Source organism: Indicator indicator, chromosome 8 (assembly GCF_027791375.1).
Source record: "Indicator indicator isolate 239-I01 chromosome 8, UM_Iind_1.1, whole genome shotgun sequence".
NCBI lineage: Eukaryota > Metazoa > Chordata > Aves > Piciformes > Indicatoridae > Indicator > Indicator indicator.
In genome coordinates, this window is record NC_072017.1 from 17,591,019 (window position 1) to 17,735,197 (window position 144,179).

At 40.4% G+C, this 144,179-nt stretch overlaps 4 protein-coding genes across 8 annotated transcripts; 2 read left to right on the plus strand and 2 right to left on the minus strand.

The window, feature by feature from the left end:
* Nucleotides 1-16,811: 16,811 nt before the first annotated feature.
* SCRG1 (stimulator of chondrogenesis 1) lies at nt 16,812-18,620 on the plus strand. The gene is made up of 2 exons (XM_054383257.1): nt 16,812-17,047; nt 18,566-18,620. The coding sequence occupies exons 1-2, from the start codon at nt 16,812-16,814 to the stop codon at nt 18,618-18,620; spliced, it is 291 nt and encodes a 96-aa protein (XP_054239232.1).
* Nucleotides 18,621-22,214: 3,594 nt separating this feature from the next.
* Nucleotides 22,215-28,811, minus strand: SAP30 (Sin3A associated protein 30). Of its 4 annotated transcripts, XM_054383106.1 has the most exons (5): nt 28,753-28,811; nt 28,500-28,635; nt 26,977-27,099; nt 24,432-24,530; nt 22,215-22,421 (listed from the first exon to the last, which is right to left on the minus strand). In XM_054383106.1, exons 1-5 carry the CDS (start codon nt 28,809-28,811, stop codon nt 22,299-22,301), a joined length of 540 nt encoding a protein of 179 aa, XP_054239081.1. In that variant the 3' UTR covers nt 22,215-22,298. The 4 variants fall into 4 exon arrangements, with proteins under 4 accessions (XP_054239081.1, XP_054239083.1, XP_054239082.1 ...); XM_054383108.1 differs by lacking the exon at nt 26,977-27,099 and having other exon boundaries at nt 24,432-24,515; XM_054383107.1 differs by lacking the exon at nt 26,977-27,099.
* A 12,470-nt stretch (nt 28,812-41,281) lies between these two features.
* HMGB2 (high mobility group box 2) lies at nt 41,282-42,692 on the plus strand. The gene is made up of 4 exons (XM_054382980.1): nt 41,282-41,431; nt 41,580-41,725; nt 41,811-41,985; nt 42,476-42,692. The coding sequence occupies exons 1-4, from the start codon at nt 41,282-41,284 to the stop codon at nt 42,626-42,628; spliced, it is 624 nt and encodes a 207-aa protein (XP_054238955.1). The 3' UTR covers nt 42,629-42,692.
* A 9,896-nt stretch (nt 42,693-52,588) lies between these two features.
* GALNT7 (polypeptide N-acetylgalactosaminyltransferase 7) lies at nt 52,589-114,731 on the minus strand. 2 transcript variants are annotated; one of them, XM_054383090.1, is made up of 12 exons: nt 114,606-114,731; nt 84,562-85,016; nt 74,058-74,224; nt 68,343-68,473; nt 67,995-68,074; nt 65,599-65,781; nt 62,475-62,592; nt 60,724-60,846; nt 59,025-59,243; nt 56,326-56,424; nt 54,923-55,051; nt 52,589-52,726 (listed from the first exon to the last, which is right to left on the minus strand). In XM_054383090.1, exons 1-12 carry the CDS (start codon nt 114,729-114,731, stop codon nt 52,589-52,591), a joined length of 1,968 nt encoding a protein of 655 aa, XP_054239065.1. The 2 variants fall into 2 exon arrangements, with proteins under 2 accessions (XP_054239065.1, XP_054239066.1); XM_054383091.1 differs by lacking the exon at nt 65,599-65,781 and adding an exon at nt 65,946-66,128.
* Nucleotides 114,732-144,179: the final 29,448 nt, after the last annotated feature.

A 144,179-nucleotide genomic window follows, 5' to 3' on the forward strand; every position in this document is an offset into this window, starting at 1 on the left:
AATGGAATTGAGAAGAAGGCATTGGCGATATCGATGGTAGCGTACCATTTGGCTGCCTTCGACTCCAGCTCATACTGGAGCTCTAGCATGTCTGGTACAGCAGCACTCAGTGGTGGCGTCACTTCATTCAGGCCACGATAGTCAACCGTTAATCTCCACCCTCCATCAGACTTCCGCACTGGCCAGATGGGACTGTTGAAAGGTGAATGTGTTTTACTGATCACTCCCTGGATCTCCAGCTGGTGGATCAGTTCATGAATGGGAGCCAGGGAATCTCGGTTTGTGCGATACTGCCTCCAGTGCACGGTTCTGGTAGCAATTGGCACCTGTTGTTCTTCAATCCGCAGCAATCCCACAACAAAAGGATTTTCTGAAAGGCCAGTCAGGGTAGAGAGCTGTCTGATTTTCTCTGTGTTCACTGTGGCCACACCAAAAGCCCATCGATAGCCCTTTGGGTCCTTGAAGTACCCTCTCTTGAGGTAATCTATACCAAGAATACAAGGGGCCTCTGGGCCAGTCACAATGGGGTGTTTCTCCCACTTGCTCCCTGTTAGACTCACATCAGCTTCTAATACAGACAGCTCCTGGCAGCCTCCCGTCACTCCAGAAATCCAAATGGATTCAGCACCTTTGTGCCTAGATGGCATCAGCGTGCATCGTGCCCCCGTGTCTACCAATGCCTTATATTTCTGTGGCTTTGATGTGCCAGGCCATCGAATCCACACAGTCCAATATACTCTGTCATCCCTTTCCTTCTCCTGGCCAAAGGCAGGGACCCTCTACTCTTGGTCTTCATCAGAATATTCAATGTCTGATCCAGGTGGTACGTGGCCAGAGGTACCCTCATCAGGATCAAGGGGTGTAACCTCAGTTCTTTTCCTCCTGGAAGATCGTTGATTGCTCTCCTGGCTTTCTACAGCAGATACCTTTGCTGCCTTCTTAGATGATCCCTTTTTAACCGCCGTCTTCCCTCTTAGTTCACGAACACGAGTTTCCAGTTTATAAGTGGGTTCACCATCCCACTTCCTCATGTCCTCTCCCTGGTCACGCAGGAAGAACCAGAGTACTCCACGTGGCGTGTGTCTGGGTCTCCCCTTCCCTCCAGCTGGGGCAGAAGGGGACTGGTTTCTTGGGGTACACCTAATAGGTGAGGCACTGGCTCATGGGAATGAGTTGGTGCAGAGGTTATCTTCAAAATTCTGGAGCCAGGCTGACACTACCTCCACAGGCCGTGTGCCCTCATCTAGATAGTACATCAACGCTAGGCTGCTTGAGTACAGTGCTGGAGCACCTTGGATCACTTTCCTCCACATGGCCCGCGTGCATGGGACATCCTCTGGGTCTGTGGAGACACTTTGATCATCTAAGTCACCATAGACAACTTCCAGCACTGCTAATTCTCTTAGGTACTGGATGCCTTCATCTGCAGTGTTCCATTTCCCTGGAGAGCTCATAAGGTCCTCCTTGCATGGGTACCTTGCCCTCACACTTAACAAGAGTCGTCTCCAGAGGCTACATATGCCTGTCTCCTTTGCAATTCCTTTTTCAATACCTCTGTTTCTGGCAATGGGACCCAGTTGTTGGGCCTCTTTCCCTTCTAGCAGTTGACTATCAGCCCCATTGTCCCAGCACCGGAGCAGCCAAGCAGCAATCCGCTCTCCTGGCTGGCGGCTGTAATCCTTGCGCATGTCTCTCAGCTCTGCCGAGGTTAAGGACCGAGTAGTTTCTGCTTCTTGTTTGATCTCGCTCACTGCCTCTGATCTGCCAGTTGATGGACCAGCCTCTTGATCATAATCTTCCTCATCCCTCATCAATCGGTGAGAGGGACCTGTTGACCTCCTTGTCCACTGTTTCTTTTTCACTACTGGGGCAACCTCTTTGGCTGTCATTTGGGTCCCCATCTCAACCATGATATCCTCAGGTAATGTTTGAGTACCTGCCTCAGCCACAGTTTTCTTAGAGCACTGAACTGTGGCTCGGTAAGCACAGGCCAGGCCCCAGTAGAGTGCAAGAAGTTGTTGGTTCTCATTGGGATAGGCAAGGCACCCTTGTATCAGATGGCAAGTCAGCTTAGTGAGATTGCTCAGCTCTTCTGGGGTAAAGTCCCAGGCTATGGGAGGTGATAACCGTCCTAGGAATCTGCCCAAATCCTTCCACACTCCCTGCCACCCAGGGACTGAGCACCTCAGGGCACGTTTCAATATATCCCCACCCAAGGGCTGTTTCCTGTCATACCATGATGGAACCAAACTCCACAAAACCCGTAACATGCCAGTGACGTTGATTAGCAGTACTAGAGAGCTCACGTAAGGATGGATCAAAATCTTGGGGGCCTGCATAATAAAATTCTCTATATTCATTTCAGGCGGGGAGAAAGAAATGATAACCTCTCCAGCATAGCTCCCACAGAACAGTAGCCCTACAAGTAGGAGAAACAAACACATAGCCATTATCTGCCTCGGCATGTTCCCAAACAACTGAAATGTTTCCAAAACAAAGCAAATATTATCAACAAGCCACATGACCAGCACAGAAGCTTGTATCTTCAGCAGGCTTATAGAAAAACTGCAGAGTTTACAGCTATATTATATATATATGTATTTTCTTTTTCCTTCTTCCCGGGTTTCGGCACCAAAATAGACTGTGGTGGTTTGGCTCTGGCCTGGAGGCCAGATGCCCACCAAAGCCGCTCTATCACTCCCCCTCTAAAATGGACAGGGGGAGAGGGGAGGAAGAAGATAAAGAAATTGACCCAAGCTAATAATAAGATAGAAGTGAATTTAATAACAATAATAGGCAAAAGCAATAGACCGCGCGGAAGCAAGAGAGAGATGTTAGTCTCTACTTCCCATCAGCAGGACGATGGTCGGTCTCGGGAAGCAGGGCTCTCTAAGCTTGGTAGTTGCTTGGGAGGATAGACGCCATGGACCAATCCCCCCACTTCCTTCTTTTACTTCATTCTTATATCTGAGCTGACATCATATGGCATGGAATACCTCTTTGGCCAGTCCAGGTAAGCCAGCTCAGCCATGTCCCCTCCCAAGATCCTGCCCATCCCTCAATGTACTCTTGGGGCAGGGAAACATTGAAAAGACATAGCCTGGGTACTTATTCAACAGTAGCCAAAACACTGCTATGTTATCAACTGCTGCTGCAAAACACAGCACTGGAGAATTAACTCCAGCTCGGCCAAACCCAATACAATTGTTATAAGCAATACAGTTATTCTAGTTGGGACTTTTTTTGGTGTGTGTATCTGTGCAAGAAAAACACCTGAAGACCATAATGTAAGTGACTGGAAGCTGCAGTACTGCTGTAGGCAAATTCCCAAACTGAGGGAAAGGGAATCCTGATTACACAAACTTAATACTCTTATTTGAATTATCATCTTTTACATGCCACAGGTGTTCAGTCTGATGCCAACATTTAATTTCATTTCCTTTGAGGCACAGGAAGGGGAGTTATTAGAATTTACATACTCACATCTTGCCAGCGGACAGAGGTTGCTCTTAAACTTATGAGCAGAAACTTAACCCTGCAGCGTGCCCAGGTTTTAACTGCAAAAGGAGTTCAAGACATTATTAGAGCTTGCCTAGCAGATGTAGTGTGGATATCCCAATCAGAGGGCCGTTTTCCCTTGAGAGGGAAGGTACAACCAGTGGGTGTCAGCTCTGGCAGGCTGTGCATCCCCAGAGCCTGCGGCACAGCAGCAGGCAGGAGGCACTGGTGTTCTTGGAAAGCAGGATAAAATACACCATATTATCTACAAAAATATGGATGTTCATACTGTACACACATACTGTATGAACATTATGCTAGCTAACTAACCTTACAGACAGGTTCACAACTATCATGATGCAGTTTCTCCAGGCAATGGTAGGTACGGGGGGTGTGATCAGCATTGTCAAGTGAAAACCCAACACAGTCACAGACATGTCCCATCTGTCTAATCTGCTAAAAAGTTGTGTACAAATCAGGCTTTAACTGGTAAGAATAATTTTAAAGGAGGATTCAGTCTGAAAACAACTTGTGTAAGAAATGTCAATAAAGAAAAATGGTTCTTTACTCTTATACACAAAACTGAATTTTGCAGTTGAAGTTGTCCAAATTTATTAATATAAATCTCACTGCTTTCTGATACAGTAACAAGGTACATTCCCTATACAATGTGTTTTCTGTGAAGCCTTCTCTTTCTATCTGATTTACACTGTTTGGGTACAATTCAAATGAGAAGCGGAGACTGCACCTTTCAGATTCTCTGTAAGCTAGATGTCTTCAGACCTTCAGCTAGGTGAAGTACCCTTTAAAATGTTTTCTGTCACAATGAGCAATCAGGCAGTAGTCTTGAATTTTGTGGTCTCAAATGGCAGAACTGGCATCCTTCCCAAACCCAACAGCATTAGGAGTGCTCTCTCTTCTCTCTACCACTGAAGAGACAAAAGTGAATTGCTGAAGCTTCCTTCTTCTAAGCAGAATTTCAAGAAGAAAGGAAAGAGTGATGCAATTTTGCAGACTTTAAACATAATATCTGCATGTCAGAATTATTCTTTAGAGTGATGATGAAGTAAGATGGGCATATGAGTGTCTGCCTGCTAGAATTTAAAAATATTTTTTTAAAAATCTATGTTCTACAGAATTTTGTTATAAATTCTTATTTTTCTTTTTAACCAAGCCCCCTACTTTTTAAGAGAGATTGATGTTTAATTGCATATGCATTAAACTACCAGAGTGTACACCCAAAAAATAAAAAAAAAAAAATCAGTGCTTTTGTGCTGCCGTTATATCATTAAAATATAAGCTGCATATTTAACCAGTAACAGGCCAGAGTTACAAAAGGGCTCAATTTCTTTTATCTGAATCTTTGATGCAATACTGCCTTTATCCAAGACCTACCATTTCCCCCAGTGCTCATCCTCAGGGCTCAGTCCTGTTGGTATCCTCCAGACTGGCAAACAAAATGCAGGTGGTGGCAAGGGGAATTCCACATGACATGCAATAGCTCATTCACAATGACTACAAAGATCAGCTTGGGTGGAATTAGTTGTGCTTCAGTTTGGTGGTCTAGAACTAAAACATCTGATCTGCAGTTGCCAGCTCTGCAGTTATCTGTAAGGGAGACAAGTTATTCTCACTTCTTTCTCTTCCATAAGCAAAAAAGTAATTACACAAATGACTGCTGCCAATTATCCTACACAAACTACCCTACTGCTTAGAGCTCTCTTTTAAGTTGCAGAGAAAGAAATTGTGTCTCTTATCTTGGTAAAGCTGGCTAACCACTAAACTACTGTAGGGTTCCCTTCTTTGCTCAAGGAAAGAGAAAAGCAGATTTTTGCTCTCTTCTCAAGTGAGAGTTCAAGTTCTTGCTTTAAAAAAGAAATATTGGGCTATGAAGGCTCTTAAAACTCATCCTAGGATATTTAATATGTAAGATATCACATGATGGATGTGGCCACAGATTTCAGATCTTCCTGAACCATATGGCCTTTCTCTGCTCATCTTCTTTCTCTACCTTTTAATTTGGTGCAGGAACATTGTCTCCATGCATCTAGCAAAACCATTAGCCTTCATGGACTAATCTTTCTGCACAAAGGCTTTGGGTTGTTTTTTTTTAAATCTCATTTCTCAGGGAAAGTTATCAAGGAAGTTCCTACCTCCCCCTCCCATACCTGTCTGTCTTACTTTCAATGGCGACAATAGACCAAGGTCAGATGTTCCAGGGAGCTGGTACAGAGGAACATTATCCCACTCTTCTATTAGCCACCTCAAGCAGAAACAAGCCTTACAGTTTAAACGTAAGGCAACTCCCAGCCACTGAGAAACAAGTGACAAAACAACCTGCAAATTATGTGTACCCTCTTCAAAGAATAAAGTGTGAAAATAAAAACATAAAGCATATAAATAAACCATAAAAATATATGTGATGCCTACCACAGTGATTTTCTTAAAATAAAAAAAAATTCATTACCCACCTAGTGATAAAGTGTGATCAGTCAGGGATAAGTTGTGGTCTCTGGAAAGCTGATTTATTCCACTTCAGAATCCACCTTTTACATGCTGCTATGGAGTGCTCTCAACAGCATTCATACTTCTACAATTTAAATGCTTTGGGGGTGGCAGTGGTTTTGTCTAAGTTTTACATGCAATAGGACACTGATAGAAATGGAAGAGAAAAAAAAATTAAGAAAAAGCAGCAAATCAGCTATGCTTAGGTTTATTTTTCACATTAAATTAGGCTCATCATCAAAGTAATATGAGAGCAAAACCGAATTCTTAACCAAAAAGGAGAACTTACCAAGTCATCAATTACATGAAATGCACCATGAAGAAAAGCAAGCAAAGCAAAAGGAATTACAGTAAACACTGCAGGAGTATTCAAATCATGAGAGTCTTCATGCTTTTCAGCAAATCCAGCTTTACAGTATACAATTAACAATGAATGACATTCCTATTGGATAACTAAAAGCCCTCAAGAACTGGCAGAATGAGGACCAGGATTTAAGTAAGCCTTCCTATGTTTATTCATTTGGTGAGAAAGAAAACCCAAGATATTTAATGCAAACAGCTTTCAAACATGAATTCCTGATGATGAATTTATAAATGGTGAATATTCACCACCTACAAGTCAATTTGCTGCTTTGCATGCCAGTTATTTTCAAGCACAGAATTGTCAAACTGTACAAACTCTTGCAGTGACTGTGCTGAGGCAGCTTATGTTTCAGGGTGTAAAAATGGTCCCTGAATTGTGTATGCTAATGCTGCTACTAACAAAAGCAATCTGGAAAAACTGACTCAGAACTAACAAAGTTCAACAGTAAGGAACAGCACTGGCAAGAGGGGGTAAATGTAATTACAACTGAAGCAATCATTACTACTTGAGTTGTGAATCCCAGGGATACAGTCCCATTACAGGACAATAAAACAGACAAAAATATGTAAGAAACTGGAAACCACCAGGAACCAGTCAGCCTTTTATAATAGTTAAGCATCTGTCTTGAGTATGCCTCAAGAAATGGGAATAATACTTACACTTGGGTTGTTGCCCTATGAGAGAGAATGATTTGTCTGCAATTTTTTCTAAACCATTAAAAAAGAAACCATAAACTACCCACCCCCATTAATAATTATAGTAGGAATGTAATATGTTAATATTAATAATATAATTTAGTAGTAACTGTGCTGACAATGTATGGCATACTGGCAATTAAACTTCTGTGCTGTGATACAGAAACAAAAACCCAGCTGGAACTGTTACTATAGTTTACACCCACAGAACATCTCCTCTCTCCCCTCCATCTTCTTCTGCAAGCTTCCTGCAGTTGCCACCACTTCCTCACTCAGTTGAGGTCTGCCATTTTCCTCCTTTGTTGTTCCTTGTTTAAAACTCTCCTCATCAGGTTGGTCAGCCCATTGGCAAAGAGGAATTTGCCCCATACAGTCACACTGGATACTTTCCAGCAGAGACACTATTGCTGAGAGAGTCTTGTTGGTGACTAAATGGATGAGCAGCAGTAGTAAAAGTCTGGATATGCTGGAGGTCTTTTACAATCTCTTTGCAACACCTCAGAAATAAGTAGCCAGCAAAGAGCCTTGTGTAGGGGTCAGAGCTACCCTGCAACAAGCCAGAAGAAGTGATGTGGTCAAGGACTTCAAAAGTCAGCACAGAATATGTGATGTTTTTAGTGGTGATGAGTAAAAAAAACCCAAAAAACTAAGCCAGACATTATAGCTAACATACATTTGGTGGGTTTTGGTTTGGTTTGTTGTTGCTTTGGTTTTGCTTTGTTTGCCTGCTTGCTTTTTTCCTATTTATTTATTCTTTAACTACCAAGACATTAGAACAGGTGATGGAGGCAAAGGTAACACTTAGATTTCTATCAGACTCCTGGCACCAATGAACTTCAGCAGCCACAGAATGCTCCACACCTTTAAGACCAAGCACCTTTAACTATCATTATCTAATACCTAGCAAAACAGTAAAAAAAAAAAAACCACAAACAAAACCTCATCACATTCCGAAATAATAAAGAATCAGATCAGGTATGGATTTCTAGGTATCAGACAGCCAATATCTGTGATGGCTGATAACTGGGAACAGTTTCTCAATTTAGAGTAATTTTCCCATAACACATTGGATCAATTTGTCAGTTCCAGACACCAGACTTTATATGTATGCTTTTACACCATGAAGTCATTTGGCCTGTCTGGAATTGACAGTTTGTAATATCAGCAAGTTCTGAATATATTGCATCCTCCTTGGGTTAACAGAAAAGCAGCAACAGCTGCCAACAGACCATTATTGATCTGAGAAAATACACTGAGATGCCTTTGATTCTTTGATTAGCCCAGTGCCTTATGTTGCATATTTTAAACAAGCACAGATTGCCGTCTGTGAAGAAGGTTGAGAAAACCAACAACAAAGCTAGGAAGGCAAAAAAAAAAAAAAATCAGAGAGATGGAACAGGGGGGCTCTGGGATTCCACAGAGAACAGCTGCTGGAAGTAAAGTGTCACCTAACAATACAGGCAAGAGCCAGAATAAATGTTGCATGAACAAGAACTACTATATCCCCAACTTCTTTAAATCAAACAATGAACAGTGTTCCAGAGAACTCAGATGAATCCTGCAGGTTAATGCAGGGACAAGGTATAAAGCAAATTATCAGTGCAGGAATTGTGAAAGCAATTGTAGGGTATTCAATAGCACAGACAATCATCAACAGAAAAACAAGACCCAAAATTAAATTTACACAAAGCTAAAGCACAAAAAAACCCACCTGTTTTCAAATACTTTTTTTCTGACTGACATTATACAGATATTGAGTGGTGTGCAGGGTGCAATATGAGTTATATTTGATTTACATGTGACTATTTGTTAAATGAGTATGCAAGATTTTTATCTTTGTTTAAAAATCCATTGTGCTGAAGATGGACTCCAAGGTACCCCACATACTGTTACCTTGTAATAAATTGCAGCAGTTAATGTACTAGTTGTGCTGACATGGTCATTAAGTCTCCAAGGCCTTTGGGCATTCCTACAATACTTAAATTCATTTATAATATCCAAGTAGAGATTCTGTACTGCAAAAATCAGATTCTGAGGTTCCTCATATGAACTCTATGTACTGAGGAGCTGGCTGACTCACAGGTTAAGTGGTATCTTTTAAGAAAGTTTAATGTGAGTGGAGAAGCATTGGTACTTCTCACTGTCAGCCTGCAAACAGCTGAGTGTTGATATCAAGGATATGATGAGATGAAAAAGGAATTTTCTTTATAGGAAAAAGTGAAACCTGTGTCTCACACCTTGAAAATGCAAACCACATTTATAATTCTGAGTACTTTAAGAAATATTATTTTCCCAGGGCACATTATACAAATCTAGTCTAGAGCAATGTCAGAGGCAGCTCCGCTTTTGCAGCTAAATTTCAGTGCTGCCTTTTCTTCCTTCTTTCTCACTCTAGCTGGGGACAATCTCCCTTGAAAACTACTTATCTCCTATGGATTGCTGCTACTATATTGTCACTACTCCCCTCCTGCCTCCATCTGCCACTGCCTTCTCACGGCCCATCATTTTTGCTGGCTTTAGCAGCTCCAGCCTGGAGGGAGGGGAACAGCTCTACTTTGCATCCTACCTCTAATAGAGCCATACCTTTTCAGGCAGGAGCAGGGATACATATGCATCTAAAACAGGGTCTCTAAATATAAGGAACTGATCACAATTAATGATGACTCTCTCTACAGAGAAGAGGGAGGGTAAAAAAGCAAGAATTCCTTGCAGTTCTCTTGCAGCTCCCAGATGCCACATTGGGGAACAAAAAGCCTGAGCAATTTTCAGCATTCCTCATTCGGGGCTAGCATCCCACCTGCCTGCCCCAGACAGTGGCTGATGTGCTTGCTGTGGACACAGGGATGGAGCAAAAAGGCAGAAGGAAACTGGAAATAAAGGAAAGGCCACTAGGGCTAGAGACAAGGAGGGACAGAGAGTCAGTATAGAGGTAGATATTCAGGGCAGTGGGGCAATTGGGTGGAAAAGGGGGGAAAAGGGAGAGGAAGTAAGACCTGGAAGTCCTGATTTGCACTTTGTTTTCTCCCACTGCAGGCTCTCCTGCCCTTCCCATGCATTTTCTTCGAAACCTCCTTGGTTTTCACTTCTGAAAAGGTTGTTCCTACAGCAGCTTTCTCCCACCTCCTCTTGGATTGCAATTGCCTGCCCACATTCCCCCAAACTTTCGCTTACTCCAAATCTCAATTTGCTTTCCAGTCTCTACTCTGAAGCAGCATCACAAGGGGGAAAATTTCCTCCTGTTTATGAAGGTTTTTGGTGACTGAAAACCATGATACAATGAAGCCATGGAAGGAGAGGGAATCAAAAAATCACCAGCAAAATAGCAACTTTGTTACTCCTGTCTTTTCCCAAAATGCAGCAGGATGTTTCCTGAAGAAAACTATCCCTCACACACTTCACTTTATAAACAAAACCCTCAAACCATCAGCTCTCTGGACTGACTTTTAAACAGCACTTTCAAAATATGTTTTGGAAACACAGATACTCCCTGAAAAACACAAAAGAACTTCAATGGGCAGCCAGGAAATAATACTAATGCACTTTTACTGCATCTTTTGATATAAACTTCAAATTATTCATACCAAAATTTATTTGCAATTAACTAAGAAGGCATCCAAATTCAGAACATCAGCACAATATGCTCTCATTTCCCCCTCCTAGTTTTATCCCTGCTTATAGCCAGTCCCCTGCTGTATTACATCCACGTCAGTCTCACTGCCTGCTCCTGCAGTAGAGCGCTGCCCTGGAACACTGTGTGCTCCCAGAAGCATTAAGATAATCTCACTTAAGGCATGGCCTGCTGTGGCCAGGATCTGCATCAGAAAACAATTTCTGTAGAAAAGCAGTGCCAGGAGTTCTGTCACCCTGCAAAGGCAAAGATGTCTTGTTCTGACAGCAGCTGCCTCCTCCCTCCCCTTTTAAGTTGCCATGCACATAACACTAGTGTCCAAAAATGTTCTGCCTGATGTTTCTGAAGTAAAGGCAGAGGTACAACTATGCATCCTGCTCTTTGCTGTCCCAGCTGCCCATCCCCATCAGAGAGAGGAAGCACCCTGCTGGATGGGATCACCACAAGTAGGTAAGGCTCAGTTTCAGAAAGTTTGATTCTATGCACCTGTGCCCTTTGACTACTCTCCTTGCTGGGGCAGAAGAAGACAAGACAATACACTTCTTACAGAGGCCCCAGTTCACTCCTGGCATATGAAAAAATCAAAATGAAAAAGCATCAAGACATCAAACTGTAAAGGGAGTCAACTGAGCAAAGGCACCTTTTTGCACTACACCTTTTTGAAGCAGGCCAACACACAGAGACAACCCAGTGGTTACAAAATAACCTCAGAATAAAAATGATGCAGACTAGAAAGTTTAAGTATCACAGCTGAACAGCTAAAGTACAATCTTATTTGTACTTTACTTCACATCACAAAATAGATCCAGGATGTTCTGCTGCCAAATTGCAGCAAAAATACCAGGACACACACCTCACTGTCAAGATTGTTTTCTCATTAATACACAATACTCTTGATTCCTTTTAGAATCTCACTGTGTGTTTTTACCGTAGCAGATCGTTTGATTAGCTATAGTAGTACAAAGTAACTTCCTCCAAAATTCTATTCTGTTCGGGGCTGGAAAGGACCTTGAAAGATCATCTAGTCCAACCTCCCTGCCAGAGCAGGATCACCTATACCAGATCCCATAGGATCCAGGTGGATCTGGTCAGCAAGGACCTCGATGTATGGCTTCACTGAGTATGCTGGACTAGCAGTCTGGTTGAAGTAACCACAGGCTTTTTTATCAATTTTGTTTCAAAAAACTGAAAGAATCCTGAAGTCAGGAATTAAAGTATTGCACAAGATTGACTGGGTGTGCTCTTCTCTGCCCAGTGCAAAATAAGGTATCTGTCCAGCAACCACGCTCTTCTGCCCATATGATCCTGGGACCCCACTCCTTCCCGCTCTCCCCAGTCTGCTTACATAGCACGATGTGGTTATTTCATGGGGTGTTTCCTCTTCCCCTATCCTGGATGTTACATTTTGCTCTGAGGAGACACGCCTTCCCAGTCTAGGCTGGTGGCAGAGGTAGCTCTTGAAGCCCATCCTCTGGTCCCTTGCTGGGGAAGATTGCTGGAGAAGAGAGCATGTCATTCACAGGCAGAAGTCAGGGCAAACAAAGAGCTGTTTGTACAACAGCATCCATCAGCCCTCCCTATTCTCATCCCCGCTAGCTCACTCTCTCTGGGTGCACCTAAAAAGATACAGCTGCCAAGAAACTAGGAGTGAAGCAGAAAAGAAAGGTATGTCTTGCTCATGAAATTATCCTTGTGCACTTGTTCTGCTGAGGCTAGTTACAGAGTGTAGAATTAGAAATATACATGGGAACATGCAGTAGAAGATTTGGGGAGATGCAGATATACTGTAGGCAAGGGATGCAGTTCAAGACAGATGCATGGATAAGATCCAGCTAAGGAGAATTCTGTCATTATCTTGGTCTTCTTCAAAGGTGGGTGCTACACATTAACATCTGAGGTCATTAAACATAGTATATTGCCTTCCTGTGCTCAATATTATTGCAAAATCAGTGAATATGGAGAGAGATGTGTTCCCAATGAATTGCTGTCTTTAAGAAAACTAAATGGGTTTTAATGAGAACTCAGTTTCTGGAAAGAATCACGGTATTGACGGTAATTACAAAGCAGTAATTCACTCAATTCATCCTCGGTGGAAGAGCTGCTTTCCTTACAATGCACCAACTGTTGAAGCAAATTTGATTTGAAGTAATTTTTTTTTTAATGGAAAAAATTCTGAATAATATTATCAGTTATGCAGCTCTTGTGTAATGATTTCTTAGGAATACACTAATAAGCCTAATTGTTACGTGCTAACATATCTAAATATTAAATATTTAGCTCAGCATTTTACAGGTGTTTCTGAAATGGAAACGTGACGAAACAAACAATAAAAGATTTTATTTTAAAGAGATATCTTTAGTGCTTGAACTCAAAGCACATTAAGAAGCAAAGCACATTAAGAAAATATATGTTAATTTTGTTTCACTTTGAGCACAATTTGTTAACCCAGCCCACACCACAAATGGACAAATGGGACAAAAGATCATACACCAGTTAATGTGTTCTTTGTTTTCAATATTAGGCAACTGGAGATGCAGACAGCTTAATAACTCTGAAGGGTATATTTAATAGTTCATAGACCAAACTGTAAATATATAATCTTTGCCCAAACATGCAGAATCTCAGAGGTGCTGAAAGACACATTTTGTGCCATTTCTCAGTTTCCCCTATTCCTAGCTCCTAACACTTGACCTATTGCTAATATCATGTGACTTATTAAATTCTTCTATTTTCAGTCAGGGAGGATGAAACCTGTTTTGTTTTGGTTTGTGGGGTTTTGTTGTTGTTGTTTGGGGTTTTTTTTCCCCCTTTGGTCTTTTCTGACTGTCTCCACATCCAGCTGATGGTGCCAAATTTCCTGGCAGGATAAATCACACACTCTCAGCTCAACAAGCAAGGATAGCACCAACTCCTCACTCACTGTGCATATTCCCAAACTAAGCATTTTCCTTTACGTGAAACTCCAAATTATAAAGCAGTTGTTATCCAACTGCACCTGGTCAGACTTAGCATGATCGGCATTGGTCTCTTTTCAGAATGTTTTATAAAATAAAGAAACCTAACAGAGCACTTGCTAGCAACGAGTCTTTGAGTCACCTTAGTGACTGAATTCGCTCATTGCATTTCTCATAAAACAAATCAGGGAAAAAAAAACAGTTTCTGCGGTACATGAAAGTATGTATGGCTTCAGATAAGAATATAATTTTTTGAGATAAATATGCATGTATTGACTCTGGTTTTGACCTAGGCAGTCAGTGACATTCTGTGCTGCACCTGTGCAGCTGTAAAGTTGTAGCAGTTTCTCAGAAAAAGATGCTGCAGGTGAAAGGTCTGCTGAGTTTAGCAGTATCAGTCCATGCAGGGAGCTGAGGAGATGCCAAGGTCCTTAGCAATCTTTTATCTGCAAATAGGGACCTTTCTCCCACAGGAAAGAAATAACACTTTGAAGAAAGGTCCTTTGACTAAAAGATTCCTTTTGATTATGATCTGTATAAACCCACAAGAATTATTTAAGCAGAAATAATATTATTATTTTTAAAATTTATTAATAACATCAAAGCTGAGCATTGATTAGATGCATAACTGACCTGTTAGTAAAGCTGGTTATTCATCGCTCACCAGAATACTGACTTTGTTAATGCTGCCTTTGTCAGTCACCCACATAAACCCTTCTGATGATGCACTAGAGCAACATCCTGTTGTATTCCAAGGCAAGTAGTGAGTCACCTTATATTGCAGGTCATGATTTAGGAATCCAGCAATTTGACAGTCTATAGAAAACCCATCTGTTTTCAGGACAGAAAGAGCAGACAGGCAGCTGGCAACAGATTCAAACAAGCATTCCAGCTGAACTCCATGGAGGAAAAGATCACCTCAATTATTAGGAGTTAAAAAACAACCAAACAAACCTCACAACAAACAAAAAAAGAAGCCCACCATACACAAAAATAAGGTATGATGAATGCTTCATCCTCAGAGGAAGAACTCACAGAATAATCCAGTGACAGGAAACACAAAGACATAAACACCCACATCCTACATTTCTCCTTCATGGAAATTTTCTTTCATTAAATACTTAAATAATAAATCTCAATTATTTGAACAAAAGAATGTTAAATTGTACCCCATGACATTGGCATTTATGAAAGGATAGCATAAACAAATTTGTCCTCTTTTGAGCATTAGACTTCTCTGAGCAGGACTCTCATAACTGCAGCTTTCGTATAAAATAAAAATCATCATCATCATAATACATAATTAATTCTTTACTCAACTTTAGAAAACAATATCAGACTAAGTCAGAACAATGTTTACTTTATTTGAGAAGTAGTTTTGAAGTCCAAAGCTAATAAAGACAGTATGCTATTCAATACTGCACTCTAAGGTAATAAAAAAAAATAGATCCCCAAGGCTCCATTACTAGTGGTTTATAGGAGTCTCCTACTTAAAAGTTCAAATGCAATTTCATGGAAACTAAAAGGAATAATTCAATTAATTTTCCTTCTGTGACAGAAGTTCAAAAATACACAAGAGCTTGTTTTCACCTCAGTCATGTTCTTTAATACCCTAGCTGCTCTATAATATTTTATATGGCTATAAGTGTTAAACAGTTTGCACAAAATCTTATGGAAAAATACAATCAAAGAGCATTGTTGAGGCATAGTAGTATTTTATCCCTAATATAAAAACAAATTCCCACATTTTCTTTGCTAGACTCTTTGGCGTGCCATTCATTGACTGAAGAAATGGAAGATCAGCCAGACCATTATGGTAGTCATATAACTACCCAAGGAAAAAATACCACAAAATACATTAAACTTATACATTTGATAGTTTTTCAAAGATGACATCAAGCATTTTACAAGAAAAACCAGCGATTGTCTTAGTGACTTCTACAGCTTGGGGTTTTTTTAATCTAAGCTCTGTCAATTTAGCATTGGAGTCTTTGATCAGAATGTGCTTTATTCTTAGTTATTTCTGGGTTAATTTAAAGCACTCTGCTCTGCAGCCCTGCAAGCCATAATGTTGTAGTGTCACAGTATCAACTCCAAAGCGTCCACACAATGAAGGACTACTAAGTCTTCCTTGAGGCTAACACAAGTCCAGCATGGAGGACTAAGGGACAACTTGCTGGGGCATTGTTTTAGGTTAGTTTTAAGAGCAGAATTATTAATTCAATTTGGTAAGGTATCCGACCCCTTTCATTCAAGTGTGAGGGAAGGTAAAAACCCCACTTTCTCCTTACACCAATAACATCTAGGTTAAATCATTGTTCAAAATTCTATTTTAGAAATTAGTGAAATTCCAAACATCTTATCCAAAGCTTTGTGACATGGTCAGTTTCTGTGCAAAGCACCACAGAACAGCACAGCTAGCATTAAACAAGCTCTTGGAGAAGACAGGAAGGCCAACCACCAAGAGGAAAGTTTTGTAAGGGATAATTTATCCTGTCTTTTAAAAAGCCAGTTAAACCAGAATGACCTCCTGTAGCAAGTTTGCATCATCAAAAAAGATACAAAAAAGATTTTTCTCAGTAATGTTGTATCACACCAAAGCCTGCAGTCCACAACAGTGCCATTTGGCAGCTCTGCAGAGAGCTTCAGCCTCATTTACTGTTTAATGCTTCAGTTTCTCAAGCAGTCCATGATAGAGGATTCAATCCTCTATCATGATGAAGAAAGATACTATAATTTTATGTGAGTTACTCTTGTTTTGACAGGCAAAATGGCCAGGAAGGCAAGGAAACACACCAGCACATTTTCCCCTGGTTTGGTAGCAACTGATACATTCACTTACACCACCAAGAGAACACACTCAGCTCAAAGCAATTTTCTCAAGGTGAGAGGCCAAAGAAACAAAATTGCCAGTAACAGAAGCCTTGATTCCAGATGAAAGTATTCCCAAGGCTGTACAGAAAGTAATGAATATCAGTTCTGCTGCAATATTATTTAACTCCTAGGAGAAAACACTTTCCAGCACTCAGGCTGAAACCTCCGAAAGTTCACAGGAAAGAAAAATGAAAGCCAGAAAATAAATTGGAGAAAGAGATGTGTTCAGCAGCTGTACCTGTGTCACGTACCTCATTTCTCTTTAGTGCTCTGCTGTGGGAACCTTTGCAAAAATGAAGATGGTCTCAGCATTGCTTCTGTTGAGCACCCTCCTGGGTACACCTGCGGTGCCTTCCCAGCGTCCCTCTTGTTACAAGAGGTCCCTCAAAGACCACAACTGTCACAACATCCCTGAAGGCATGGAGAACCTTCGACAAATTGATGACAGTCTGCAAGATCATTTTTGGGAAGGGAAGGGCTGTGAGGTGATCTGCTACTGCAACTTGAATGAATTGCTCTGCTGCCCAAAGTAAGACCATGCCAGTTCATACACATCATGTCATTTCAGACACACTTTTACAGTTCTATGAACATCCATTATATTTCCATAATTTTACAGTTTCCACTGAAGTTAGAATAAGCTGGCATTTTGAAGAAATGCATCACCTTCAGATGGTTTGAAATTATATCAAAACACAGCAAATTACCTGATATGCTGCCAGTTTGCAGTTTTTGTAAATTTGTATGTCCTGTTATAGACGACTTCAGCATCTAAAAATCACCCAACAATTGCCTCTCATGTTTGATCTAAGCTAAATATGAGAACTACATCAAATCCCTTTTCACAGCACTTTGCAACGAATTTGTTTTCAGGACCATCAACAAAATTGTTTGATTTCTGTAAAGAACTATTTTGCTATTCCATGGGGAATGGAGATATGATAGCTGAATAAAGGATTCTGTAAAGAGAGCTGTTCAACGAAGGAAAGCAAACAGGGGGGAAACAGATTCACAACTGCCTGCAAGGGAGGGAAAAGATTTATCCCAAGAATGTTGACATTTCCCTGTCTCACTGGCACTGCTGACAAGGCTGAATGGTGATGCTCTCACAGAACCTGGGAGTTTTTGTTGTTTGTTTTACAGAAAGAATGCACATCCCAACAAAACTGAGTTAATAAACGCTACTAACCCATTATGGTTTGAAGTAATAAAATGTACTAAGAGAAGCTTCATTCAGCTTTCCAGTAACATCTTCAGGAAATGTTGATTAAAAATATCAACACTTCAAAACTTACTAATACTTCAGGGACACTAACATGTGATGGTATTACATAGGCAAGCAAAAATGACTCAAGTCCCCTAAAATCCAATAAAAGGCAAATTTCAGCAGTCCTGTAAGGACCTAGATTTGAACTAAGTGAGGATGACTTCTAAACCCAGACACCTCACATTCAAACTGAGAGCAGAGTTTAAAGAAGTTTTTTCATATTTTACCTTCCATAAAACCAGATATGGCGTCTTCACCCTGAAGCATACTTTGCATTTCCAGCTCCAGCCTATGAGCTTTGAGCAGCCTAATAAAGTTTCTGATATCAATACAAATACATAAGGAGGTCTTCCTTCAACTGTCTTGAGGCACAGACGACCTAATTTGCAGGTATGCTTTCAGGATAAATTGCACTAAGTAGTACGTGTCCACATGCCAAACTTAGTTATTTTTATAATACAATGCTAATTTACTTTCTCAAAGCTAAAATATCAGGGTGGAGCTCTGGCACTCTGTTGAATGAATTAAAGTTTTGCCATCACTTCCAAACCAGGCCAGACATAGAAATGCAGAAACTGCACCCAATTGCATTTGCATTGCTAGGTGGTCATCCCACAAGCACAGTAATCTCACATATATATCCCACCAGAAGTTTAAAAAAAAAAAAAAAAAAAAAAAAAAAAAAAAAAAACCCAACCCCCCAAAACCAGAAATGCATGTCATGTTAAAGTTGTGATAGGCCAGTGATCTAATTATTTAAAATCTAATAATATCTTTCAGGGATATTTTCTTTGGACCAAAGATATCTTTCGTGTTCCCCTGCAAAAGTCAGTGATGGATATCAAGTCTGCCGGTGAAGACACAGACATCATTCTGTAATACTGTAATAATAATGCTTTGAAGTGGAAAAAAAAATCCAACCAGCAACAACAAAACCCCTTCCCTTGTAACCATAAGGCAGTGCCTTTTTTTGTACTGTAGAAAAAATCCTTTCTGTATCTTTGGAATTCAAATATGTAAGAAGTTCTTTCAAATTTGGTGGCTGCCTTAATTTCCATAATGGTGTACAAGCACTTAATGCATCCTAGCATGCATCCCCCAGCAAAAAGCCTAATGCATGTTACCCATCAACATTCTCAACCAGCTTTGATGAAGAGACTCCAAGCTTAAGTCACCATGTGGCTAAGAACGTGATTCCTATAGCAACTTACTGCAAGTACAGCTTATTGCTTTATTTCCACTACACTGTTAATGTTAAGCTGAGGCTGCTTGGTACCTGCACTTCTACAGACAAGAACAAATATCACAGTTAGGCATCCTAAACAAAACAAAAAACCCCAACCAAACAAAAAAAAACCCATGCACATGAAAAGGTAAACTTCCACTATTCACTATTCCACTGGGGGGGGGGGGGGAAAAAAAAAAAGTCAAAACTCACATAGCAGTACTAAAGCACATTTAGGTCTTAATTATGTCTAACTGGTTACCTGCATTAATTATGCAATCCATAAAACTTTGAACTGGCTAATCTTAACACTGAACTTCTAAAATACTAGAAGAACTACAAGAGAGATGTCTACAAAGGATGGAACTAGTGTAAGGTTTAAGGCAACATACAAATCCACACTTAACAGCTCTTTAAATTGTCTTGTTTGAAATGCAGTACCTCAGCATTAAGAACTAAAGTGCTAGCTTTTTATTTTTAGGTTAGCCTTGTAGGGAAATAAGTAGGAAAGTAAAGACAAAGAGGTCTCACAATTTTAGAAGTAATCATCTTAAGTATTTAAGAGGTATTACAATTTAGGCTGCGTATGTAGAGTCACCTCTCAACATCAGCCAGTATTGACTACAGTGCAAGATAAAAACCACCCAAAGCTTACAAAGAAACAAACTTTAAGGAAAGTCACCTGAACAAGGCAGTGAGCCTGGGTGACTGTCTTACATACAAACTCTTCAGCTATCAAGTGAGTCACATGGAAAGTGTGTAACATTGAAGAAACTACTTAAGTCTTTTCCACTCAAAAAGTGTTCTGTTCATCGAATATCTTGCACCATTACACCACAAAACCTACCACCATCAGTTTACCAGGCTTACTTTACATGTAGTATAAAATACCATGATGACTACTCTTGTTTTTAAAGGAGGGCTGGATAGTGGAGGAGTGTGTGTGTGTGATCATATACATCTAATAATAAATATTTCAAGTAAGTCTGTCTGTACTATTTGTCGTGTAATTTTGATGCTAGTGACTGTTAAACAAACAGTTTGTGTCATCAGGATTTTTAAGTCTGTGTAATTATTCAAGTCATTTGGGCTTCCTACCAAATCATCAATTAAGGGTAAAAATATCCCATAAATCTGGCAACCCACAGTCAAAAACATACAAAGTCAGTGCTCTACTAAGAAAATATATGGTATCTGCTCTTGGGTACAAGACCTTTATAGACTTCTAGCAGTAATAAGGGCATGTAATTTCTGTTGGTTGTGCCATCATCTCTACATGAATAATGTTGCATATGCCTGACATTCACAGTTTTCCAAAGCAGCAGTAGCAGAATATTTAAGGCACATGCATAGCTAGGTAGTGAAGTTAGTAGGTGGTTTTCAGTTACTCTCCTTCCATCATTCCTGGCTAAGGAAAACCCATAATCCGCTGGAGAAAGGCTTTGCCACGTTCCACATGCAGCAAGATAGGGTCACTTAGGCTACAATTTTAAGACTGATTTCCCATAGAAACTTGCTCCACTCTCCTTCCTTCTTAAAATTTCTTCTACAGGTCTTGCCAAGCTTAGCAAGAACACTTAGCAAGAACACTGACCTCACCAGACTCAGAAAAAAAGCATAAAGGCTTCAGATGTCCTATCAAAAGCCAGCTTCTCTGATTGTTTCTCCAACTAGTACTTTGAAGATGACAAGCTGAATTTATGCAAAGGATAAAATTGTTTGCAGTCACTGTAGTGATATGGGTGCTAAAACCTTTCTTCAAAGGATGAGTGGTTTTAGCTGCCACTAGCTAGATACCAGTCTTGGAACTTCAGCCAGCACCGCAGAACTTTGTGGAAATACATAAAACACGGCAAGTGAAAGAAATCAGGCCACTAAGAGCTACTGGGAAGGCAGCCAGTTTGAATTTAGGGTTTATCAGCCAGTTCTATGCAAGTGTCATGGGTAGCAAATGAAGCATCTTAGTTGCAGTGATGCTAGCAAGGTAGTACTTCTCAAAAAACTTCCAAGATTAACACTGAGCAGATTAGACCACAGAAGTACTACCTGCTCACTTTTCCCAAATTCTGAAAAAGCTTTTAAAGGTCTGATAAAGTTAAGAGTTGCAACAGATGCTAACTGAACACAGCTGAAGCTGTGTTCTCTTCTGCTCCAACACAAAAAACTTCCCCCCTCTGACTTTTCTTCAACCTATTGCCCATCTTAAAGCAGAAAATCATATTCCATACACCACACATTTAGACTGGCACAACAGTTAAACAGCAATATGAGGTGTCATTCATAATGCTTTCTTCAACATCAGACACTACTAAGACACTCAATGGAAAGCAAAAGTACTGATTGATATTTTTCTCATATGCTATCATAAGTTTTTAGTTTGGGTTTTGTTTGTGGGGTTTTTTTTCTGTATTATTTTTGTTTGTTTTTAAACAGGCCTAAGTAATGTGCACAATGAAAAGCAGACTATACCTATTAGAAGGTACCATATTGATCCAGTACACACACTGTCTTCCATTCTCCAATTAAGTTCTTAGCCACAGCCTATGCAGACGAAAAGTCAGCAGCTAAAAGATTTCTTACTGAGTAGAAGGATTTCTCAGCACAGTAAGCTGCAGCAGTCTTTTCATCCATACTTACAGCTTTGAAATTCAAGAGCTGCAGGTTTTTTTTTTCATTTCAGTACAGGTGCACAAAGGCTTCAGTGCTTGGAAGCATATATTCCAGCAATGACAAGATGAATAAACAAATCAAACCTTCCATCAATTGTTTCCAAAAGGGGAAAAAAGAAAATGTTAGTCATCTGTCTTTGTCCAGCTAACACCTGGGAACTGCCATTTAAAGCCTATTACCTTACAAAAAAGAACCTATCGGCAAGTCTGCTGCAGCTTTTTTCTGGGGTTGGTTGGTTTGTTACTTTGTTTTTTCATTTTTAAAGGCATTGAACTTGAAGTACATTCATAAATATATCTTTAGCACATTTTAATTGAAACATATTTTAGTATTGCTGCACAATTATTCAAAGCTTAACCATTAGCTACAAGTAACTCACTAAATAAGTTACAGACACACCCACTTGAGCAACAATATCAGTGATATTTATTTAAAATACTTTTGCTGAGGAAATTTGTTTCATAAGAGATGGTTTTCAAACAAATCAGCAAGATTATGAAAAATAAAACAGAGATAAACTCTCTAGGGAAAAAAAGTTACAAAGAAAGCTTTCAGGTACCAACAAAACCCCTCAGTCTTTTGATTTGCAGCCTGAATCTCAGTCCCAACCTTTAACGTTTAATGAACCCCACTATCCGTCTTTAGATCTGTTTTGTTCTTGTCATTCTTCACCGAGTAGATGAAATATGTTAAGGTGTCCTTTTCATTCACTGGAATTGTCCTAAAATGGCAGCCAATTATCTACAAAAAGAAGAATGGAAGGAAATTAATTAAGCACCCTTATATGCAGAAATAGTCAGATTTAAATCGACTACATTAAACAGTTTAAAAGCTTGACCAAGAAACTTAGAAACTAAAACCTATGTCTCTTTGAAAGTCTTTAAAAGCCATTAAAGAGTTCAGAACCATTTTATTGAGAACTGTGAAACAACTACAGCAGATTATACCTTCATTTCCCAAGTAAAAAGCCTAGAAAAATTTCAAGAGGGAGGAAAAAAGAAAAACAAAAAAGAAGTGTTCGAAACAAGGATAGGTGTAATCATATTCCTATGTGGACAAACCTGGACGGTAAAGCAAGTAATAATTATAGAGTATCAACAGAGCAACAGCACAGAAATAAGGCTACTGCTCGTTACTCAAGATGAGAAATGTGTATCAAGTCATATCTAAGACATATCAAGAAATATCTAAGACAATACAATCACCTTTGAATATTCAGTTTTTCAAAACAGAGCTATCAATCAAAGATGCACCATGCTGTAATTATTAAAATATGACCATCTCTAAATAGTTCCAGTCACTTCTGTTATTCTGCTAAGTGTTTCCTTCATGAAAATGAACACCAACTTTAAAAGGAAGCACTCAAAATATTAAAGCCTATCCCTTGGCTTTTTGCAGAATACTTTAGTAGATTAAAATTAGCAAGAGGAAGTGAGAAAAACAGGACTGCTCATTTGACTACTACAGGACATAAACCTTTAGCATAATTAACAGGTTAGAAAGCTTTCAAAACCTCACTCTCAAAAAAAATGACAGAAGCAGTTTGAAAGAGTCCTTTAAAGTGGACTTCTAAGTAATAGCTAGAGGAATGTCTATTGTACATCAGGACAGGTTACAAGAAATCACATGAACTGTAAAATGAGGAAGCTCTGCAGCTAAGGCTCACAAATACCTGCAGGTCAAAGCAAGCACATGACAGAAGCCTTGCCTAGTCACATCAAAGCAGTGCAAGAAACATTAAGACAGTGCAAATATCTTATGAGATGTACCTAAAGCAGGCCCTCAGAAGTGCTAGTTTTGCAGAACAAGACCTGCTTGTGCCAGTCCTGCTAATTCAAGAGCTAGTTCTACCTCAGCTCACATCAGAAAACAGAAGACCGATTTTAAATTCTTACTCAGTGGCAGCAGCATTACTCTTTCACAGCTCAGCCCTGAGATCTCCCACACATTTAAGAACCTTGCCTTTAATCCACATGGAATACAGGAGAGACCAACAAAATGTCTGCACGTTGAGTGTAACAATACAAAAATCGAAAAAACTGCAGCTGCATCTCCCTGTTACCACCAGCTCTCCCACGGATTTACCTCAGCATGCTGTAACTGCATCTTTGCAGCATAGAAGGATACCTTTAAATTTACACTTACACACAGACATATTTATGGCTGTACATGCCACGGCTTCAGCACTTTTAGAATATTGCCAAGAAAAAAATAATTTCATAGTCATGTTTTTGGGGCAGATCCCAGTGGTTTTTAATTAACAGAACTAATTATCAATAGAAGTCTGTTCTTCATGTTTCCATGCCTAATATATAGGGTAATACATGCTTGCAGTAACTAGCTTTTTACAGCAAAGCTTGAACCTTGCTACAACTCTTCCGCCACTTCTATTTCTAGATCTTTTTTTCAGTAGGGCACTTTGGGTGAAGGTGGGACTAATGTGTATACCATAAATCCATAATTCTATGATATTCAGGGACACACAGATCATCTTATTGTGCCAACTCAACACTGCACTTTTCAGCAGCATACAGTCTTTTCAGAAGTTAAGAGTTCCTCCTGTGGGAAGAACGTTCACTTTTGACTTACTTGGCTCAGCTGTGGCAAATGAAGGAAGCTAGATAAGCAGTTCCCTTTTGTTCTCATAAAATCCACGTTACCTATGCTCTTTATGCAAGGATCACATTGTGTAGAAAGCCACATGCCAGAGCAAGTTGCATTTTCTATTACGGAACAAACATTCATACGTACTTCAACAAGCTGTGCTTTGTTAAGTCCTGGTCTGGTCTGTAGTTTGAAGTGTCTTTTGTACCTTCGAAGTGTGTTTACTTGTAACTGATATAAATCAACCTAGAAGAAAAGAGGGGGAAAAAAACAATCTAATGTAACTGAAAAGAGTTCAGTCATTAATAGTTTGCCTCTCAAAAACATTTTGATACAAGTGTAAATAGCTTAGCAGATCTCATTTTGAGGAAAAAAAAAAAAAAACAAAAAACAACCAAACAAAAAACCCAAACCCAAACTTGACCCTGCACCTTTCAGCAGAAATGAAAATATCCTAGTTTGGTTTAAGAGCCTTTTATTGTTATGAAGCATGGCTCTGCCTCCCCTTAGCTGTGGATAATATTTGTAACTCATTATTGTACTTTAATCAGTTCTGGGTTGTTGGGGGGTTTTTTTTGTGTTCTCTAGTACAAGCATAACACGAAAGCCCAGTAACAGTTTTCATCATGTAACATGAGCGTGCTGCTTCAGCCACCAAATTCTATACAAGTTGCATGAAAGACATAGCACATCTGCACCATGAGACAGCACAATTAGAGTTAGGAAAATGTCTAGAGCAGAAAGCTTTCTTGGCTTGAGGTGAGAGAGGGAAACAGCTGCTCTTGCTCTCCAAACATATCTTTGCCACATAAGCACAATGCAGGAGTTATGTGCAGGGGCATAGCTATCCAAAACTACTTTTCACTGTGATATGACAGTTGAGAGAATTGCACAAGATCCTCTTAAGGATATAAACATGCAGCCTTAACCCAGTACTCCCTCTGTTTAGAATCCCACGCACTTTGATCAACAGTGACTGCCCCCAGCAACAGCTTACCCTCCCACCCTCCTTGACAACATAAGAGAGCTTAACCAGGTGACTGAGTGGGAAAGCAAGAGGCAAAAGCAGGGTGAATGAGAAAAGCTGCTACATCAGTGGCAACTGAACTCTAGAATATTTAAACAGCAGTCCTAGCATATACTTGGTAATCTGACCAAACACGATAGGCTGCCACCTTGCACAACAGAGTACAGGTATCCTTTGGTATTCTCAAGTTTATACAATACAAATTCTACTTCCCAAGTCACAGTGAGGAATCCACATCCTAGAGCACCACACAGAGGAGGAGCAGCAGCTTTCCACCAAGTCCCTGAAGCTAACACTACTGTGAAAGCTGCTTTCTCTCCTGTAGAAATCAATTCTAACAAGTAGTGATGGTCATAACAGCGAGGGAAAAGGGGAGGGCCTTTCAAGTTTTCAGAAGGAGGATTTTTTTTCATTAGTAAGCTGAATAGGAATTGAAAATAAAGAAGGGAATGAACATACTGCCATTGTCCAAATGGCCAGCTGAAATTCCTCAAAAAACACTTTCAAGGAAGTTTTCTTTCCTGCAGCAATACCATTTTAAAAACCTTGCTTTTTCTAGAGATATCCATCAGTTGTGACATGCTTTATAATTCTTGCATCAGTAAACAAAACAGACTTGCAGAACAGCTGTGATTACCACTGTGCCAGCTACCTGAAACTACAGAAAACGTTAGCTTTAGAACTTTCAAAGAAACAATTCCACAAATTTAACAAACAACACAGCCCCACATTGAACTACTCCCAAGCCTCTGAAATCCTCTTACCAGATTCCCTTAGCCTTCAGACTGGAGCCACGTGCCCTTAGGCAGGGATTCTTGCACAAAGTTTCATCACTTACATTGCTGATATATGCAGATGCTGACCGTAAGAATGTCATTAAATTAACACTTATGAAGCAATTTCTGAAGAATGCTTTAAAAATCCCTCTTAGAAGGGACCACATAGGCATGACAGCTTCTGCTCAAAATTAACATGCTGAACAGCACCTGCTAGGACAGCCTATAGCAGAAATAACCCAGAGCACATGTAGGAAAAAGCCTAAGATGTTGTCTCTCCTACTATGCTATGTAAAAGGTGTGAAAGGTGTAGTTTGCTTTTACAATATGACGTTTCACTGGTCTGCAGTGAAAACAGTAAGTGAGAAAACACCCAACAAGGGCTAAAAACAAAGAGTTGCTGTCATTAAACTTTCTGTGTTTAATGTAATTCAGGCAATGGAGTAACTGCAAGAGCCATATGCAACACATTCAGCACAGAAAGAAATGACTGGAGGGTCGTGGCAGTGAAATGTTTATATACTGAGTCCTATGTGCAATTCCCTTCAAGCTGTCAACTCCTACAAAGAGCAGATTTTGCCAGTATGTGGCAAAGCACCTCTTCTAGCAGGATGCTGGAGAGGAAGTACTAAAGAGGATAAGGTTGAAAATAGCAGTTTTCTGAGAGAACCAGCAGACACTTAAAAATACACGAATCTTGTTCACCCTGCTCTGCACAACAAATAGGGAAAATATGCCATGAACTTCAGTTAGTGAGATAGGAATCTTCCTTTCCCCACATGCTCCAAAATAGAGCTACAAGGATAGAAAATTGGCACCTATACAGACTCAGTCGGTAAGAACAAGCTCAATGCAACAATTATAAAAAAATCCACAATTATTTAGCTACCTCTGGAGTGTCGATATCTTGTACTGGTGAGTCACCATCATCATCGCTGCCTTTCCTCTTTCTTCTATTTCTCACACTCTGAATTAAGTTTTTATGGAAGTCACAAATATACAGATGTCTTGCCTAGAAGAGTAATATGGCATCTTTCAATCAAATCCATGTAAGTATCTCCCAGACTTATGATATAAAGGCATACGCAGAGACAACCCTCCAGCAACCACAGTCACATTAAGAGAGTCAAGGAAGCTTTTCCGCTGGATTCTTCTAAATAAAGAGCGTGCTGTGCTACAGATCAGTGCCACCGGGCTTAGCCCTGAGGCCGCTGAATTGCTAATTCTGTACCAACCGGCTGCAGAGACACGCGAGTACAGCCCTGCCTCCAGCCACTCATCGCAGCTCGGGGATCGGGAAGTCAACAAATACAAAGCAAGCTTTCAGTTATCCTTTGCAGGGCAAAAAGCCGGCTCGTATTTCCCATCTATGTCCATCCCTCCATGTTTTACTTTCAATGCCAAGGCGAGGTCAACCTACACACCTTTCCCCTCCCCCTTTCTTCTTTAAAAGTTTCTCTTTGTATGGATCTGGAAGCTTTCGGAGAGCTCTTCAGCGCGCACCACCGCTGAATTTCAGAGCTGCGTGCTTGAACAGCAGAGAGAGCACGGTGATGCCTTTTGGCACCGCGCCTGCAGGGCGAAAACCCCCCGGGCCGTAGCCTGCGCGGGGGTCCCTCGGGGCGCATGGAGCGATCGTGCCAGCTGCCGCGGATTTTAAGCTGCTTTGCCCTCGTGCTTGGCAACCCTTCCGCGGTGCCGGGTACGGGCAAGCACCGCTCCGGAACGCCCAAGCATTTCCCGCCGTAGAAGGGCGCCCGAAGGCAGCCCAGCAACCGCCCCCTTGAGCAGGGGGGGTTCCCGCTCTGTGTGCCTGGCCGTGCCGAGCCAAGCCGCGCTGCGCGGCGCCTGATGGCTGCCGAGCGGAAGATATTGTGGCAAGGAGAGACGTGCAACATTGCAACACGAGGCGGAGCAGCCGAGCGCTGCCCTCGCCAGGAACAGACACAAACTAGTGCGCCAGGAGCCATGCAGGCTCCGCTCCCGGGAGGAGGAGCGCTTCCCGGCCACGCTTCTTCCCGCTCCGGCGAAACGGGGAGACACGCAGCCGATGCCCTTGGCTCTTGGAGGGTGGGAGGCAATCCCAGAGGTAGGCAGGAGCGGCGATTGCTTCCCCACTACCTTCTCCCGCATAGGGAAAGCACTTTCAGGCCATCCTCCTGCTGCGCCAACAAAACTCCACCGTGCCACGGGTAAAAGGGGGGAAGGGGAAGACAACACTTCCTCATCTCTAAAGGAAAAAACAATCCTAAACTTTATTAAAAGCCCCCAGATCGACTAAGACATAGAAGCAGCAGGCTCCTGAGGAGCGCATTTGGTGCCAGACGTATATACCGCCGCTGCAAGGGCACACACTGCTAAAACCCGCAGGCGGGGGGCGGCGGTCCCGTGTATCCCCTTCCCCAGACTTACGCTCTTGTCCAGCTCGATCTTCACCTTCTTCTGCGAGATGCTCTTCTGGATCCGCTTGCTGAAACTGGCGTTACCAGCGGCGCGGCCGCACCGCTCTCCCTCCTCCCGCAAGCAGCACAGCTGCCCGGCCCCGGGGCCGCCCGCACTCCCGGCGCCCGTCGAGGCCGCAGCAGTAGCGGTCAGACCCACGCCGGGCGGTGCTGGCGGCGGCGGCGGCACCTCCACGGCGGAGCCTGCATTGCCCACCACTGCGGCGGCAGCGGCGGGGTCCGCCCCGCGCTGGGTCACCTCCTCGGGGGCGAAGCCGTTCATGCCCGGCGCCACCCCCGCAGCTGGTAGGGAGTCCGAGAGAGGGCAGCGGGATCCCGCCCCGCACTAAACTTCCCCGGCGAGACGCCGCGGCCCGGCGGGGCGCTCCCCTGCTCTCTGCCTGCCTTCTCTCAGCGTCGGCACCGGGGCGCAAGCCCGCCCTCAAGGGCAGCCAGCCCGCACGTCGCGGGAAGGGCTCTCTTCGGCGACTGCCGCTGCCCGAGCCCCACCGTCTACTGGATCGGCAGCAGCACCCCTCAAGTCGCCCCACTTCCTCCTTCCCCCTCTGTCATGTGGAGACTCTTCAGCTGTTTCCTATGTAACAACAGCAACCTGCCCGCCGCCCCGCCCCGCCTGCTCGCGCATGCCGACTCCCGCCGCGGGGCGCCACGGGAAATGCAGTTCTCCCTCCCGCAGCCCCTGCCGCAGCCAGAGCAGCTGAGAACTACAATTTCCGAGGTGCAGCGCGGTAGCGGGAACGCGAGCCGGGGCTCGGCGTGCCGCTCTGCGGCTCTGAGGGCGGCGGTCCCGTCCCGCGGCAGCGGCGGGGGCAACTGTTACTCTCTTCTGTTGCTGTGGTGGCTCCTGGCCTGCCTTGTCCTATGCGCCCATTCCCCAGCCGCCAGGAGGCTGGGCCCGTCGTGTGGGAGCGTCGGCTCAGCTCGCTTTTAAAAGGCCCTACTCGCCTCTTCAGTCCCCTTTCTCCCCTTGTCGCTCTTCCTTGGCGGCACAGCCGTTGGGATTTGAAAGGCGGCCATACGGCGGAGGCCGGCGCGGGAAGGCGACAAACGGCCGGGGCAAGAGTGGGAGGCTAGGGCAGGCGGCGTCTTCCCCCGGGGCCAGAGATCGGTGCTACTGCTCGTGCGGCCGAGTGCGTAAACGTGGTTCAGCCGAAGAGGGTTGAGGCGCCCAAGCTTCCTCTTCTCTTCCTCCGGCTGCGTCTCGCTTCGGCGCTAACTCCGCTTTTTACTTTCCCTAGCTTTGGTGTTTCCGTCTCAGCTGCACTTCTCGGGCTGCTTGTTTAAGATTTTCTACGAGTTTGTCGTGGGGTTTTTGGTTGTTTTTATTTTAGCTTTTTACTTCGGTTTTCCGTCTCACTGCCATCCGTCTCGTCTTTCGTTGCCTTCTTTCTTTTCCAGTCTTTTGGTCGGCCATGTCCCGCCGGTGGGAGCGAGCGAGCGCGGCCTCTGTGCCGGGCCCTCCGTCCCCGCCGGCGGGAGGGAGCTTCGCGGGAGCCGCGCCGCAGCCTCCGGCTGGGTCTTTCTGGACCGACACAACCGAAGGTCCGGCCTTTTTGTTAAAGTTGCCTTTAAAACGTGTAATCGGGGCTCCGTCCTACACTCCGTTAGTGAAGATCTTTGAAGACAAAGGCGGCTTGCGCGGTGTTTCCAGTTTTGACATTTAAAAGGACAGAGGTGACGTTAAGAACAAAAAAAGACTGAGAATGCAGACTCGTTTTCGCTAGTGATGAACCAAAACCTTGCTCTGCACACAACAGATACTGTGAAAATACTTGATAAAAGCAAGTAGTTTCAGTTTTGATACTTTACAAAACATAAGAGACGCCTGGGCATAAAACCATTTAACAATTCAGCTGTCTGCAGCAGAGCAGCAGAAAGCAGCAAGCTTTGACCTGCTGTCTTCAAGCACATTCAGATTACACACAATGAAGGTTGAGGTTTTGCTTTCCTTTTGAATGGCTGCAAATATTCCTTTAAATCTTTGAGCAAACTGTACTCGGTGTAATGATTTAATCACTAAAATATTTGACTGTATTACTTGCCATGGATTTCCAGCTTGCAGGAGTAGCAGGGAGGCTAGTGAATGATTTGAGGAGACATAGATCCTGTGTAAGCCAAAGTTCTGCGTGAGCTGGGAACGTGATTAATGTGGAGTTTCAGTTTGTGCTGCAGATGGCTCCTTAATCTGATTGCATAACCCGGTATTAAGAGACTAAGGGCAGGTCTCACCTCACTCCCCACACAGCTGAATGAAGGATACAGTATCTAAAGTTAAACTGAGTGCAAAGTCACAGACAGCAGTTACCTAGGAGGCACATCTCAATGATTAGCGAGGGGAACTGCATACCAGTTGGTAAAAATCTTGAACCCCGTTTTGTTATCAGATGAGTTGAAGACTACATGGAGTTCCTGTGTTCAGTTCCATGCTCTGCCACTGAATAATTACAGACAACAAATTTCACTTTTGAGTTTCTAGTGATTTCACAAGAAATGTAATAATGTTGAAATAAAAAACCAAAACAGTAACAACGATGCGGGCCTTGAATAAGAGCATAGGAAGTGCAAGCTGGGAAAAGTGGGACAAGGGTGAGTTCCAGGAATTCTTGAATGGAAATCGGGGACATGAATAACAAATTCTAGACTCTTAGGCTCTATCTTTCTAAGTCCCTTTTATTTCTCCAGATGCATTTGACCATGATGTGAGCATAAAATACGTCAGTTTCGGTTTGGCTGCTGTAATTTTGTGTGGTGGAAAGATAATTTGTGCATTTTAAGTGTATTTCTGATACTGTGTGTAGAGTTTGAGCAAGTTAAAAGCTCTATTATGTTACCCAGCCATTCTTGCCAATATATTAATTTATAAGCAGAATTTCAAGTAACATAGCATCATAGTTTCATGATTAGATCACAACTAGACAGTAGCACAGCTGAGAAAGATGGGTTTGCTTCTGCTATAAGCCACTCACTTTCACACTTGTGCCATATCCTTCTTTGTGCCTTCAAAAGCATTTCTATGGCTGCAAGGCAAGCTGGATTGGACTACAGCTAGACCAGCAACAAAAAAATCTGTTAAGTACCACTCAACTGTGTGATGTCCCAGCACATAGGAAGGTCCACTGAAAGGGCAGGATTGTGTGACTGATGCAGGGGGAATGACCACCTCATTTAGTAGGAATGCCTGTTTACAGTAATAAATCATGCCACTTTTAATCTTGTGTCATGTGTGGGATCACCAAATACAAAGAGCTGCAGCTAGATAGGCTTATCAGGCATTATGAAGCTTACTATGGGATAGATTTCTAAAGTTTTACAAAGCTTGGGTCCTGTGAAATAAAAACCCACTCATCATGGAAGGATTCTGATAGAATGTGTCATCTAAAATGATGATTTTATAACATAAGCTCTAGCAGTGGTTACTAGTATTATTTAGATATAACTGAAGCATATACAGGGAGAAACTTTATTTAAACATAAAAATATGCAGTATTTAAACAATATACTGATTACAGTAAACCTTTTAAAATTACTTCAAAGGAAACAGTGGCTCCAAACCAGTAACTGTACATCAGACTCCATTAACAGCTATGTCCCATGCACACAAGTGGAACTGAATTGCACCAGAGACAGCAGTTATCTACATCCCTCGTGGGTGCCAAAAACACAGCATGGATAACTTGTAAGTGGCATGCAAAGGAGCAGGTGACCCAGCATCTTGAAAAGTGTGCCTGAATTGCAGCTCCCAGGCTCTGAAATACCAGGAGTCAGTAGCCATGCCTGGTATCAGGGCAGGCCAAGTGCAGGTAGCAGCAGAGCAGGTTGTGCCTCTTGCAGATGCCATATATGATGACTCCTGTTAGATTTTGACTGATGGTGTTTTGCAGTTTGAGAGAGAATGATAATTGGACACATCACTTCAGATACATTGTAAGCACTCTGCAAATGTATTATCAGTAGTTAGTCTTAGAAAGGAAACATGGTTTGTAATTGTGTATATACCTTCACATGACAAGGTTGAACTGAGGGTGACTGTTCTTTCCCAACAGGTGCTATCCAGCTGAAATCTAAGTGTATGTTAGTGTGCTTGTGTGCAGCACTTGAAATGATCCTGTTGGCAAACTGAATAATAAGGAAAACTACTGGCATACATTTTTCACAATAAATACATATTTTATTTGTTTTGGATTGTAACTCAGTAAAAACTGGATTTCTTTAAAACACTTCACAAATTCCACCATATACCCTCGTGTTTTTGATAAAAAGGCAACCTACCTGATAGGCATTCATGGAATTTGGTAATCAATAGTGACCAAATCTTTCCTTCCTTACCAGAAACAGGTCCTATTCCTTTTATTGTGCTTTTTCTGATTTTTGAATCTCATATATTCCATTCATACTCCAGCACCAACCATGCCACTGGCTGTTGCTCTGCCTCCAATATACTGTCCAAATCTGTTACAGCATATAAAGGCCAAAGCACAGGAATATTGAGACTATTTTTAAACTTCATGTTTTACACTATCCTAGTTAAAATGTAACTTCAGATAGTTAGTTGTGCAACAGAACTTAATCTGTATTAGCACACACAAAGCTTATTGTATATAATTCAAGTAATACATAATACATGTCACCAAAATAGTGATATTGGTGTAAAACTGGTATTTCCAGTAAGCCAGCTGAAGCCAATATTCATTTTAAAGGTTCTGCCTTATACAATGGAAACTAAAGATGTATAAAAGGGTTTATGTAACAGGCTTTTATTGAAAGATTTAAAGCAGTAAACAGAGTCCAAAACTAAACATTGTATTTTAAGAATAATCTAGGTGTTACAGGATTAAAACTGATAAGCCTATGTACTATAAAAGCTTTAAAGATGTGTAATACGTGTCCCTTAACGGTTTGTGCCAATTCGCTTCCACAATAAGCCATTAGCTTACAGGAGGCATCAAAAGACTGTCTGTTACATTTCATTATGTGCAAAAATACAGAAAACTTTAAATGTTCTTTGCAACAAATTGCTTGGGAGGGACTTAGAACAATAACATATGAAATAAAGGGTGATACCTCATACACAACAACTTCACAGAAGCAGAGAATCCAACCTCCAGCTATGCACTGAGGTTTTCAACATCCCTCCTCTTCTCAAGCTCCCATTCAGCTAAGTTTAAAGTGCACATCCACCTCCTTGTTTCAGAGTCACCAATCCCTCTGTCCATCCAGGTTGCTTGATTAACATTTTTTTTCACTTTATATGAGGTCTTGCAATCAGAGACAGACAACAAAATCATTGTTAGTACTATCTGGAATGTATAGTGGAAAAGTATCACCCCCAGGGGTTATGGGTAGTAATGCAATAAAAATTTAGCTGTGAGTAATAGACCAAGGTGGTACATTGCTTAGGAGTTATTTTTAAATCCCTTGAAAAGAAATAAAAAAACTTATTCAGCTTTTTATCTTCTTTTTTTCCGATTACAATGTGTCTTATCTTTTCAAGCACATTCTGCTGGTCTCTCATGCACCCTTGATCCACAAAAAGCAATGCATATTCTTTGTTACAGTCTTACCCTGTTTTCTGCTTATAGAAATTCAGATTTGACACTGTATTTAATCACTTGCTTTTTGCTTTGATTAAGGCATATTACACTACACCATCTTCACAGTTCTGTCAGAGGGTACCAGAAACTACAATGCTCCTTTATTATATCCTCCTCTGTTTTACAGAACAGCAATTTCTGTAGCCCTGAAGCGTTTTCCTGTGCCCTTGTCTTTGCAGTACAGTTAGAAACATCTCTACCACATTTCCTAAGTTTGCATAGTACGTATTGCTATCATTCATTCAGTATACAGCATTGCTTCATTAGATACTGCCATTCATCTTTAATGCTCCTCAAACCTCAATTCTCTTATTTGAAAGATAACAGTAAGTTACATCAGTAGCTTTCATACTGATAAAGCTCCCAGCCTTTACAATCTCAAAGATAAGTCTGAAATCCAGTCTGATAAATTCTGACATGACAGAACTGTATTCCAGGAAATAAGTCATTATTCTGCTATGATAGTATCTACATTAGCAACAGTACAGGATGTACTCCATATGACCAAAACTTAAGACCCATTTAAGTGTACGGAGACTGCTGAAATTCACATAAGTTTTTCCACTATCTGGATCTAAGGCTAACATGTTGATGAACATCACAGTGCCTACAAGGAATCTGCCACCAGCAGAACATGCTTCTTTATTCTGGTTGTGGAAGACAAGAGGGCACAATTCTTCCTTCCTCTTGTGGGTCTATGGCACACAGTGTTGCCAACTTAGTTACCCTATTCTTTCTTTACTATAAGATTTTAGAGCTGCCCTTCCATGCGAAACATCTTCTACTGCCAGGTTCAGTTTGTTTTAAAATTTCTAGTCCTCACAGCCACAGAAAAAAAACAGAACATCAGATTGGGCAATTTACAAACCAAATGTTTTGGTTCATTCTGTAGAAGTTTCAACATGTCTATGTCATCTTGGGTTGACATGTACTTACCAGAAGCTAACCTTACACAGGTGCTGGAACTACTTTGGAGACAGACTGTGACAACAGCCTCTTTCAATCTGCTCACTGGATGTCACGCATCCAGGGCCACAGCTTACTGCTAGGAAAAAAAAAATCCTGGAACTATGTTCTCCAGTTATTAAAGGACACAACATTTTTATCAGCAATTACGTTTTATTTTGTAAGAGTATGCTGTGTTTCCATTCCAGGTAAACACTAAAGTTTACTAAGGCTGGAAGAGTTTTGGGAGACAGAAGGATAGCAACTCCTTTTTACCCATGAAGGTAGATTTCATAGTGTAAACTACAGGTACCCACATTTTAAAGACCCTCTAAACTATTTGTGAAACTATCTAAGGGATGAACAAAGGCAAATTAGTACTTCCTTATCGAAGCTGTAAAAAGGGGTTAACAATATAGCAAAAACATAAGGAAGGCCTATTAAGATCTCTAGGGAAAATGCGTTACATGAGTATTTCATGTTAATTCAATGCAAGTGGAAAAAAAGTTCTTGTCAAATTAAGACTGAAAAAGTTCAGGAACAGCTGGTGATCCTAATATTATCTGCATTACTACCACAAGAGATTTTGAGATTCGTGAGTTTATTTCCTATCATATGACTGCTGCAGTCTCTGTTCCACAGCTGTCCCGGGTAGTGTCTAATGTAGGCTGCCTTTGGTACAAAGCACAAAGTCAAAACAAGTTCCTGAGCTTTCAGACTAAACCAGCCTGGAGTAACAGAGTCACTGCCTGCAAGCTGCTTAACAGGTTATACAGGCTTTACAATAGCACAATAAATGAAACTGTAATGTTTAAACGGTAAATAGATTTCATTTTTATAAAACATTATTTGCATGTTCTTCAATAGATAAATGGGAAAAGGTCTAATATAGTACCTTAATTGCAGTTCTTCAAGATATTGACAGAAATACCAGCTTTGTTAATTTTTTGGGAGATGCAGGTATGCATATTTTTATCAAAGTACTAAGGAAGCAACTGCTTATAACTGGAACACAGTAAAACACATTTTGATTTGAATTTAGGTAAGCAGTAGCCTAGATACTCTGTTCTTTGCTTTCCGTCCTAATGTTCCTACCAGTATAAGATGTTCATGTGAAAAAACATAGGCTAAAACCAGAACTGCTGTCTGTAGACTTAGTAATCCACATTTTAAAAGGGGTTTACAAGCAGTGACCTATTTAAATGCTTTGTGTGTCTTGGACTGTGATCTTTTACTGTAACAAAAAAATTCCAATTAGAACTAAATTTGCTGCCTCTTTCAACATTTTGCATTACTGCTAGTGAAGTTAAGTGATGTTAAAATGGAGAGCAGCTGTAACTTGCTCTCATTATTCATCTGGTAAAGACTGACTTCTCAGGTCCATGAAAGAGATCCTTTCAGCAGTATTTGATCAAGAACAATCACTTTCCAAAGCAGAATTTTATTGCCATTAAGGCATATTCCATACAGGAATTTGAGTAGTAGCAAAGCCTCTAAAGAGAGGGTAGAGCTTCATCCAACTGAGTTAAAACTAAGTGTCACCATATAACGCACCTGCACCACAATGAAAGTTTGGTCAGAGTTAAGGTCATGCAACTGCAGTTTGCAATTTCCTCGGCTAAACACTATCCATTGTGATAGATTCACTGCTGGAAACATTAATTCAAATAAAAGGTTGCTACTTTCTCTTCCCTTGCTTTGTCCACACTGACACCAGTATCCAGAAAAGCCACAGAAGTTGCTCACGGAAGCCAAGGGATACAGTGTATTATCACTTCATTCATTCATTTTTTGTTTCAACAACATACTTACCATTAAAGATTTCTCAGATCTATAAACTGATCTTGCCTGCTAGATCCTTTCTTACTATCCAGTACTTCTAGCCACTACATTGCTTCTCTCTCCTCACACATATTGAAGCAAAATTACCAATATTGCTCAAAATAGTAATTGTGGAACAGATTTTAAACTAAAAAGTGTTTGAAGCCAGGGAAGCTATAAAACTTTAACAGTCATTTCATGTGCCAAATTATTCAAGCAAAAGTAAGCTTCAAGTCCTGGAGTTTATGCTCCTTCCCCATGACTGTCATCCACATGTGGTTAATAAATTAACCACATAAGCCGACTGAAGTCAGTACTGCACAGATCACTGCTTTAGAAGAGCAACAGTGACTGAATCTCTTGAGACAGAATTTGTAGTTTTGTCTGAACAGGAACAGTGTGTCGTAATGAAAAAGACTGTGACAGCTTATTGTGGAACCAAGTGCACAGAGATATACTTTTACAGACACAAGAGCACTGGGACTAAGGCCTGGCTTTGGGACTGACAAGTTTCTAAAATCCGCATTCTTGCATGGGGCTTTCAGTATCAGCACTGCTGTGGAGAGCTTCCAGTATCATGTTCCAGCATGGAAAATTTTCAATACTGCCTTCCTTGTTGGAGGACAGACAGATGTTAGAGTACAACTGGTTGGTTTCTTATGCTGTCCAATGTTGCATGACATCACCCTCTATGTATATACCTAATTGTACAAAAGCTTTCTTTTTCACAGAAAAGAATATATTTAAAAGAACAAAGAATCTCCGTTAATTCTTAAAACATTTGATTAAATTATTTGAAAGGCAGGTTTCCCCCCCACCCCTGGCAGTAATTACACTCTCACCCTACCTGCTTTTCTTCACATTCTTAAAGCGGATAGGAAAACAAATGCAACAGAGGAAGTCTCACTGCATTTATATCCCATAATTTCCAAAGACCGTTTCAATTTTCTTTTTCACATGAACTTGCTATACTGATGTTAAAAGGAAGAATAAAAATTAACAAAAAAACCCCACAGAAAACAACACCCCCCAAAACCAAACCTACACCAAACCAAGCCAACCAACTCACCCAACCCACCACAAAACAAAACCACAAAATCAGCATTGTCTAAGAAATGGCAGAGAATAGATTTGGAAGCATAAAATGACAAAAATTCTCTCATTTCAGCTGTTAAAAATTTCTGTAGCCATCCTGATAATTTTTCAGTGACAAAATCCAAGAAGTCAAGACTTGCTGTTTTAGAAGCACCGACATTGAGAAAAGTGTTTCCTGAAAACTGGTGGACCACTTCACTGTTATTTCAACTGCATCAACAAGGATTCAGAAGTAAAACTGATTTTGGTGGAGTTAAACGACATTTTTTGTGGCTATAAACAATACAGAAGGTACCTATGAATTTGTTTGAATGGTGTGATATGGAGAGCTCTATGCAAGTCTTGCAGACAAAGAATGATTTTACACCAATGGCTGGAATAGTATAACCTTACTAGTGTGCACCAAATGAATCCTATCTGTTACAAAACTACTTTGTTGACCAAAAAAATCCTCCACGAGAAACTGTAATATACAGGTGGTTGACCACAAAGTAAACTCACCTGGCAGCTTAATTCACCAAACAAAATAGTACTTTCCATGTAACACATGAAGTAAAGGCATTTTTTAAACTACATTATCAAATTAAACCAACTCTTTGCACAGCGGCTAAGCCTTTCACACAATTCAGTACCACAGAACTGAGAACATTAATTAGTAGTGGAATGTTTTACAGTAATAAAGAGCCAACATTGGCACATGAAATATCTCATGTAAATGTTTATTTTAGAAGCGTAAGCTTTGTTTGCAGGTTATACACTGTCAAAATGAATAGCTGCAGAAGCTATCTGACATAAGAATCTGGATAATTGATTTCTGACAGGCTTTGACATCTGTGAAGGGTATATGTATTTCTGCACTGTTCTGTCAATTTACCTCCTAGTTACCCTGCCTTCACAGAAAATATTGACTTTTTCCAGTTTACATTTATGTCTTATAGAGCTGCAATGTGGTCAAATAGAAATAGCTGAAAACAGAACAGGGACAGAGGAAACATTTACTACCATACTTGTCAACTGTTGTGTGAATATAACATCTTTGGAAGGATGAAGTTAAAAAAAAAAAAAAAAAAAGAGCTTGAAAGACTGGACCCGATAGGTGTTTCTTATTCAATGAACCCTACACTGAGCAAATCTGGACTGGGGGAAGACTGAAGATTAAGATATTGACTGTTCTTATACCTGCAACTAGTAACAGTTAGCTTTGGGATCCTTGCTGCTGTCTTATTTTTTTTCTTTTTTTAACCACTGAGCTAGGTTAACATGATTAAAACTCCGCTGAAGGCCTGGCATCTTCAGTAAGCAAAGTTATAACCCGCTTTTCACCAGTGCTATAAACTACATCTGAGAGTTAGAAACTGCCCAAAAAGATGTTAACTAGAGAATTGGATGAAAATAACCAGGCAAAAGAAAATAAACGTCCCATATCCTATAGACTAAGATTAAATAACACTAAAACTAAATGACTGTATGGTAAGTTCGGTTTGTATCCTCAAACCGAAAAGGCCAGATTCACCACTGCTGGCAAATTCACGTGAAAGCAGTAATGCAAACCAAACACAGTACATCTTTGAGCTTTGTTCTCAGGCTGCTGCTGCGGCGGCTATTGTTTTAAAAAGAAAACAAAGCATGAAAAGAAGTGACACTTTCCCTTCACAGCGTCCATGCTTTTAGTCCGGTGTGAGAGGGAAAAGACACTCCCCGCCACCAGCCACGGGCTCCTCTTTTTAACTTCGAAAGAGAAAACAGACGCTCCTCGCAGGCGCGCCAAACCTCTCTCTCCTGGAGGGTTGATGCAAACCAGACCTAGCACCTCGGCGGCAGCCCAGCCTACTCCCGCGCTGTAAGGCCCCGCAGGGAGGGAGCCGGGAGCAGGCGCTGACCTGGCCGTTACCCTGCAGTAGGTCGGGGAAGGGGCAGCGACGTTGTGCCGCCTGGCCCCGCGCACACACACACACACACACACGAGCGACCCTTGCTTGGCCGGTGCAGCCAGCCAACCATCCACCAGGCTCCGGAAGCCGCAGACCTGCTACCTCCCACCTCAAAAGAGAGGGAAAGAAGTAGGCAGGAACGGTCGCGCTCACCGCCGCGGCCCGCACCTCTCGGGCAGAAAAAGAGTAACGCCGAGTAGGCCCCGCACTCAGGCAGGCAGAGAACCAGGCCAGCTACCTGCTGCCGCGTCTGCCGAGGCCGCCGGCAGAGGCTTTTCCCAAGCCTACCTCGCCCGCTCGCCCCGGCGACCCCCACCACCTGTTACCCAGTACGAATCCCCACATTTTGCCTGCCACGCCATCCTTCTCGCTCCCTTTGTGTTTTTAAACCACGCTACAGCATATCGCTCCGCCCAATCAAAACACGCAGAATCCCCAACGACCAATGATGGGTGCCCCCGCGGTTTTTTAAACCGTCCCTCTCTCCCAATCGCCGCCCAGCGCTTTGGGTGCCACCCCCTCCACTATCCTCACCCCAACCGGTTCCAACGAGTATGAGCGCTAACGACCCTCGCGCGCTCGACCTAGCCGAGAAGTTGCTCAGCCACTGACGTCTGAATAGCGATCAGCGAATCCCCGGCGTCCTCGGCCCTAAGAGGCGGGGCCGCAGGCAGTTTGAACAGGGGCGGCAGCCAATCGGATGTGGTGAGGGCGTGACCCTACGGCGCCGTGGGTCAAGTTGCTGTGGCGGGTAGGGCTGCGGAAAACAAGAGGCTGTAAGTACGCCGCCGGGAAACCATTTAGCAGCAGCAGCGGAGGAAGCAGAGCCCCGCGCCGCCGGCCCCACCCATACAGGCAAGGCCCCGCGCACCCGCCGCCGGCGGAGATCGCAGGGCAGTAGGAGGGCGCTAAAGTGGAGGGAGAATGGGAGTGAGGAGGCGCTGCCACCAGCCCTGGGCGCGGAGGGGTCGCGGGGTTCCCGGGGAGGGCGGGCTGCGGTCCCAGAGCTGACGGGCAGAATGTCCAGGCTGGGCGGATAGGACTGGCTGCGTGGGGAGGGCGGCGGGCGGCCCCGCCAGGGAGGGCTGGGGTGCGGGCTGACCGGCTTTCCCGCTGCGGTGGACGGGTGGACGCGACGGGAGGTGCGGCGGGGCAGGCGGGAGAGAGGCTGTGGCAGGGGTGGGGTTGGCGGCCATGGGGGGCGTGTTCGGGCGGGAAGGCGCCGACGGGTAAGAGGTGGGAGCGGCCTGAGGCGCGGCCCTGCCCCGCCGCCGTTCTGCTCCGCTCTGCTGCCCCGCCCTGACGCCGCCTCTCCCCGCCACCCACAGGGACCCGCCGCCGACCTCGCCATGGGCAAAGGCGACCCTAACAAGCCGCGGGGCAAGATGTCCTCGTACGCTTACTTCGTGCAGACTTGCCGAGAAGAGCACAAGAAGAAGCACCCGGACTCGTCTGTCAACTTTGCCGAGTTCTCGCGGAAGTGCTCGGAGCGATGGAAGGTGAGCGGGCCCGAGTCCTGCCGGCCCGGCCCCCGCCCCTGCTGCGCACTGCTGGGAAAAGATCCCTGGTAGCAGCTGCTGCTTAGGCGTTAGTGGGTCACCAGGCGCTTTATCTGATCTAGACTCTTCTCCTTTCCCCTCTGAACAGACGATGTCTAGCAAGGAAAAAGGGAAGTTTGAAGAAATGGCTAAAGGAGACAAAGCTCGTTACGACAGGGAGATGAAAAACTATGTTCCTCCCAAAGGCGAGAAGAAAGGAAAGAAAAAGGACCCCAATGCTCCTAAAAGGCCACCGTGAGTGTTTCTATAGAGGGGGGGAAAAAAATCCCAAAACCACAACTCTAGAAGTCTGACATTTAATCACTGTCCTTTGTTTTAGATCTGCGTTTTTCCTTTTCTGTTCTGAACACCGTCCAAAAATAAAAAATGATCATCCTGGCTTATCTATTGGAGATACAGCAAAGAAATTAGGTGAAATGTGGTCTGAACAGTCGGCCAAAGACAAACAGCCATATGAACAGAAGGCTGCAAAGCTAAAGGAGAAATATGAGAAGGTACAATGAAAGTGACAAAATAATGGTTGAAGTTATACACATCACTGTAAACTTATTACCTTGGTTTTGCACCTAACCCATACATTGTTTATACTTCCAGATATTTATGCCAACCTTTGTCAGTTTTCAAAATGCATGGAAAGGTGTGGTGGGGGACACCATACAGTGAACTCTCACAGTGAACTTGGATGTGGTTTTTACATGTCTAGAGATATTACAGATACAATACTTTACTTCCAGAAAATGGGTCACCTGCTTGGTAAAATACATAGGCATACTCCAAAAATCATAAGAGGTCACAAAATCCTTAAAACTGGATCACGTGATCTCTTTCAAAAAGTTTTAGGAATGAAAGTTCTGAGGTTGAAACCTCGCATTTCTGCACAGAGAGTATTTGTTATGCACAGTACAGTATTACTAAGCTATTGAAGCAGTACAAATTTGTCTTCAGAGTTGCATAGCCAGCCATTAAACAGCATTTTTCTTTCAGGATATTGCAGCATATCGTGCCAAGAGCAAGAGTGACGCAGGAAAAAAGGGCCCAGGTAGGCCTGCAGGATCTAAGAAGAAAGCAGAACCAGAGGAGGAGGAGGAAGAGGAAGAGGATGAGGAAGATGAGGAAGAAGAAGAGGAGGAAGAATAAATTAATGTCCTGCTGTAAAGATTTATGCTCAAAATCCAATATTTTACTAAGAATGTGAACTCAAGTGCAGCTCATTGTTAGCTTCAGTATAAAAATCTGTACAGAACTGTGTATAGGTAATGTGGTTCTTTGTAGGGAAACCTCTATTTTTAAAGTTAAGTAGTAGCTGTGGGCTGCTACACTTAAGAAAAAGAAGTTGTGGAATGTTTTTGCGTATTTAATGGTTTTGTTGAAATTCAGTGACTGATAGCCAGGTGTTTCTTTATAGCTAAGTAAAACAAAGGAGGTAGCTTAATAGCTGATCTTATATTTTTTAGTATATTACATTGTATTACTTTTTAACAATTTTGTAATAAAATGTTGTACATGATTATTGTTGTACTCTTGATGTTTCTGAGAGGCCACATACTCCCAGAATGAAGGATTATGCTTTGCATTGTTTTAGGGCTATTGCTGTTACAGCAAAACTGGCATGTCTCTTCAAGTGTTGTCTCCTGGACTTCATGACAAGAGTCTAGGTTTTTAACCACACCTCTCTCCCACACACAACTACTGAAGCATAGGTCTTAAAAAAATTTGTTTCGGTGTATTACTTGGTTAATGAGTCACTCTTGGGACCTGTCTCTCCCAGAGATCAGGATCAGGGTCACTAGCCTTTTTTTTTGCTGTGGATATCAGGACAGGGAAGGTGGCTATAAGACAGATGTGGTTAGAATTATGCCTTCCCAGATGTTGCCTACTCCTCTGGCCCTCGCATTAGTGGCTTCTCATAAAATACACAGCTTGCAGAACACCATGAAAAATGTTGGAATGTTATCTCCACACATGCCAAGAGATTCCTTGAGGAAAGAAAGAAGGCATTTGTAATGAACATGTGCTCCTGATATGGTCCTGTCAATGTAACTGGTGATAGTATTACCACCGTCATTTCTTGATTTTCAAGGGTTTTTCTTTTTACTCAACCTGTAGTATATTTAAAATTAAATCCTAGAGCCCTAACTCTTTAGAAGTGGGAAACTGGAGATTCCATAGCTAAACTAATAGCTTAAGTTTAATTTGCTGAGATAAATACTAGGCAAGTTTTTACTAGCTTTTGAAGCCCCAGCAATGAAAAACATTTAATGTCTAAAATATTAAGTACTATAAGGGGCAGGCTTCCAACTTTTCTTTTTGGTTTTAAACTATCTCCTTACTGCACATCAATTTCTGAAATAAATTTAACTGCTGTCGTTGTACATGTGTAAGATGAAAAGATTTCAGCACTCTAACCATGGTAAACGTCACTGTGGTAGGTTAATGATAATGTAGCACTTTACGAAACGAGTCTTGACAAAAATGTTTTGTGTGTTCATGAAAGTATGTAAAAAAGATAACTGTAAAAGCAACTCAAACGTTTTTAGACTGAAGTAGGTACTAATCTTTGAAGGACTCAGAAATCCAGTTGCTTTCCCTCTTAACCCTGCCCACAAGATATTTGAAGTGGTATCAGAAAGATTAGGTGCTGTTTTACATGTTGGACCTGCCAGAGATACCCAGCACAGGTGGGATCAACAGCTCCGTTTTTCACAAGCTCAGATTTTGGGAAGCCGCAGGCATTTTAAATAGCAAGTGAGAGACAGTCTGTGTGCAGTTCATCCAGTGCTCAAGAACATTTTCTCCTGTGAAGTTTAGAATCCTAGAAGCACCTTTAACTCAAAAATTCTGTTGGCTAGAGCCAATGCCTTGTAGCGTGTAGCTGAGACTACTCTGGTGTCACTTAGTTCCAGCATATCCTGTTCAGATTTCCATGTAGAAATGCACCACCACCTACCCTCAATTCTCAGACTCCCTCTCTGAAGAGAACAGTGATGCTTCAAAAAAAATCTTTCAGATGAAATAATCTTTTGTAGTGGAACAGGAGCATCAGAGTAAATTGACTAGTCTGATTACTTGAATTTTTTTTTTTTTTTTACTTCTGCTGAAGTGCTTTGAAATTGAAAGGAAACTCTTCAGGTGTCCTAGAAAGCTGCATGGAATTTTAAGTACTGTGTCAGAATAAAAGTGTATCTTGGGGTAATTTAGAATAAAGAAGCTGCTCTAATGCAGATGCTTGAAGGTAGGAAAGCTCTGCAAAGACATCTGGACAGGGTAGATTGATGAGCTGAAGTCATTTATATGAGGTAAACAAAGCTGAGTGCTGGGTCCTGCACTTGAGTCACAACAACCCCATGCAACTCTAAAGGCTTGGGAAGCGTGGCTGGAAAGTTGTGTGGCATAGAATAGTCTGGGGGAGTTGGTTGACAATCATCTGTACATGAGCCACCAGTGTGCTCAGGTGGCCAAGAAGGCCAACAGCATCCTGGTCTGTACCAGCAATAGTCCCTTCTCTCTAGTACCACATGATAGGATTAGAGGAAATGGCCTAAAATTATGCCAGGGGAGGTTTAGATTGGATATTAGGAAGAATTTATTTACTTAAAGAGTGGTCAGGCATTGGAATAGGTTGGTCAGGGAGGTGGTGGAGTCACCATCCCTGGAAGTGTTCAAGAAATGTGTGGACATGCCACTTCAGGACATGTTTTAATGGCCATAGTGGTGTTAGGTCAATGGTTGGGCTTGATGATCTTAAAAGGTCTTTTCCAATCAAAACAATTCTATGATTCAATTTCATTTAGCATTAATTAGCTAATTTAGCTTCAGCATAACTTCTGTACAAACCAGTGCAGAGCTGCCTAAAGTTGCCATTCTGTTGTCCCACATTCCAATGATGCTCTATGGAAAGCCACCCATGGGTTACTTTGTTTATGATCTCATTTACAAATACCTCCTGACTGCTGGGGAAGATGATCTTTGAAAAACAGTTGATTGCACTGCTCTACCAGCCTGACCCACATCATTACACGGAGCATTTTGTGTGCATGCCACATCAGCAGAGGCTGCCACAAGCCATGGCAAAGCTCTGAGTAAGGCTGATCTGTCAACTATGAGTGAGGTCATGAGTAGAGATAATTAGTAACTTAAAAAAAAATTGTATTTTGTCCTCTCAATAAGAATATGTCTAATATAGATTAAAGAGCATATGGAAATTACTATTTTCAAATTAAACTTTAAAAAGCATGGGATGTCAGGTCAGGGGGGTTCAGATAACACCCATCTGTGTGCACTGAAAGAACTAGCGCTGGAAAGGACTAACAAGTGATCAAAGTGTAGAGGAAATGTTCAGAAAAGATAAGGCCATAGAAGAAAAGCTAAATAGTTTTTCACATCCGTGTCCAATATGGAAAATCTTATGAAATGACTCATTGGAAACTTTTCACTCGAGGTAAACTAGGAGGAGGTCTGTCTCAAATCAAAACTAAAAAGGATGCCCAAAATAGTCACAGGCATCAGGAACACTGCACACATTGCACTAGAGGTCCAGCATAGAGGCATACCACCCAGAAAAGCAGACCAAAACACCACCAAAAATAAGACCAAGATGGTTAAAGAGGAGGTATGAGAGAATAACAAATGTAAGAAAGTGGTCTTTAAAAAGTTGTTTCTAAACCAGAAGAAACTTGCACCCCAAAAGGCGTGACACAGCAATGTGTGGCAGGGGAAAAAAGCATCAGAGCAACTCAAAAAACCAGACAAATAATTTTCAAACCCATCAGATCCACAAGGCCTGCCAAGCTGTCCTAGGGACAAAGATGCTCAAGTAGTAGCAATTCCTAGAGAAGATTTCATGAAAACTTTTTTTTTTTTCCTTTTGAACCTTGTAGAGGAGCTTCAGGAAGTTTTCATGACAGAATGTTTTAATGGGAGAGGCATGGTGGAGCATCTGTCTCAAATCCAAGTGCAAAAGGTTTTGAAACAAAATGACAGGACAGATGGTATTCATCCAAGAGTTCTAAGGAAACTCAAGGATGAAATGGCTGAACTATGAACCATACTTAAAACTGCTTTAGTGCTAGAGGAATGGAAGGTCACAAATATGACAGTAATTTTTTGAAAGCATTCTGTGGAGCTTTACACCAGTAACGTCCATATGGCAAGTAGGTAGGTAGGTAGGTAGGAGCCATAGTACAGCTGAGAGTTGCTGGGCAAATGGCTAAATAGGACAAGAGGAAATCCTTTTCCACAGACCTTTTCCACAGTAAATATTCTTCTAAGAAATTAGTGAACATGAAGGTGAAGAGGATCAGGTAGTTCTAGTCTACTTGTATTTGGTCTGGTCTACTGCTCAGAAAAGAAATAACTCATTGAGGGCCTTGCATGAATAGAGAATTGATTAACAACAAAAGAACAAAACAGGAATTAGTAATCAGTTTCACCAGTGGAGGAAAATCACCTATGAAAACCCGTAAGTTATTTTTGGAGATGGAGTTAATGCCCAGTCGTTGTTTAATACATACATAAGTGACTTGGAAAAAAGTGGAGAATGGTACTGTAAGAAAGATGAGAGCTAACAGCAAAGAACTGCAAAGCTAGCCTGAAGTGACAGCATAAAACAATCAGCAGGTGAAATATGGTGTTAATATTTAGTATTTCCTTGCTGTCTTCCTAAAGGAACATGAATTTTCCTTTTATTCTTAGATCAACTCAGAACAAAGCCTATTTACAAAATTGGTCTTATTTTATCTAAGCAAAGACTCTGGTCTGAAGAATTGCAGATATGCTTCTGCTGGGCACTGGGATTTTTTTGGGGTGTGTTTTCAGAGGAAACATCTTGATTAGAACAGCTACAGACCTGGAAACAGACTGCAGTATATTACAAGCTTTAGAACTCAAATAACATGAAAAAAATTCCTAATGGGTGCAGAGAAAAAAAATGAGAAAAAATGGAAGAGGATCTTTATCACTAGCTTTGATTAGCTAATGATCTGTTGAACTGTTTTGTAACAGAGTATCACAGGGATCTTGTATATAACATTGGTACATAATCCAGTATTTATTGATCAGTCCTGGATTATTTGCTATAGTGGTGACTGTCACCGACCTTGCTTCACTTGCCTTAACATCCTTAGCATCTATTTGTTTTTCAGTTTGCTTTCTCATTTTGGCTTGTATTTCATTCCAATATAAGTGTTTTGCCAGCAATTTCTGTTTCCAAAATTGCTAGGACTTTTTTATGAGCTGCACCACAGCCCTGTTTTCTGTGATCCCATTTGAATCCAGTGTCAAGAATCCCGTAACAGGGCCCAGATGTTGAGTTCTCTGCTGCATTCTCCAATGCATGCAGCCCTTGAGGGACACATTAATTCTGGTAACTGTGGGCTGTGTACAAGACTCAGATCTACCTGGTAAAAAAACTGACTACCTACAAGAATTTCTCTTCATCAGTGCATTTAAATAATTGTCACAGGTCTGCACCAATTAGTGAGTGAACCTGCATGTTGCTCCAACTATCCTGATATCTTGAAATCAACTATCTCCCCTAGCCTCAGTGTTGGAGAGGCTACTGATCTTCCAGGACTGAACAGGGAGTCAACTACCCTAAAAATCTTTATAGTTAGCAAATCCACCACTCCAACTGTAAGTTGTATGACTACTCAGTATTTTCTGGCCCAAACACCTAATGGTAAAGTTTATACCCATAAATCAGTTCTCCAGCAGAGCTGAAGGGATGATGTTTGTGTGGATAAGATCACATCCTTCTAACAAACTGTGCTGTGATGTTTTTGTCAGTGCTGCTGGATGGCTGGACCCAGCACTGTCCTAGCATCAATAACTACTCCTTCAGCAATTAAGACCTTTAACAAGTCTTCATAATTCTCCTGTATCTCAGTGATTTGTCTCAGCAGAGGAGTGCACTGGAGATGGTGTGCCTCTTTGGAAACCTTGAAGCTTTCTGCAGAATCACATGTGATGGATGGCCAAAGTCTGCCTCAGTACTGTGATTGGATTTAAACAGAAAATGCCATCTCTAGTTCACAAAGTGCTTGAGTTGTATATTGTCAGAAGTAGGGACAATGTAGTTGCCTACATTACTTCACAGCCTATCACTTTTACCCAGACTCATTCTACACGCAGACTTCCTATACAGTGCCCACCAAGCTACACAACTTAATATTCCAACACTACAGGAGTTCAGAGGAGGCTTGCAGGACAGGGCAAACTAAGGGACTAAATGCTGGCAACTGCTTCTGATGTTCCCAGAAAGTAAGCATTGCCCTGGAAGATAACCACTGACACTTCTCAAGGATTACTCTCATAAATGCAAGCAAGATAAGATTTCCAAACACAGCAAGGCCTACTACTCCCACGGCTTTCATAGAAACAGAAATGCTGCTAACATCCCTTCCCCCAGCCCTGAGTTGTTTTTTACCTATTACAACTAAGCTGACCAACAGAGAACAAACAAGAAAAGCTTTTACAAAAAAAAAAAAAAAAAAAAAAAAAACAAAACCAAAAAAACCCAACAAAACATCAAACAACAAAAAAACCCAAAAAATCCCCAAACCCCAAAAAACAACAGTTTGTGTTCAATGGTGTAGACCATTTCACCTGTGTGTTCTGAAATCCCTCTTATTCCTGTGCTTCCATGGATCTTGCCCAAATAGATATTTTTTAACCTAAAAAGAAAATTGTTCTCCATATACAGTAAAATCTACCAATGCACATTTTGTTTTTATAAGCAGCAGTTTGTTTTTCCTTGTGAAAAGTCTCACATATCAGAACCAGGAAAAAAGTTTTAGATCCCTGGTATAGTGTAACAGATTTCAGGGTTCTTGGTCTAGTTTCAGTTCAGCTGAGTTGTTAGCTTTTGGCTTTAGGAACTGCAATTTGTTCGCAGATGATATAGAAGACACAGACAAGTAGTGAAGAGATTTGCTTCAGGGCAAGAGAATGAACTGATTCTAGGATGGCATCAATGAGGACAGGACTTTTGGTACTGCCCAAAGCGTGCTCCTGGTTCTCCTAGTCCTGGGATCTCTGATATTATGAAGAAAGATGTTCCCTCCTTCCTAACAGTCCCTGCTTCGCTCTTTACAACTACATTAAAAGAGGCTCTTCTGTTGGTCTCTTCTCCCTAGTAACTAATGATAGGATGAGAGGAAATAGCCCCAAGTTGTACCAGGGGAGATTTAGATTGGATATTTGAGGAAAATTCTTCACTGAGAGAGTTATTAAACACTGGAATAAGGTCCCCAGGGAGGTGTTTAAAAGATGCTTAGACCATGTACTAAGGGACATGGTTTAACATCAGACTTGGTAGCTCTAGATAATCCTTGTACTTAACAGTCCTAAGGGTCTTTTCCAACCAAAACAGTTCTATGACTCTTAAAAAAAAAATAAAAAAAAAAGGTATTTCCTACATGTGCTAGCCACTGCTATACACCCAGGGTTTTGTCAAATCTGAATACACAGATGCACTACAGACAGCTGGGAAACAAAAATCTCATCTGTAAAAAAATGCTGTAGATTTCAGCATTTAGCTTTGATTTTAAGCAAATAATTGTGTCCGCTGTGTCCTGATTTAATAAAGAACATATTCTTTTGCTAAGAAACCTTCCCAGGAAAAAAATATGCTTAATTTAGACATATTTGTTAGTGCAAACAAAAATGGACTAAGATAAAATACAGAGTCAAAACACTACCAACTGGTCCTAGCTTTTGGTTCTACTTTGGAATTCATTCTCAGGTTCATTTTCTATGAGCATATTAGATCTACCTAGTTAGATCAGGGTGGGTACAAAATACATCCACGGAGCAACTCTCAGTGCATCATTTTTCATTTCACTGGGAAAGAAACTTGAGTCCCCCACATATGTGACAAAAGGTACTTAGATAAAAAGTAAAATGAAATACTTACAAATATGCAGCTGGTACCAGTGAAGTTGTCTAGATTTTGTGATACGGGGTTTCTATAAAGATAATAATCCATTTTTACTCTGTAGACGTGTAGTAAACCCAAAAATTCAAATATTTTATTTACTTCACCTAAAAAACAAGCAACCCATAAGTAAGATATACATAGGTTTCCCAGATTTACCCCTAATAAATTTTTTCAAGATTTATACAATTTCTACAGAAACATACAGTGTATCAAAATCTGCATAAATCAAATTTATAAAATATGTAGAAATGCATAGTGATATTATCATCAACTTACAAAGCAAGAATATGGGAATTGTTTTTTTTTTCCAAGCCAGCTAGAGTAGGAAAAAGTCATTACAGCAACAGCTTCTTATGATCTCATGTTTTGTAAGGTTTCAGTCTCACATACAGATTCATATTCACATACAGCATTAGCTTTCAATGAATTGCACAAAATACCCATTTGAAATGCACACCTGCACAATTTATGTGCCACCATTCTTTCTCTTATGCATAGTCATATGATTAAATTATCCACCCAACACACAAAAATGGAGTCAGTTTTCATACACACAAGAAACAAGTACCGATACAGCCCCTTATTTTCCTTTTTTCCAGTTTTTACCTCCTTTATTTTCTAGTTTTCATAGCTCTGAAGGGATAGATGAGAAGTTTAAAGAAACTGGGAAAGATCCTAAACTAATAGATCAGTGCAGACAGCCTGTAAAGATCAAACTCTTGTCAACAAGTATGATACCTAAGTCTTGTTAACATCAATAGAAGCTGCATGCAATGCTATTGTAGATTTCAGGGAAGTATTTAGTCAAATTTAAGTGTGACATGTTATAGGTGTAACTCTTACGAAATCAGTACACTGATGTTAACATCTAGCAGTCACAAAATCTGGAATAAGGAAGTGAGAAGTCATTTCTCCACCACCTCTCTGTTCATTCCAAGTAAATACTTCTACTCCTAAGGGAGTTTGCACATCAACTCCTTTACAGAACGTTTCTAGAAACTTCTTCACTTTCTATTCTGTACACTGTAGCACCAAGTGGTTGTGTTTTATGTTTGCAAACCCTCAGGAGAAGTTTCTAATGACAAAAAGAAGACGACAATGAGTATGCATAAGTACGGTTTCAGAATTCCCATTTCTCTTTTCAAATCTAAACCTGACATCCAAACTAGTAGATGGATGTAAAGAATTATGCAGGTGTGTTAAGAAGCTGGATGTTTTTTTCCCCAATTGAAACTTCTAGTTCACCTCTAAGTGATTTCCACCTAAAATAACAACACAAATGAAGCATTGGATTCTTTCTAAGTTTTGAATAACTGTGCAGCTTTATTTCTTTCCTTAAATTTATTTTATTATTTTTACGTAAGGCATGGTTTAAACAAGCAAGTTAGTGCTTATAAATTCTTAGCTGGAATCCTGATGGTGCTTATTTTCATCAAAATGTACCACATCAGCACTAAACTTGACACTAAGCTCTTCCTTGCACCGTACAAAGCTTCTAGTCAAAATAGAGTAGCCAAACTGGCAACAGAAATTTGCCTTCGGTGATATAGTAACTACACCAGGTGGTAAGGTTGATCCCTACCACTGGTGACTGCTCAGAAAAATGCTTTGTGTAATTTCTAACGAATGCTATTGTGAAAGAGAGAAATGAAAGAGGCACTAAATATGTTGAAATTCACCTTCCAAAAAAGCAGCATGACTGTGAGAAAAGGCCACCCTGGCTAATAACCTGTGGCAGTGCTTAGTAAGATGTAAAATTAAATAAAAATATACAACAGGTTGATAATCACCAAGTTCTGTGAAAATCTGGTTACTCCAACCTTTTCAAGTGTGTGTAAGAAAAACTGTCTTCAGACCCCTGAGTGTAATCCAAAGAAGACAACAACGCTTTTAACTATGCTCCTATGAAACATAGCTAACAGCACATTAATTTACCAACATCTTAAAACAAAAAGATGTAAACATCTACAGAGTTTAAGGTAAAGCAGTTTTGTAAACATTAACTGCAGATGATAATGTTATTGTAATAATCACAGTTCATCTATGATGTCCTTCATCCAAGCCAGGAGGCTTGCAGCTGTACAAAGTTAATAATTGCAGCAGTTTCCAGGCTATTTTCAGTCCTGTACAAATTAATATGTCAGTAGGTAGGTTTTGTCTGTCTACACACTAAGGATGTTGTTCATTTCCCATTTTTGCGTTGCTTTACTGGAGTCACACTCTGAAATGAAAACTTGATGGAGGACTTCGGAGCGATCCAAGCACTTTCCTGACGGAATGTGAGTAAATCTGTGCAGATTCTGGAAAACAAAATCATCAGGAACATGTGTTGTTGGGGTTTTTGTTTTGTTTTGTTATTGTTGTTTTTTTTTTAATCTTTGGAATTTGAATCTTTTTCCCCCCCCCCACAAACGCAATATAGCTACAAAACCAGGTTTCAGGGGCCCAGAACAGATGAGTTCTATATTCGTTTTACTATTTGTTAAATCTAGACTTCATATTATGAAATGTTGGAACCATATAGGTCCATTTGGGATGCCTCTCATTTCTCTAAGGCAGCAAACTGCTAAGAAAACAAGTAAAACCGTGTCTGAAATGCTTCCATCCTTTTTATCCATCCTGTAACCAACCCAAAAGATTAACTCTAAAGGGCATCTCTATGAGAACTGCCTTCACTGGGCAGATCCTCCTTCAGTTATTCCTCACGTAAAGCAACTACACAACACTAACACTTAACCATGCTGGGAAAAATTTTGCTCCCTGATTTAGAAAAACCAAGAGAAGAGGGTGTGAATAACTGCAGACATTGTGCCCATGCACAATGCACATGCAGGCCAAGACTTGCACATTGATTCCCTCCACAGACCCCCTGCTGCCCTGCCCAAGTCTCACACATTTGCAAAGTGGCCTGACTCCCTGTGCCAGATAAAGCCCTGGCTTGCTGACTGGTTGCATCTAGTCTGGAGAGCAACAGGGGAGAAGCAAGCCCAGGGCACTGTCGTCAGGGTGGAGACCCACAGCCCTGGCCCGTGTACTCTCCCATCACTTCCAGAAGCATGTGCATATCCAAATGGTGGTTCAGCTCAATACCTGCTCCTGCTGTGTGGCCAGACATGGGGGTCCTCTGCTTGGTGGCATAAACAGATGTCTGAACAAAAGACCACTGAATACACAGACCACTGCCAGACCTCTTCTGGATGTTTTCTTACAGACACTGAAGCCCTGCTACTGCTCAATGCTTAAGCAGCACGGATGTTAAGCTCACCAATGAAACACTTTGAGAAGACCCAAGTAGCATGCTGGGACACATGCTGAATGGCTGAAGAGTTAATAAGTGATACATATTTTTCCAGTATTAAAGCACAAGCTGTTAGGCACCAAAACACTGCTGATCAATTTTTAAATTTCAGGTTTAAGGAATTTTGTCTCTCTACATGGCACAAGAAAGCTGGATGAAAATGGCATTATGGTGCTTCATATTTCTTAGCTCTATGCAAATATCAGAAAATGGAGTGGCTTGAAGGATGACAAACACATTTTGCTCCACTCAACTGTGCCTACATATTTCAGACAAACACAGTAACTAGATAATTAATTAATAAATCTGCAACATGCTAGATAGACTGAAGATAAATTGACACAGTGGCAACATAGAACCAAGTTATGTGTAGCTATAATACAAGGATAATATTACCCTTTGACTATTCAGTCTTATTTTTCAAGAGACAAACAGAAAAACCTTAGACTTTTTTTAAAGTAACATTTTCAAAACTGGCATTAATAGAGGCCTTACAGATGTAGAGACTAAATAGACTGCAGCAGCCCTTGCATGAGTATCAGCCAAGTCGTCATTAAAAATTCATAGATTTTGCAATAGCATTATAATGGTGCCACACCCAAAATTCACAACAGAGCATGTTATTAGAGAACAGCTAATGAACAGGAAAAAGGGAATACTGAAGAAGGCAAAGACAACACAAAAAGGTAAAGAGTAACACTATGTTTACCTGCTCCTATGTAGGTTTGATAATATTTTCTGTCTTTAAATAGAGCAACACTTCAATTCAGACCTCCCAAAGTCAGATCTAATACCAACTCTAGCTGCTAAACGCAGCCTAGCATTTCAGTAATCTCACAGCATGCATTAGATAAACTTTTCTTGACAGAAAACATGCAAGCATAGAGGGTTATGTCACTGAAAGCTTTTAGAAACTGTATCATTGGTAGTGGACATCTGCTCTGTTTCCTCATAACATAGCTGTGCAGCACATGCAGCTCCATGGTATTTTCCTTAGGGATCTTGCTACATAAGACTAGAACTGCTAGTAACAGAATCTTTCCCAAGCAGAAGTTTTCTTGGCAAGCCTGGTTTTCCATGCTTGGTTCATTTAGCCTTGCTAGAGATCATGCTTTTCAGATATATGTAAAATAAAAAAAGTGCAAAAAAGAGAAGATGCAAATTACAATTTGTTTTCTGCTATACATCTGATGCATACCTTGAAATATTGCCAATCCTTGTATTCATTCTGATTACAGTGTGTAATCATAATTTTGGATCCATCCGGTCCTTTAGTTAAGCACTGATCATACTGCATGAGTTGATTAGCTTCATTGATTCGGAAAAGCTTAGATTAAAAAAAAAAAAAGTTGACTCAAAATAATGAATATTTTAGAAACACTGAAAGCACCAACAAAATTTCATCACTCAAAACATTCACTTGGGTTATTCCACCTATCTTTCATGAAGGTTCTTTTAATTTACATTATGTGATGCACTTTTACTATTACGACACAGTTTCATGGGTAACTTCATTGTAGGATTTAGAAGGCTAAAAGACTTACTTAGCATCACAAAAATAATTAAAGAAAAGGGATTCCTATTATAGAGACTTCTGAAAGTGTTTGGTCAAACAATTCACTGTCTTTCAACAGCTCTCATAGCACTTTAGTCCTGGACAGTAATTTCATGTGAAGACAGTAAAACTTTGGCATTTTTCCGATGGAGGAAATCAAACTAATACATCCAGATACAAACAGATATCCTAAGTAATTCTTGTGAAACAACTGTTAGAGGGTTTTGGGGGGTAAAATATACAGAAAAGTAGACAACTCAGACAACTTTTTAAATTAAATATACAAATAAAAGACATTTCCAGAAGCTGCGAAGAGCTAACCCAAATATGAGTTTCAAAAGCATCATCCTGCATGTGATTTCATGACTGCCATGACAAAACTTGTTTGGTTCAAGTCCACATCAGCATAAATAAGGTCTTCAAAATTTGAAAAAATTTCCATCTGAAAAAGGAGATGTACAGACAGAACAGCATGTTTCTGTGATGGTGGGGGTAGGTTTACAAAGACACAGGTCAAACATAGTAGTGACTTGGATTGCAACCACCTATTACTATTTATGTTCCACCAACTAATTTGTAAATGAAGCAGAGACAAATTTTTATTCTATCTTGTCTCCTGTGGAAGATGAGTTACTGCATAGAAGTGTTTTATACTTCCATTAGAAGTTCTCAAAATAACTTTGAGAAACAATTTAGCCAAAGTTAGTAAAGGGGTTGTTTCCTGAAGGATTAATTATTAAGTGAAGATAAATGTTGAATCAGCAGCGATGCTAAAAGCTGCAGTTATTCTAATGCAGTGATATGGCTGCTTTAATACACAGTTCTTGCTTCCTCATGTACCTGATGTACTGAAGAATTTGCCTTCAATTTTGTTTTGTGTTTGAAATGACATTTTCAGGTTCCTGTGTTCTAGCAATGTCAGTATGCTTATGGGAAAACTCTTATTCTCATCTTTGTAGCTGGCACCTAGGTGACTTTACAGACAAGCTTAAGAGAAAATTTGCCTGCAAATGATTCTCCTTCAGACTTGCCTCCAAGCTCCTTACCTGATTTCCTCCCATTCTGTGGCACGGCCCAAGCTCAACGAAGCCACCGTTGGTGTGCCCCATGCTGTCGATGCAGTACGCTGTCTCAAAGCCTCTGATCTGGACAAAAGAGTGGCACTCTAACTTAGTGTCAAGGCAAATATAAGCATGAAAGAGTTCAGAGAATTCCCACTTATCTTTCAGACCAGAAACAGATATCTGACAGAGAGATGCAAGACAAACCTGTGTATGAAATTTAATTACTGATGTTCTGGGAGACAGAGCTTCAAGTTGCCCTTGCTAATTTGCAGGCTCTTATGCGATTTAGAGTACACTGATAAAGCTAGACTTGCAAAAATCTAAATTAATGACACCAAAATGTAGGACTTTCAAGTATTTTAATTTATTCAATCGCCTATCAAAGCATGTTCAGGCTTCCACGTCTCCATAAATAAATGAAGAGCTCAGCAAAGTCGCTCTCATCTTGTGGATGAAGAGAAACAGGATGCAGAGAAGCTATGTATGGCAGTTATTAACTGGAACCAAGCACAGCCCACTGACCCTGCTGCTCAGATGTGCCCTCTGCAGCAGCAACTACAAGAGAAAAAAAACCAAAATTTGATGAGGGTCAGGTGTAGGGATAAATAGAACACAACTCCTGTCAGAAAGCACGCCTCAGCTGCTCATTATCTTATTCCCTTCTCAGAAGGGCCAAAGAACTTTATGAAGACTTCATTACACATAACATGGTTTCCAGACCTATTTTCTTTGCCAGAGCCTCTTTCTCCTTTGTCATGGTAGAAAAGAGTCTGGAGGACTAAGCTCAGACCTGACTTCCGGAGAGTGTTAGGGAAGATAAATCCCATCCTTTCATTCCTGATGGTTTGGAGATACAACTAACGTGGTGTTACAAATGAAGGAGAGGAATTTCTCAGATGTAGGATCGTCACTAGCAGCCAGTGAAGAGGAATAAAGAAAACTTCAGAGATGTCTCTGAACTTCTGACTTTCCCAGTGCTGCTCTCTTACCAGGGACAAGGCTGGAGCACCTATGCTATGACGACAGACTGAGAGAGTTGGGGCTGTTCAGTCTGGAGAAGAGAAGGCTCCAAGGAGACCTTACTGTCGTCTTCCAGTATTTGAAGGGGCCTACAAGAAAACTGGTGAGGGACTTTTTAGGTGTCAGGTAATGATAGGACTAGGGGGAATGGAACAAAACCAGAAATGGGTAGATTCAGACTGGATGTTAGGAAGACATTCTTCACCATGAGGGTGGTGAGACATTGGAACAGGTTGCCCAGGAAGGTGGTAGAAGCCTCATCCCTGGAGATTTTTAAGGCCAGGCTGGATGTGGATCTGAGCAACTTGATCTAGTGTGAGGTGTCCCTGCCCATGGCAAGGGGTTGGAACTAGATGATCTTTGAGGTCCCTTCTAACCTTAACAATTCTATGATTCCCACAAGGTGGCCATTATTATTTTATTCTCTTCAGATACCTTCATCTCAGTAAATAGTAGTATATAATGTGCCCTCGTAACCCTTTACATAGATTCCAAACAGCTCTAAGGTTAATGTAGTAACTGATGCCTTGTGCCAGCTTTTAGGTAGGAAACGAAGGTGGCATTGTTCACCTGGTCCAGCAGATATAAGATTATTTACATCTTCCTTCCACCATGCACACACTCTGTATCACTAATTTCTCAGACAAATTAGAGATGATGCTTTCTTGGCCACAGGAAACAGCATAGATCTGTACTTTCTAATGTTCTTTTGAAGTTACAAAACCAGATCCACTGTAACTTGGGAAAGAGGGTTAAATTTGGCAGGACATAGGCACCTTCCTCTGATAGTGAGATAATTTTCTGATTTTGCCTCCACACTCAGCAGAAGTGAAACTAATAGGAGACAAGGTAGGCCTGGAACCAACACAACAAAATTGAACACAGGCAGAAGACCTGCAGTAATAGCTCCCCCACCTGTGAGCTAATGCTCAAAGGTTGAGTGAAGTGTCCTGCCTCACAGGGCAATATGCTGTCTGTCAACCACAAGAAAATGTTAAATTTGAAACCACGTTATTAATTTAGCAAAATCATGCTCATATATGCTCACGCTGGACATGACTGTTAAGGAATCATATAAAATTATTACATGCAAATAAGGTATTTACTGAGGCTGTAACTGTATGAGTATATCCCAGGCTAGCAAACATAGGCAGAATGTACTCCACCTGGATTTAATAATCTATTCTCTAGGCCTTCATAGAGAAAGATTTTCACCTATTAATCCCCAACAATCCTCCTATACACACAGGATTTGCATTTTTTATTAAAAAAACCCAAACCAAACCAAAAAGCAAAACAAAAAAAACAAACCATAAACCACCCTAAACTCCAATTGAGGAAAAAAAGGCTGTAGACATAGCCAAAGACAATGTTAAAAATCATCCTTCAAGGATCTATGGAGCTAATTAAAAAAACCCACAACAAAACCCCAAAACGTCACACACTTTTACACTACAATTTTTCCCTAGGGTTATCCCTCTATAACTTTTTTCCTGCTATCATACATCCTAGTATAGCAGTAATTGAATAATCAAAAAGCCTGTTCTGAGACTTATGTCAAGTAACAATCACTTCCTTTTGAACTTCCAATTTCTGTGCATTAAAAAAAAAAAAAAAAAAAAAAAGCTCCTAGACAAATACAGGTTATGTACTGCACTTACCTCTCCCCAGTCTACGTTTTTAGGTGGTAAGGGATAATATGATGGTATATCATATGCTATTTCTTCCATAAACCACTTGAAACTTTTGCAGTTGTGATCCTCACGGAATTTCTTCAGCTCAGATATATCTCCATAGGGCAGCGCTTTTGTCTCTGGCCGACTGGCATAGAAGTAATCTTTGTATTCGTCCCACCACACTTCTACAACTCTGACATAGTTCTGTGAGAAACAATGACATTGCTGGAATTATTATATAGCACTAATAATTTGACACATTCAACAGATTATACAAGGCACATGCATATTATTTTCAAATGACAGTTGAGGACTAAAGCCACCACAATAAACTGATTTGCTTAATGACAGTACAAAATCCTTCTAAGTTTAGCGAATGCTTATTTGAAAATAAAGACTCTTCAGTTACAGGTGCAATAAAATGTTGCCCTCACCTGCTGTGGTGCATCAGAACTGCAATTTAGAGTTTCTATTCATCTTCTATACTTTTAAAACAGGGAATGATATGCATTAGTTCACCAAGGATGAAAAAATTAAATCTTAAACGAGTCAGCTGTGACACACCAAGGAGATTTTATCTTAAGTAGTTTATTGCTGCTTTGAGAAGGGGAAAAATGGAAAGCTGGTCCGGTGAATAAGCCTCCCCCTCTCATCTTTCTTCTCAGTTTCTTTGACGGCTCTTATCTCTAAAGTACCTATACATGTTCTAGATGCACACCTCACCTTGTACAGTTCTTCTAGCATTTCTGACATAGTGTTAAAACAATCTTAATAGATCTGACTAAAGGCACAAAATACTGTTTCACCTTAATCCACATTCAGCATAAATCGAACAAAGCTATAAAACAAACATGTTCCTATGGGGATAGCAGGGTGCCTGAAGAGGACAAAAGCTATTCCTACATCCTATCTTGTAGAGAGAAGCAGCTTTAAGAACACTCACCAGTGTTTTGCTGTATTCAGTAATCAGAAAAGCAGACTCATGTAAGGTGTTCACGTATTTACTAAATACTTCTGATAAGCTTTTTAGAAGAGTGAAATGTTTTTTGTAATTTCAGACAGCAAACAAATATCTTGCCTGCCCTACCCAAAGGAGCTATCATTTGCTATCCTGTCTCCCATTGGTCTGTCTCTATCCCCAGCTATGCTCATTTCCTCCTTCTCTCCATTGTATGGTTCTAATGCTTGTTTGATCAAAATGTTAATCAAGTCACATTACAATATAGACCTCTTTTTTGGGGTGTCAGGTTACTCTTCTACCATTACGACAGACTACAGTATGTGGTAACTCAGCCTAGAATCACACCCTATCAAGCCAAAGGGGGATTTCAAACTCATGACCACTATTTCCAGGAGCACGCTGTAGTTACTAGAGTTATTTGTACTTCAGCTGGGCACAGTGCAGCTTGGGGTGCTGAGAGTATGCAATCAGAAATGTCATTCATATCTCAAAGATGGGGAGGGATGGAGCAACAAAATGGGTTCCAGAAATCTCTAATCTTACTAACAGTGAGATAGGCACAAAGATTTCCCCGCTGTGGGGATAACCATCTCAGCTTTAGACAATAAATAGCTTTGGATAAAGTGCTCTTCAAATTGCTAATAATTTTTTTAAATTTTAAACTTTTGTTATAAAAAAAGGCACAAATCAAAAAACACCTTCAAGACTGCAGCAAAACAGTACCTTTAATGTGGGAGAAGACCCAACATACACAGGGGGTGGATTTCCTTGCCAACCCTGGAGACGATAAATGTGTCCAACACGAGAACAGGGAACAAACAACAGTTTTCCCCCACACTGCCAGATCTACAAATTGAAGCAAAGGTTATTAACATATATGCATAGAAAATTAAGACAGACAAATAGGTAATAAATTATGGAAGAAATGTCAAATACTTTCCTTACTATACCCACTGTGTGATACATATTTATGTTCTCACTTCACATGTAAGCACAAACATAATAGGTCTCTGAAATGAAGGGCTGCACTGAGTTCTAAGTACAAACACATTTTTCCTTTAACTGCAGGAGTTGAAAATAAAAATTGAGTAACATGTATTACCTTTCTGAAATTCTGCCCCTCCCACATGTCCTTGAATAATCCATTTATGTAGAAAAAAATCCCTGTACCTACATCTCAGCATGCTCAGTTTTCATGAGTTTGAAACATAGCATCAAATCCAAATTGAAGGTAACTTTGAGGATGTTCCGAATTAGTTTGAGTTACAGATTAGGAGTATGACTTAACAGCATTAGGAAATAGGGGCAGAATAGTTTACTTCCTTCATGGCATCATCATATCAAACCAATTAATTTTCATCAAAGAAACCCATCAGCTATGGAGGACCATTATATTTGCAGACTAGGAGTCAGCATGCAAGACTCATAAATGTGATTTAGTTCTCAAAATTAGTTGTGATATACACTAAACCAATTAGGAGGTCTCTATATAATCAGCATTTCAATTACAGAACTACTCTATGTAATTTCGATCATGATTTAGCTCCAAGAAAGATGGAGAGTTAGCAGGATAGAGACTCTGTATGTGTAACAACCTCAATAACTACCTTTTGCATAAGGATTTACAATCCATAAAGTGCTCTCAAAATCATGAAAAGCAGAAGTATCTAGGGGAGCTCTTGAAGTACTTCCAGTAAAATTCAACTACAATTTCAAAGAGAGCTGCTGAGAATACTGCATGTCTCCACTTATGTTTGCTAACTGGGACAGATTCCTGCTGTCTACCACTTGTGTCATTATGAATACCAAAGCTACAAGAAGCTTATGATTATCATCTTATGTTTCCTGCTAGCTGAAGAGCATGAATATGCCTAGGAGTGAAACCAAGTCTTCTGTAGTGATTACAAATGATGCAGTTAGCATTTACATTATGAAGACTTCTCCTGTAAGGAAGTTTTTGAAAAGTCAATGAGATCATTTTTAAATTTTTAAAGTCAATGAGATCATTTTTCACCCATAAAAATGGTAGGGCAGATGACTTTTTGTTGCATTGTTATATACTTTACAGACATCTGTGTATAAACTGAGTGCTACTTGTCCTCTACAATAACTTCCATTAAAAATATTTTTCTATACTCACCATGAGAATACTTATTTTCCGCCTGTCAAATTTGCCAGGCTGGTTTCAGATTATATATTTAGGGGTGTGTGTGATCCCAAACCATTCACAAAATCTGGATTACTCAGCATATGGGTCTCAGCACTAGGCCACCTCTAAACACTTCTGTACTACAACCCATGAGGAAAAATTGAGAACATGCATCTCTACCACAACATGCTCTCACAACAAAACCTTCTGGGCTTTGTAAGGCAGAGGTGGTATAATCAGACATAGGTCTGTCTGAACTCCCAAAGAGCAGTCTTTGGGGAGAATGATCTACTAAACTGAAGTTGTTTTCAATTTTTGGTTTTACCTTGTAAGAAATTTCAAAATTTTCACCACCCCAAATCTGAAGCCCTGGATCATACAGACCCAGTTCAAAGAAGAAATCACGTTCAATGGCAAACAATCCACCAGCCATTGCAGGGGACCTGAAAGAGGAAAACAGTGTAACTCCATTTGCCAAAACATAGCACTTGGAGAAAGCATTAAAGAAATAATCCACTGTTAATGTATAAAGATCAGACAAATGGCAATATGCTGAAAAATCATAAAGCTTTGTGATCAGCTTCCAGCAATTTTCTGAAGCAACATCTGTGTAATTTTTAGTGGTCTCATTTTTTACTGTTTTTCTCTATAAAAAAAAGCCAGACAGCATGCTTCCAGTGAAATAAAAAAAGGTGAGAATCAGTGTAACATTTCTTTCTCTCTTGAAAGTTGTTCACATCTTTAAAATAACAAATGAGACTGCAGAGCAGACTTTGCTTTACATTCTGAGGAGCTGCCACATTGAAACTTACTGTTTATTAAACAAGAAATGGAGTTTTTCCAGCTAAATTATACCTTTCTATCTTCCTCCTCTGGCTCTTTTTCTATCACTGCCATATGAGGCACTTCTAATGCACTCTGAAATTTTTAAGAGGGCCTGGGTCAAGTTGCACAAGGTTTCCATTTTGGTTTAGGGATTTTCTTACTGTTTTGTTGTGTGGATTTTTTTGTTTGTTTTTTTTCCAAATGGCTTTATAAATCCCTCCATGTATGCTAAGGTTCAATTACCAAATTTTAATGTGTCAGAAAGACATCATAGTTTGGTTTAGAGTATTTTACAGGCTGGCTCTAACCAAAATTCTTTGGTATCTTTCTCACACTGAAACAGAGTAGGATATGATAAGCCATTTACCACGCACATACCAAGCATTTTTCAGATAAGGATCAATAAATGCATAAACCCCCTAATGGATACAAGCTGGAGTCAGTGCTAAGTTTGCAATTAAAGAAAAAAAGCTGGTAAAGTGATTTTTTTTTTTCTGGCTTCAGCAATACTAAGAGGAGAAGGATCCTACAGACAGATCATTGTGGTGAGCCAAGTACAACGCAAGTGAAGCATTCCCTCATGAACAAGTAATTGAGAGATGGGTCATTTCTAGAGCCACTACTCAGTCTCTTAATTCCATTAGATTTTTAAAGATGATGGTACTCCTTTTAACAACAATGATCATGTATTTCCCTTCTGCACAGGTATGTTTGGGGGAGAATTGCTTACGTAACCTGTCAGGTTTATACATACGCCCTCTGCATAGCAGGGGCAGGGTGACAACAAAACTAGAGTTTCTGGGTATACCAGATGAATTAAGTATAATGGTTACCAGTTTAGTTGCTCCCCAAATTACCACCTCAGATGCTGAGTTACTCCTAAATGTCCCCTTCTACTTGTCTGCCTACTGTATTTTCCTCCAACATTGCTTCTGCACCACAGAAGTTCAAAGGAAGTCAGAGAGCACAGCAGAGAGAAATATGTTGCACAGCATAGCTCTATGGCTTTCCTGTGTTTTGTTTTTCCTCAGCACCATAAAGACTTGCTAAGTGTCAAGACCTCAGATGATGAAGTTTGGTTTTGGACTCCAACACACTGTCAAGTGTGTTAAAGAACACAGTAAAATCCACATAAGCTCAGTGAGAGGTAAGCATAATACTGTGAAAGCAGGATTCAGTCCTGGGGCAACTCTCAGATTACAAGAAGTTTGCTTCTGCGCTTTAAGCTGTTAAGGGGGGGCTTTTTAATTATTTATTTTATTTTTTATTAGTTGTTTGTTTGGTTTTATTTTTAAACGAAGCCTGAATGGCTATGGTTTCAGAGAGAATTTTATTTGGTCTTGCTTGCCTTAGTATTGCTGGAACAAAATGCATACAGCCTGGACATAAACAGATGCAGGGTATGTCTCTGTTTAAAAGAAGTATTGTAACTCTGAAAGTATTACTGAAAATAATCTTTTAAACCATTCTGAGAACATATGTTCTTTGTTTCTGGGAACAGTTTTAAAGGATTTTAAGACCTGTTTGGATGGTGAACACAAAACATAACAGCGATGTTTGAAATAGTTTATCCCCCTCTAAGCAAATATTAAAGTTCCTATGTGGACAGCCTCGTCAGAAAATGGTATTAGTTATACTGTCTACAAAACAGATCAAAGCTTCATAACTTCCTTGCATATGTTGCCATTTTAGTAGGAAACAATCATGGGTGAGGATAGGGAATTACCAACATTGGTTCCTACAATGTTTAGATGAAATACACAAGCAATAGTAGACAGTAGATTCTGAAGGTGTGAGGATTGCTTTTGAATGTAGTAACACAATTAGTTAAGTGTAAAGGGGATAGCAATAAAAGACAACAGAACCAGTCTCCCAGTCTTGAAAAGCTATCCAGAAACCCTAAGCTATAGTTTCTAGCTGGTTTCTATTAGCCGAGAAGAAACACACCCCATGTAAAGTGTAAGAAAAAGGTGAGACTTCTGCAAAAGTTATTGGAGCTTTCCCAGAAAATAAGGTGGTGGTTTTATCTATGCGTATTAAATTCAAATCCCCTAACATACTGAGACCTTAGAAAATATCTAGTCAAGATTCTTAAAATGTATGCTGCTTTGTCAGATGTGATTTATTATGAAGCAAGTGGGAGAAATGCGGCAAAAGGCATTTTTTGGATGCACAGGCATACTGTATGCATGCATCAAGCCATGACAACAGACTATAGATTGTATGCATTACCAGGTATTATAAATACTTACAGCATGCTCGTTATTTCAAATCATATGGTTAAATAAGCATTGTTGTTTCCAACACTACTTTTAAAAAAAACTGTCATAGGTAAATAAAGTTTTCTTTGGAATCAAAGTCGTACAATATTTTATTTTGCCAAACAAACCCCTGTCATTCTAATGTGCACTCTTAACCACACAAGAGCAGGAATGGAGAGGCAACACGAGGTAGCAAAGATATTTTGAGCAAATAGTGAGTTGTGGCAAACAGGTCTGATCAAACAAAGCAGCTGGTGTGGTCAGAAACACGAAGGTTTTCAGGCTAAAAGTACATGCAAGTTTTAGTGGATCAATGTTGACTTTGGGAAAAACAAGAAACGGGTTAAGTGATTTAGTGATTACCGATACGGTTCAGTTTTTGTCTTTCTGCTTTCCTTCTCTCGCTTGGTCAAGGGAACCCTCTTCCAAAGCATACTCCAATCCCACGCTCCTCTAGCAAACCCATCTTCGTCACCACCCCCTTGTGGTACAATCTTATAAGTGTTGCCATCTATGACATCTATAAGCGGCACAGTGCACGTGGTTCTGTAGTGTGGCGGATGGTGGCAGGGCAGATGCGGTTATGTGCAAGGACCCACGTGGCACACGTGCACCGACCATAGTTCATGGGAAAAGAGTGGGGAGGGAAAAATGAAAGGGTTTAGACAATTATTCATTGCGAGTCACAGTATGTAAACAGCTCTCTTTACCGATAAGGCTCAGTTTTATGTTTTCGTTTGGACTTTTCCTTGTGGCTTAACGGAATTCGTTTCCACAGCAAACTCCAGTCCCAGGCCCCTCTGGCAAAACCATCTTCATCCCCACCTTGTTGTGGCTCAATGGAATAATCATTCCCATCTATGTAATCTATTAGAGGCACAGTACATGTAGTTCTGAAACATTTATAGAAAGGAAAGAAAGAGCAAAATACAATTTCAGAAGAGTAATCTGTCTAATCTGAATGTTACACCATTTATTATTAGGCTTAAAGAGCAGTTCATATGAAAAGCCACTTTTAAACTTATTTGTAAAAAAATTAAACTTCATTAGAAAAAAATACATAGTCCATGTTGTTTTAAGAGGTTCTGAAAGCAGAAAAGTTATGTCTGGGTTGCTGATGTCTTAATTAGTTTATGAGTACTTTTTTTTTAATGTATGACTTCTTGACACTGGTCTTCTAATAAAGCACTGATGGAGGCAAAAGGAGCCCTTAGAGGGCCAGGGTTCTCATAGTATTATTACTTCCTCTCATATCTGTTCCTACCAGATCTTAGCTGTCAACAAGTATGGTAAGTTCTTAGCTTTTACTAGTGCAAACATGGATTTTCACTATTCTATACCCTATTCAATTGCCCTGAAAATCCAACCTCTAGGGATAAAAAAAGAAAGAGGAAAAAAAAAAGGTTACTAGTGCTCTTCCAGCAGCAGCCTTCAGTAGAATTCTTCCTGTTTGATTTTCAACATGCTCCTAATTGTGATCCATCACATAAAATATTCACCAAGACATTATCTTGTTATCCTCCCCAAATTTTTCAAATGAGTTTCCCAATGACTAAAAAATGGAAATGCTTCAAGCTTGAAGTCATATCCTACGAGATAGAAAAATAAGAGAGGGGAAGAGAAATGCTAATGCCATGGTCTTCTCTGAGGCAGAAATAGCAGCATGCTGCACCCAGGGTGTGCCAGTTTTGGAAGAAGGCTGTTGAGCACTGCCCTCCAGCACCATGTGCTTTGGCATCACTGGTGCTCCAGTAACTGCTTGTGCAGGTGGTGGTGGAGGGTGCCTCTAAAGCTGCCTGTTCTCTCCAAACTTTCTCTTTAAAAGAGTAATGCACACTTGATGGAAGCTCACAACCATTTCCATCTTCTCTCTAGTATCCTGCCTCAAACACAGTCTTCAAATTGAGTTGCAGCCTTTAAAACACACAAAAACCACCTCTTCAAGAAAGTTCTGGTAGAATGACAGGTTAACGAATAGCTTTTATGATTAAGTGGTTATTTTATGGGATTAAAGAGTTTAAACAAGCACATGGTTTCCTATACACACATACTCCTTAACCACACAAGCTAAAAGTGTGGTAGTAGGCAGCAATAGCAGCTGGAACAGGTGGAAGAAACTAAGCCCCTGGGGATCTGCTTTCCTCTGCCACTTCTCAGATCCCATGCATGCCGAGCAGGTGTTCCCACCACTGACTCCCAGCAAGAGCTTAGGCTCATAGCAGAGACAGGCTCAAGCCCTGGCCTCAGTTTGCGAAGGGCAATACTCCAAAGTGCTTCACAGGAAACAAGTAAGACCATATTGCAAGAACAAAGACGAAAAAGAGAATTTTGAGATCACTAGGGCTCTAAATCCCTGTTAATTCAAAACACTGATACTTTTCCTCTACCAAAAAATCACACTTTTTATAGTTATTTTGTTTAATTAGGCTCCTTACTCAGTCAGGACATTTTTATGATGGCCCCTCAGATCATTGCAAATGACAGTTGTTGTCTTACATTTAATCTATATTAAGCAAAATATTTAGTACGTCCATTAAAATAAACTATCTGGAGATTTATTTGCCTGACCACCTTCCTTCCTTCTTACATAGCTTTTATACTGGGAGATAACAAAATCATCGTACAGCAAATATTCATATAGTTTGATACAGATAAATCTAGCTATAAAACATATTGTCTACTGTTTGAAAAGCAAAGATTGTTACTGTGACTTTTTCTTCCTAACAGACCAGACGCTGGAAACAACAGGAGAACATTACCTGTCCTTAGAAATAGGAGCTATAAGTGGTGCATACCAATTAATTCCCACCTCACAATGTGCATCAAGGTAAACCAAAACCTTAAAAAAAAAAGACAGTAATTTATATTTCTTTCTGTTTCTGCATATGAGATCACAATGATTTAATTAAGCTTATTTACACTGAAGTATTGTCATATTATAAACAAACAAAAAAAAAATCAAGGATAAATGAGTAGAATTCATCTCTTAAAATTAGTAGCAATAACACAATACTATGCTTCCACACATCTATTTGAAAAGAGTCACCACCACCTGTCCTCTCCAAAATAGAAAAAAATCACAGACTTGTGTATGAACTGGCTCCTACCTGTCCAAGTTTAGCCTTCTGGGCTCCAATGCTCCTAGCTTGGATTAAACCTTCCCTCCTCTCATTTCGAAATACCTTTACAAGGCCGTTCCACTGCTTAAGATACTCATCCAGCCTCTCTTTCAAGTGTGCTATCAAATAACAAAGAAAAAAATATTTTGTTGAGGTTTAATACCAAACAGCTATGCACTCTTAAAACCCAAATCCCACTCTTCTTAAAAATATCTGCAGACCTTTAAGAGAACTTTTCAATTCAATTGCTTATACTACTGTTCAAAAAGACTAACCCTGAAGAGATCATGACTTGGAGCTGAGCTCTCTTGAGTCCATGGCACAGCTTCATCTCTGGCATGTCTGAAGAAAAAGAACTGGTTGGCCACACCACAGGGGAGTTTGGTGGACAACTGCCAGTGACTTCAATGCATCACATAGTGGGTTTTGGGTCTTTGCTTGCATTTTGACCAGGCAGAGACGTTTCTACACTTCAGCACAGGTTTTCTCCTCACTGGATAATGTCGTATGTACAGCTGAAGGCACCACTTTTCAGTTATACCTTGCTCTTCACTCACTTTCTGCCTCACAAAATTTTCTGTCAGTCACCCAAGACAGAAACCTACTATATTAAAATTATCACCCTCCCACTTGGAGTTGGGAGCAATCTTATGCTAATCTCTTGATGAAATTAAGACTAATTGGAGGGCCAGAACTGCAGTGAATGAGCTCTGGCTCATTATAGTGATGAGACAGGAAACCCTTAGCCAGAGGGATTTGAGTCAGCGAAGGGATGAGTAACTGTGTAAGCATGGAGATAGGTTTGCTTAAATGGTTACAGATTTGTATTTACACATTGGTCTTTGCAAAACTCATCTGGAAACTACATTACTGACAAAAGGATCCTAGTGCTGCATAATATTTTTGCACAGATGATTCTGTTGAGAAAACTCAAAGGCAGAAGGGCTGGCAGTCAGGTACTTGAAATTTGAATCTACGCTGATTTAACTACTGGTGTTCACTTCAAATCTAATTTTGTACTGAAAGGCTCAAAAAAAAAAAAAATGTCTATAGCTTCAGTTTCTCCCAGGCAGCAACCAAAATAAGCCACCTAAAGCTACAGCTAAGGCATCTATGCACTAGTTTGTACCAGCTTCAAGGGGCCGCTAGATGCCACGACTATGCTATCTAATGGGAGAGGGGACATGTAAAGGTAGAAGGAGGATGTTCCTTTCAGCAGAACAGGCCATCAGCCTGTGTCAGCTACATGATTTTCTATGCCCCACATGAAAATGTGGAATTTGCTGCAACTTAAATTCTGTATACTTTAGATTTTTGCCAACAACAAGAGTTTTTTCTAGTTTAAACAAAGCTACATATAAATAATCAAAATGGAAATGGTTAGCTTCAGAATTGAAGTTTCCAAACTTGAAAATTCAGCAATTCCACCAACGAACAGTCTTCTGAAGCCATTATCTTTAATACTCTTATTATCTCTCCTCTTCACCTCTATACAAGAGCATGTTTCCTCAACTGAAAGTTTTAAGTATCTTTTTCTCCTTTTCCACACATATTTACAATTTCTTTTGTAAATCCTTGTGCGTTACAAAAATTTCAAGAAACATAAATACAGAAGTAGAGAAAGAACAATTTTATCACATATGCTGTAGAGAATAGAATAACATGTCATGTAATATATATAGAATATATAATAGTTGTGATATACATTTTTATAGGATAAAATCAACAGAGTTATGAGGTCATGCAGAAGTGGTACTAAGAGAATCTTTATACCACACCATTATTTATTCTGCAAATTCCAAGTACATGTTACAGAAGGCCTGTCAGGAATGTCTTAAAGACATAAAACCTGAAGTTATTTCCAGCTCTCCTGCTTAAGAAGCCAAATGTTTTAGTTATCAAATGTTCAGCTATGTAAGGCTCACAGGGATCTATAAAAACCTGTCATACTGACAGTGCAAAGCTTTTCTACAGCACAAGTCCCAGGACTTTGCAGTCCATTATCTGAAACAGCGCCAGGCTTCACAGCAAGTGCTATTTCCCAGAGGATAACTGAATTTTTCCTTCTTCCTAAACTAAAAAGCCTGCATGACAATATAAAATCCTGATACTTTTACAGTTAGAAATAGTTTGGCCAGTGTTAAATTTTGTTGACCTAGAACATGTATTTATGGTATCTGTCAACAGCCTTGCTGTACTCTTGTTTTGATTGTTTGCTTAAAAACGTGTATTTTACTTTTCAAATTATTAGAACCACCAATCTGGTCTTCCCTTGTTTGGGTTCTTCTCTCATCTCTGAGTGCATGATTAAAGCACCAACTGATGTTTTTCAAAGACACATCATTTCTTCAAAATGAACTTAGGCATTGCAAATTACAAGGGAAGGGAGAGGGGTGGGGGGAAGAGGAGGAAAGCAGGTTTTTTTCCCCCTCAACTTGTGGATGCCAGTTTAAGAACTAGGAAATTGGTATCAGAAGTCCTCCCTAAAGCAGCTGCCTATGCGTTCCCTGTACTGTAATACTACTAATGTGGGGCTCTCAGCTCTAACACAAGCACTGATTAATGCTTCACACAGTAAGCAGTTAAAGAAGTTAAAAGTACTGCTACCTGCCTATGCTCATTACTTCCCTTTTATTTATCATTTGAGAAGCTGCATCAGTGGGAATTAAAAGCAATAAAGAATAAGTAAATGCAAGAGCTATACAAAGCCTTTAAACACTACCAGCAACACTGGTGTTTACCTTGCAGTCACTCTTTACAGGTGCATAGGCTACAAAAGCAAGCTGCACCAGCTGAGATATTGAGCTTTAAGAAAGCAATAAAGTTGGTACCTAAACACATAACAAGTAGCTGTTGAAGACCTATATACATAACCTTAATTGTAGGGAGCCTCAGAAAAACTGGTATTATGAATTCTAATTTCCTTTCCCTTCCAGCTAAAATAAAATTTCTCTATCAAGGAACACAAGAAAAACTGGAAGGGAAAAAAAAAACAAACACATGCAGCAGCATGGCCTGGACACTGACACTACTGTAGAAGCTTTTGCAACACTTCTTGGACTCTAGCTTGCACTGGAGGTCTCCACTGCAAAGACCAGAACTAGCAGCACGCAATTAGCTTAGTGTCATCTTCTTATTACTGTTCCCACTGTACTTTGAGCAGAATTCAGCACATCTCTCCATACATTTCTCTACAGCCAAACATGGCTGTGTGCAGAAGAGGTACAGAAGGAAGGGATGCTGTCATACAGCAAAAAGACTGCTCCCAACTGACTTCATACAAAGAATTATAAAGAAAAGAACATTTCCCAAGCATTGCAACTGTCCCTCTCTGCAAGATGTAACATATACAAGGTTTTATGCAGCTGTAACTCTCTTCTGATGAAAGAGGATTTCTCATAAAGGACAGGCAGGGCTCTTATGAGCCAGTCTTTACAAGTGTTTACAACCTTTATGCTCTGTTTTAATTTCCTATTACTGGAGAAGGTGGTGGTTAAGAAATAAGTACAGCCACATCAAGTGTGAACAAACACCCCATCCCACCTGTTCCTCAACACTGGCCTCCTGTACTTTTCTGGGTAGAAGGTTGCATATGAAGAGTGCAGCATGAAAGCAGGTGGGGAAGGAGAAAATCTGGTATCTATGCCGTCAGCCCTGCTTTTCTGGCGGCTGAAAAAGTAAAAAGCCACCAGCAGCTCTGCTGTGATTAGGAGCAAGCTTTGCAGCTCTCCTAACTGGAGATCTCTTCAAGTGGATTGACATGCTTCACAGCCCATACTAGGTCATGTTTCTCTCTAGAGAGAAAGAAGCGGAGCAAGATTGTATTCTCTTGGACATTTTTCATCTAGAATGCAATTTCAATTACTGAAATTAAGTTAATTATGTTTACCAAGTAATAGCCTAAAGCAGTTTGAAGAATTATTATAGCAAAACAACAGAATTGCAGTAAGGTGGTCAGAGCCATTCCAGTCTGTGCTTACTTTCATCACTCACATAAGAAAACTGTATTTTGAGTTGGCTTTAATGAATTTTTAGATTTAAGAAAGTTATCTGGGGAAAGGAAAGAAATAACAGAGAAAAGAGTCTGCTGGACATTAGGTCCAGGCTAGCTGTATCTGTTCATCACATATATATGTACAGTTCTGAAAACAAAGTAATAAATTTCTTCCAAAATTCTGCCTTTATTTAATAATCACCATACATTGGAAAACTGTAGCATGAGGAAAGTTGTGATCCCAGTTGAAAAGGAAAAAAACACAGCATATGTCTGCAAACTGGATTATTAAAACTATATCCCTTAGGAAAGAAGATACTTTAATTTCATAGCATTTGTGTGTATCTAGGACAAATCCTCAAAAGCTATAAACAGATACAGGAGACTATAATGTAGCAGTCAGTAGCTTTATTAGACTAAGCCAGATGCAGTCAAGTTTACCACACAGGTAAAAACAAACAGAAAATGATACCTACCTACAGGTACAGTGTAAAAATGAATATACAGTAACTATTTTACATAGTGAGTTATACTCAAAAAAGGCAACTCCAACTACATGATGAGTTCAGTTTTTAAATTTATAGTGGGTAAACTATAAAACAACTGAAAACAACTCCTCCCATGAGGCTGGAACTGGGAGACACCCAAATCACTTGATAAAACGGAGAGCTTCAGAACAGTCAATCTGTTTTCCATGCCACTACCTAATTCAGACATTATGAAAACAGGAAGGGAATGTACCCCATGCTGCTGACCAGTTCAAACTTACTTGTGCTCCTAAAAGCTATCACTGTCCAGAAAAAGATGTCATTCTGCACCTAGTAATGTTTATGTATCTACCCTTTTTGTCTGTCAACTTCTATTCAAGAGCTATGTTGCAATAGAATTTTGCAGAATGTGCAGTTTTGGTGCACTATCATGAAATTTGTTGAAAGTTTAAAGCGAGATTTCCTCTCTATCAGTCATCATATATCTCTAGTATACCACTTTCAGTTCTTTTCTCTATTTAGCCTTTTTGCATTAATGATGGAGATGTCATCATTAAAGAAAAAAAAGGTCAGTGTATGTTTATAAGAATCACAACTAAGTACATACATCCTGACTCTAAACCAGGACCAGAATGTATGTTGCAAAGGAAAATATCTGGACTTCTGAAAGCCGCTGATATACAGGACTGAAAGAAAGGTAGAAATTAAAACACTTAAATTCTTAAAACCAACCCCCCCCCCCAATAAACACCTTAATGTGATGTTTTATTACAAAAGGCTGAAGGAAACTAAAAAGGTATTGAAAGCAAATTGGAATAATTCAATAGCATTAGATACATTTTTATTATAGTAAAAAAAAAAAAAAGAAGCTATTTCTAACAGACTTAACTCAAACTCCTTTAATGCTCGTAAAACTACTTGCTTTCACAAGAGCTACGAGATCTAGCCATCCCAGCTTTCTACTATCTACTATTCCACAGCTCCACCACAGATCCTGTGGTATTCACCAACAGGTGAATACACAAAGGATTGCCACCTTTATGAAAAAAGTTCATTGGAAGAGAACATTCTCTTCACTGAAAACTGAAAGGACGGAAGAAGTAACTTACTTTTCTTGCAGAGTCAACTCAGTCCATGGCAGGTAATAAATAAATAAACCCCAAACTATTTAAAAAAAAGGTTTCATTTTCTACAAATAGTGTGTTAGTATTTCAGATATACCTTTGTTGCTAAAATCGTCGATCAGCACAATTTCTGCCAAGTATTTCCTTGGTGTTCTCTTAATGACGCTGTGGACTGTCCTCATGAGCGTGGACCACCCTTCGTTATGGAAGACAATGATAACGCTGGAGGTGAGCAGGTTTTCATCGTAATGCCAGTATTTGCATCTGCAAAAAGATTTGATTTTATTTGTTTTCACCTGGTGATTTACAGAACTACGTAACATCATCTTTGTGCAAATGAGGTCGTCACTGTCAGCCACCCTTCAGATTGAAGAGAAACAGGATATAAAAGGCAATATAGGTTAAACACAGCACTGAGGTATGAGGCCCAAAGAGCAGCTTGCCTCCTGTCAGCAAGCCTTTTTCCCTCCTGAAAGAGGTAGGATGCAGGGGTGAACTCCTGCCTCCACAGCTAGATGCTTCCTCCTCCATGAGTAGGCAGATGGCACTGCACAGACCCTGCTGACAAGATACCCCTGCCACCAACACCTTGCTGCTTGTGTGGACAGTAGAGAAGAATGGAAGAAAATCTGCAAACTGTGGCTGCCAAAAGATGGGTCCTCTTCAAAACATCAAGTAACATGATTTAGGATGGACTGTGTGTTTGGCTCACCTTTTAAAATCAGATTCACCCAGTAGAAGGATGGTCTGTAAAGGGTTGGTTTTATACCGTCCAAGTGCAGAATCCACGTAATTAGCAAAGTTACAAATACTGTTGTGGCAAGGCAAAACTCATTAATTCCTGCCCTTTCATATCTAAATTTAAAAAGCTTAAATGCCCAGGAACATTCCCATGTATGAAATTACCTTATTCGTTGAAATATTTAGTTTCTGAAACTAAAATAAGTTAAATATAGAAAGAGGCCACATAACAGATCTATAGGTATATTTAAGGAACTTTTCTTTGGCAAAGGAGGACATATTTCACTTCCTCTCAGAGAACAACATCAATACATTATTTCTCATCCACCAGAAAAACACTCAGCAAATTGGCAGAAATTTGTTTCTGTGGGAAAAGAAAATTTCAGAATAAAAACAATCCATAATTAGTGCAATTAAATGAGGCATTTCTTCTCCTAGTCAGGCATACTATAAGCAAGCTCTGAAATGGCATGATCTTGACTAGTAGTTTACTGACTAAAATATTCCAGCTTAATTGCTTTTATACCTGAAGTAGCTGCAGCTTATAATAGAATCAGAGAATCAACCAGGTTGGAAGACACCTCCAAGATCATCCAGTTCAACCTATCACCCAGCCCTATCCAATCAACAAGACCATGGCTCTAAGTGCCTCATCCAGTCTTGGAACATCTCTGGAGACGGCGACTCCACCACCTCCCTGGGCAGCCCATTCCAATGGGCAATCACTCTCTCTGTGAAGAACTTCCTCCTAATCTCCAGCCTATACCTCCCCTGGCACAACTTGAGACTGTGTCCTCTTGTTCTGCTGCTGGTTGCAACCCCCACCCAGCTACAACCTCCCTTCAGGCAGTTGTAGACAGCAATGAGGTCCTCAACCTCTCAGCCTCCTCTTCTCCAGGCTAAACACCCCCAGCTCCCTCAGCCTCTCCTCATAGGGTTTGTGTTCCAGGCCCCTCACCACCTTCGTCACCCTTCTCTGGACACGTTCCAGTACCTCAACATCTCTCTTGAACTGAGGGGACCAGAACTGGACACAGTACTCAAGGCATGGCCTGACCAGTGCTGAGTACAGGGGAAGAATAACCTCCCTTGACCTGCTGGCCACACTATTCCTGATCCAGGCCAGGATGCCATTGGCTCTCCTGGCTGCCTGGGCACACTGCTGGCTCATGTTCAGCCTACTATCAACCAGCACCCTTTCTGTCTGGTTGCTCTCCAACCACTCTGTCCCCAGACTGTAGCACTGCTTGGGGTTGTTGTGGCCAAAGTGTAGAACCCTGCACTTAGCCTTGTTAAATTTCATCCCATTGGCCTCTGTCCACCCATCCAGCTTGTCAAGGTCCCTCTGCAGAGCCCTTCTACCCTCCCACAGATCAACACCTGCTCCTAGCTTGGTGTCATCTGCAAACTTACTGACAATGGACTTCATTCCCTTGTCCAGATCATCAATAAAGATATTTATAAGCTACCAACATACAAGTGCTAGACTGTTTAAAATGCACAGTTCAGACCACTAGTGCTTTTCTGCCACAGATACGTCTCAAAGGGTTACAGCTGATCACAAATTGCAATGCTTCCATTTGCAGCAGAAACATTTGAACTATTGACAAGTTATTTAGCCACTTGCAGAGATAAAGTGGATGTACAACCCAGGTGCATAAACTGACAGTGTAAAAGAAAGATTTTTTCCCACCATATGCTTAATAACAGACTAACAATAGAACTGTGTTACTTAACACATACTCACCTGGATTAATTTTGGAGACAGATTTATGTAACAATGGAGGAAAATGGAGTGTTATACATTCAAAACTGGCATGCCACATAAAAGCCAGTGGAAACTGAAAGCACCTTTTGCCTCATAGAAGAAAGCAGTATCTGATACAGGTTGCACTGCACGGCTGACCTTCACCTTCAGCAGTTTAGTTAGGAAACTTTTTTGCTCTCCAGTTAAAGACAGCTACACTTCACACTGCTTTCAACAACAGAAACAAAGTGAGCACTGCAAAACCCCCCAAATCTTATGCTTGCTGATGTCTCAAACTTCCTGCAATGCAGGTAGGAACAAGATAGTGAAGAGCATAGAGTGAAAGACGTGAAGTAACAACATAATTTTAAAAAGTAAGTTTGTCTTATTACTACAAAAGCCTGAACTGAACAACACATCTGCAAGCAATTTATAAGCATTTTAAAAATCTGTATTTAATACATAAACCCAGAGGTCTAGACAGCTTTTTGCTACATGTCCAACTTAATCTTCTCAAACCTGTCAGCACATTGAACTTTATAAACTTGAAAAATCATGTGTTCCTAAATGTGCCATTTGCAAGCTATAAAAGCACTGCATTTATACCTCTACTAAAATCACACTTATTTTTTTCCAGAGACTTTACTTCACTTATTGGACAGTCTACAGACTGACTCATCAAGCCCAGAAGCTCCTGACAGACTGCAGTAACTCTATGCACAATTTTGTCTCTCACCCTGCATTGAAGGTTAGAGGTTTGAAACACAGTAGTTGTTTCTGACACATGGCAATTAATAAATATTTTAATCTCTGTGCAATTTTTTACAAGAAATGTGAATATTGCACAAAAGTCAGATGCCTCCGCTCTCATTTCCTTCACACCCACAGGGAAGGAAGCAAAGAGCCTTTCTTCAGTGGAGCAGCACTGACATCCAGTGGTTGGCAAACCGAATACCAACAAACCATAAATGTATTTTCCTTGGTTTGGAAGCTTAATATTACAGCACTAGTCTCCCTGTATATTTTAGGCACGAGAAAAAGAAAATAAAAAGTCTGAACAATTTCCAGACATATGCTTCAATTGTAAAAGATCGGGTCAATTCGATACGGGTGGCCAGCCAAAAGCTGCTTTGAAAACTGGCTGGGGCAGATTGAAAGTACAAAAAGGTCTGTGGCAAAGAGGACTTAAATGTTTCAACCTCTAACTTAATTTTCTGGGTACTGTCCTGCCCACATATGGTAGGGCAATGCACTTTCAAGTGTAGCCTGCAGGTCAGTTGCGGCAAGCAAACTCACCTTAGAAAAAACCCCAACACTTGAATTCTTACTGGTATAGCTGAGAGAATGACACTTTGCAGCAAATATTCAGGAATAAGAGAGTAGCATTCTTAAGGTATTCTTGTCTCTAGACATTTCACTTTTCCTGACCCCTGCAGAGAGTTTCTGTATGGAGCAAAAAGGATCAGGCATGCACAGATCTGTGAAGGGCTGGCAACACCTTCCCTAGACAGTGCTGCAAGGAATGACAGCTCTATTTGCTTCCTTTCTTCAGGGAGCTCATGGGTGAAAGAATTAGATCAGCTCATGACAAAAAACTTCCTGTCCCAAAATCAGCACTGGTGTTACTGAGCAAAAACACGGACTGAGTCATCACTGGAACAAGAAGAAAGCTTTTGAAAGATATACACAGCAGTGATCTTAATGGAGAAGCAGGGGGAGAAACAGGGTGAGTAACATTTGTTCTGACTGTTAGCCTGCATGCTTAAGATGTGATGAGTCCCACATCCCTCTCCATCCGTGGGAGTGAACAGCACCGTTGCAGACCATGGCACACCAACTTCCCCACCCCTTGGTCACAAAGTTATGCACCAGACACAGCAGGAGAGAATGAAGCTGGATACCTGAGCTGGAGCATTCCTTTGCTTGAGGAAATTTCTGCTCAAAACAGCTTGGTACTCTTTTTGTTGGCTTGCACTTACTAAATGCCCCCTGTCCTCACCAAAGTACCATGCTCCAAAGACTGGATGACCCTACAACCCCCCTGTTAGCAACCACTGCAGTTGCAGACAGAGGCTCAAATTTCCCCAGTCTAAAAAAAGCCCAGGCTAGAGGCTGCCTCTCCTGGAAGAATAATCCAGTCAAGTAAAAGTACAAGCGAAGGAGAGCACCTGGACAGCCATTTAAGGATGAGTCCCAATCAGGTAGATACTTAAACAGGCAATTTGAGATCTTAAGCTCACAGAAGTGCTTCTCGTATCATCCTGAATTCCTAACTTCCTTTGCATACCAACATGTAAACTCCAAGAAACTGAAGAGAGATCATGGCTGCAACTGTCTCTCTAGCCTGATACTATCTTCCTGAGGTCAACTAACTAACTATCACCTTTGTTTGCAAAAGACACCTCAGTCCCCTCTCTGGATTTTAAAGCACTCTACATGCGTGCTCAGATCAAAATGCAGCAGCAGAGATTTCCCTGGGACAAGCAGGGAGCTCCCACTGCTCTCCTCTAACTGCTCCAACAGCCAGCTCCTATGAAGCTTCAGTCAGCTGTTTCAAGCTGAATGCCCTGGATGGTACAAAGCTGAAGGTCTCAATTTAGCTTTTATCCTGAAATTGCAAGTGACATTAAAAATTGGAACCTCTCTTCTCCATTAATATACAGTTGTTCACAATTGTGAACTGTATTTTAAATTTTATTTCACACCTACAAGTAGTATGTGATTCATAGTGATACTTATTACCTACTGGTAATACTCTATAGTCAATGCATTTTTTTTTCAGTCTTTGAGAGGGTCTAGCATCAGCAGACAATAAAAATAAATTAGGAGCTCTGCTTTCATTGCCAACTTCCTTTTTGAGCAAGCCCTGTTCTTACAAGGAGACAGCTCTACAGCACATTGTTCACATACTTTAATACTGAATTTAGGGCTGCTTGTTACTTTAAATCATCACAGGACACAGGATCCATCTTCACTGCAGTTTTCACTACTGGAACTTGAAACAACAGAAAATTCTTGGTTTTGCTTTAAGACCAATACCTGGAATTCAAATCTTTCCTGAACAGAAAGAGATGCTCTGACCATGGACAGCTAATCACGTTTGAACATGTGTTTTTTTAACTTCAGAAGTCCTGCCAGCACAAAAGCAACTGATAACCTGCAGCAGAAGGTCAGCTGTCCTGATTTAATGTAACTTCTATAATTCACCTGATTCTCAACTCCAGCTCTCACTGAGGTACACAAAGAGTTATGCACATTCTATAAAATTGGTTTTCTTGGTTATAGAACAGTTCCAGTGTACTGTATGGCACTTCAATAAAAGATTTTCCTGCAGGACCATGTGAAACAAAACCAAGGCCCTAATGCTCCATTTCCAATGACGTAGACACCAACAACTACTACTGAAACCTTTTTTTTCCATATAACAGCATCAAACACGTAATTTGCACAGTCTTGTAATTAAGGAATTAATCACATTCCTGAAGAAAATAAGCTCCACTCTAGAGCTTTTTTATTCAGCCTCCTTAGCTGCAGTAAGAATGACTGGACAACTAACTACTTACTGTAAGAGAACATACTAAATTCATGTTATTTGCCCAGAGTCAAAAAGACCACCTACTTCTAATGAGCAGACAAGATTCATCTGCCTTATTTCATACCCCAAGTAAATTGTTTACAACTAAAGAGTTTGGTATTTTTTCAAGTCCAGCACCAAAACGTTTCTGGTATTTTTAATAGCACTTGGATCAACCACAAGGTCCAAACTGTCACCATCAAGCTATGACAGGAAAAATATCTTTATTAACAGCTCTGCTTTAACACACAGCTCTGAATGTGCATGTTCTTTAGTAAAGTTAGAATGCTTTTATTTTTGGCAAGAATTCCCTCCTCTGCTTATACTAAAAATAATAAAAACCCAAACCCAATACCCTTCGAAACTACAGATACATTTTTTTAAAACAAGCAAATTCTTCCCTTTTGATTTGTTTCTTGAAACGTCAAGAGCTGAAAAAAACAGTTGTCCAAAAACACATTTCTTTACACAAGGAGCGCTGTCCTCAAGCAAGGAAGAGTTACTTTTTCAGATTTTTCAACAAAAGCTAATGTGACCCATGGCAACCAATCCAATTATTCAAGTATGAATTTGTATGCCCAATGGGGAATTCCCTGTAACAGCAAGAACATTAAAAAAGAAAAGTCGAAATGGATAATCCATGGAAAGAAAAAACACTTTAAAATATTCATTTTGCCATGATCAGGCTGACAGATGTGTGTGGGTGATGCAGCTGAAATGCTGGCTCACACTGGTGAGGGTACAGCAGCTATATATTGTCATATTGGGGAGAAAAAAAAAATCAATGAAAGATTAATTTGCCTTATGCCATAAGCATTCACAAGCCATAAAGCTTCCTCTCCCAGTCAAATGACTCAGGATAGAATTCCTGCAAGATTTCTCAAAGGAAGCTGTCAAAAAAAAAAATCTATCTTAAATACAGTCATAAGACTAAAACCCCTTTGGGTAAGTAAGAACAAATTGTAAGCAAGTCTTCCATGGACTGGATTATGACAGCATATCAAGTCTGAGCAAAGCCTGTTGAGCACTGATCCCTTCTTACAGCCAACAGAGTTAATTACCCTTGCATGAAATAACATCAGCATTACCAACAGCCCTGGCTAAAGGGCTCTACAGTACTGTAAGGACAGATAGGGAGTTTCACAGAGGATCACTCACAATATACTTTAAGATAATGCTTCTTGACTTAAAATTCAACCTAAATAAGCATGCCTGAAGTCTTGCAAAATATACCAATGGAAATGGCTGATGGGGTCATGTACAGTACAAAGGTTCTGGACAGGGCCTGCTAAGCCTGCTCACCCTGCCCTACTTCTGTGCAACTCGAAATAAGACAGAATACAGGTATTGCTCCACATAAACCTAGTTTGTGGCTCCCCTGGCCCTCCTGCAGAAAGCTGAAAGGTTGCAGTGAGGTGATGCATGGTCTCTGAAATTTTGTCTATCAACATTTACGTATCCCATAGATTATTGATTTTGCTTAACTAAACCTATGAGTTGCTGAATGCCAAAAAATCCCCAAGTCAAGAGTATGCAGTACTAGCAAAATGGAAATATTCTGATGCATCTGGTAACATGCTATCCTCCCTACAGACTGCAGCAAGAATTGAGGACTTTCACTGCAGCCACAACTGCCCAGAATCACCAGCAAAGTTCCTATGGAATCAAAGGCAGCTGGCAGTGTGCCCAACTCCAAAGTCAAATCTAAACACAACACAACTGAATCTCCCTATATTACATTTCCTCTCTCTTCTCCCTCTAGCAGGGATAAACCCTAAGGCTACATGGCTTTTAAGACAAGAGAGACAGTTCTTACAGCATGATTTCACTCCTGCTAGCACTGCCTGGGAAAGTATTTGGCATACTTCACTGAACAAACCTGACTGCTTAGGGTGATGCTTAAAATTTTCAGATCCTTAAAAGGAAGAAAAGGCTGAGAAGAGGTGTACCTGGATTGGCATGGCTATGAAAAAGTAACCCCATCTTTGTCTGCAAGATCTTCCTCTATGAGCAATGCCAAGATACCACTAACCAGGGGGGAAAAAAAGGTGATTATACTGCTTAAACTGCTCTTCAGTAGGATTAAACTGGATGTTGACTAGCATTATCAAACAAAATGGCTTCTGGACTTTCGAAACAGATCAATAGAAGGAAAATAAATGGGTGCATCCAACAGGAAATCTGCTACCTTTTGCTGCATTTCTTACCAGTATCAGGAGATGAGCAGTGAGTAAGTCAATACCTGAAAGCACATGGCAGTATCAGACAAATGTACACTGCTTCCTCTCCTGCCATTCCCAGAAGACACATAGAAGCTATAAACCTTTAACCTACTTAGGGCAATTGCAAGCATCCCAAGTATTCGATAAATAAAATATGTGATGTAAAGTTGTCTAAAAGATGCCTTTCATTCACATTGCTTTTCATGTTGTTTTGTTTGCTTACTTAGAACACTAAATAATGAAGTAACTTTGATAGGTGCTGCTGGCTTTGACCTCCTTGGAAGTCTTGTCTGTAAGTTTGCTTTGAGGAAACTGTTTCTAAAATTATTTTTTTCTGCTCTGATCAGTCATACAGCTATCCCTCCTACTCCCCAAAGTATGCAAAGTGTTCAATTCTTTTTTAGGAATTTCTCTTTATTACTTCTGTCCTGAAGAAGAGTAAAGACAAACTCTGAGACTGTGCAAGAAATACTGCAGGAAGCTATAGGAGTGGAACTTTCTGGCAGATATGTACAGTCTCTGATGCCTTCTACCCTGGGGAAGAACAAAGGGTATGGAGCATTTGAGCTCTGCTGCCAAAGACGTATCTATTAGCCTGGGGAAGAGGCATCCCAGTCCTACTTGCACGTAACATGCTGCCATTTCTGTTTTGCTGTCCTTGCAGAGTGGAAAGCAGGCACAGAAAGCATGCTGCCACCTCCTTCCCCCTCTTTAGGGGTGGCAGGGCCAAAGCACGCTCTGCTAACATGAACTCCTAGCACTAGCTTCACTCTGCTCAGTAATCACAACACCTGATAGGGAAATGTTTTTTTCTCTGTGAGTTGCCTTAGCCTTTTTGTTGCCTACAAAAATGGCCCCAGGGACTATAAATGCTTCCAGCAAAAGCAGTAGTGTCTAGTGAATAATCTATCAAAGGGAAACACCGACCTATGCAGGTTACCCAGATTGTTTCCTCCCTCTGGGAAAAACCTTTTTAGCACAAAGGTCCAACTGCTGACTGCAGCAAAGAAAGGTGAAGCGAAACCCAGGACAGCCAATGCTTCCTTGTCACTGGCAGCAGACAAACACAGTCTTGTCTTCTGACTAACAGCAAGTGGAAACCTTTAGTAAGTCACCCAAGAAACATGGCATGAAGGGTGGGAAACACTATTTTGTGCACTTAATTCACTTTCAAGGACTACACACCAGGTAGTAAATTCAAGCAGCTGTACGTGCACATGCATCATTCAGACTCACAGCTGGCCAGTTCTCTACCACCTTACAAAATGGAAAAATACCCACAGCAGAGCCTCAGTAACCAGTCAGTGACCAAAAAAACGTATCAGCTGCCACAGCTGGAAACATACAGCCCAGAGGTTGGTACCCAATCCATGGACTGGCACAGACTCATTACTGGGGCTGAGGGGGAAGCAAAATAGGCAAGTATCTAATTTCATACCAAATTTCACGTACCTCTCCTCCAAATGTCAAAAACCTTTCCTGACAGAAGAAGACACAACCAAACCCAACAAACCAAAACCGCTTGCCAATCAGTTTGTTCAAAGGCCCGTCTTTAACTGACATTTAACAAGGAAAAAGCATATTAGCCTGAGATTTCACTCCAGCATATAGCAAAGATCAGAAGGAACTGTGTAAACCTGTTAGTAATCATTGGGCAAATGCTGATTATTCCTAGAATTTCCCTACACCAAAGTAGAAAAAAAACTCAGCAAGTAAAAGATATTTTGTTTCGTTTTTTTCTGACTGTTTCCTTCTTTAGGATAAACACGGTGAGAATCAGATCCAAACCCCTAAGATCTACACTTCGGTTAATGCAGGTAATTTAGCAGTTATTTAAATGGAACAATATTTCTTTGTTTCTGTTCTCTCCTGTTATTTAGTTTTAATTTTTAAAGCACTGGGGTGAAGGCAAAACTGAATAAACTAACTAGTATAGGAATTTCTGCAGAAAATAATAAAGAAAATAATTATTTCTTTAAAACAGATCTTAAGAAGTTATGGATTAAGAAAATAAGGTATGACTGAAGACTGGCTGGACCTGGAATATGCAAATACATGCAATTAGAGAGTACAAACAGACAGCTTCAAAAATAAATCAATATAGAGTTAAGTATTCACAAAAGAAATCATTGCAACAGCATTAAAAATAATATATGGAAACATATTGCATAGTACAGCACTCTTGCCTGCCAGACAAGAACCATTAAGTATTTGGCCTATTTAATTGTATTATTTTAAACAGCAATTAAAATCAATGCAAAGAAAATAATTATATCCCATAAAAACAGAACTAAAAGAAAACAAAACGTTTGCTTACTCTTCTTGACGTAAGTCATTAACGCTTCGATCTAGTGAGATCATATCGCTTGCCACCATATTAAACCCAAACTCTTTAATGCTGGCTTGAATGGATTCTTTGTATTCTGGTCCTAAAACATATGGCTTTGCTTCCTCTCCAGGGCCACCAACAACTCCATGAGGCTCAGGCTCTTTGGGTTCAAAATTACCAAGGACTCCAGGTCGCAAAACAGGATCTCGGTATACAAATGTCTGAGGCTTAAATGTGAAATACTGCCTCTGGATGATGTTTTGTTGTTTGTTATCACCACCACCATGATTTAGTTCATTTTTGGCCTTATTTTTCCTTCGAATAGATTCCAAGTCCACTTCCACACCTTCAACATGAGGCCAAGGTACCACAGGTTTGAACTTCTCATTTCCGAGTCCATGGTCTCCTTTGTTTGGCAAGGGTCTGTTGACTTCTTTGTCATCCTATATATACATACAGAGAAACAGCAGGAGATCATATAAATTGATGACCCTTTATTTACTTAAATCTAGTATCTTAATGCATTGAGAGTTGGTACTAAAGAGAGGTTAACCAAGAAGGGAGAGAACTGTTGAGAGGCTCAATGAACACTTTTTATGAAAGCAACTGGCTGCTGGAGAACATCACCAGCCAGCATCCACACTTACCTTGGTGAGTGGTCCTGGAAATGGCTTAACAGCCAAAGCATTCCCAAAGAGCAAATAGCCAAGTAGGACATGTTAACTTGAACACAGTTCAGGCTGCACATCAAACCAATGTGCAGATAGTACTGACAGAGCATTTCATAGAGGAGAGGGTGGCACGGAGGCGGACAACACCACAGAGTCCTTGGGGCCACTCATGGATACAGGGTATTTCAGAGCTGCTGAGACATCTGCAGAGTATCAATGCTTGCTAGATACAACCTCAAAATGCTCCTACACTGAGAAAGAGTGCTCTATGTGTAATCTGGTGTGCACATCTGTGGCAGCCTCAAGCTACATCTAATCCCTACCCTTCACTCCTGACTTGCTGCCATCAAGCATTCCTTCCATTGCTACAACATCAGCACTGTTAATTTAGAGCCATGAGGTAAGCTGAAGGCACTGGGGACAGGCAAAGATGAGATGCAGCCCTGATCTAATTTGCTGCACAGCTACAGAGACAGACCCAGCTGAGGAAGCAGTGCTGGGGCTGAAAAGAGGTATCAGAAGCACTAAAACTAGTAGCTTCTGCATCCTTGCTTAACTTTATTTTTACTGCTTACTATGAAGCTCTCATGAAGAAAGGCTGGGACTTTCAGTGATCAGCAAGGCTGGCAGGGTTAGAGAAATGGTGGGAAATTTTGGAAGAGAAAGTTTCTGAAGTCACTTGAGCATGAAGCTTCCAGAGCACAACAGCTCTACCTGTGAATACTTCCCAAAACATACATTCACTGCTTTTTCCAATCACAATGGAATCAATGGTTGGGGTGGGAAGAGATGTCTGGAAATTATCTAGTCCCTCCTCGCTGCTAAAGCAAGTTCACGTACAGCAGGATGCACAGGAGAAGCAGGGAAGCACTGCTGAAATTTCTCATTTTCTGCTAAAACAGAATCAAGCAGAAAATTGTGATCAGAAGGATGTCACCTATTCAGGAGGCTTCACATGAGGTTTCTTAATGGCTCATCCGTAAAATCTCCAGTTTCTCTAGAAAACCTGTTCCAGCTGCTTGACCAGTCTCACAGTGAAGTGATTTTTTCCGCATACCTCAGTACAAGTGTCTCATGTTGCAACTTGTGGTAACTGCCTCTTGTCCTTCCAGTGTGAACCTTTCAGAAGAGTTTATTTTCATTTTCTCTGTAACCTCACTTTTGAGGGCAAAAACATGCAAATGGATACCACATTTGACTCTTCTCCAGCCAAATCAAGCTAGGGTCCAGCCAAATCCTCTACCTGGGTCAATCTGTGATGACTCTGTCACCTGCTACAGGCTTCTAACCTTCTTAGAAAGTCTTTCATAGGTCCTTTCAATTGATTAGTATCTCTCCTGTACCAGACAGTGCAGCAAGAGAAACCAGGCACAGTGCCAGAAATGCAGGCTTTTTCATGCTATGTTGTTGGGAAACAAACCATGTCCCTTTGCATGGTGACTAAGCTCTTCCTAGTATACTGCAGTTTGCCTTTACTGCAGCAAGGGCAGAATGCTGATTCATGTCCATGTCTAACTAAACCACATAATACTCACTGCTACATTACATTATTTTTGTCATATATGACAAAATAAATAAATATTAATAAATAATAAAACATAATAAAACTTGAGAAATTAATTAAAATCCAGTATAGAAAGTGTAGGTTAGCATGGTAACAATAGGAGTCAAAATGGCTTAAATTCAAAATGATGAGTTAATTCAATAAACTTAGACTTCCTTGGTTGTTTTAAACAGGGAAGATGTACAAATGCAGAAGTGCTGCATTATTCTGTTCTTCCATGACCTTTTTTTGAGGAACTCAAAAGCAAGTGTGAGAAAGAGGATAAAGGCATGTGAAAAGGCACATTTTACAAGGAGGCAAAAGGCTGCCATAGATCTAAGTAAAACCCTATGAGGACTTTTAAAGACGGCATCATCTCGCTCTTAACCCTAGAAATCAAAAGGACAGCTTTGCCACTCAACTGTCATAACATTGCTGAGCACTCAGTTCTTACTAACTTGCACCTAATTCCTCTTTGAATGCAGAAGCAACTATAAAAGCCAACAAAATGGTGGGCATCATCAGGAAAGACACTTAGAGATCATAATTTTGACTGTGTAAGATTTTGAGGCATTCATTCTGGTCTCTACAGCTCAAAATGAGTTCGAGAATCACATAATGGTTTGGGCTGGAAGAAACCATAAAAAGATCATCTAGTTACAACCCCCTGCCTTGGGCAGAGATATCTCCTACTTGACCAAGCTGCTCAATCATCAAATCTTAATTCTTTTCCAACTGAAAAAGATGCCAAGATTGAGTCCAACCATTACCTAAGTCTACTAAGCCTGGTGCTAAACCATATCCCTTTAGCGCCACACCTGTGTCTTTTAAACACCTACAGGCATGGTAATTCAACCACCTTCTGGAGAAGCCTATTCTAACATTTGATAACCCTTTCAGAGGAGAATTTTCTTCTAATACTCAATCCAAACTTCCTCTGGTCCACCCATTAAATCCACGTCTTTCCAATTTAGAGACCAGACTGTCCCGGGAGACACGCAAGTCCAGGTAGATGGCTTAAGTTGCTCTTCCCTTGTCCATCAACAATGTTACCTTGTCATAGAAGGCCACCAAATCTGTCAGACATGATTTGCCCTCGGCAAAGCCATGATGACTGTCACCTATCACCTACTCATTTTTCATATATCTTAGAGCTTCCAGGAGAATCTGCTTCCTGACTTTGTGGGGCCCAGAGATGAGACTGGCCTGCCTGTAGTTCCCAGTGTCTTCCTTTTTTCCTCTTTTAAAAATAAGGCTTATATTTCCTTTTTCCAGTCAGTGGGAACTTCACCTCCATCTAGTCCAACCCCTCTGCAGTAAGCAGAGGCATCCTCAACTAGATCAGGTTGCCCAGAGCCCTGTCAAGCCTCACCTTGAATATCTCCAAGGATGGGGCCTCAACCACCTCCCTGGGCAACTTGTTCCAGTGTTCCACCACTCTCATGATAAAGAGCCTGTTCCCAACATCCAATCTCAATCTGCTCTTCTCTAGTTTGATTCCATTGCCCTTCATAAGGCTTTGCAGTTCGGAGATGTGATGGCTGAGGGGAACACAGCTGGAGTTTACAAAATCATGAAGGTGATGGATAAATCGGATGTAAACCCACTGATTACCTAAAATGTAAGAACTAGAAGCACTTGACAAAATTTGCTAGAACAACCAAAAAAGCATTCTTTGCACAGCAATCTCCTGGAATATGCTCTACTGGAAGATGTGAACAGAGACTGTACAAACAGCTGAACAAGGGATGAGACAGCATGATGGATGACAGGTCCATAAGAGGACTGTGAAAGGGTTGGGCAGGGAGGTACCTTCTAAAAACTCTAATCCAACAGCTGTCGAGTCCAAAGGGAGACATAAGAAAGCAGCCAGGTTTACCTGCCACTCTTGGACACCATCCTGGATCACTAGGTTCAAGCAGGCAAGAATTTTATTTGTTCCTGGTATGAAATTAAATATCCTTTCATTCCAATTCCACCATGTATAAAACTATTACAAGCTTCCACTTAGCCAGTACTTCAACTGAAATACAACACTTCTCGAAGTAATTTATTTTGCTGTCGCCAGAACGATGACTTATCTGGTATTACATTTAGCCTCATTATAGCCATCATGCACAATCCGCATTATAATGCATTTATTTGCTGTTCCTTTCCAGATATAAAACATATTCCATTTTTGCAGGCCTAGGAAAATATTGCATAAACCAAGAAAATTATACACTAAGACAGAACATGCTCCTGCTCCTTCACCTCTCTCTTCCAATTTTTACATACCTAGGAGGCCTGTAGGGTCAACCCCTGCAGGAAGCTCAGCACCACACAGCTGCTCACTCCTCCCTCCCCACCCGAGGCCACAGAGCTAAACACAGCATCAGCATTTTATGGGCATTAAAAAAAAAAAAAAAAAAGGAATTACCAGTGTTTCAGTGCTTGGTGCAAACCACAGTTCCTGGAGGTTATCTGTTTCTCAAGATATAACACAGACAGACAAAGATTTTCCAAATATTGGCTGGATATTTTGTCACAAAAAACCCAAAGAACTATTTTAGTCATCATATAAGCCACAAAGCCTTCATTAAGACTAGAGCTTCTTCCCTTTTATGAGTTATGACCTCCCTCTCCCCATTTTTTAATAAAATAATTTAATGACATCAAAAAAACTGAAATACTTTTTCATCAGCATGTCTCATTGATTAAAAGTTTGGCTCAGCTAAAAATGAAGTATCCAACTTGCGTAACAATGACAGCCAAACAAAAAGTCCTCAAAACAAACGACAAAAACCTTTCTAAAAAGGTTCTGTCTAAAAAACAAGATAGAACTATTTGAAAAACTTTGTAAGAGACAAATCAATGACAATAAGGTGAAGAAAGGGCTTAGAAGAAGTGAGCAGATGCAGTGTGCTTCTAGATAACCAGACAAAAATGGGGAGAGAAACAAAATATCTGTGAATTCTCTCACATATGAAGACAAACAACAATAAAATCTCATTACAACTTTATAAAGGACTCAGAGTATGCTGCTTATATATACTAAAATAGAAAAATGTTTTTTCCACAGATCACTGTTTTTTTTTCCATAGGGTTACACCTAGGTTTTCCAGCCAACTTTTCTAGCTTCAGTTCAGTGCATGATTGTTTATTTTTTTAATACTCTTTTTACTCCTCAGGGGATTACATATGAGTCACTTTAATGGGCTTTTCAAAAACAGTGAGATGATACAAATGCAGTCAGTCTCTGACTTCTATAAAACAAGTATGCTTTCAGTGCATTTTTTTTCCTTGCAAATTAGGTTCTTCCTTTTTTGCAAGAGAGGAATGCAAATAAAGGTACAGAGAGCATAACAGTATCCTTTTGGATATAAGTTTCTGAATTACAGAAGTTAAAAGGAAAAACTGGGAAAGGTCTGCAAGAATGGCCAACTAGCAGGAGAGTTGGAGTTGTGGTTGGCTTATAAAACTACAAATTTAAAAGTTGCATAATCTGCTTTTCTTCAGTCAGCCAGTTCAAGACTGGCAACTCCCTATGAAATAATGTCTGAATTACAAACTGATGTTAAGTGGATTTGCTTAATTTTAAGATGGAGAATTATTATATTGAAAAAGGTTTGCTAATTCAAAGCAGTATCCTTAAAAGCAACTTGCTCATCTAGACAAAAATCAGTGACATACAAAAAAAAAAAAAAACGAAAAGGAGAATAATTAAGTAGAATCCAGAAGTATTCTAATCAGCCAAGGACACAAAAGGAAATTAAAAACCTTACACTCTCAGAATATACACATTCATAACCAGCTGATTAAAGACAGAGATTGAGTGTTGCACTAGTTTAGTGTTCCTCATGAAAAAAACTACAAAAACTGATAAAATTTAGTATTTTAGTAACTTAGGAGGCCAATTCCTACATAGTTCTATTTAATCCAGCTCAGCTTTCTTAATTCTTGGCTGCCTCTATGCTATTGCACTTCCCATGAAAGGCAAATACAATGTATGTTGTTCTACCATATGGAAGGCTTCAAGGACTTCTAACTGAGGATCAATCAATAGCTCTCAAAGCTCCCCTGATGCAAGTTCCTCTTCTATGCAAAAAAGAAGCACTTAGAATAGAGCCTCTGTCACAGATACTCTGAGGATCACACAGCTATCAGTTTAGCAAGAATAAAAAGTATTTTGCTTTGTTTGCCTAACTTCATGCAGCCACCATGCTAGTTTATCAGAAAAAAAGGCCACTTGAGAAATTACAGAGCCCAGAATTTTAAATTATTGAAGTAAATAGGAGAGAGTTGCTTTAATTTATTCAGTTATCTTGTTTAAAACAACAACAAAAGCATAAAAAAGTAAAAGGACTACAAGCTGAATCCACAGATTTCCTTATTGACTAGGCTTATGCTAGGAAGACACTAACATAATGCCTGTTCTCAGCCAAGCTTCTAGCATGATCTACCAGCTAATAAGAGAAAAAAAAACCCCACCAGGAACATATTTTGGTTTGCTTTGAATCACTATGTGTGTGTCTTAATTACTAGGTTACAGTTCAGGGCATAGATAGAAAAAATTAAATGCCACACCAAATTACTTAGTTCTCAACTATTTTTATTACACATAATAGAAAAAGCATCTCACAACACTCTCATGACCAAAGAAAATGTAAGACTTCGTATATACGATCAAACACAGAGAAAAGGGGAAATCAACATATCCATCAAGGTAATTTCTGAATAGATTTCACTCTAGATACCCACTAATTTCAGAATAAATAAGCAAGAACTCCCACAACACAACTGGCTGACTGCCAAAGGGACCCCATGCACAGCTTCCATTTCCACCACCTCCATTCAAGCCCTCAGAAGTTCTAGCTACTGCCCAGCTGCAGGGGCGGACACAACGCAAACCTCTTTGTAATCATCACAATTTTTGCACAAAGTCTGTTTTAAGTCCCACATGCAGCACTGCCTTCAAACAATTGCATCACAACTCAGAATTAGTTTTGGTAGACAGAACTGTCTGTAGTTTTGTACAGATAAACATTCCTGTGATAGCATCTCCAAAGAGCAAGTAATCCTATGAGACAACGACGGTGTCAGTCTACTTTTTGGAGTGTTCATCACAACTCTTGGCCAGAAGCCACTTAGGAGCCACAAAGAAAACTCTGAACAAATAGAAAGAACTTTAAATGATCTAACCAAGCAAGCATTACATCACTTGTAATATGCAAATATTTTCTATTTACGAATACATAACTCCACAGTGTAACTGAGGAGCAAGGGCCACAAGCAGCTTTGGGAAAATGCATGTTCTGCAGTAGTTTTACACTGCTGTGTGTTGTACTTCCAGCTACATCTGAAGAATTATAAATGCTGTGGGGTTTTGTTGTTTTTTATTGGTTGGGGTGTTTCAATTTAAAAAAAAAAAAAAAGAAAAAAAAGAAAAAAAAGGCAACTTCTCCCTTCACCTGCTTCCTAGATTTCACAGCATCAGTCGAGCTGATTGATACATGATATACTACTCATTGCCCTGCACCTTCCTTTTTTCTTTTTCACTTTTGCTTGCCCACTTTCTCTTGGTTCTTGAGTAACTTTTCAAAAGGGAATGGTTTTGCCTGGGATAGATACCTGTAATAAAGCTGCTCATCAGCAGCACTGAGGAACATCCCTTTTCCTACTCATTCCTTATATCCTACCTTGTAAGGCAGAACAGGACAAACACTAGTATTTACATTTCTGTAGTTAGAGAAGTGATGAAGTTTTCAATAGATACCAGCACACCACAGCCATTAATACCAATTCAGGCCATACTAAGAAAACAGTAATTGAGCCCCAAAACTACCTGAGTTAGCTGAGGCAAAACAATTTAGGGGATTAAGATCAACAATTTTTTCTATTTTATGGTTGACATTCCTGAGGTTTGAAAGTATTGCTTATAAAAAGCAAGTGGCATGTTCAAAACCAAAAAGGGCACATAATAAAGGAGTACAACTGCCTGCAAAAATGTGAATTTGGCAACAGCTCGATATTCTGCTATTATAAAGCAGTTTGATAGAATTTAGCATTAAAGTTGTCACTTGCACTAATCTACATGAGTCTCTGTATCACCAATTCCAAAATACAGTAAAACAAACCTCTTGTTACCTAGTAATGAATCTAGAAACTCACATACGAGGTTCTCTCTGCTGGTGTTTGAACCTGTAAATGGAAGACAGACACTGAGGAAGACAAGATTCATTTTCTCAACTTCTAGTTTTTTAAATGGTTGCTTTACATGTTCCCTGGGAAAACAGACTTCTAGGAGTTTTGTGACGATGCTGTCTACTTTGCTACAGCAGAAGCATTCACCTAGGACAGCGACTTCTGGCTATTGCTGCATACTGCCATAGTCTGCAGCTGACATCTCACAAGGTCACTGCACAGAAAGTTGTATTAAGCTGTGGAAGCCCTCAGATAACAAATCATATGGAGACTGCCTTCCCCTCCTTGTCCTTCCCTATTTTTTGTGGCATATTTGTAGATATAAGTAACTCCAATATTCAAATTTCTAACTTATTTTCAGTTGAAATAATTTGATTGCCCACCTATTTGCCTATCACAGGGGAACACCATAAATTCCAGGTTTTACCAGTTTACCTGCAGAGTACCTTGTTTAAAGATCTAAATTTAGATAAGTCAGCATGATATCCATCAAGCACTGCATTTAAATTAATTAGTCCTGTTGCAATATTATCTTTCCCTTGAAAGGAGAATTCTTCTGAGCTAATGAATCTTCTGTCATCCTCTTTTGGCTCTCCTGTGCACAAATCACTTCAACTCCTGCAGACCAATGCAATTCTGCCACAAGTGCTGTTTCAGTTTCACTTCCCTGCCCTTGCTCCTCCACTCCCTTTTCTGATATCCCTGCTCCCCCATGAACTCCAGCTGTACATGTCCCTCCTCGTGGAGGAGCCTAGGTCTTCTATATATGTAATGGTCACACTCACAGGCATCTGGTCCAGAATAAATTACTTCCTTTACTTTGCAAAATTCAGTTACCTTCATCAAAAGCAGAGACTATGCAGGAGACCTGGCCAGACTGCCTCATACCAGACCTAGTCTCTTACTGAATATGTTGCTGGCCACCCACAACTCGCCAACTTCTCTGTCTCTCTTGCAGAGAAATAAGATTTGAGAGTAGAAAAAGGACAGTGAGAACATATCCTGTACCTGACCTACCTCAGATGATGCCTGCTTAGGTGAGGTGCAGTACTTCTTGAATTCCTGTGTGACAGTCAGTTTCACAATTAGACTCTGCCTGACTGAAAGCAAGTAAAAATAAAGACACTGAATGTTTCAGAACAAATCACTGTCAAAAAGAGCAGCCTCTTGTTGCCCTCATTTCTACTGGCATTCAGTGTTTAGGGAATATCGAACCAGCTGTTAAACCTTCCAATCTGCCTTCCTTGTTGCCCGAGATTCAAGTCTTAATCACCTTCTACGAATCCCATCCTTCCGTTACTGGTACTGTCATAGTTTATTGTCCCATACTGCCCCTGGTCCCATCTATAGTCCAATAGTCAAGATGCATTAAGTCTTGTCAGAGATCAACTTCACTTAAAGCCTCTACTTAAGAGATACCTGAGAACTTTGAGGATGTATTCACAAACAATGTACCTCTCCTCCCAGCACTGGAGAGCACCATGTAGTCTAGGATAGTAATTAAGGAGATCTAAAATAGAAAGACTCAGATAAATACCTGAATAAACAGTTATGAACTGTGAACTGCTTAACTTTGTAACTTAGGGCTTGTTTTAAAGCAAACAAAATAGCCTCTTGTCATTACAATCACAATCATTTTCAAGTAACACTTAAACTGAATCATAAACACAGCTCCTGTATTACCCAAGGTGATGTCCTATTTCAATCACATGTTCTAGAAATGGAAAGATGCTGGCACAGTAGAAAAAAAAGATATAGCACATGTGTGGCTGCATGCTGCAGAATGATAGAAACGTTGTTACAGGACACTGAATAAAACAGAAGTGTGATGCACAGACTCCTAGATCGTCTCCTTACAGAAAGCACACTGAAGATAACAGAAGGGCTTTTAAACTCAGAACAGCAAGAATCAATTACAAAAAAAAAAAAAAAAAATCAACATTTTCAGTAGAAGAAAGGCAAAGCAATTAAGTGGGACAGAACATAAATAAAAGAGCATAAAAGTAAGCATCTCCATACACACTAAATCTTTTCAGGTATTTTTTTGTTGTGGTTTCTGATGAATTTAGTGGCTTTCTCTGTTGCATTGAAGTGCAGTTTTGCTGGTCCCTAAGAAACTAGAGGCCACAATAGGCCCTTTCCTTGACTGCCAGGAAGGTTGCCTGCACTGAACCCAGCCCACTCTTCTTAATGGAACATGACATAAACGAAGAAAAGCCAAATGTACACCATACAAAGTCAGTCAGTTTAGGTTAAGCACTGAAGACTGGTCTAATAAACCAGCACCTGACCCAAAGACTACGCTTGAACTCTATGAGTCTGCCATCAACCGCTTTTCAAATGCCCATAACCTTCCTTCTTTCTCTGCACAACAGACAAATTTCTATGTAATGCAGTGTACATTGTCATTAGTATATATTTACCATAGTACTTCAACTGCAAACTTCTGTAAAGCATCATCCACAGTAATTCATTCTCAGAGACTGTGGTGACTCAGACCTCCAAAAGCCAACAACAAAGCACCTGTTTGGTATGGTTATGATGCTATACCATAGATGAGACTCCGCTCAAAGCTTTAAAAAAAAAAAAAAAAAGGTATGCTGTCTGACTCATGTAATTCAGCCATTTAAAATACTTTATTGTAATTTACTTGTTCAGAAAACTGTTACCATAACAGCCCTAGCTCCAAGAAGAGGCCAAACAACAAGGAGAGCACAAAGCCCTGGGGCACTGCTACCGCTCTGCTGCAGCACCGGGGAGAACAATTGTCCCAGGCAGACAAAGTCCACCAGACACTGACCTTCATTTTTCCAGAACAAAATTCAGATTCTTGTTTACTCTTGAGAGCAGAAACTCTAAGGACCTTATTGCTTTCAGTTTTCTTTCTTTTCCTGAAGCAACTCTCCACTTGAAATCTTGGGAGATGTCACGTTGCATCTACTCACTGGAAGGACAACACTTACTGCCAATAAGTTAAACCTTGTTTTCCCTTGAAAATGTAATGAAAAGAATTCTTGTTCAATTTCTCAACCTGGAGGCAATCCATGGGGTGCCTTTCTGCATGAGAGGTTCAGCAAGGCGACTTGTTGCTTAAGCAAATGTGCCAGCTGCTGCAAGGCTTAACAGGAGGAGCAAAGCAGTAGATGAACAGATACAGTTCTAAACAAAAAGTGCAACAAACTGGCTTCTAGGGACGCAGCCAGATTCAGAAATATGTTTAAGCAGATGAAGGCTGTGGGAAGTCTCCAGATGCTCAGAATTCTCTGTCTCTAATCAATATTATAATCTCTTATTTCTGTAAACATTTGCTGTTATGTATTTTATTCAAATGCAACCTTCTGTCATCCTCTTAATTTCTCTCAGATTTTATGTTTTGTTTACAGTGCTTTGATTAAGATGGTGCCATTGCTTACCCTTTTTAGAGAGGTACAATGTGGAACCAAAAACTTTTTCCAACTCTTTCTCCTAGACAAAAGCTGAATATTAGGAAACCCTTTTTGAAAAACGTATTGCAGAAACAGATGGCAGAAACCATCTTTCTTTTCTTCCTGTCCCTTCTCCAAGTGATCAGGAATGCCACACTCACACATGGCTATGTCCTTTGGAGGGATGCTAAGCTAATTTGATCAGATTTTGAAAACAGTGCTGAATGGCTCACAAGGGCTTCAGAATCAAGTATTTGATGCTTTTCTTCATCTTCCCCAAGCTCTTCCTGAGAGACATGCTTTCGGATCATGTAATATTAAACACCTCCCAACCATAAGACAGTTCTCTAATGCAGCCTATTAAACCAAAATCAGTTTTTTAACAGAAAAATGGACTTTCAAGTCAACATCAGCAAGACAGAGTGAAGGTAAAGGTATTGGTTATCACACATTGACAGTAAAATTAATTGGAAGCATACTTGGGCTTATTATAGTTGCTTCATAATAATTTCACTAACACCTTCCTGGCCTATGAAGTTTTTCCCAGGATACAAGGAAAGAGAAAAGCATATCATAATTAGACAACTATCCATAATTTTTCTCTCTAGAGAGATTTTATAAATGCAGTTAAGACTGGAAAAAGTATGAGTTCTAAAAACAAAATGGGCAACTGTTTAAGACATCATCTCCATCAGAGCCGACTGCAAGATGAGACAGAGCCTCTGAATTTCAGGTATTTATTTGTGACTCTCGGAATATTTCTTCCCTTGCCTTGATTTTCCATCTGAGCTTCACTATCTTTCTCTCTATTGCCGATTAGATGCTAGCAGCCTAGCAGGTTTACTGTTAATAAAGTAAATTAGTAAAACAGTATTCACACAGGAAAGTAGGTCCCATTTCTTAGCTTCAATGTTCTCCTTCCCTTGCAGATCCCTAAGATTATTCAACTTTAACAATTAATAAAAATTAAGAGAAAACAATCCTGAATGCTTGAAAGTAAAGATAGTGTTGTATTGATGTAGTGTCAACTTAGTATATTCTGATCCATGCAGTTTGACTATTTCTACAGCAGTACTCCACTACTGCCACCTGCGTGTATGCGTTCAAGTGCTTGGCAAAAAAATTCCAATAGCTTTTGCAATCAAATGGAAGACAGAGAGAAAGCATCCATGAGAATGAAACACTTCACTGTAACATCGCCGTATCACTGAGACCTCCTCTCTGGTACTTTCTCATTTTGCCTCTGCAATCTACGATCTTCTCATTTTGCTCCTGCACTCTTAGGATCTTCATCAGCACTGTCTTGTTTTCTGTGCACTGTGCACAGCAGCTGCTCTCATCCAGTCCTACACCTATATTCAAGGCACTGCTGTAACTCCTAATAACTTTGGTCCATAGCCCTTAATGGTTCAGTAATAACAAGCCATCTCCTCATTCTGAAACCTCTTCCATGTTTTTTCTTCTAGAAAGTTTCACCCTCCAAGGTGAAAGGCTTAGAAAACAACATCACCAATAAGGTTTACTACAATACTTGTTCTCAATCACTACATTTCAAAATTAAATTAAGTTTGTGACCTTTCTAGTTGAGTCACTGCTCTTTCCATGTTCTGTCTCATTCCAGGAAAATCCTTCATTTTATAAGTTTGAATGAGATTTTAAAACCAGAACTCATGTTTATTCATACAGACATTAGAGATTCTTAAGGACTTCTATGATGTTTTCTGTCCAGCTTCATTTCCTTTGTTAAAGGAAGGATTATCCTCCTTTTCCTGTGTAGTAGTGTTACAGTGGACTATGACAAGGCAAGGCTTTTAATTATACTCAGACCAAGCCTCTTTTAGGAATGCTTTCTGTAGACTGAAGAAAGAAGCTGTTTCTTTTGAAATGAAACAATCAAAACTTAAGTAATCAAATTTTAAGCTCTAGAGTTAGGCAGGTAAAAACAAGCGTATATTTTGAATTCAAAAAGAAAACAAAGAGCTGCAATTTATAATCTGTAACTTTGCTATTGAAAATATCAACTTCTATTCTTCCCTCCAGGGGGAAAAAGCCTCAGAAAGAAACAAAAACTACCATCTATCCTCATGTTCCAAGTGGCAGAGGACAGTTTTCTAGCCCTCTCAGAATCAGCCATGAAAACTGTACTGGTTAAAGCCCTCAGAGGAATTTCATCTTTGTTTCTCACTCACCTGAGACAGGTGGATACTTAAAACTCATTCATTTATTTTATATACCTCAGCGAGTAAATGACAGTTACAATGTAAGAAATCCATTATTGAAGGACATGCTTGATCAAGAGATGTAGGTTTCTGTGTTGTATCTTGTCTGTCTCAATTTTTAAAGACACACATGTCAATCTCATTTCATATTTCTCACTATTAAGAAGCCAACTGTATGATTAGATTTTCATTTATCTTGAAATATTGTTACCATTCTCGAGCTTTACAACAGTCTTTTTTTAAAATGGCATTTCACAATTCAATCAACCCTACTGCATTGCATGAAAATTATGCATACAGTCTAAAATCTGTTTCTGAAAGTCTCATCTGAACTCCGAAAAGGTTTCAGAAATTCAGACTGTTTGTATTATTACCTTTGAAACTGACTGAATACATTCGTGAGGGGAAATTACTTGTTATGATCAATCGTGTTTTTTCCTTGACCCTTCATTCCTGTGTCTTTTCTATGTAAGATACTAAAGAGAATCTGTGTAGTACTTGCCAATAAGTTAGTTATATTCTACTAAATTGTTGAGAAAAAGTTATTATTTGTCCTAAATGCCTAAAAAAAAAATAAATTAAAAAATCAACACAATACATGCATTTGAAATATAAGATGGAGAAAAAAAATATTTGCAACAATACTAAACTAGTAAGAAACAATTTATGGAACAGATAAATCAGTATTGGTAAATTCCTAGGACAATTACTTGTCTTGTTGTGAAGAAAACATGAGTAACAAAATCTGTCTACTTGGCTCTAGAAATACCACGCTTGTGCGTAGCTAGGTTCTTTGCTGAATACAGGGAGATGATCACCTTCCTGTTCCTGCTGGCCACAGTGTTTCTAATACAAACCAGGATGCCAATGGCACTCTTGGCCACCTGGGCACACTGCTGACTCATACTTAGTCAACTGTCAACCAATACCCCAGGTGTCTCTCTGACTTGCAAACCTTCCAACCACACATCCCCAAGTCTGTCGCTTACCATGGGGATGTTGTGACTCAGGTGGAGGACCTGGCACTTGACCTTGTTGAACATTGTACATTTAGCCTTGACCCATCAGTCTAACTGTTCAGATCCCATTGTAAAGCTTCCCTACCCTCTAGCAGACTGACACAGCCATCCAGCTTGGTGTCATCTGCAAATTTACTGAGGGTGCACTCAGTCCTCTCATCCATCTCATTGATGAAGATATTAAAAGATGACAGGCCCTGGTACTGAACCCTGGGGAACACCACTAGTGACTGGGGGCCAGCCAGGTTTGGCTCCATTCACTACCACTCTTGGGGCTTGGACATCCAGACAGTTTTTAATCCAAAGCAGAATGGACTTATCCAAGCCTTGTGCCATGAGTTTCTGAAGGAGGATGCTGTGGGAGACAGTATCAAAGGCTTTAATAAAGTGCAGGTAGACAATGTCCTCAGTACTTTCCATAAGCCCTATATATGGACACTCCTAGTAGGCTTCAAATGGAGCTGCTAATAACTGCTTTTAATCAAAACGGTACCCTTCACTCATTGCATCTCAGACAAATAAGATATTAGCAAAGCATAGTTACTACCTGCCCAGTTCATTAAAGGGGTGTTTAAATAAGAACACAGTTCACTGAATCTAGACCTTTATGTGTTGGCCCTGCACTTCAACTTCTCACAAACACCATTTTGTTAAAGCCTGTCAGAAAATTCATTTCAAAAGCTCTCTGCAGTCCCTGAGAAAGAGAGTCTGTTGTTTCCAAGAGGGCAAAGCCTGGCCAGCATCTGGCAAAGGAAGAGTCCATAAGGCAGCTCATACTTGTGCCTGGCTGGGGAGAGACGGTGCCTCTCAAGAGGCAGAAGTACAAAAGAAGTCGTCGGTATTTTGATCTTCGGTATGAGAGAGAAGTCACATGCATGAGCCATAAAATGCCAGAGAAGGATGAAGTAATAGATGTACCATGACAGGACAGCAAACAATATAAATTTGTATACTGTACATCAAAACAGAATCAGCAAAACAAATAAATCCACAAGGAAGATACCCTAATTGAAATACAGAAGAAATAAAATCCTCTGTGCTTTGCTACCTTTCAATAACTAGCAAAAATATTATCATGAGAATGGTAAGGAAAAGCAATATAGAAGAGCCTCTTAAGAGACAATGCATTTACATGGTTGTCAATGAAGCTGGCATTATTGCTGTCATTAATCAGTCGCTCTGAGGTGCTCTCTTTTTTAAAAAGTTTCTGCACACAAGTGACAACAGCACAACATAAAAGGTATATGTTCACTTTAAAACTGTCATATGCTAGTAACTCAAATCAACTTCATCTCAATACATTACCATACAATGTAGACTTGGGACAAATCTTTTAAGTTAAAATAGAGAAAACCAAATCGAGTCAGATTCAGTACACTAACACAAACAAACCAACAAAACTCCAAAAAAGTCAAGCACCCGAGAACACTCACTACTTTTTTCTTAAATGACAATGAAACAGTTCTATGGTTTTAAGTCTCATGGCAAATTAAAGCTATCAGGGATAGCAATGAAGTGGTGCGACTGTGCTCTTTGGTGCTTTGAGCAGGAGGTTGGACTAAGGACCTTTACAGGTCCCTTCCAGCTTCAATAATCAAACCATCTTTATGCAAGAAATTTGGATAGACTTTCTGACATTGTTAAAGCTGGAATTTTTTACTTTTCAACTCACTTCAATTAAAAACTATAAAAGCATTAAAACAATCTACTATTCATCTTTCATTTTTTAGTAATTTCAACAGAACATTAACAGCAGAAACTCTCCAGATCTCTTTAACAGAGGGCAGCTGAGAGCCACAAGCAGTGAAAGTCACTTCAGACATAATACTTTACCTGGAAACAGTGTGTTTTCTTTTTGTTTAGCACAGAAATTCCAGTTCTATAATTCCTGGCAGTATGACAACTGTAGATTTGTAAAAGTAGTCAGATTTATATAAGACATGGAAAAAAATAATCACTTGCCTACTTTTCCTACTGTGCAAAGGAGCTCAAGGCTGACTTCCCTGTTTTATTTAAAAAACAAAGTTTGGAAGACTTCTGAATGTCAGTACTATGATGCATTACATTGATGTTTATCTTCCCAGGACTACAGATATACAGTAAAACCTGAAGGTGATATTTTTTATTTCTGCTGCAAGGTGAACTGTGAAATACCAGGAATACAAATTACAAGACGCATTTGACCCTTGCAGAAAATGAATGAAAACTATATTCTTTAGCTGCTGCAGGTGAGCTGCCTTAACATTTCTGGCTTTGCTAATTAGCAGATTTAAACCTCTATCTGGTATAGTCTGCATTTTTCAAGCAGATATTCCAGAGCAGGATGGACACGTTTCTACAATCAGTTCATTTTTCTGCTACATTACTTTTGCCCTGCCTGTGAACCAACACAAGCACCTTTATATCTGCATGCTGCACTGGGTTAAGGACTCCCAGCAGCCAGCTGAGCAGGGAAGCCAAACAAACTTGGCATCCATGAGCTGGAGGAACAGTTAGTGCCAAGCTAGTTTGAAATGGGAACGTGAATGGAAAAAAATAAGGAAAAAAAAAAAAAGGCAGGCTGCTGGAAGCAAGGTGTAGCTGAAAAACACAGAAAGTGCCTGTGTAGTGAAGCACACAGAACACAGCCTCCTCAGGCTGTTTAAAACCATTACTTGTGTATAGACATACAGCTGAGACAAAGGCTGTGCAGCTGTACTCCTCCCCGACTGACTTCCAGCTGTCCTCAAGAGTCCTCCTCTAGATCAACATGGAACAGTGGGGAGAACAAGCACCTCAGGCTGGCAGGAAAGCAGTTGCCTGGCTCAAGAAAGTTTGCTTCTTCTATACCTTTAAAACAAAGCAACATAAAACAACTAAGACAACAACGACAAAACAAATAAGCAAACAAAACCACACACAAAATCCAACCAAACAAACAAAAAAAAAAGAACCAAAACACAAAAGGCCCCCCCAGAGTGCCTCTCTCTTACTTTCTTACTTTTGGGTGGTCTGGGCAATAGCTGCTGTTCCCCTTCCTGAGCCACTCACGACTGTTCTTCCAGTGCTTCCTGTGGTGTTAATGCTAATGTAGGAACACCCTTATGCTCTAAACAAAAGGACATTTCTGTTAAATATTACCAGCAACACGAATCTCCCTTTCTTCTAAACCAAGGCTACAAAAAGATTTTCCCTCATACTACAGAGCTAGGGGGACAGATACATGTTCTTAAATTCTGGGAGGAGAGGGAAGATGTGCATAAGCAGTGGTTGTCCAGCTCTATGTGAGGGCACTTCTCCCTTTTCAGGAAAGCTCCAAGCCTTAATAGAGTTCTCATGAAAAAACATATAAAAATGGTGACTTTTCACACCATGATGATTTGAACACGTGTTTGTAGATCTCCAGTACTACCTTTTCCCTAGAAAACGCATTCAAATGTCAAACAGAACTCCCTTCCACACTAGTATTTTCCCACTCTTTTATGCCACTTCAGCTAGATAAGAAAAGGTACTAGAGAATGTGTCAGTCCAGTGCTGGTCACATTTCTTCAGTCTACAGACAAAGTAAATTAAAATAAGTAAAGAAACTGGAGCTTTAAAAACAAAAATGTATGAAGGGAAAGGAACTTTACAGAGGTTAACATGCATTGAAATAAACCCAGTACTGGTTATAAAACTGTGCCACAACTGGTCTTCTTCATGCTTTGAAGTTCCACAGCCAGTACAATATAAAAACAATTAAGTAACATAAAGGACAAAATTAACAAATGCATGTGACTGAGAAAATGGACTTACTACAGGAAAAGTCTTTGGCCCAGGTGTTAAGACTGTCATCTCCTACATATACACTGCTGGAAGGTTTCTGTTAGTAAAGCCAAAGCAACTTACAGTAAGCCAGCCTACACACAACTACATACAGACATTGGTTACATACCTGATACCTTAACTTCCTCATCAGTAAACTGGTCTTAAAAATAAACGCCCATGCATTTTAGTAAATATATAAAAACTACATTGCTCTGGATTTAGGAAATCTCAGGTTTGAGAATGAAAGAGTGAAGAATACACAAAAGCATTGTCATCAATTAGCACAGCATAAGATTATTCAGTTAAGCTACTAAAAATATTTTAAAAGCATCAACCCAAAAAGTATAATGAGTTTAGCCTGCAAGATAATCTCTTTCGTAATACTAAGTAGTACATCACAGTTGTTAGACAAACCAAATTAGTAGATAAAAGTTCTGTTTGTTTCTCAGAAATTAACAGCTGTGAACCACTCCTAAAAATTAAGATTGCTGGGATTATACTGAAAACTATTTTGACTCAATTTTTGCAAATATCATGTTCCAGCTACGTTTCTTTTGCAACACCAGTGAAAACTTTGGTGCTTAATGTTTAAGGCTGTGAAGACTTCTTTAATCATAGACATGAATTTGTAGTTTAAAATGAAACAGTTTTTTTCCCCATAGTGCCATTTTAACAGCAAATGGGTTAACCTGCCTGCTCAAGCCACTACAGATAGAAGCCTTGGCATTTTATATCCTGTGAGAAACCTATTTGAAGAGAGATTGCCTAAGTTATCATAGAGGATAAACCAACAGAAATAGTTGGATCATTTATCTTTCTTCCTTACTTTCAGATATCTGTGTTACTATTTTACTGCAATGAAAGAAAACTCAAGATGTTGAACAGGGTCATGAGAATAAGTCTAAATATCTCCCCAAATTCCCACAAAGCATGAACAAGGAAAAAAAAAAAAAACCTACAAAATTGACCATTAAAAAATCCCAAAGAAACAGATTAAGTGAAGATATTCATCCTTCATATGAGAGTAAGACTGGATAAGAACCAGGAATAACAGAGATCAATGCACCTCATCACACTAACAGGGAATTGTGTTAGCTGCAGGCAATGAATGATCACTATGAAACCTTCTAAGACTCAAATCACGCCTTTGCTACCCAATGCAAATATACAGGACTGTTTTGAAAAGCCATCTACTTTTTAATTTAAAGTATATTTTATTGTTTACATTAAATATAAAAAAATATGTTAAGAGTTAAAAAAATCAAGTGTCCTCCATGCCTTACTGTAAGCCCAGCAGCCTCTGTTCAGTGTGATGCATAACCAGGTACTTCTGATTACCTGCAGTCCTTCTGCGCATTTCACCAGACACCTACATGGAAGTCAGCTTGGATTCAGAACTTACACATCCCTGGGAAATACTGCCAAAACAAATACCTCCCAAAGAGGCAAGACACATCTCTCAACCACAAGATCTAGGCATATGCGAATCAGAGAATGGGGACGTAGGACAGATGAAGTGTGTTCAAGGACACCAGGTTTCAAAGAATTCTAATTATTTTTAAAGTAGGCCAACCCCCAGGACATATCCATTTCATCCAGCAAAATTAATCCAGCCTGCTCCCTGCCATCCTCTTTTCCCAAGGCCCCTCAGGCATACACAAAGATTAAAGGCTATATGAACTACCCTGGCAGTCTGCTCCCTTTTATCACAACAGCTTGACAACTCCCCTGTCATCACCAGCCTTGGTAGAAGATAATAACGGGAGCAAAACTTGCTAACTCCCCAAAAGGTGACTGACATGACTATTCATGGAAAAGGCAAGGCTGCTCTCTAATAACAGAGATTCCCTCCCTGTGTTTCTCCAAACAAAATCACAGCTGTGGTATTGACACTCTGGGCAACTACTACTGCTTAATAAATGAGCACTCAAGGCTGTCATCACACATTGCCAAACCTGGGCCACAGTAATCATTAGCCCCAGATTTGACACCAAAGTCTTCTCCCAGTGTTGATTCCACCCTCACAGATAGCTGCTCTCCTTGAGGATTTTTTCTTCTACTGGTGGCCTTGAAGGAGAAGCTCATGTCTGGACCTGCTCAAAGAGCTTCCCAGCCTCATTTGTCAAGTCAATACTTCCTGGCCTTCCTTAGCCTCATCTTTCTTGTACTCTTTATATAACTAAAAAATAAGCAAGTGTTCAAGACAAGTATTTTAGATCGGTACTAGAAAACACAAGAGAGGGACAGAAGACACAAAGAGTCTTCATCTCTTAGACACAGAGATGGGATGCACAAATGCATCCCATAAATTTATCTGCAGTCTTACTTCAGTCACCCAGGGCTGGTATACCTCCTCAGAGTACTCAAGACCACTTTAAGCACTCAGTAAATCTCATGGGTTAGGAATACATTACATCGGGAGAACTACCAGAATTTGAAATTAAGGACCTCCAAAAAAAAAAAAATAAAAGATGCACCAGGAGACTTTTCTCCCTCACCAGCAGGAACTGCTGTACAGGAAACCCACACACCATCCCTCCTAGACTTGAGAACTGCTGGCTAAGAACATTCTGATCAGGGAGAGGCTATATACTTACAACCAACCATTAAAAGTTTGTATTCCATCAAAAGAAGCAAACAACACACTTCCCACCCTTTTCCACCTCTGCAGATTACTGAGATACTGTTTTTACATTAATCACTAGTGCAAGTCTTGGTTTTGTGTAGGAGAAACATATTTCATAGAGGGGAGGAAAACAAAGGTAGGAAAGCATGGAAGAGGTGAGAAAAAAACCCAACGTATTTCATAGCTGCTGTTTAAAGCTTCTCAGAGGCTTTGGCATGTTAGAATAACACAGTGGGAGATGGATTAGCAGAAGCAGAACAGGTGAAGTAGTTTAAGGTGCATGCTAAATGCACTACTGACAAACACATGGCTTACAAAAGACATTTATTATGAGCCTTGAAGAACTGACTTCAAGGCCTCATTTAAATGACAGTGTAGCAAGTCTTGCTTCAAGACTAAAGAATGAGGAGAATTTATTTTCTCTGAAGAACACCCTATCTCAGTATTATCTTTCTTGGTCTTCCTTCCTCAATAGGAAGGACAGAAAACTCATGGCATTACTGTAACAGGCACTTTTAAGAAATACCTTGGTTAATTTTAATTGATTTGCTTCAAAATGTTGTTACAGATAAGGCAGTTTCTACAGTCATATAGGACAGACACTTTGATGTATCTATAATTCTTAATGATTAACTCAAAACAAAGACATTGCTGAAGTATCTCAAATCCATAAAGGTAGGAATTGAGAAATAAAATAGAATGCTTCTATGCTTGGGCCCGATTGAAATGTTATTCCATATATTTTTTCGTTATCCTTAAAAGGGAACTCTTACAGGTTAAAACCAAAGCAAAATTTAATTCCCAAGTTGTGAAAAAAAGGCTCAAATGCAAAAAAAAAAAAATATATACTCAATGTCATCAAATTTTTTTGTTGGTATGTTTTGGTTTGGGTTTTTTTTTCTATAGGACACTATTTAACATAATACTTTCTGCCTTATTAAAACAACTATATTCACTCAAGTGAGAACAGTTCTTGCTGAGCCATTTTCACTGCCAAGTTTTTAAAAGGCAACAAAGTAAGTAAGAAACTTTGTGGGCTGTGCACCATCTGCTTATGCTTTAATTTCATTAACAGTTATATTTTGAGACCTTCAACTGTAAAGAAAGTTTTCCAAATGTAAATAGCATGTAAAATGGTGTACTGTTTTTACCTTATACTCTCCTGCAATTCTCTCATGCTGCTCAGGGATTTACGGCACACCAGTGCCAACTGCTGCTATTTGCAACTGAATGTTCCATGAGGAAATCAAAGGAAAATAAATTGTAGCTCAGAAAAGTCAGAGCAATACTAGGAAACATTACTGGAGTAAGCCATGAAAAATGAAGAATTCAAGGACACATAGTAGAAGAGAAACTAAAAAACTAAAACACCAAACAAAACAAACCAAATCAACCCAACACACACAAAACCCCAAAAAAACCCACCAGAGCACAGTAAAGTAGTAAGCTATTAGTTTAACAAAGAGGAGGAAAAAAAGGCAATTTGGTGTGCAAATTGCAAGAATGCTGACGTATGCATGGAGAAGCATGTTTAATTCCTGCTTAATACAATCCTCTTTTAAGCATCATCACTTTCTTACAAAAAGTAGTAATTTTTATTTTAGTAATGACGTATGTATGCAGCCCAGTAAGAGTAATATTTTTAATGTCATAATAAAACTACAGTAAGGATGCTTCTTTGCAAGACAAAGGTAGAATACAAGTTATTAGCCTTCTCCTCTGCAAGTTTTTACAATTATTAACAGCAAAACACTCTTTCACCAAAAAAGCACCATTCTTTCCCAGAAAGCTCCTTCAAGGAGGAAGTTACAATTAAACTGATAAAGCCCAATCTAGAATTCAACTTTTGGGTTACCTTTACAGACACCTACTGAGTTTGGTTGGTTGGTTGGTTTTGGGTTGTTTTTTTTTTTTTTTTTTTTTTTTTGCTTGAAACCTGTATTAGGTGAAAGGCCAGAATATCCCCAAAACACAAGCCTAAACATTATTGCAGGTTGCAAAGACATGCAAGCTGCTGGCTGCTTATTGCTTCCCTTTGTTGGGCCATCCTGGCAACACCTTACTGAGCACACTACCTCGGCACTGCTACTGGTCATGGGATTTGGGTGAGGGAGAACTTCACCCATCGAAACAGTGCCTACATCTAGAGTACTGTAGGGTGGAGATGGACTGCTAAAGGCAGATTCAAACAAGATAAATTCCTTTTAATTCACAAAAAGATTAAAGAAAACTGATGGAGTCAGAGGCCTTTTAAACAGCATGTTGCTATTTTTAAACTAATCGCTCACAGTAGACGTTTGTTTTGCATACTTAGAGGAAATCTAGTAATTAAATGTAACTGTTACCAGACTTTGGAATCCTTCCCCCAGATTATACGTCCTAGTTTCCATAAAAAGAATTCCCCCTCCCCCAAGGTAGAAGTCAAACCTGTTAATGGAACAGCTTATCCTGCCCTATTTCCACTTGGCGGTCTCCCGTAATGCTGATTTAATATCTGACAAAAATAGGACAAAGATACTCTCGTTTTTCATTAGGGAACATCAGCTCAATACAAATAATATGAACTCTGATGAGCCTTGGCTAGGGAAGGTACATGCTGCTTGGCCATGTCATGAAAAACCCACATATAGACCTCCAAATATGTCATGCCTTCTCTCAAGGCTGACATCCTGATGATCCATTGAGCCTTTTCCTGTAACTAAATTTACTAGCACCAGATTTTCTACTACTTCAGCTTAGCCATCATACCTGAATGCACCATGTCTAAAGTAGAGACTTAATTACTACCTATACTTTTATTTTGAAAAGGATTATATTGTGCTATTTTTAATGCACCACTGTTTGGCCTCTAAGCAGCACAACTTACTACTTTTATTTATTTATTTATTTTAAACAAATTACAACCTACCCAACTCCTTGTGTTGATCTGTCATGATTTCTGTGGTCTTACTCATGGCTTCTCATTTAAGTGCTGTAGCAGTACTGAATCCAGTTGTGTGATATCCAAAACAGCTCTCAATTTTTTTGTTGCAGTCTTACCCAAAAGTGGTAATCCTACACTGAGGTTCCCTGGATTCCCTAGATGCCCTTCTCCTGCAGTGGGATTGTTGAAGAGCAAACTACAGCCTTAAGCTAGGATCTTTGATTTTCAGTTGTTAATTACTCATGAATGGCAAAACTTGAGGCTAGAAAAGGGCAGAAGTAAACTTGTCATGTGCATGAAATGCTGTGAAACTGCTCTGCTCTCTCTAGAGTAGACATTGAATAGTCTTGAGATAACGAGTCATTTAACTTATTACAAGGGATCTTAGAAGAGTTCAATAAGGTTTAATACAATCTCTGCATGTATACATAAATTGTAGGAATTGTGTAGTCTTTTTACTTTTTCCATGTGTTCACATTATTTGCTTTGTCATTTATTCTGCAACATACATGGAAGCATTTGTCAAAAGAACTCACTTCTAATATGATAGGGATTGGGGTTTTGATACTCTCCCAAGGGTGACAAAATTTTTATAAGCTTTTTCGAAGCCTATTTAGACAAAAGCACACATTAAAAAAAATAGCATTCAGTATCAAAAAAAGTTTGGCCTATTACTTTTGCTAGCAACACTAAAGGTTACTGTAATAAAGAGGGGAAAAAGGAAGTGCTGCTTACTTCCTACAACATCAATACTCTGGCTATAGCAGTCCTTCCCTGTGCACAGATTTCAACTCAAACTTGAAAATAAAAATTTGCCAAGGCCTTCATTTCTACTGAGTGTCACACAAGGAACAGCGAGTTATTACAGCTTGGACTGTAGAAGGCAAGATGCCTACATCTAGTAGAAGGCAACATGCCTACATCTAGTAGAAGGCAACATGCCTACATCTACCTCTGCACCTGTATGGAGCTTTTCACACCCAGGTGATGAATGACTGTGTTAAGCTTTCAGACAATGCCAGAGTGGCAGAAGTGATGTAGTGCTCCCTTGCACAAGGTTTCACCCTGTAACTGGGTGAAAGGCAAATCAGCAAAAATGACTGACATAAAGGTAACTATACAAAGCAAGAGGAGTGAGATTATTTTCTATTTGATCACCTGTGTACCACAGTGCATCACAGTTTTACCAAACTCAGATAACTTGAAGTCCTTCACTACTGAAGACCACTCTCCCTGTAACATCATCAGATTTAGCATTTTCCTCTCTTTCCCACCTTTCCTCCACTAATGATATAAACTTCAAACTCCTGTGTCTTGGTTTCTCCTCTGAGCGTATTTCCCATCACTCCTTACGGTAAAGTGGAAACTTTCCGCTGGGACTTCCACTGCAAAGAATCTAATTTAAACTACAATAACACTTCAAGTTCAGTCTGCAACTTGTCATTAAGTTCTCAGTGACAATCCTGCCAAGGCGTACAGGATATTAGTGGTCTTTAAAGGGAGGGAGAAGGAGTGTCACCAGAAGGATCAGAAAATATCCATTCAGCTTTTCTTTTTTTTTTAAACTCCTCTGCCTCCACATCATAAATTCTCCACCTTCTAGTAGACACATGGGAACTGTAATGTTTAAACTTGGCGGCTGATGAGGGCCCACAGCCCCAGCTGCAAGTCAATCATCTGAACCAGAGGGACATGCCAGAATTGCCACATAGGAATGTGTCCAGGTGAGTTTTGAATGTGTCCAGAGAAGGAAACTCCACCACCTCTCTGGGCAGCCAGTGTTTTGTCACTCTCACAGTGACAAAGTTTTTCCTTATGTTTATGCAGAACCTCCTATGCTGCAGCTTGCACCTAGTGCCCCATGTCCTATCATTGGACATCACCAAGAAGAGCCTGGCTCTATCCTCCTGACACTCCCCTTCATGTATTTATAAACGTTAACGAGGTCACCCCTCAGTCTCCTCCAAGCTAAAGAGACCCAGCTCCCTCAGCCTTTCCTCAAAGGGAAGATGTTCCACTCCCTTAATCATCTTTGTGGCTCTATGCTGGAGTCTTTCATGCAGTTCCCTGTCCTCCTTCAACTGAAGGGCCCAGAACTGGACATAATACTCTGGATGTGGTCTCACCAGGGCAAAATAACCACACCCCTTCTAATACACCCCAGGATGCCATTGGCCTTCTTGGCCACAAGGGCAACTGCTGCTTCATGATCATCCTGTGGTCCACCAGGACCCCCAGGTCCCTCTCCTCTGTGCTGCTCTCCAACAAGTCAGTCTCTAACCTAAACTAGTACATGGGGTTGTTCTCTCCTAGATGCAAGACTACATTTGCCCTTGTTGTATTTTATTGAATTTCTCCCTGTCCAACTCTCCAGGTACCACTGAATGGCAGTACAGACTTCTGGTGTATCAGCCACCCCACCCAGTTGTGTGTCATCAGCGAACTCACAGTCATAAGCAAGACTGTCCCTACATAAATTGTTGGTACCTTTGTAATCCCTACTTATACAAAACCAGACACTCTTTTAAAGACTCTGATGGCAGCCCTTAATGTATATTCATTGTTTCTATTTGGTTTAGACTGGAAACTAAAAGCTCTTTAGGATAATGATTATTTTATTCTGTTTGGATATTTTTAGTAATTCAATAAATAAATACTTAATCTCTTCATCTGAATCCTGCAAGCACTGTTGTCATGCATAAGCAAAGTTACACAGTTGGGTTACTTGAGGAGCTTTGCCCTCACAACTTCTGAATGTGCTTTCTGTTAACATGTACATCTGTGGTAGTCTGCCAGAAAGGAAGATCTTCTCTTCAATTGTCTGTATTACTGTTACCATCTCTATGTTCTCTCATTTCCTTCCTAAACAGCCATTTCTCCACTTTCACTTTTTCTTTTAAAACTATCTGCACATTAATCAGCTGGCCTTTCCAAAAGATCTCTGAGGTCTTTTAACGTCAGTAGAAAACAATAAAAAATTATAATACCTGAAGGGAGAATACATGTAGTTATAACACTGCTAAAAGATTTTCAGTTTACCTATTCTTGTCTGCTGCTGTAAGCAAGAAAAGATTGGAGGTTATAAATATAAAAAGAACAATGCAGCATAACTTTTCATTTTTGCTTCTCTAATGCCTTGACGTTATTAAAAAGCGCCCAGGCTTACAGTGCAGAAAGGGAAAGAGTATTGCCTGAGGACAGCTATATAATGTTAAATTCTATTTTCAGCTGCTATTGTTTGAGGAGGAATTTTGTTTGCTGGCTAGAGCCTTCTGAACAAGCCCAGGGAGGAGGGTGTTGCACAGGAAGAATTATTCTATTATCTTTAGTTTAACAAACTTTAGCAACTAACAACCGAGCAAACACATTTCTATGACTCAATGAAGTGCAGATCAGTGCATTTCAGAAAAGCAGTTATGATAATCTCCTAGTTCCTTAAACTGCACCAACACACAGGCTGTTCTCAAGCATTGCAGGGCAAGTACCCCATGATACAAGCCCACCTCACGGGGTCAGCACTTCCTCACCTAGCAGGATGCACTGCCAGTGTCCCAGAAATATGCTGAAGCACTGCTAGTAGTGAGCTTACTCCCTACTGTTTAAGTAGTATTCCTCACCTGAGCAGCTTCTAAGGAGGAAAACAGTCCAAATCAAAACTTGAATTTAGTAGCAACAATACCATTTCCCAGAAAATGATGAAGCAGCAGCATGTGTTACCCGCTCTGATACATATGACAAGTAAACATCTGATCTAGCTAATGAACCAGATATTCTGTTTAGATTACATCTTTAACAGTGTTTACTTAATACAATTATATTTGTTCCTGACAAAGACTTGAATTATTTTCTGAGTTGACTGTCATGGTTATTTCCTCCTCCAGTCAAGGCAGGTGTAACCAAGACAGAATGCTGTTTCATCAGGGGCTAGACTGTACAAACTCTTTGGACTCTTACTGCCATGTAAATCAGCTAGGAAAGAGTTCTGAATTAGACCTTATACGTGAATGGAGGCAGGTATCAGGGTTCAGATCAAAAGTTTCTGTACGAAACCCTTCAGGCTCATGAGAAAGCACAGCATAATTCATTACAGCATCCAAATAAACTGCCAAGAGTACGCTGCAAGACTGCAATATTTCAGTTGTCACCTCAGAATAATCTCATGAACATGGTCACTGCACTACACAGCAATGCACCCATAACTAATTTTTTTTCAGAGGATGTCACTTTACAGATCTGTTATGCTTTCCTAAGCAGAAAAAGTAAACGGACTGGTTTTGACACAAAACATTTACTGTGTGACATTTTCTTGGGAAGTATGCAAACAAAAATCCTGAAGATTTCTCTGTACACAGAAAAATCCATGTTGTGTCTAGAAGAACAGATTACAGAAACTTCATCACTTAAACTATGTGTTTCCAAAAGAACCCCTATGGCCTATTAACTCAGCAGTAACTGCCAAGATACAGTAAACTGTAAAGGCTTCAGAAGACAGAGCATCTGCTCGAGGAATCCAAAGTAATTTCCAGTTTTCAAAATCGAGTTCTTTCAGCTTGCTTGCCTTCAATAATTATTCAAAGCAGCCCACCAAAAAGGACCAACATTGTTAGTGAACACATACTCAAGATAAAACAACTACGACTTCATCAAGGTTAAAATAATCTTGACTAATCTTACTTCAAGCAGATCTCATTAAGTCGAGATATGTTCCACAGTTCTAAAATACCTGATGAAAAAGGAAAAAGCACTTTGACTGCTTCTGAGACCCTGGTGTCAAGCGGTCAGATTATTCTCACCTGATTAATACAAGGCTACAGCAAGGCTTGCCCTACAGGTTCGTTTGTGTGACCTCCTGAGACATTTCTCAAGATGACCGTCCCTTTCAGCCCAATCACTGCACACTCTGTACAGTTCACCCTACCATTTCGGACTGAGATCTGCACCGCCAGCACCATCAGTCCAATGCCTTTTGCCTTTCCCTGGTGCTGGTCTTAAATTACCTATCTGATGCTTCTCCTTGACAAAACCTGCCAGTTAGTAAAACGTCAGGAGAGCGATCCATGGCAGTGGGGCAAGTGGGAGAGGGGGACACCTGCACCCTTTGTTGAAGCTCTGGGGCAGACCTTTGCAGGATAGTTACGTAGCAGTTATTTTAGGGATGGGAAAGCCCTCCCGAAGGGAGACAGAGACCCAGACGGTCTGGGTGCCCACGGAATCGCCGGCGGGGGGGGGGGGGGGGTGTCCCGGGTAGGGGCTCCGTCGGGGCACTGCCCAGACCACCATGCCGGCGGCGGGCACAAGCGGCGCGCAACCGGCCCGCCCCTAGCGGGTGGGAGTGTTGCGGCGGCCCCGCACCGGGTGGGGTGGCGCGGACCGGACACCCACCCGGCCTGGCCGCCGGGGCCCATCGTAGCCCGGCGCGGGAAGCCCCAGGCCGGTGCCGGGCCGCTGGATCCGGGGCAGAGCTGGAGCCGGCTCCGCCGCTCCGCTCTCCCCTCTCGGGCCTGTAGGCGCCGCAGGCCGCAGCCCGGGCAGCCGCCCCCCGCCCGCCCGCCCGCAGCCGGTCACAATCCCGGGCGGCGGCACCGCCACCAGCCTCCGTCCCGCCCGCCCCTCCAGCCAGCGCCGCGGCACACTTACCCGCGTCCGTCCCGGGAGAGCCGGTTCCTCGGTGCGGGGCGACAGCGAGGACCAGAGTAGCAGCAGCCCCAAAAAGCTGCCCGCCAGCAGCACGGCGCGCAGCAGGAAGCCCAGCTTCAGCCGCATCCTCCCGCCTGCCCGCCCTCTCCCTCCCGCCGCCGCGCACGCAGCGCCCGGCCCCGCGCACCGGCGGGCTTCCGCCCCCCGCCCGGCCCAGCACGGCCCCGCTGCCGCTGCTCTCCGACAGCCGCCCGCCTGCAGAGGTTTCCCCCCACCGCTGCTGCACGTACAAACTTTTTTTTTTTTTTAATTCCACCCCTCTCTTTTTTTTTCTTCTTTTTTACCTTTCCTCCCCCTGCTCTCCCCCAACCCGCCTCCTCTGGTTCCCCTCTCCTCCCCAGTAGGCTCCGCCGGTGCGGGCTGCCGTGCCTGTCTCCCTGCCCGCCTCCCCGCTGGGCGCAGCGGCCAGGGTGATGCGGAGCAGGAAGTAGCCGCCGCGGGAGCCGCCGTTCCACGTGGCCGCCTCTCACCGGGGCGGGGGCGCCTCTCACCGAACCCGGCTTCGGCGTCAGCCAGGCGTGTGCTCCCGCTGCACCTGCTGCAGCTTAGGTTACTGTTGGGGTTAACCGCGCCTGCACCCCACCTGGGAAATGGGAAGGAATGGGCGAGCTCCAGTGGGGGTTTGGCTTTTCTCAGCTGGGTGGGCAACCCCGCTCACACCCCGACTTGATAAAAATTAAGGTTGTCATAGGAGTAGGGGACCACAGGCCCATTAATTACCGTATGCAGCCCGGGAAAAGTACCATTGTAAAGTCAACAGATTTTTCTTGAGGGCAGCAGATTAAGAAGGAGATTTCAGAGATGTTATCGGCCCTTATCTTGTGTATTTTGGAACTCATTTTCTGCACTAAAAGTTAGACATACTAGTTCATCCTTTGAATGAGTCTCAGATGCACACACACACACGAACCTAATGTGAGCTCTCTGCAAGGCAGAGTGATGCAAGAACAATACTTTCAATGTAATGCTTTTGCCTTTTCTATGTATTCAGGACCATCTGCTTGCTTTGATGTATTTCAGTTCTGTATCTCATGTGTGGTGGGAGGATATTGGATTCAAGGATCCTGAGCATTAACTTTCAGTGATAAGCACTGTTGAAATAAAGCAGGATATTAAACCCTGAACAGGATCACTCTGGAGAAAAAAAAACAACCCACACCTAAATGACCTTTGTAGTCGGACACACCTAAACAGAACTCTTTGTTTATTCATGTAACTTGTGCTATAGCACCATGTCACTTCTTTATTCTGTAAGATCATGGTATGACACATAGACAAATGCGACGTTTAAAGCATGGACAACAGCTCTAAGCTTTCCAAGTGTTTGCACAGCCCTGTGACTTCCACGGGTCTTTTCCCTGAAAGCTCCCTCCCTTTTTGTGGTTGCAGTAACCACACAGATTTCAACACAAAGGTTTATGTGACTTTTCAAGCTGATAATAGCACCTGCACAGGGCTGGAAGGGCTTGTGAGTTTTTTTGCTGGGAAAGGCATAGAGTTAAGGTGCCTGGCTCTGAACAGATTCCTTGGTTTGATGAGCCTGTTAGGAAAAGTCAGGTTGGGGCTACAAACTATGAAGCTCTGTAAGCTGCTAAAGAGGTATGGAAATGCTCCCCTCATCTCTTCTTTCACTGTTTTCCACAGACCAGCAAAAGGTGGTCTTTCCTCATTTTATTTACCATTTTTGGGATCCCTTGTCCTCTGCTGGTGGTCTGAGCACTGTCAAGAAGGGCGAAAAGAAAAAAGAAGTTACTCTTTGCACTGCACAGAAGATATTGTAAAGCTGGCCACAGCCATGTGATGTGATACGGCTCTGCTGTTGCTTGTCAAAGCTGAGAGTGACAGGGACAGAGCCTTCTGCATGCAAGTTGATACTACATGAATTCACATTTGTAAGGCTGCCCACTGAAAACTTTATTTTTAAGATGCAGGGTTACATTCTGCAGAAACCTATGGGTGAAACATGCATCTGTTGTGACAACAGAGAGCTGCACACTGTAAGGTGACCAAGAGTTTTGTTGTCTTTTAGACACCAGGTCTCACCATCATTGTATTTCCCTATTAGTTGTCCTAGGACAGTGGTTTCTGTACCAGGCATTTTAAAAAGCCTTGACTTTTCCCCCCAAAGAGAAGTAGTTGATGCCCACTGGGAGGCAGTACGGGCTAATGGACAGGGTGTTAATGACAGCCAGCCCCTCTCTCTTCTGGAGCTCTCACTGATATTGGAGAAGGCATCATGTTTCTGTTTTACACATACCTGCCCTGGTCCCTCCATAACAGGGAGCATCATCCACCTGTTTTTTTCACACACAGGCCATGCATTCTGACTCCAGAAGTATCAGGTTAACACTGATCTCAAGAATATATTTTTTCCCAGTTTTATCCTCATTAAGGACATGCTGAAGTTTCGGATACTGCACTTACAGTTTTCACCATGTACTAAAGTGACTAAAAAGGCCTGCAAAACATATTTTCATTCTTGCTGAAGTCATTCTGGCTAAGACAGAAAATTCAAATTAAATGTGTCTTTGGATTGTCTCTAGTAACATTAAAAAACACTTTAAAAAGTTTTCTACGACCCAGAGAGGGAGAGAATGAGAGTTAAACATGATTTTTTGCCTCTCTCAGTTGCAAAATACTGTATAAACAATGATGCTTTTACTACTCAGCCAGCACTAAACCAAGACACAATCTTGACTATTATTAAGAAGTTAATCAACCTCTATTAGACTGATATTTTGTCATTTAAACATTTCTAACAGACTGGCAACTGTCATAATGTTTTTATCTATATGTGGACATGTCTACTGCTTGCTGCACAGAAATCATATCTTCTGCATATGCCTCCAAATAAACATCCAGTGGTGTTTCAAGTCATTACAAAGCCTCGCTGCTCTTGAACCGGAGACCTACTATGACCTGGAGGTGAAGTATCCGATTACCAATCCCCTAAGCCATGCAGATGCTTTATTGCTGGGGATTTGGGGGATGGTGTCTAGAGCAGGGTCACTAGCAAATGTCAAAATCTCATGCAGTTGCCCGTATTGGAGATATGTCAGGTTCTGGATGTGTCTCTCAACTCCTGTCCTGAATATTTGGCCACAATAAAGCACTCTACTTGTTCGTTAATGCATTGTTTGAAAGGAAATTCCTGTAAACTTTTATACCTTGAAAGATGAAAGTTATGTAGTACAAAGTTCCATAATATGAGCTGCTCTAAAAGCTTCATTGTACATAAACCCTCTCATTTTTCTCACAAGTTTTTTCCTGACAACACATAGGTCTACTTTGTAAAATCTGCAAGACAGAAACCACTTTCTCTTTCTAATGAGCACAGTGAGTACAAGGCCTAAGTGTGGAGGTTTTTTCATGTAAATAGGTTCTCTGAAATTAGTGATGGCTTGTAGACCTCAAGCAATTTCAGTTTCCTTAGAAGTTTCCAGATTTAACTACCAACACTTTATTTAGTACATCACTATGTGATATACTCTAGGCTTTGTGTAATGGCAAACTTGGCCTTGCTTTGATTGAAGAAGAAAGTGCTGGAAAATGCCAGCTGGCATACAGTAATTTGCTTTCCTAAGCTGAATACCCTCAACACAATCAACCACCTCTGCTCCAGTGAAAACTTGTATCTCCATGCAGTTCCTTTTCCTATCCTTTCTGACCTTCCCTACTTCACTGTTAGCACTTATAAAGTAATTTGCATTTAAGCGATCACCTCTGAACAAAGCTTATGCATTTTTCCATATTGCTCTTTTGGATCTAAGGTGAGCTGGCCATGGACTGACACTTATGGAAAACTTGTGTAGTGTATTACCACTACAATAGATCTAATAGTGCTGCATATGAAGTCCTGGAGTGTCCAGGTGTAATACAAGACACTCCTTCCCTAGTTTACATCTGAGAAACTAGAAACTTAATGTGTGACTGGAGGAGCATGGTCAGATCTACCTATGTTAGACAGGTTCATACTCCCTTCTGACATCCACAGCACTGAGGGATTTGCAGTGAGATGCTGGATTAATGAGGCGGTTGCTGCTTGGAATAATCCAGACTGGCAGCATCTGCCATACATTATGATGGAGATAAATCTGTGTCCTAAATATTTATAGTGTGTGTATATTTAACCTCAGAGTTGATAAAATGAAACTGAATGATAGGATTAAAAATTCTTCCTAATTTCTGTGATTGTTTTAAAAGTACTTTAATTCGATAAATAGCTCATGACAATACTTAGCACCTCGTTTTGCAAATTAGACTCAGATGAGCTTCATCATCATTGTTTTATGTTCATGATCACTAGCATTTACTACCACTCTTCCTGTAATTCTCATTTACCTTTGTTGGGTTTTTTTAAAGCTATAGGTTATGTGTGTCCTACCAAAAATTATCCATCAGTATTTCAGGATTTGAATGGATGCTTTCAACAGAGTGTAGCTTGCCTTTTTGGCCTTTCCTGTCACTTTAATGAAGAACATGTTACAAAGTTCCTGTCATTACATATAGCCCCCATACTTCTGTCATGCCTACTTAGTCAGTTCTCCTGCAATATCACCTCTAGCTCCTCTTTTGTTTTCCCACACAGTAAGCAAGTTCATTATTTTGCACTGTTTTGAATTCTATGTCCTGAGAACTGGAATGTAAAAATTCTAGGGTTTTTTGTTTGTTTGGGTTTTTTTGATGCCCTGTCTGATATCGAGTACCAATCAATGGTTATGGACAATGTTGTATTATTAATACTGATTGTATCTAGAGATATTTGCCTTATTTCCAATTTGCAGTTCCTCAAAATAGCCACACTATGATGAGTGTTGACAATCCTTGACAGATTCAGAACTTGTTAAAATAGTGGCTAGGATGGTCTGCTATATGGGTGTTTCATTAAGTTTGATAAGAATTGGAATGATTCTAAGCATGGGTTTCCTATCTTAAAAGTAAAATACATACTTTAAATTATTTTTTATGAACTTGTACCTGAATTTTGAGCCAGAAGTAAGTGTAAATAGTCATATTTCTCTTGTCCAGAAGATATCTTTTTCCAAGGTGTCACATTTATGAGCACTCTGAACAGACACACATTATTTCCTGAATCTAGGACAGAGAAAATTGAAATAGGTTGCTGAAATTTCTGTTGTGCTGAAAAAAAAAAAAAGAATGTTATAAACACCCACATTTCAGATGCCAATTTCCTTTTCCAAAAAGCTTTTTAAATATAGTAAATTAATGGAATTAATTTGATGAAATTGTCAGTCTGAACAAGATTCACAGTGTACAAAATAGAGTGTTGTACAACTATAAACTAATTCAGTTTTCATATTTTGGTAGGCTCTTACTATTTAAAGATGAGCTCTTGATAGTCTAACAACTAGTAACTTGGGTATTATTGATTCAGTATCATACCTGCTATATTGGCTGTAAGTTTGGCATCTTTTTCTTTAGGATATATTCTGTTAATCAAAGATAAACAAAGGCTAACTACTAAAGATAAAAAAAAAACCTGTAAAGAATTGGACAAATTCAATAAAGCCAATGTGTCAAATCTGAACAAGATAAAGCCCCATGAAGCTTCATAGAAGTAAAAAAAAAGGTGTTTGAATGTTGTCATGTAGAAAAACATGGACATGCAACAATTATTTGTCCCTTAAGTATCTTTTGTTGTTTCTTAAGTTAGTCACAGGGTGAGGAAGCAAAGCAAAGTGCTATTTCAGAAAGTGTCATCTGCCTCATATTATATTAATACGTAATATAATTAATAATTATTGGGAAAATCCAGTCTAGTATATAGGTTTATACATTAACATTGAAACAACAGAAACTGAGTAACAGCACAGAGATCAGCTGGAATCTGATTTTCAGACTGGGTTCCTTGAATGTTTGGGGAATGGGAAGGGGGTCTGCAGCAGAAAATGATAGCGAGAATATTGCCATTAGTCATTTAAAGTTTGCAGCACAGCCTCCATCACAATTGATAACTGGAAGCTGAAAGTCTTAGCAATGAATCATGAAAGCATTGATAGACTGCTCTGAGCTTTCTTATTTCCTTGCAGATTTCATCAGCTGTAAGTTGGATATTACCAATGGTTGAGAACCAATGTCAGGGTCCTGAGCAGCCTTTTTTCTTACTGAGCTGCCATTTGGAGAGAAATTCTTAAACAATAGATTATTTCTATTATGTATCATCTGACACCAAGTTCTATTGATTAGTAATTCAATGAAATTATTAGTAATTCATTGTTATAAACGTCATGCTTTGTGTAAATTGTTTGTGGAATTGCAGGCAATAGCAGCTGTTGGATCATAACACTGCATGCATTCTTTTACCTAAATATAATCACATCAAAATATATTTCTCAATATGCAATTGCATTAATTTCGTGGAAGTTTCTTCCTTTTTTCTCAGGTCCAAAACTACATACAGACATCATTACTTGCTATGAATTAAACTATGTTCAACTTGTACAGTTTTAGCTCAGGTGTAGATTTGTTTTGTTTTGCTTTCTATCCTTTTCCTAAACTGAAAGCTAAAGCAAAAAAACCCAAACAAAACCCAAAAGCATAAAATAGCTGACTTCAGAGAAAAAACTCCTAGACCTGTCAAAAATACTTTGAAATAAAGGTGAAGAACTGTAATATAGTCATCATCTTGGCAAGCTGAACTTCATTGCTTTTCAGTCACCTGTGACAAGTAATAGTGACAATGGAAGGATCTCATCCATCTTCAAATACTGTGGTTTTCCAGATCTCTCAAATCACTGCCATTCAAGCCCCTCTTGCTAATCTATAATTACTTAAAAACTAGTTGGCTGAGTGTTCCAATTAAACCAAAAATTTTATAAAATGCCCAAGTGCATGCAATTAGCAGGAAGCAGATCTCTAGATTCTACTTTTATTGTAATACTGGTAAGTCTTTGTTCTCAATAGTTTGATCAATTCAGGGACATCCTTTAGGTTTACAAGTTAGTTGGAGTTTACAGAGTAAGTGGGAAAATACTAATTTAGAGTTTTGCCCTTAAAACAAAAATATAAAGAAATTATTTAACCGTGTGCAACTTCAAACGCATGCTTACAGAGCAGAAGACTATTCCAATTAACATTATTGCAAATTAAACTGAGAGCACTAATTTATTCGTATTTCAATTCACTGATTATTCAAATACTTGAAAGCTGCTCTTCTCAACCTTGGGCTAGAGAGAAGTTTATTTCATTCCTCATTTATAGAATCATAGAATCAGTCAGGGTTGGAAGGGACCACAAGGATCATCCAGTTCCAACCCCCCTGCCATGGGCAGGGACACCTCACACTAGATCAGGCTGGCCAGAGCCTCATCCAGCCTGGCCTTAAACACCTCCAGGGATGGGGCCTCAACCACCTCCCTGCACAACCCATTCCAGGCTCTCACCACTCTCATGGGGAAGAACTTCTTCCTCACATCCAGCCTGAATCTCCCCACTTCCAGCTTTATTCCATTCCCCCTAGTCCTATCACTACCTGATAGCCTAAAAAGTCCTTCAACAGCTTTCTTGTAGGCCCCCTTCAAATACTGGAAGGTCACAATAAGGTCACCTCAGAGCCTTCTTTTCTCCAGACTGAACAGCCCCAACTCTTTCAGTTTGTCCTCACAGGAGAGGTGCTCCAGCCCTCTGATCATCCTGGTGGCCCTCCTCTGGACACATTCCAGCATGTCCATATCCCTCTTGTAATAGGGGCTCCAGAACTGGATGCAGTACTCCAGGTGGGGTCTCACCAGAGCTGAGTAGAGGGGGAGAAAATTTACTATTAGCAACTTACATATTTTAATGTATCTAAATATCAACACAGTGTCTGCGTAGTTAATTGATTCCCCCCGCCTGCCAAATGGTGCTTTGGGACAAAGGAGAAGCAATAGGAAAGCTTCATACTATATTGAAGCACGGTGGTCCACAGCAGGGCTTTTGTAGACTCTTCGACTAACTAAACCTGGTTGATTTCTTACTAACCTACAAGATACAGGAAGCTAAAACATTTCTTCAATATATTCTGGATTTAAATAAGCAGGCTTATAATATGAAAACAACTTGCCTCTCTTTTGGGCTTAGATCCAAATGCTCTCTTCAAACTTGCCCTGCTAAGCCTTTAGTGTCAGAGTTGATTAACAGAAAAAAATGAGATAGAAGCATAGTTCTTTGCAACATTTAGGTCAGCTCTGATATTCACTGGTGTGTATCTAGGCCATGTCTAATTAATCCCGGAATATGCCATCACTGCTGGATTACCTCTGACAGCTTCCCCTACAGAAACCTGGCAGCAAAGATTTTTACCTTAGGTAAAGAATTTTCCTTCCCTAAAGACAAATGGGAGTATTTTTTTCCACCGTCATACTATGTAATGTTTATGCAACAACTTACAGAGCCCTTAGGATATAAAGTATTTAGTAGGGGTGAACACCTTCCCTTGAAATCAGTGGAATATTACCACTGATTTAAATAAAGCCAAAATCTCACTGGCAGTTGTTTTTTAGGATAAAATTTCCTAGCTATGGCCTTTTCAACTTTCAATTTGATGTCGCTGTTCAATAGAATGACTTAGAATAGAATATTTCTTTCTTTTTTCTAAGCGAAATGTGACTATGAGGCATTTAATCAAGATAAGATCAGAAAGTAGAGGAGATCTGCAAAATAAAATAAGAATTCCACCTGTTTCCTGCTTGTTGCAGATTGGGAGAAGTTAAGGGTATAAACTGTGCACTTTAAGCTGTAGTCTACAGTCTTCCATGGTCCTTACAAGCATTACACAAACAGTTTGCAAAGACATTCTTGAGCCTGAGGTTGTACTTAAATCTAGATGAGCTGTCACTTTGGAGCTCATTTTTTATAACTATTTTTTAGTGGTGACCACTGAAAAATAACCTATCACTCTACTGAAGAAAGGATACACTGCGTCCATATTCTGTGTCTGACAACAGTGATGCACAGAACCACAGTACTAAAATAGAGCATTAAATAGCATTGCTAAATATATATACAATTATGCCAGGTGCTGGTTGTTTCAAGCAGTACCACTTCTGCATCCTGAGGAGAAAGTATTACGGCTTTTTAACTCAATGATCTATAAATATGCATTCATCTAGTCTGCACAAAGCCAGCTGATTTTTTTTATAGCTGATGATAAAGTAGTGGATGACAAGACAACTTACTACTTGCAGAACAAGTATCTGGAAATCTACTAGTATGCACTTTAAAACACAGACCAAGAACAGCACAGACATTTTTGTAGTGGGTAAGGTATGTTTTTTTAACCCCACCCTCAGCTTTTTAAATTATCTCCTTACATTGTGCTTTAAACATCAAAAGCATTTTCACTGCATTTGGTTACAGCACTGTTGTCAAAGCCCTCATTTAAAGGCTTCTACTGATACCTTCAGAATCATGTAATATTACACATGTAAATAAGATGCAGATTTTTCACATACTTGTTTCCCTTTTCTATGTGAGTTGATTACTAAAGAAAATGCCATTCATAAGTGCTTGATACCAACACATTAAAATATCTATATTGAAAAACATACTTTTAAAATTGCATTTGAGAAACAGTCAAATCAGTATCAACCATAAGTTTTGCCTGAGTTAAGATTTACCTGCCTTTCAAATTTGTTATCATGGATCAGTTGATACCTGCATTAACATGCCTCACACCTAAATGCTGTGTTTGAGATGTCATCTTATGTTTTAGCTCACATTAGAAGCAGGAAAGCTCTTAGATGTAGACTCATAGAATCATAGAATCAAGAAGGCTGGAAGAGACCTCAAAGATCATCAAGTCCAACCTGTCACCCTCACCTCATGACTATCTAAACCATGGCACCAAGTGCCACGTCCAATCTCCTCTTGAACACCTCCAGGGATGGTGACTCCACCACCTCCCTGGGCAGCCCATTCTAATGGTCAACCACTCTCTCTGTGAAGAACTTTCTCCTCACCTCCAGCCTAAACCTCCCCTGGTGCAGCTTGAGACTGTGTCCTCTTGTTCTGGTGCTGGTTGCCTGGGAGAAGAGACCAAACCCTTCGGGGCTACAACCTCCCTTCAGGTAATTGTAGACAGCAATGAGGTCTCCCCTGAGCCTCCTCTTCTCCAGGCTAAACAGTCCCAGCTCCCTCAGCCTCTCCTCATAGGGCTTGTGCTCAAGGCCTCTCACCAGCCTCGTTGCCCTTCTCTGGACATGCTCCAGCAATTCAACATCTTTCCTAAACTGAGGGGCCCAGAACTGGACACAGTACTCAAGGTGTGGCCTAACCAGTGCTGTGTACAGGGGTACAATGACCTCCCTGCTCCTGCTGGCCACACTATGCCTGATGCAGGCCAGGATGCCATTGGCTCTCTTGGCCACCTGGGCACACTGCTGGCTCATGTTCAGGCGGCTGTCAACCAGTACCCCCAGGTCCCTTTCTGCCTGGCTGCTCTCCAGCCACTCCAACCCCAGCCTGTAGCTCTGCATGGGGTTGTTATGGCCAAAGTGCAGCACCCGGCACTTGGATTTGTTGAATGCCATCATGTTGGACTCTGCCCATCTGTCCAGCCTGTCAAGGTCCCTCTGCAGAGCCCTTCTACCTTCTAACAGATCAACACCTGCTCCCAGCTTGGTGTCATCTGCAAATTTACTGATGATGGACTCAATCCCCTCATCCAGATCATCAATAAAGATATTGAACAGGATGGGGCCCAGCACTGATCCCTGGGGGACACCACTAGTGACAGGCTGCCAGCTGGATGTGGCACCATTCACCACCACTCTCTGGGCTCGGCCCTCCAGCCAGTTCCTAACCCAGTGCAGAGTGCTGCAGTCCAAGCCACAGGCTGACAGCTTGGCCAGCAGTTTGCTGTGGGGGACAGTGTCAAAGGCCTTGCTGAACTCCAGGTAGACTACATCCACAGCCTTTCCCATGTCCACCAGGCGGGTCACCTGATCATAGAAGGAGATCAGGTTGGTGAGGCAGGACCTGCCCTTCCTAAATCCATGTTGGCTGGGCCTGATTCCTTGGCCATCCTTCAGGTGCGCAGTGATTGCCCCCAAGACAATCTGCTCCATGATTTTCCCTGGCACTGAGGTCAGGCTGACAGGCCTGTAGTTCCCAGGTTCTTCTGTTCGTCCCTTCTTGTGGATGGGTGTCACATTGGCCAGTTTCCAGTCTTCTGGGACCTCTCCAGTGAGCCAGGACTGGTGGAAAATGATGGAGAGAGGCTTGGCCAGCTCATCTGCCAGCTCTTTCAGCACCCTAGGATGAATCCCATCAGGTCCCATGGACTTGTGAATATCCAAGTGACTCAACAAGTCTCGAACTAATTCCACATGGATTTCAGGAGTACAACACTGCTCCTTGACCCCATCAACCAGCTCAGGAGGCCAGTTATCCTGAAGTCCTCCTGCCTTACTGTTGAAAATGGAGGCAAAGAAGGTATTTAGAATCTCAGCCTTCTCCTCATCCTTAGTTACAATGTTACCCTCCACGTCCAACAAAGAGTGGAGGCTCCTCTTGCCCCTCTTTTTAGCATTAATATATTTATAAAAATGCTTTTTGTTGTCCTTCACAGAAGCGGCCAGTTTAATTTCTAACTGTGCTTTTGCCTCTCTAATTTTTCTTCTACATGATCTAGCAACATCCTTAAACATATCACTAGTTGCCTTCCCCCCTTTCCAAAGGCGATAAACCCTCTTTTTTTCCCTTAAATCCTTCAGGAGCTGCTTGCTCATCCAGGCCAGTTGTCTTCCCTGCCGGCTCGTCTTACGGCATGTGGGAATGCCACAGAATGAGTGCACCAGCAGCAAAAATACATGGAGATGTATTGCATTCCATAACCAAAGCTCTGAGAGTGCCAAATTCCACTGTCTTGTGCTTAGTGTTTTAGGATGAACCCCCAGATGGGTAACAAAATAATGTCTTTTTGGCAGCTAAAAAACGCATATAGGCTGTTGATGTTCATAATACATCAAGTGAGTGAAGCTGTCACAATTCCTATTTCTCTCCTGCTGAAGTCCCCTATTATGATACTGGACTTCAGGAGAGGGACTCCCATCATCATGGCCCACATTTATGGCTGTATCTCTTGCTATATCAATTCCCTACATTCAAGAATCTGGATTTTAGACTCTATTAGTCATAGTTTTCCTTGTAATACCTACAGAAGCTAATTAAACAAGTAGTTACTGCTTTGCAATCCAGACAGAGGTGCACTATTAATTCAGGCAAAAGCCATCAATATAACTTGCACTCTCTGAAATATTAAGTGGATATAGTGCATGTAAAATGCATGCAATTATCTTAAAAAGAGCTTTCAAAGTATTTATGAGTGGCTGCCCAACTTGAGTTGTTGCCAAAAAATTAGAATAGTTCATTTCATGCCTCCCAGAAATTGCTTTATCTGATAATGGTGTCCTCTCTGATCATTCAGAGCTTTCACCAAATCCTTTCCTGATACTGCCCTTTTGTTAATCTGTCATTTGTTCTTCTCCCTGAAAGGGAAAAAAAAAACAAAAAAGAGAGAGAAAGATTGTTTTATATGGTATAAACTGATACAAGGATTTCCAGTTTCCTGGTTGATTATCTGGGTACAGTTAAATTATTATCTCAATTCAATCATCCACAATAATCACCATTATGAAGGCAAGCGTTTCACCCTGCCCTAAAGTACATGGAGAGGAGCAGTGATAGCATCAACGTGTACCCTTCCCACACAGACTAAGAAAAAGCAAGACTTTTTAAAGCTTCTGGTGTTGCAGTCTTCTTTCTGCTACTTGCAGGGGTGGGAGAAGCTTCTCACAGTGATCAAGGAAGCTTCCAGCACTTTAGAGTAGTACTGGTCTGTTGCTGGTGAATCCTGAAACCTGGTATAAAAGGCAAATAGGCAGAACCGTTCTTGTGATTCAAGAACTTCTGATGGGCAAAGTCCTTAACAAATACCTTCACCCTACCCAAGCTTATGATTTTGGGATACCTCACCACCATACAACAGCACAATGCCTTTGTTACAACAGTCCTTGTTTAAATGTGCCAACATCCCAACTCTAAAGGAGTAGCAGAAATCAAGATGACGAATCTTCACGTAGCCTGTCTGAACACACCCAACTTCCTACCAAGTATAAGCTTAGGGATTCTGGGGATCATCATCCTGATGAGTTTTGTAAGGAGGTGAAGAAAATGGAGCATCTGTTGTTTATTTTGCATTATAAAGATCTACTGCTGGGTGTCTCGGATCTGAAGGACCGTTCTGTCTACTTTTTAAATAAAGTGGCATAGTTGAAAGAATGGCATTATGCAAACTGATCTGTCCAGAAATGCTTAGCAGTTGCTTCTGGTTTTCCTCATTCTCCTGTGATGACGCGTTTCAAGTTCAATATATTTTATGTATCCTGCTGACAGTATTTATTTTTACAGCTATGGATCTCCCAGTGCTTGTCTATTCTTCCTCAGTGCTGACGGTGCTCTGAACATGGCACTGGCTCACTGAAGCAATGAAAATGAAATAAAATTCATCTTAGAAATGAGTCTGCTTAATGTCAGGACAGAGATTTGCTTGCCTTCTGGTTTTGAAATATGCAAAATACAAAAAGATTCTAGGATCTCTGTAGGCTTGGCAAAGGAGTACAAAGGTTGGGTATTGTTGTACTGACCTGGTTCAGCTCTTTATTTATCTTTCTCTACTGTCTTTTTGCCTTGTGCACTGTCTGTTGTGTATCCTTGTCCTGTGTTTGCTCAGTGCTTAGCACAGACCAGTTCAGTCTGTTACTGCAGGATGGCACATGTATTTACAGTCTCTAAATCCTGGAAGAAGTTGAGACCTCAAGCAGGCACACACATGCACACACAACCACTTTACCTGGGTGTTTCCGTGTGTTTTCTATAGATAGAAAATAACCTGCAAGAATTTCAGGTGTATCTGCACTAATTAGAGATTCTCATCACACCCAACTACAGCCACCCTCCCCACCCCCACTGCCCTGTTCAGTACTGGGTATTTGACTGGGTATTTAATCTCTGAAAATTGAAGTACCTTCATACTTCTTTTTCTTTGGTGCATACTACTTTTTCTGGTTGTATTTTAATAAGCTTTTGTTGCTATTTTTACCCAGTCATTCTTAAGGTCCACAAGCCAGATGCTGAGTATGTACAAATCATGCATCTCTAAATACATCAAAGAAACTATATTCATTTGTCCAAGGATTTGGTTTCCTATGTCTAGTTTTACCAGAGTTTTCTTCAACTAATCTTGCAAATGCCTTAACCACATCCACTTCCTATTGTACCCCCCTAAATCCCATTCAATTACCTCCTTCTTAACATATAACTCCTCCATAATTCCTTCCTTTTAAATCCTTTAAAATCCTTTCCCCCCCTTTTTTTTTCTTCTTTTTTTTTTTTTTTTAAATTAGCTAATTGTTAGAAGCATTTGCAACCCTTTGAAATTGTACTTCTGAATACTTCGTGGTATTTTGACTCTAAGGGCTAAAGTTTCTAAGCAGCTTTCAGAATAATGAGATTTGTGTGCATGACTCCCTTTACTCTTTAGAGTTAAAAGATGTTAAAAAAAAAAATCAGATTTTGTGCTCTGGCTTGTAAACAGTGTGCTCAGAGCATGCATCTTGTACTGTTACCCTTTTCACTTCCAAGTGACATGGTGTGCTTGAGGAGCTCTTAGGTAGGAACACTTACCCTTAACGTGCACCTTCATAACCTAATGGTGTGTCATCTTTAACAGCAGCTGACATGCTCTGCAGTTTTTGTCTAGTTCACCTCCAGTCTGCACTTAGCATTTGTACGCACAAAATATTTGCAGTATGCATTCTTTTAACTCATTTTGTTTTTCTGACCGTTTCCACTGATGTGGCAGCAACTTGTAGATATCTTGTATAAAATGTATGTGGCAGTAACTTGCAGATACCTTATGTAAAGTTTCTGTGCAATCCAAAATGTTAGACTCCTGTGCCATGTTTTTCAAGCTAGCAGTGCCTAGCTGAAATGCCTGAGTTTGCAGGCTGGCTTGGTTGCCACAACCAATGTTCCTAACATTTCGTAGTCTGTTATACCTTGTATTATTATTTCACATCAAATTGAGGACAAGTAAGCCTACCTTATTATCATGAAGTTACACATAAATGTAAGTCATCATTTGATAACCAAAGTCTTAAGGCTTGTGTTGGGTCTCTTCTCCACACTGCCTGAAGCTGTGTAAGTGTATTGGCTTTTCCATAATTAAGACAGCAATACTCACTGATTTAACCTTTCCTGTCCTACAGAAAAAAAAAAAAAAAAAAGAAGTTAGCTGCAGACTTCTTAAAGCCCCTGGAAAATGTTTGGGTTATTAGAATAATATGCACCACAGATAGACAGGAAAAGCTGAATGACAGGTGAAGAGATAAAGCATAAAGAAAAGTTAAGAGCCACATGTTAAGGTGTTTTAGAAGCTTCATTCGTATCTATGCTCTATTTCTTCCTTTTAGCAACTATGCTTAAATAACTATTTTTCAAAGCCTTAACTTCTTAGTTATACAACTTCAACACCAAGCATGTTCTGTAAGTATTTTTAAATGTTTTTGTTTTGAAGAAAAAGTTTTCTGTGTTCAGGATCACCTACTTGCTTAGCATGCATTGGGAGAAGAGGAGGCTGCAGTACAGAGAATGTGGCCAAATCCTCAGTTCACATTTTCACCCAGCACCTTTTAGTTTATCCTCTTTAAATACAAAAGGATAGGTGTGTGTGTGTGTGTGTAGTGGTTGTGCATCTTTTGCACTTCTTTTTTGCTGCTCAATGATGTGACTTGGCATAGCCACTTCAAGAGTGGTGAAGGAAGGGAGACTAGAGTCAAGCTTTTTTGCTCCTTGTCAAGTGCAGCATTTCAGGTCACTGAGCCAGGCTGTGTTTGCTGCTGTACATTCAGCCTCTTCCCTGTATTAAGCACAGCAGCCTTAATACACTTTTGAGGGGAAAATTGCTTTTCTTCTCACAATAGTTATAATCAGACATAGTTTATACAGGTTTAAGGAACTGTTACATAAATGCTTTAAGCATGCAAGAGTGAACTCCTGCAGTCACATACAGCCTTAAGCATGACAGGGTGCATCAAAAATTGTAATTCTTTAAAAAGCTTTCCACTGGAGAATGATCCTGCCTGCATCTGGTAAATGGACCCAACACTTCCCATAAATTCAGCGTATCATAAGTTGTAGGACTAAGCTGTCTCTGACAACCCCAGATCTGGGACTGTAACCAGTGTCCCCAAAAGCAGCGTGCTGTGTTTTATATCTGCTCTGCCAAGCACTGGAGTGAGAGAGTGCAGAAAAGAAGCCAAAGGAAAGGTCTTTATTTTTATTTTCTCTCTGCTTTTCCATAAGGCCTTGCAGCTTCGTGAAACTTCTAGCTGTGACAGCTAAAAAGCTCTGTAATCTACCCATCTTCACTCTTCAAGCCCTGGCATCCTCCACTCCCACCAAAAATCTGCAGAGAGCTCAAATAGCTATAAAGTCAACAAAAGTATATTAAAAATATACTTTTTGAGGTAAACTGGTGAATTTTGGATACTTGGCACTGGCAAAGTATTTTTTTGTCCTTCCAGTTTCACCCTTGTGCAGCTTCCTCCTCCTTTCAGGATAAAGCTTCCCAGGGTTTCTAAAGGTCTCTGGTGACCTTTTCTGGACTCAGCTAGCTTTTTCAGCAGGGAGCACTTCTGTTGCTATGGTAGTGGGAGCCTCGGCCCTTGCTCCAGTCAAAAGATTTGAGAACTTTCTTCTGAGACATCGCTGCCACAAGTCAAGCAGCAATTCGGTGAAGCCTTCAGGTATTGCTAGGGTATATATGCTGCCTGGGTTATCTGACATGGCATTCTTTGCTGCAGATAGGTAGCTACATGGTTTATGGACCAAGTTATTTTTCTGTGAATTTGGTAACACAAAAGGTGCACTTTGAGTGTTCTTCTATATTTAATTATCTTCCCAAGGCTGGAGCGCATGTGCTTCAGCAGAGTGGGTGGCAGTGTATTCGGTAAGAGGAGTTACAGCAGCTCCATGAAGTCCATCTTGTTTGAGAGAAGCCAAGCCCCAGTAGGTGTTCTCCTTGTATAATGTATTTCGTTAACCACTAGCAAACACGTTGTCCCCACCTCGTTTCAGCAGCTGCAGTTCACAGTCAGGTTCACCAAGCGTCCATCACTGAGAAGCCCAAGCACCTTCGCTGGAGTTTGGCTTTGCACGTGGAAAGATCTCCGTGTAAGTAAGCTTGTACTCGGAGCTTGTATGCAACTGTTGCCACTGCAATCAATAACCCTGAAAGAAGAGGCTGCAGTACAGCTTTGGGAGCACACTTAGTGATGGCAGGACAAAACACCCTTGTGGCCAGTTCACTGCTCTTGCAACACAGTGAGACCAAGGAACTGCAGGAGCCTGCCCCAGGGCTGTGAGGTAACTGTGCTCTTCCTATCCTTTCTTACACTCTGTCACTTCCTCCCCTCACTTGTAACTACCTCTACATGATCTTTGGAAAAACAGATGGTGTGGGGAGGTTTTTATCTCCAGCTGATCAATTAGATTGTAATTTTTGAAAATTTTATTTATTGAGAGCCAGAAGGACTATGATGTATTCTCAGTGAAAACGTTCCTGCTTAGTGAGTGGCCTATGACCACCAAACTAACAAAGGCAAAGAAGTTAGGTTTTCTACCTTGCTTAAAAGCAGAACACTTATCAGCTTATGTTAACCCCCTACAGAAGATTGAATAAGGACTATGATCTATTAAAAAAAAAAAAAAGCAAACAAAAAAACAGCCACAAAACACTACAAGAAGTTCAACACATCCTACATGCCACATGTTATAAAAACTCAGTTCTAGATCAGTATTTCTTTTTGGAAGAATATAAATTCAAAGATAGCAGACTGTCAAACTCTTATCCTTAAAGGAAATCATTCAGAAAACAAATGAAGACCTTAGTTTTTTAAAACAAAGCTGTAAACTTTAAATGCATACACATGCTGAAATGCCAAGTGTTTTCTATTACTGATATAACATGCTGTTTTACAAAATGAGCTGCAGTATTTGCATATGTCAACCAAATATTTGCATATTCCAGACACCACATAAAGAATATTGTGGCAGGCAAATAACAGAAAAGGTTTAGTTCACCTTGCTTCAAACATGTGCTTTAAAAGGGAAATATTTTACTCTAGGTTTACTTTGGTGGAATCTTTCAGGGGAACTGAAAATGTTAAGGACCTTAGGCATAGCTAGGCTTTCCTTAATTTCATCACATAGGCATTGGCCAGCCTGTCCTGAGAATCACCACAGCTTCAACCTTTTAAGAGTAAGAGAGCTGAAGATTATCTCAGTAATAGGTCAGATGAAAGACGTAAGATTTTTGGCATGGAACAGAAGTTCATCAACATTCTCTATACCAACAGTAGCTAGTACAAAGGACATGGAATTTCTGGCTTTTGCTTTTCATTTACTGTAAGCAGCAATATGGCATCTCATAAACCAACATGTGCTCTTCTGGCACTTTGCATTTCTTAAATGTAAAAGCTATGTCAGGAAGAGGGAGGAGGCAAGATCTTGTACTTAACGCTTTTAACAAAGTACTAAACTCTCTTCTAGTTACACACACACAAAAACTTATATGAGAAATATTTAGTAGCCTGCCACACATCACGTTTTGATAGATATTCTGCTAGGTAAATACATAAAAAACTACTTCTTTTCCATCCTGTAACTCACCTAGGCCATGTCATGTTGCCTGTCAGCCTAAGAGACTCCTGGATTACCTTACTGCAAAAAAAGTGTCTTCTCCTTGTCTTAGCAGAAATGGCAACAAGTACAGCAGTGACACCACTGGGTATGCTGACAGACAGATGGGATGGGAAGCACTGACATTTTGCTTTTACTTGGCAAGGCACACATTACACCATTATCCTTGTCAAGTGGCCAGACTGCAGTTTCTTGCACTAAAGCAGTGAGAAGAAGGATGGAGCTCCTAAAAGTTCAGGGGAACAGATCTTAATTTTATAGCATGTTGTTTAGACAAAACAAACCAAACCCAGCTTGCCATGAAGTTTTTAGTCCTATGTTCATGGTTATTCAAGACCTGTGTGCCAGCTGGCTAGTGTCACCTGTTGGTACAACATTCATACGCTTTTAATAGCAAAAACATCTGCATCTTCAGTGGACCACAGTGCAGTTTTGTCCCTGCACCCTTCCATCTGCTCCCAGCTGCTATTTCAGAGACAGTTAAATAGACCGTTCTTGCTCTTAGTCTAAGCAATAACTGCAAATTACTTCATGTCAGTACCCTTATGGTGCTGACACTCGACTTGCCAATATCACACAGCTTAAAGTCACTGACCTTATTTGGAGTTGTCATCACCTTTCAGTTGCACATCCCAGTGCTTGGAAAGTCAGAAGCTTGACTTCTTCAGGTGCCGCAAATGCAGGTTTCTTGACATAAAAATGGTGGAGCCACAGCTGATCACTAATCAGGAGATACAGACAGGAGACCCTGAAGCAAAACAGCTCAAAGTTAAGTATAAGTCAATCTGTAAAACTCTATATAACCTTTGGTATTTTCTGTTGATGTGTGGGGTTCATGAGGAGCTAGGGGATTGCTCAGGTGGTAGCAGTTACCCCTGACTGCAGCCTTCTGTGCTATTGGTGTCAGCATGGACCCTCCTGGGTCACCTTAAGTGTTTGGGGTGGCCTAAGGAGGAACTTTGAGGGGATGCCAACTGATGAATGGCTTCTTGCTCTAAATTTGGGTTCTGAGAGGCAGCAAGGAGAAGAACACCAAGAAATCCAGACACAGTGCCTGTCTTCCCATCTAGTTCAGGCAGTAGCTACTGAGCTTTGGCAAAGGGTTGCATACTACTACCTTGCAGGTGCTACTGCTGGGTTAGTCCCCAAGCTGTGCTCTCTCAACTCTTCTCACTTGTCTATCTGCCTGCCTGCTGGGAGCTACTTTCCTTCTACCTGTCAGTTTTGCTTCCCTCTGAATAAAAGCTTACCTTGGCATTTATTTAAAATGGAAGCTTATTAGTTCTAAATCAGGAGATGTGTTTAACTAAGACAGTGGTGAATGTCATTTAAGAATCACTTTAGCAGAGGAAAAAAATATTAAAAAATCCTGATTTTCACTGCCCCCAACATTGAAAGCCAAAAAAAGAGAATCTAATTAGAGTAATCCAAACACATATATCCCACCAGACACCCTCTTCTGCAACCCCTTCAAAACCAAGGATGAGACCTTGCTGCTGACCAGGTGTGCACAGATGCCTCCTTCCCACTCACCTGGGGCAATTTGCTGCCCAGAGCTCCTAGCATTACCCAGTTGTGCAGACAGGCAACACATTGGCTGGTGCAGTGCCACGATCAAACTAATGGACAGCTAATGCACAGAGCTACTGCATGTGCTGGTGCTGTCACAGGCTTTTCATGAGGGTAAATCAGGCAGTGGGTGGCTGCACTCTGCAAGCACTTCCAAACGGCTGCTGCTAATGTGGAGCTGTATCTGAAAGCTAAGATCTTGCAGCTGCTGCTGACCTCCTCTGTTGGAGCATCCTCCCTCTTGTGCAAGGAGCTGCCCAGCCAGGAGGATCACAAACTGCCCTCACCCTTCCCCATCCATAAGCATTGAAGAGAAAGAAGGGAGGTTAGGTAGGAGCCAAGTTTGGATGCTCCTCTGCTTCCAGACTGGCAGGAATATGTATGGTAACACAGCCTTGAAGTAAAAGAAGACTCAAAGCAGAAATCCATACAGACTGTCCCTCTTCCCATGCTGAAATGCTACATTTTTAATTAATAAAGGTGCATGAATAACTGCATTAATAACTGCTGTGTAGCTCTACTGTCCATCTCTTGTCCCTGCTACCAGGCACACGGCAACAATTTCAGAATGAGATACCATCCCTGCTCCTTTATTTTCTCCTTGCTTCAAGTCTTACTAGTCTCCTGATATGTCCATACCTGCAAATGCTCTTTAAAGCTTTTCCCTTGAAGGTTTGCACGTGATGTCATCAGAGATAAATAGATAATTGATACACACAATTTACATTGTGCTTTTCCTAGGCGGTGAATTTTAAGTGATGCAAATATGAGAATCCTCTATTGCCATTCTGTGCTTAACTTTAGCCTATGTAAAAAATAATGCCTTTTTTTTTCTTTTTGGGTGTCTCTAAAGCTCTTTGTTGTTCTCTTAATAACAATTTTTCTTTGCTCCTTCCTAGCTGTTCCCATGCCAAGGGTAGTACCTGTAACTTAATGACTCCAGCCCTGCTAGGGCCTTGATATTTTTTTTGTTTTGTTTTGTTTTTTTCTTTGCCCCCAAACTCCCCTTGCTTGTATTTTGTTTTGTTATAACCACCATTTTAGTTTATGATGATCTGGAATGATATTTACCAAAGTCTTTTCAGTATTAACTCCCTGTAAGGAATTAGCCTCAAATAGTTTAGGTAGAAAACAACAGGATTTAATTGGGTTTTGCTCTTTTGGGTTGGCACAGCACCTGTTTAAGCTCTCTAGACAAGGAACAGCTACATATTTTCAATCTATGCTTACAGTTTTCTTATTTTTGCTCCATTTGACATTCGTAGGTCTTCAGAAGCAATGTTCACTTGAACTGTTCACTCAGAGGGCTGCCTGAATAAATGAAAATTAGATTGCGTCCAGTTAAATCCTACCACAACTCTGCCATATTCAGTGGGTATCTTGGATGAACTTTCTCATCAGCTGTATCTAGAAGAACCAGTGGCACTGGGAATTTCCAGGTTGAGGTGTTTTTTTTTTGGTGTGGAAGGGGATAAATCAATATCTACTTATATGACTTTTTACTAGAATCAAATTCTCTCTATTTCAATGCTTCCTTACTTGTCACTTGAGGACTGTTACACACATGTGACTGTTTTGTCCTCACTTCTGTATTTGCCTCTTATTTAAGTGGCCATTCAAGATATGAGTTGTGGTACTGCTAGAGCTACCAGTGCTCTCTGATGGAGCAGAAAACTGTGGTTTCTCTTTCTGTTGATACTACACAGCTGGTGTGGCTGGGGCTGTGGAAACAGTGAGTGGCTGTATAGCCCTGGACAGCCCTGCAGCTCGTTGGGCTTGTCCAGTCCTTCACCCACTTACAGCAGGTTCTTTTAGCAGCAGTAGATGTACAACAAATTGAAACATTAATGCTGTAGCTTCTGAGAGGTATTTATTAATTCAGATCATGGTATTTTCTTTTTTAAATGGTACTTCAGCAATCTTTCACTTCGTATTCTGTAATGTAATACATCCAAATATAAAATAGGACAGGTGTTACAATTTTTATTCCATAGTTCATCTTCTTAATTACAGTCCAGTAATCTACAGGCATATGCTCTCTGTAAATCCTTTAAGCATGTCTTGAATAAAAACATTATTTTAATGAATCAGTAAGTTGGTCAAAGTTTCTACAGCTCTTGTTGAATAACAACTAAGCCATCTATCTCAGGCTAGTCAGCACAGAAGTGTGTTTTCATTTTACTTATTATAATGTATATATTACTAATTATAGTCTATTGTATAATACTTCAAATGCATTCACCAGAAAGTATTTTCCCCATTTTTTTTCAGAGAGCTGTATTTCCTAAATTACAATAACCAAAGAATTTGACCTTGATTTTCAGAAAATTAGACAACTCTGTCTTACTTGTTCATTGAACTCTAACTGCAGCTTGTCACTGGCTGCTTTGCCTACTGACACATTATCTAGGCATACCTGCTTTAGCCAGGAGATTGGACTAGATGATGTCCAGAGGTCCCTTCCAATCCTTACCAATCTGTGACTGGATAGAGATTACACAAAGTTGTCTCCAGCTCTTCCAGGGCCTTTGAAAAAAAGTTAGTAATAGTTGAATTACCAGGGAATGTTTTGTCCTGGATGTTATTTAACGAGTGAAGGCTGTAATTCCAGACTCTCAGAAAAGGGAGAAAAATGGATATTTTGCAGGATACCTGCAGAAAAAGGTGTTTATTCACAGAGATGCCTGAAAAACACTCTGACCTTCAGACAGGCTAGTTGCTAAATAAAAGTATCTCAGCTGCTCAGAAGGGACCATAAATCTCTATTTTGCCACTGAATGCTTGTTAAAACTGTGTGTGTTTATGTGAACTGGACTGCTGGGAAGTCTGAAGAGCTATGCAGTGGACCAGAGTGTCTGGAGAGCTGGGCAATACCAAGCTACTCAGGCAAGAGAGTTTGAGGTGGGAAAACTGCAGGTCAGGCCAAAGGAATGCCCTTTGCAGGCACACCAACTATGGAGAATGGCCACACCTCAGAGAACAGGTTTACATAGCTGCAGTGCAGATTAGTATGGAAAAATGGCATAAGTTTCGGTGTAGAGCAGTAGCTGCAGTTTGGAGGCTGATATGACAGGAATAAAGGAAAATGAACTTTAGGGGGACTTCCTTTTCTTCTGTATGAAATCCTTCTTCCTTGGCTGACAGTTCTTTTATCAGTGCATTTGTACAGCCCTCACACTGGTACTCTTATTTCCCAGGAACTAGTGAAGTGAAGGGACAGGGTAGAACTTCTACCCATATATTTTGCTTATAAATGAATTACTCTGGAGATGTATAAAAACAAATAGGAATTAAATGAAAAGGTTCTCTGCTGCTGGAAAAGAACCTGATGTTTTACCTGCCATCTCTGCAAACACAGCTTTGATAATAATCATGGGGACATCTTTTTATACATACTAACTTTGTTGACATATTTAGATTCAAATAAACTTGAGCCCTGTACAGCTGAGATCAAAAGCTGTTGCACATTGGACAGTCTGAGTTCTGTATAAAAAAGCCCCTCTGGCACTCTGCATCTTGACTAGAGGCTAACCTGTATCATGCAATCCTCAGAGATTGCACATCCATTTCAGATTTGAAACCATGCCTTCAGTTAAAGTTGTTGTAACTCCCTGGTGGCTTATACACACCACATTTTAATATAATGCTAACTCTGACTCTTGTAATCTGCATTAGCTCAGTAACAAATTACAATCTACTTGCCAAAGTTAAGTTCAGCTCTTTCTAAACATTCATAAGAAGTGTATCCATGGAATAAGATGCTTCTGTTCTTACCTATTCCCATCTCTGGGTAGCACTGAATTTTGAAGCTGGATAAGAAAGTAGGTCATGAATGTGATTTTCTCTCTCAAAGATATTTGTCTCTCTGTGCTAGGAGATAGAACTTCCATGGACGAAACCTGTAGTGAAACTGACCCATAAGCACAGAACTTCTCCTTTCTTCTCAGGTGTCTTTCTCCTCCCCACCCCTCTGCTAGCACAAGCTGCAGCAAGTGAATATCACAGGCAGAAGGGCTTGTGCTTCTGCCAAGTCCAGATCAAACCAGCTTTTGTCACTGTTATATTGAGGAAGGGATCTGCAACAGCACAAACCTGAAAGGAACGAAGAGGACCAAGATTCTGGCAGAATCCTGCAGATGGGGAGGCAGCAGAGGGGAAGAAACACCAAACAGGGAAAAGAATAAGTAAAATAACTGAAATGGATAAAAAAGAGGAGAATGCTGCAAGGAGTCACAAAGGCAGAGCCACACCATTCTTTTTTTGAAGAGCTGTATGTGATATCTGAAGAGAAACACACATTGTCTTGATCAAGGTAGGGAGTAGGCAGAACTACTTTGTACTACTCCGGGTTGACATTTCATGGAAAATTTAGGTAAACACTTTTCCTCTTTCAAAAAAGCCTGAGAAATATTAATCTGAGGTGAAACAGTGACCATAATGTTCTGCTTCTACACACCATCCACAAAGTATCCTCAGGAATGCACACACATATCTTTGGTGGAAAACTCAGCACTGTCTTGGCATGTCTAGCAAAGATTTACTCTAGTTGCACTTGTGTATTTCATGATCAATATAATTTTGATCCTATAATTCTCTTTATTCTAAATTAAAATCTTTTGCAAAAGTGGGTGGAACTGATTGCCTCTCAATTCCTGAATATTTGTGATGGAAATAAACACACAAGCCCTGGCATGAAGAGGCTTCTAAAATTATCAGTGGCTGACCTTTTTAGGTCATACTTTTGTCAAACCCAGAATTAAACCTAGTTCCTGCTCGTTTCCCTTTACCATCTACTCCTCTTTCCTTTCTCAATTAAACTGCCAAATCCTAAACTCACCATTTGGCCTTTCACCTCCATGCAAGCTCATGATTCCTGATCTTCTTAATCTAGGATCATTACCATCAATCACTCCTTTAGGCAAGTGAAACTTTTTTCACAGAGGGATGGCCAAAAGCCTACACATCTTTCATAACGTTTTAGTTCTGGTGTCAGTTAGGATGTTTGAATAAACTCTGCCTACCGGTGTTTTGCACCAATGAGATGCTCCAAGCTGATCAGGAGTAATTTGCTTGGGCTGTGATTCCTTCCAGTTGGAGTAATTTACTGGGAGAGGTGAAGGATTAACTTAATTAAATCAGCTAAAGCTCTGACAAAGCGTTAGGGGTGCTGCCAAGATTAATGAGGGCTAAGGTTAATGAGGACTGAGTTTTCTTTTCCTATGTCTTAGTATCTTTTGGATAGTACCACTTACCAGAGTTGTCTAATAGCAGTTCCCTTTACATCCTTTCAACTGTCTGTTGATAGCCATTTCAACACTCTATTCATGTGCTTCTTTAACATGGACATTGTGACATTGTCTACACCTTCTGCTGAACACCAGCTTTCCTGCTGGCCTGCTTTGCCAGGCTCATTCTCATTTGTATACTCTGTGAAACTGGGCATCTACCACAGTGGCCACACAAAAGAAAGAAACTTCTCTTTGTTTATAATTCACCTGCTTGGCAGTGCTGTGGACATCACACCTTTAGGTAACAACAAATTCTTGTTGTTTGAACCCATGTCCTCATTATTTCCCATTGTCTGCATTGTTTTCATAAGGGCCACTGAAATGCCTACTTTCAGGTCCCCCAAAAAAGACAACTTTATAAATAGCTAAGACTCTTCAGGCATACCAGACTGCAATGAAAGCATTCTTTTCAGGAACTGTTCCTAGAAAGTGATGTTTCTTCCTCTCTCAGCATGGTGAGGCTGTCCATCTACTATGTCAAATGATAGCACATCATTTTCAGAAGTCAGGAGCAGTACTACTCAGGAGTAGTACCACTGGTATTAATGCTACACCGAAAGAATAGAAAGCCATCACAAGTAGTAGATGTAATTTTTGAAGGCTGCAGAAACTTTGGAACTGTGATGTATTTTATGATCACCTCTAGTTAAACTTTCTCTCTCTTTTATTTTTTTAAACAAGTTCCTTAGATAGATTTTAGAAGTATTTCCCCCTCCTCTGTTTAGATTTTCTGTCCAGTGCATTCAGAATTATAACAAGGAAACAGGGGGTAACAGGAGACATCAGGACAGATTTTTGTATTACATGTGGTTAAAAAACCCATCAGTAATTAACTACACAGACTCACTAAAATGTAATTTGAACTCTCTCTTTTAGAAATAGAAAGCACTAAAGATTTACTAAATCATATTACTTATTTATCTAGTTAATAGATGCTGGTTTAGTACAGGAAGTTTATCAAAATCTCTTGGTACACTAGACATAATAGCCAGGTGTTTTTCTTTAGTTGCTTTTGTTTGCCTTTTTTTTGGTTACCTTTTGGCTTATATTTTCTAATTTTTTAAAGGTCTTTCAAAACTATCTTTCAGATAGGGCAAGATCCTCAAAATATTATGTAAAAGCACTCTTGAACCCTTGTGCTTTTTCTAGGAGGACATACAAAACAGATTTAGAAAGGGGTTAAACAGATTAATGAATTTTATAATACTAATTCATATATATATATATATATAATTATATATATATTCATATATATATATAATTATAATTTAAAAAAAAATAGCTAATTCTGATCAGTATTTTTGTTTTCAGGGGTTTTGAAATGGTTTCCCTAATAGCCTTGATGGATTAAGCCCCAAAAATAAATCCATTACTTTTTTTTTTTTTTTTTTTTTTTGGTTTTTAATTGCACATCTTATGTTCTCTGGAAAAACACTAGGCTAACAGCATTAAAGATTGATTCTCTCTTTAAACAGCTAATGGATATGCCCCTGGTGGCAGGCACATTGAAAGCCTCCTGGCACTGCCTTCCTCATATGCTCCATCCCTATTCTATCTGGGTATGTTAAAAGGGTTCCACTTGCTCAGTCCCCAGTAGAAGCTAGCAGTAAAAATGCAAATGAATTCTGATTATGATGCCTTCAAAAAAACCCAAAACAACAACCAACCAATCCCCCCCCCCCCCCAAACAACAAAGATGACATCCACTCTTACAGTGGTGCCACCATCAAATCAAAGTGGCTAAGCTATTTATGTATGTTTCTTCTATGATCTTCTGTGTCATCCAATTTCACCGAGGTCATGGAGATATTGATGCCTGGTAAATTGGCAGTAATCAAAAGCTGTTAAGTGCTTGTCAGCTCCCTTTCAAGCTTAGTCTGCCCTTATCAGGAGGAAGATCTAATTCAGCAGCTACAGACTGTTTATTTGTAAACTGATAACACCCAGAAAGGAGGCATTGTATCATTACAACACCCATACTATTGCAGAAATATTTGTTCTAAAGCAATTTCATTTTTCTAAAGCAAGACAGTGCCCAATGAAAAGTGCTGTTTTGTCATGCCTCTTGCAACAAGGCTGCTCTCCAACACATGAAATACTTTGTTTTTCAGTGCCTCCTCTCCTTTAAGCCCTCTCCCCCAAAGCTTCTGTTTAGTTTAGCTTCTGGAATATATGCATGGGAACACATAAGATTTCAGAGCTGTATTTGCTCTTGTTCATTCCAGTTTTTACTGTGAGAGTTCAGTAGTTATACTGAATGTTTAAAAGATCAGTCCATGAAATGACTTTCCTCTAGAGCTACCTCTTTCCACTGGTCACAGACTTATATCTATACATATACACACACATACACATGTGTGCAGGTACATGTTTCCATTCCACACTGTGGCAAGTTCTTATGAAACTTTCCTCAAGATATGGACCTTCATTTAACCTTTATATTTCCAGACTGATCAACAGTTGCTTACTATTGGCTCACAGTAAACTCCAATACATTTTTTCTTATACGTTGCTTATAAAACCATGTAGATCTTATTGTGTTTGTCCAGAACATCCTAATATTAGTTATGTGGATTGCTAGAACTTACAATTAGTGTCCAGCTATGGGTAAGGGGAGGTTTCCTTTGGCAGTGCAAGATTCTGTGCACTACTAGTGAAGCACAAAATTCTTTGCCCCACCAGGAGCCTAGTTCCAATGAGACATTTCAAAAATCAGACCACTGACATGCAGTCAGACATTAAATGATGTAACTCAGTCTGTGCACAACATAAACTGCTCAGCTGGTTTAGCAATATGCCTTTGCCTCTCTATTTTGGGCATACAGTGTTGCTTCCAAGACTTTGACAGTTTGGGGCCAGTTGCAGTCAGCAGCTTGAGGGCTGCATTTACATTCTATGCAGCCATTTTCTTTTTCCAAATCCTTTTTCCTCATGTTCAGGCTGCAAATAAATGATACTGCAAGCACTGCACCTGGGAAGTCTGACAGTCTGCAGTGGTTAGTCTGGTTCTGTGTACTGAGAGCTAAACAAATCTCAAGTATTCTTATACAGTGGCCTTACTGCTTACAATCCTGAGTGTACCATATCTTCAAACTATATTTAAACGATACCTAAACAAGCTCATTTTAAAAAATAATAAAACATGAACTCTACAAACACATTTCTTCGAGATCATTTGAAAAAATCTCTTCACTTGCAGCAATTGCTCAATGTATGGATGCATTCTCCTAGTGCATGCATCCTGAATGCTACAGGATCTCATTCCCCTCCAAAAAAGTTCCTATGAGCTACAATTTGGGGTCTTAATCTACAACTACAAGGTGCTGCCATAAAATGGCACATAGGTATTGGTACTAGAACCATCCTCTGGATGCAATCAATGCTCTTTGTGCATAAACACATCTTAAGGAGCAACAAATACAACACTCTCAAAACAGGGCAGATTGCACATCAGTATTTTGGTTAGTCAGCCTCTTCTCCAGCAATCAGAATAAGCAACTTAATTACAGATGGTATTTTTGGAATCTGAAAGCACTGTTACAACCCCTCCTAGAGAATGTGATCATCTGCCTTTATGGTGCTTTCATCTGTAAATTCATCTTTGCAAGTAAAAGCATGCCAGGTACTTACTTCATACAAATTTATACTTGCTCTTACCTTGAAAAATTCCAAACCTATCAGTTATGTTCCATACATCTGTGTTAACTGGTTTCTGATGAAAAGGACCATAGGCCACCTAAACTGAGTTTTATCCATCTCTCGTGCCAACAGCTTAATGGGTTGAGGAACATGATGGGCTGTAATGATCATCAGTGTGACAGAAGCCTAACTCTGAATTGTGCCTGTGCCAAAAGTACCAAAATATTGTACATTTTAACTTGTTTGTTAGCACTTC

What these genes read in the sequence shown, in the direction of transcription:
- SCRG1 (XM_054383257.1), top strand. Translation starts at nt 16,812, where the DNA reads ATGAAGATGGTCTCAGCATTGCTTCTGTTGAGCACCCTCCTGGGTACA. An exon ending in GAATTGCTCTGCTGCCCAAA is followed by an intron (nt 17,048 to 18,565) that starts GTAAGACCATGC and finishes AATATCTTTCAG; the next exon opens with GGATATTTTCTTTGGACCAA.
- SAP30 (XM_054383105.1), bottom strand. Translation starts at nt 28,811, where the DNA reads ATGAACGGCTTCGCCCCCGAGGAGGTGACCCAGCGCGGGGCGGACCCC. An exon ending in AAGATATCGACACTCCAGAG is followed by an intron (nt 24,531 to 26,976) that starts GTAGCTAAATAA and finishes CTTTTCTTCTAG; the next exon opens with GTTGATTTATATCAGTTACA. An exon ending in ACAAAGCACAGCTTGTTGAA is followed by an intron (nt 22,422 to 24,431) that starts GTACGTATGAAT and finishes TTCTTTTTGTAG; the next exon opens with ATAATTGGCTGCCATTTTAG.
- HMGB2 (XM_054382980.1), top strand. Translation starts at nt 41,282, where the DNA reads ATGGGCAAAGGCGACCCTAACAAGCCGCGGGGCAAGATGTCCTCGTAC. An exon ending in AGTGCTCGGAGCGATGGAAG is followed by an intron (nt 41,432 to 41,579) that starts GTGAGCGGGCCC and finishes CCCTCTGAACAG; the next exon opens with ACGATGTCTAGCAAGGAAAA. An exon ending in AATGCTCCTAAAAGGCCACC is followed by an intron (nt 41,726 to 41,810) that starts GTGAGTGTTTCT and finishes CCTTTGTTTTAG; the next exon opens with ATCTGCGTTTTTCCTTTTCT.
- GALNT7 (XM_054383090.1), bottom strand. Translation starts at nt 114,731, where the DNA reads ATGCGGCTGAAGCTGGGCTTCCTGCTGCGCGCCGTGCTGCTGGCGGGC. An exon ending in GCTCCTATTTCTAAGGACAG is followed by an intron (nt 65,782 to 67,994) that starts GTAATGTTCTCC and finishes GCCACACTACAG; the next exon opens with AACCACGTGCACTGTGCCGC. An exon ending in ACAGAATGGGAGGAAATCAG is followed by an intron (nt 55,052 to 56,325) that starts GTAAGGAGCTTG and finishes TTTTAATCTAAG; the next exon opens with CTTTTCCGAATCAATGAAGC.